General features: G+C 40.3%; 4 protein-coding genes and 1 non-coding gene across 10 annotated transcripts in view; 3 read left to right on the plus strand and 2 right to left on the minus strand.

The window, feature by feature from the left end:
- CD1H11orf97 (chromosome D1 C11orf97 homolog) overlaps window positions 1–16,687 on the minus strand; it is a 20,357-nt gene extending 3,670 nt beyond the window's left edge. The window contains exons 1-3 of one of the 2 annotated variants that reach the window (XM_043579922.1): window positions 16,383–16,687; window positions 11,350–11,454; window positions 1–89 (exon numbers count right to left, since the gene is read on the minus strand). The exon at window positions 1–89 is cut by the window's left edge and continues 104 nt beyond it. In XM_043579922.1, the coding sequence (XP_043435857.1) occupies window positions 1–89; window positions 11,350–11,454; window positions 16,383–16,530 (342 nt within the window). In that variant the 5' untranslated portion in view covers window positions 16,531–16,687. The remainder of the gene's footprint in view (window positions 90–11,349; window positions 11,455–16,382) is intronic. The other variant, XM_043579923.1, reaches the window with a different exon arrangement.
- LOC122484612 lies at window positions 9,415–9,601 on the plus strand. Its single transcript, XR_006297668.1, has one exon. It is a non-coding gene; the product is annotated as a U2 spliceosomal RNA (small nuclear RNA).
- A 15,845-nt stretch (window positions 16,688–32,532) lies between the features above and the next one.
- Window positions 32,533–38,106, minus strand: ANKRD49 (ankyrin repeat domain 49). 2 transcript variants are annotated; one of them, XM_043579924.1, is made up of 3 exons: window positions 37,995–38,106; window positions 34,745–35,099; window positions 32,533–33,554 (listed from the first exon to the last, which is right to left on the minus strand). In XM_043579924.1, the coding sequence occupies exons 2-3, from the start codon at window positions 35,000–35,002 to the stop codon at window positions 33,093–33,095; spliced, it is 720 nt and encodes a 239-aa protein (XP_043435859.1). In that variant the 5' UTR covers window positions 35,003–35,099; window positions 37,995–38,106; the 3' UTR covers window positions 32,533–33,092. The 2 variants fall into 2 exon arrangements, with proteins under 2 accessions (XP_043435859.1, XP_043435861.1); XM_043579926.1 differs by lacking the exon at window positions 37,995–38,106 and adding an exon at window positions 37,305–37,511.
- Window positions 38,107–38,203: 97 nt separating this feature from the next.
- On the plus strand, window positions 38,204–112,825 carry MRE11 (MRE11 homolog, double strand break repair nuclease). 3 transcript variants are annotated; one of them, XM_043579927.1, is made up of 21 exons: window positions 38,204–38,293; window positions 38,597–38,653; window positions 39,028–39,151; window positions 40,784–40,916; window positions 46,894–47,054; window positions 54,526–54,613; window positions 55,400–55,541; window positions 58,759–58,873; window positions 63,567–63,752; window positions 64,651–64,822; window positions 66,071–66,151; window positions 69,853–69,979; window positions 72,923–73,023; window positions 74,421–74,594; window positions 81,337–81,399; window positions 89,848–90,064; window positions 91,291–91,374; window positions 99,621–99,679; window positions 102,668–102,735; window positions 109,400–109,481; window positions 112,079–112,825. In XM_043579927.1, the coding sequence occupies exons 3-21, from the start codon at window positions 39,132–39,134 to the stop codon at window positions 112,133–112,135; spliced, it is 2,130 nt and encodes a 709-aa protein (XP_043435862.1). In that variant the 5' UTR covers window positions 38,204–38,293; window positions 38,597–38,653; window positions 39,028–39,131; the 3' UTR covers window positions 112,136–112,825. The 3 variants fall into 3 exon arrangements, with proteins under 3 accessions (XP_043435862.1, XP_043435864.1, XP_043435863.1); XM_043579929.1 differs by lacking the exon at window positions 38,597–38,653 and having other exon boundaries at window positions 38,213–38,293; XM_043579928.1 differs by lacking the exon at window positions 38,204–38,293 and having other exon boundaries at window positions 38,337–38,653.
- An 18,756-nt stretch (window positions 112,826–131,581) lies between these two features.
- Window positions 131,582–144,179, plus strand: part of GPR83 (G protein-coupled receptor 83) — a 12,806-nt gene continuing 208 nt past the window's right edge. The window contains exons 1-4 of one of the 2 annotated variants that reach the window (XM_043579930.1): window positions 131,585–131,984; window positions 136,287–136,412; window positions 138,673–138,806; window positions 141,732–144,179. The exon at window positions 141,732–144,179 is cut by the window's right edge and continues 208 nt beyond it. In XM_043579930.1, the coding sequence (XP_043435865.1) occupies window positions 131,601–131,984; window positions 136,287–136,412; window positions 138,673–138,806; window positions 141,732–142,356 (1,269 nt within the window). In that variant the 5' untranslated portion in view covers window positions 131,585–131,600 and the 3' untranslated portion in view covers window positions 142,357–144,179. Of the gene's footprint in view, window positions 131,985–136,286; window positions 136,413–138,672; window positions 138,807–141,731 lie in introns of both variants that reach the window. The other variant, XM_043579931.1, reaches the window with a different exon arrangement.

Here is a 144,179-nt window from a genome sequence, read left to right on the forward strand (position 1 = left end):
TGGCAGCATACTGTTTCTGCTCCGCAGTCCTGGCTTCAAGACTCCCACAGGGAGATTCCTTCTAATGCTCCAAATCCCTTCCAGGGCCACTGTCAATATTTTCAAAAGCAAGATGACAATTATTAGCTTCTTTTTAGCGCAAAATGTTTTACAAGTATTTATGTGGTCATTATTTTTCCAGTCATTTGGGTGGAGCATTATTTTGTGTGATTAATCAAACCACCCAAGGTCTTTAGTATTTGATCTTTTATTCCAGTTTGTTCATTCAGTTATCCCCCAGGCAATTAAACCTCTATAGTGCTATTAATTAGATAATTTAACTGGCCCTAAAGAAATAGATGAGAAGTCAATATAGAAACATGCATAACAAAACACAAAGGATCAGTAATAAATTAGTTAATACATAGACTTCATGCAGCCAACCCTATCTGATTCGGATTTATTTCCTAGAAGTGCAAATATTTCCAAAGATAATATAATTAAAAGCTACCGTATCACCAACTACATTCAACAATCTTCTAATACATTGCACTCGATGCTATTTAATCTCCCCTTGAAGTAAACAACCAGCTCACAGCAAAAACACCGTAGCAAAATATTCAGGACGTGACGACTACACATTGATACAAAGCAGACGGCAGTTTTAAGTCCTGACATCCTTCGGTAAGTATTGTTTTAGTTCATTGATTTGCACTGGATCGTCCTCCATATCCTAAAAGCATTTGTTTGGCTCTCGAGAGTCAATCAACAAGCTTTTGGTAAAAATCTACCATGCAGAAAACTGTGACCCAAGTCAAGTAAGGTTATTCAGGTTAGTGTCATGTGTTGTTTTTACCATTTCTGAAGCTGCAAATCTTAGTGCCAAGTATTCTCCACAGGTCCACGGCGGCCCACTGGTCTCCACGCTAACATTTGATTCCTCCCTAAAGGATTCTGTGTCATGTGGTGATCAGAGGCACGGTGTTTGGGTTCGGGGAGGATCTGGGTTTCAGCCTTTGCTTCACCACCTAGCAGTTGTATGACTTTGGGCAAGTCATTTAACCCACGATGTCTCAGTTTCCCCAGCTTTGAAATAGGGATGACACTTAGCTTGAAGAATTACTATAGGATTTGGATGAAATAAAGTGCTTTGTATTCAATAAATGGTAGCTATTAGTTTTACAGGGACAATAATCTTCCTATCCAAGCAGGGACTCAGATTCTATTTCCACAGGCACAATCCATGAGCTGACTCACCAAGCGGGTTGTCAGCGCTTGCCTCTCCCTCCCCACTCCTGAATGGAGTCGCTGAAGCTGGCAAGGTTAGATTTCCCCCCTCCCTCAAAGACCTTCGGTGAAGATTCCACAGTCTCCTTCTGTCAAGACCTTACAAAGTTTGAGCTGTTCCTTATACCTAACCTAAATCTTTCCGCACCGTTCCACCCAGTTTCCTCCTCTTCTATCCTGTCTAGAGACAGAAAAGAGCTGCTCTCTAGCCTCTGGGTAATATGCTCTCAGATTTAGGAGTTCACAGATATTTATTAGATACCCCCTGTGTACAACTGGTAAGACACCAAGGAAATAGGGGCGCCCTGGTGGCTCTGTCCGTTAGGGATGTGACTTTGGCTCAGGTCATGATCTCACAGCTCGTGGGTTCGAGCCCTGTGTTGGGCTCTGTGCTGACAGCTCAGAGCCTGGAGCCTGCTTCGGATTCTGTGTCTCCCTCTCTCTCTGCCCCTCCCCCGCTCACCCTCTGTCTCTCTTTCAAAAATAAACAAACATCAAAAAAAAATTTTTTTTTAAAGAAACCAAGGGAATAGATTTCGTTTTGTTCCACATTGTGGGAAGTTCTGGCCAATGAAAAACCATTTGAAATCAGGAGGCAGAGGGGCGCCTGGGTGGCGCAGTCGGTTAAGCGTCCGACTTCAGCCAGGTCACGATCTCGCGGTCCGTGAGTTCGAGCCCCGCGTCAGGCTCTGGGCTGATGGCTCGGAGCCTGGAGCCTGTTTCTGATTCTGTGTCTCCCTCTCTCTCTGCCCCTCCCCCGTTCATGCTCTGTCTCTCTGTGTCCCAAAAATAAATAAAAACGTTGAAATCAGGAGGCAGAATGTAGAAATGTAGAAATTTAATGTAGAAAAACCACGTTAAATTTGATAGAAAAATCATACTAATCTAATACTAAGCTTTCAAATGCAATCACAGGAATATCTGGAGGTTTACAAGTTACGGGGGAATACACCTCAAATGTAAATGCAGATGTTCAGTAATGTGTGACAAAAAATCAAAGCAAAATGTAGTTATGTGTAAGTATTTATTGTACTCAGGGAAAGAGGCTGCTGGAAAAAAAAAAAACAGCACTGCTTTGATTTGACTTGATGTTTGGGTGAAGAAGTTACAGATGGTGATATGTTCAACTGGAGAAAAGCAAGCCTAGAGGGGAACCTGGGTGTCTCAGTCGGTTAAGCTTCCGACTTTGGCTCAGGTCACGATCTCACAGTTTGTGAGTTCGAGCCCCGCATCAGGCTCCGTGCTGACAGCTCGGAGCCTGGAGCCTGCTTCAGATTCTGGGTCTCCCTCTTTCTCTGCCCCTCCCCGGCTTGTGCTCTGTCTCTTTCTCTCTTTCTCTCAAAAATGAATAAGCATTTTTAATTTTTTTTTTTTTTTTAAAAAGCCTAGAAAGAAGCACAAGTGCCTTTTGAAGCAGCTTCTTGAAAGAGAAATCCAACTCCCTCAGTTCTGGGCATGTGCATTCCAAGAGGAGGAAGAAAAGACAAAGAGGGGAGGAGGGCCAGGGAGACCACAGGGCTGGCACACAACCTGGAAAGGAAAGGGCAGCTGAGAGGAAGCAATTCAATCCCTTCTGGAAGCTCAGAATCTTCAGGAGCATCTTCTTCCCTCCTCCCTTCTCTGCCCCCAACCCCTTCTACTCAGAGACCTTTCTAGGTGTGTGTTTGTCCTGAATGTTAAGGTTACTAAACCATGACTTTATGCTAGAAATTTTAGCCAGGAGGACCTGGCCTGGTCTTTCAGGGAAGATAAGTTTGCCCTTCAAAAATATTTTCGTTCCCTTCAGCTGTCTCTGCTTATGAGTAATGAACATTGGAGCTTGAAAAGCCAGTTTAGAGCCATATCATACAGGCTTCCTTTGTGTAAATATCGTCAAGAGATTTGACCGCAGGAAGAAAAATTTAAGCAATTTAAATTCATCTTTGGTGACTCCTAGGCTCTGTAATTACCTTAACGTGCCTTTAGTGTCTAGGAAATTCCTTTACATTGTAGGTACACAAAATATTTTTGTTGAATGAATTAATGAATAACAAACATATCCACACTTGCTGAGCGATGTTTTACATTTTCTAAATTGGTACTAAATGTAATAAATAAACAAAGCTGAAAATTAAGTTTTTATGCATTCTGGGACATACAGACACAAGTTAATGGATTTGGCAGGACACTTGGGAAAGTCATTGCAAAAGGTAATGTTGTGTAACAGAAAACTAGTAAGTGTTATTAATCAGATTTTTCATGATTACTATAACCTCTGCAGGTTGTAGCCAGGAAAATATAAAAGCCCTTGCAACTTGAAAACATTAAATTAAAACATTAATGTATTTCCACAAAGTCCTCTGCAGAAGTTCTTAGAAATGTCGAAATAGTTTTAAGATAAATGGTAAAATGATAAATGATAATACCTGTTTCACAAGCTTACCTCTTCATTTTAAAAAGTTGTAAGGAGGGGGGAAATCTTCAGGGAGTCACTAAGAATATGTGAATGATGATATAGGCTAATTCTTACCTATCCAGAACGTTCCATAAGTTGGAACTTTCCCATGAGTTCCATTCTCTTTTTTTTAATTTTTTTTTTTACAGTTTATTCATTTGTTTGAGAAGAAAAGAGAGAGAGAGAGAGAGAGAGAGAGAAGGATGGGCAGAGAAAGACGGAGAGAGAGAATCCCAAGCAGGCTCCCCGCTGTCAGTGCAGAGCCCAATGTGGGGCTCGATCCCACAAACCATGAGATCAGGACCTGAGCCGATAATCAAGAGTTGGACACTTCACTGGCTGAGCCACCCAGGTGCCCTCCTCCACCCCCCAAACTCCATTCTCATCTGACAGAAGATTTGAGCAGAAAATGGCATTTGTCAGGATGATGAGACTGTTTTTGAGTAGAGGCCAGACCCTGTCCTTCTCTGGCAGGAATGTGTAAATCCTCGGACAACTGTTCTACCTCAAGTTTGAACTTAACTTGAGGCAGAACTTGGAAAAGATTGTGACAGCTTTTCTTTTCCTGAAGAGAATACTATCTGCTACCAATACCATCTCAATAATAATAACCTCAGAAAACATAATCTTGTGTTTAATATTTTTAAATTTTTTTAAACATTTATTCATTTTTTTGAGAGACAGAGAAAGACAGTGCGAGCAAGGGAGGGGCAGAAAGAGAGGGAGACACAGAATCTGAAGCAGGCTCCAAGCTCTGAGCGTTAGCACAGAGCCTAACGCGGGGCTCGAACTCGCAAACTATGAGATCATGACCTGAGCCGAAGTCAGATGCTTAACCGACTGAGCCACCAGGTGCCCCAATAATCTTACGTTTTAAAAGAGACATTATAAGCCAATGGCTGAGAGCAAGGACATCAGCTTCTGAAAAGCCTTTCGCACTGTGTGACAAAGGGTAAGTCACTGTACCTCCCTGAGCCTCAGCTTCCAGATCTGCAAAATGGGAATAATAAGAGTGCTGGGTCATTGCAAGGGTTGAAAGATATAATTTATAAAAACCGCAAAAATATGATAGTAATACTATTAGTTACTAATAATACTTATTATGATTACCGCCACCATCATATATATGTAGATGCCCTGGACCCACACCTACCCCTTACCCCAGCCTCCAATGCTTCTCACTGAGCCCACCTATCTCTGTACAAGGAGCCAGGAAAGAATCAAAATCCCCGAGAAGAGAGGGCTAAGCAGCCTGGAAGCCCATGTTTCCTGTGGTCACTGATGTCCTTCCCCAGATCCAAGTAAGGGGTAACAACCACCTGGGATATCTCGCCCATGTCAACGTGGTCACAACTCTTTTTGTTGTTTGTTTTATTTTTGAGAGAGAGACAGAGTATGAGACGGGGAGGGGCAGAGAGAGAGGGAGACACAGAATCCGAAGCAGGCTCCAGGCTCTGAGCTGTCAGCACAGAGCCAGACGCAGGGTTCCAACCTCTGAACTTCGAGTTCCTGACCTGAGCAGAAGTCGGGCTCTTAAACGACTGCACCACCCAGGCCCCCCCGTCGTCGCAACTCTTAGTAACCGCTGCCACAACACGACCACATGAACAACTAGGTAGCTCATTTCGCTGAAGGCCCCAGAAGACAAACCTGAATCTCCTACTGCCACCCAAACAAAAGTATTCCAAACTAAGGGCAATGTTTACTCCGTTACACGTCCATAAAACCTATGGGGCGCCTGGGTGGCTCAGTCGGTTAAGCAGCCGACTTCGGCTCAGGTCACAATCTCACAGACTGTGAGTTCGAGCCCCGCGTCGGGCTCTGTGCTGACAGCTTAGAGCCTGGAGCCTGTTTCAGATTCTGTGTCTCCCTCTCTCTGACCCTCCCCCGTTCATGCTGTCTCTCTCTGTCTCAAAAATAAATAAACGTTAAAAAATTAAAAAAAAAAACCTAATTAATGCATCTTAGACTTCTTATTTACTTCCTTCAACCCAAGAAAAAGAAAATTTTGATCTTACACCGATTTCACTCAACCAGAGGAAAAGAGAAAAAGCACAGAAATAACTAAGTCCACTGCTTCTGGGCACTTCCATAATTGTCATCATTAGTTCGGTCACAAACAAAACATGCTATGATTTAAGTTGCCTGACGTCAGGCCAACCCCCCTCTTGATAAATGGCCTAAGCTCTTTGGTAAGTTCACCCTTTGCTACGTGGCCTGGCGTTTTGGTGCTTTATCGACGGTTGAGGGAAACTCCAGCCTGGATGCTTACTGAAATCTCACTTCCCTCAATCCGATTGTGGTGAGAGGATGTGGAATTCAAACAAACCCAATTAATGCATCCCTTGCTACACAAATATGCTTGCGTGCATGCATATATACCTTGGGGTCCCTAGAATTTAGATTTAGATATTTAGAATTCAGATATTTTTAGATTTTCTTTAATGTCTATTTTTTTTGAGAGAGAGGGAGAGAGAGATAGAGAGACAAAGTGAGAGCAGGGGAGGGGCAGATAGAGGGAGACACAGAATCCAAAGCAGGCTCCAGGCTCCAAGCTGTCAGCACAGAGCCCAAAGGGGGGCTCAAACTCATGAACCGCGAGATCATGACCTGAGCCGAAGTTGGAGGCTTAACCGACTGAGACACCCAGGCGCCTCCTAGACTTGGGTATGTCTAAGAAATAGTATAGATTGTTTATCTATAGTCATAAATTCAAATATATATAATACATGTATATATTATATATATATCTGTATATATGTAGATGTATGTATACATATATGTAGACATATATATATCTGTATATATATGTATATATATAATGTATCTACTAGTTAGACATTTTATTTAAAGCAGGCCAGAGGTAAGAAATAATTGGCTCTCCTACTCTTATTTTGTTCTACTTTTGTTGGAGGCATGGATACCAGAGAAACACATTTTTTCCCATTTCCACCATGAAAGGAGAAAATCTGCAGTGGACGTGTGAACATAGCTTGTGAAATGCCCCACTTGACTGGGGAACTTCACACGCAAGGGGAAACAGAGTGGGCAGGCCAGCTAGGGTGGCATAACCCAACTCCAGTCACCGCTGCCAGCTGTGAACGTCAACTTGGTCGTCACATCTCTCTTTCTCCTCCCTTCTCCCTCTTCACCCAACATAATCTAAACATCTAGATTTGTGTGTAAAAAGTCCTGATTTTTGAAATGTTGACAGCTGGTTCATATATTCAAAAATTACAATGCAGAACAAATAAATATGTCTATCTGCTTGCAAGATGAACCCACCAGAGGAGTCAACAGTTAGGGATCCTGACCCAAACTAAGATACCCCCGACAGCCTCACTAGATGTGGGACGTGGTGATCTGGAGTGGGTATGGAGGGTGGCTCTCTGGTTTTGGACTTGGACATGAGGCCACGTCATGCATTGGGATAGGTGATATATAGGAAGGAATAAACCGAGGAGAAGCATGAGTTTTGTTTGGGACGTGCTGATGTTGGACATGGGACATCCACTAAGAGAAACTTAGCCTGGGGACACAGATTTCAGACACAGGCACATCATAATGAGGTAGTGGTAGAAAGAGTGGGAATAGCGGTGATGATCCAGGGAAAGCCAATGGAACACGATTTAGAAAACTGTGGGTAACACCCTGATAAACACTAATATTCGATGACGAGGATGTGTGGGAGAAAGTTCTTAAAGGAGGATGAAAAGAAACATGCAGAGAAGTGAGAGAAGAATAAGGACATTTTAGTATCAAGGAGTGTGAGGAAGAAACAAGGTGTAAGGAGAGAACTCATCTATGAGTTGACATATCAACTATGTCTCATGTTGCAGAAATCTCAAGCCAGTCAAGGGCAGAACAGTACCTATGGGACTTAGTCATAACATGTCACTGGAAACACTATAGTGCATAAAACCCAATGGGATTTGAGGGTCAGACCTGAGTTTGGAATCTGGTTTTGCCACTTAAAGCATCACCTTGGACAGCAAAAACCTCTCAAAATCTCAGTTTTCTCATCCATAAAATGGGGATCATAATACCTACATCACATGGCTTTTATGAGGATTTGTAGTAAGCAAAATAAAGCCCCCATCCTCATGTAGCTTATGCGGGAGAGGTCGTCAATAAAGAAGTATACAAATAAATACTTAATTACAGGTAGCAATTTTTTAAAGAGCGGAAAGAAGAAAATGGTATAGAACATTAGAGAGTAATTGGAGGAGTGGGTAGTCTCTATTTTAACCTGGTAGAGATGTTACCTCCAAGAAGGTGACATTTGAGCTGAAACTTGAAGGAAAGGGGAGAAGGACATTTGATGGTCTGGGCGAAGCGTAAAGGTTCTGAGGTGGGAAAGGGTTTGGCATGTTCCAGAACATCAGGAAAATCTGTGTGGCTACGGTGGGGTGGGGAAGCATAAGGGTTGACTTCAGAAAGTTGAGCAGACCACACAAGGGGACTGGGATTTCGACTAAGAAGAATAAGGAGCCATCGGAGAGTTCTGAGTATGGAGGTGATGTGCGACGAGTTATGTTGTGAGAGCTCCCTCTGGGTTCTGTGTAGAGAACAGAATGGGGGGGACAGCAGTAGAAGCTGTAATAGGATGCTACTACTGGGCTTGGAAGACATGAAAGGGGCTTGGACGAGGTTGCAGTTGGGGAGATTTAGGATGTATTTCCAATGTAGACTTAACAGGATTAGCTAAGGGACTGGATAGGAAGTTTGAAGATTTGACTTTTAGATATTGGGCCTAAGCAATGGAGTGGATGGTGATGTCATTTCCTGAGATGGGGAAGAGCTATTGAAGGGTGGTGTAGAATAAGAGTCCTGTTCTGGACACGTTAAGTTTGAGAGGCCTAATGGACACCCAGGTGGGAAGTTAAGTTATGCTTTGGGGATCTGAGGGGAAAAGAGGCCAGAGATACAAATTTTGGAGTCATGAGCGCAGCGGGGCTGGATGTGATCGCTCAAGAAATGAATGTAGGGCCTGTGACTGAGCTCTCCAAAGTTTAGAGGTGAGGAGGAGAGACAGCCAGCAAAGATGACAAAGAGTAGCACCAGCAAAACCAGGAGACTGGAGCATGGTGACCCGGAGGCTAAGTGGACAACGTCTTTTCAAAGGGAAGGAGTCAACAATTCTGTCAGGTGCTACAGAGAAGTTGAGTGTGATGAGTTTGGGGGCTGTATTTGACTTTCAAGATCATCGGATTTGACCTTCAAGAGGAAGGTCACTCACCATCTGGAAACGAACAGTTTCCTTGGATTCACGGAAACAGAAGCCTATTTGCAATGGGCGAAGGAGTAAACAGTAAGGGCAGCAGTGGAAGCAACGGGTCTAGTGTGCTTACCGTTAACATGTAGGAATAGCTGCTATGGGCGCCGTACTAGCCCCTAAAAATTTTACGCAGAGGTCTGCGTGTATGGGACAAGCTGTGCTCTCCAGAAAGAGAAGTGATCGCTTTCATCATGTATTCAAAGGAGTCTGTCACTGTCACTGGAAACCCTGCAGTAGGAGGCTCAGTGGCTGGCCCAGAGCGACAACACTCAGACTAAGCACCCTCCCTGTGCCAGTTCCCTGTTGTGGCCAAGGACCCAGGGCTGCCGGCCTTATTCATTTTTTTTTTTTTTTTTTTTTTAAGAACAGAAAAAGAAAAAAAAAATCAGTAGTTCCTGTTTTCCATAAGCAAAGCCCCTTTAAAACTTAACCTTCCATCGCTTCTCGGGCTTTTGGCTCAGATCAAATGCAGTGTGTGTTCTGGTCAGTTAAAATACCTGGTAAGTCCTCTACCTGAGGACAATACGTTAAGTGGATTTGGGGAGCAGGGAGGTGGAATAGGAGCTCTCTCCGTCCACACATCGAGCTGGTATCGCAGTATCTCCAGGGATGGTGGACCCAAAATAAATAAATAAACGAAGATAAAAATAAAAATATATAAAACTTTAATCTTCCAGAGTCTGTTCTCAGTCTGGACTACAAGACCCACCCCCTCCCCCCGTGCGACCTCTGTTGGCTGTTTCAAAAAATGCAGCCCAAGCATTTCTATTTTATAGGAAGGATATTTGCAAAGATTGCTTAGAAAAAGGAATTTTTTATAAATCATATCATATTTCCTAATCACTTATATTGTCAAAAAAATCAATTGTAACCAGAACAATAATACAATATCTAGCTAGTATATACATTATAGAGTTATAAGCGCGTATATGAAATAACCCCAGAATAAAGTGTAAGACTTAAAAATTTTGTTAACCACTAGGGAAATTGTACATATAGGCAGAGTTCCAGAGAAGCAGTTTAGTAGAAGCATTCTGCATCCAGACTTTATATTTTCCTTCCAGACACAGTATCAGTAAAACTGGCCATTTTTGCTGGTCTCTCCTTTCGTAAGAATGGGCAATAGAGGAGGCCTAAAATCCGTTTGTATGGCTGGTTCTGTGATGGAAAGTGGGGAAAAAAAATTGGAGAGTCTGAAAAAATGCACTTCTGGGCCTGCAGCATCAGCTCTTGGGAATCCTTAGAGAATTTGGGCCCCGCTGCGGATTCAACAATCCTCCTCAGAAAATGTCAAGTTTTCTGAGTATAGGAGTCACATCTTACAGTTCTTTTCTTTCCTCTAGGAATGCTGGCACCCAAGAGATTTGCAATAAAAACCTGATTGTTTGAAGAGCATGAAATGTGCACCCAGTAGTCACTGAGAAGGAATCACGAAAACGAGGGGCTCCAGTGGTTCCAAAATAACATCTGTGAGGGATTCTGGGCTTCTAGAGCTTATCTTTTCCCAAACCATCAATGAGAACTATCAATACCCAGACCCTATAACCCATAAACTATGTGCATATACAATAAAATTCTTGGATGGTTTTTTGACCTGTTTATTTTAAATTTTTTTTTTAATGTTTATTTATCCTTGAGAGAGAGACAGCATGTGCATGAGTAGGGGAGGGGCAGGGGGAGGGAGACACAGAATCCGAAGCAGGCTCCAGGCTCCCAGCTGTCAGCACAGAGCCCTACACGGGGCTTGAACTCACGAACCGCAGGATCATGACCCTAGCCAAAGTCAGACACTCAACCGAGTCACCAGGCACCCCGATTTTTTGACCTGTTTAAATGACTTCGATTCTTCTGGGTCAGCGATTTTTCAAATTGGTCCCTGCGCCATCAGCCTCAACATCAACCGTGAACTCCGTAGAAATGCAAATTGTGCCCATTCCCCACCCACCCCCCAACTACTGAGCCAGTTACTGTAGGAATGAGTCCCAGCATTCTGCTTTTAACATGCTCTCCCAGGTAATTCTGATGAAATCTAAACTCTGGGAACCACTGTTATTGGTCCTACCTATATTGATAAAGATTGAAGATGTTATTGTGCTTTTCCTGGCAAAAATTCTACTTCTCATTAAATTAAATAACTCCACCAAAAATGTGGGGCAGCAATGTAGATGCTGATGCCCAGCTCATTTTTTTCCTAAATACAAGCTTATTTGCACAGAGGTGAACTAATTATAAAATTAGCTCAAGAATTTCCCAAGGATCCATTTTTCTTCTGATAGTCATGGTTTTGTAATCAATAAAATAATCACTCTCCCATCAAATAGGTAATTTCAGTTTCATTTCAGAACTACACCTCATTTGTCACTGAGATTACCTGCAGGTGGGTTTTTAATGTGGCATTCGTCTCTTTTAATATAAAGTTCTTCTTCCAGTACTTCCTTAATTCGCTTATGTGGTTCTGAATACAAGAATTTCTTCCCTGTAAAGACATTAATCAAATTAGTTACTTATCATAAATTACGCCCAACTTGCTGGCCATTATGCCCACTGAATAACTATTTTCTAAAAGGACACATCCTTCCATACAGAGAGCAGATGATTTCCCCCTGAGACTCTATTTTGGAAAAATCCCTTTCATTGTAATTTTTGGTTCTTTTGGGACTTTTTGCTGTCACATAATTCCTGAACTTTTGTGGTGAGTTTCAGATACCTCTTTTCAGGTATTATGAAGAAATAGATGGAGTTTCCTTCGTTAGCTTCAAGATAACTCATTTATTCAATAAATCCCTTTTTTTTTTTTTTTAGTTTATTTTTTGAGAGAGAGAGAGCAGGGGAGAGGCAGAGAGAGAGGAAAGGAGAGAGAGCATCCTAAGCAGACTCCACACTGTCAGCACTGAGCCCGATGTAAGACTCAAACTCATGAACCGTGAGATCATGATCTGAGCCGAAATCAAGAGTCAGACACTTAACCAACTGAGCCACCGAGAAGCCCCTATTCAATAAACCCTTAGTACAGACCTACTCTGTGCCAGGCATTTGGCTAGGGGCAGAGGACCTAGCAATGAATAAGACACATGTGTGCATGAAGTTTATAATCCAGATACATGACACAGAACAGCCCCAGCATTATTTAATCATTACTTTTAGAGATCAACCTGAATTGTAGTAATGAACCACACATGGACATATGACTTTTTCCTGGCCTCTAAGCCTGGCCCTGTAGGATATCACTGCTATTGTGGAGGACTGGATTATTTGTTCTAAGCACATTAGCAATATTTCTTCTGCTCACCCCCCGCCCCGAGCTCTGTGCTGACACTGTCTTCCCCAGTCTCTCCTGTCAGCCCCACTCTCTTGGTCTCTGGGCTTCATCATGGCCCTTCTGTCCGTTCCCACCTCAAAGCCTTTGTACATTCTATTTTCGGCCAGAACTGCCTTTCTCCTAATATTTTTGCCTGGGTAATTTCGACTCAAACTTCAAGTGCAGGCTAAAACGTCAGTTCTTTGGGGAAACTTTCCCTGACTCTACAATCTTGAAATGTCCCTGGTTACTTTTTCTCATAATACTCTCTGTTCTTTTATTCCATTTATTACAATTTGTATATGGCTTCATTTGCTTTATTTGCCATTATTTACGTAACTACTGGTTGAATATATGCCTTCCTTACCAGACCATACATACTGTAGGGCAGGAATGTTGTCTGTTCAGTCCATCCGAGTCCTAGAACACAATCTGGCACAATAATAGACCAAATATGTGTTCAAGCAGAACTCAGCATGGTTAAATTAGATAGAGTTCAAAGACTATTCTTGTGCATGAATTCCAATGCAGCCTTGTCAATGTAAGGGAACAAATAGTTCTAATCTTAATACTCAAAAGCTCAATCCAAGGAACCATGGAAAACCTAAACAACCAAATACTTTAGCTATTTTAAGATGTGACTTTAACTCACAATAGGATGTGCCTCATCTTTTCCAGACTAACCGCCACACTGGTGAATAGATTTGACTTGTGTACAGACGGGTCCAAATGGGGTAATAGACCAGTTGCCTCTGGCTATGTGGGTCATTCCTGGTCATGAAAACTCAAACATGCCCTCAAACACGAACAAGGTAAAATTAGACACTTTCTGGGTCTCACGTTTGTTTCCCCAAAGTTAGGAGTCCTATGAATGGGAGGTGGCAGTTAGCATTACTCAGTCTTAACTTTGGTTTAAATGTTTTTGGCTAAATTAGGAGCTGAAGGAAGGAAAGTGTGTAGGAACCATGGCTAAGAAGGAAGACAATCCTGTAACCGGTCAGTAGTACAGAAGAGATCACCTGCTCTAAGTTCAAGTCTCTTGACGAATTTCAGCTGTGCTGCTACAAGAGTTTCTGGAGGAAATCATTAAAGGTTTTGAGGAACTGTTAAAAATTATAGTGGTAAAGAGCTTAGTCTAGGCAAATATTCCCTGCTCCAAGAAGGAAGGAGGAAAGGAAGAAAGGAAGGAGGGAAGGAAGGAAAAGAAAGAAGGAAGGAAAAAAGGAAAAAGGAAAAAATTCTACAAACTCTGACATAGCATCTTCAACATTTTGAGTGGGTTAGTCAACAGATGGCTTGTGAGTCACAGACAATGAAGAACAGTGATCACCAAGTTTTAAGGACCTACTTAAAACAATGTTATTCCAGACTAAATGGCTTTCTTTTGTTAAGAGCTAATTAACAATTGCTATAATTTATTGAATGCGACCATACATATATTATTAGCATCTTACATATATTATCTCTCTTTCTCAAAATCACTCTATGGGCAGGGATAATTATTCCTAATTTGATAGTTGAGAAAGCAACTCTCAGAAATCGCAAAACTAGTCATAAAAATTAAAAGCCAAGCCTACCTGATTCCCAAACCCCAGTTACTACACTAGCTAGATTAGGGGGATGTTGTAGCCATAATGTATCTGCATTTCAACAAAGGCATTTGATAAAGTGTATTTGTAGGAGGCAGAGCAAAGATCAGGGTCTTCTAGAGGCTCTACTCGGAACTCTTGGAACCACCTCCTAATTTGGATATAGGAATTGCCAATAAATTCACCAAATGTGAGAATGGCACAGACTTGCTGAGTGGCAAACTCAGGACTCAAAGGGCTGCTTGCATACCAGGAACGAAATGCTAAATTTCATAAAATGGTATTGATGGAGATAAATACACTAACTTGTTTTTAGGACGAGACAATTAACTGCATAAATATAAGGTAGGAAAAGTTTCCAAATGTTTTCAATTGGACGAAAGAGGAAAGAGAAACTAAGGATGTCATAGACTGCATTTGTTATGTATATTAATAATACAATGTGCCTGCCAAAATAGCTAATGTGATCCTGGATCCATTTAATAGAAGCATAAGGGTCAGCTCAAGGGAGGTTATGGTCCACCACACTAGCCTCATCTGATCACATCTGGAATACTGGATTCAGTGATTTAATAAACTGGAGAATGTTGGAAGAGGTTAGCCAGCACGGTGAGAGAGCTCCAAAGAATTTTAAAGATGACACTGAAGTCTATGAAAGATTTGGTGGCTGCTCAAATATCCACCTTCATACAATTTAAGGGTGTTTCATTGGAAAAGGACCTCATTTCGTCTCTGTCTATTTCAGATCAGATCTGTGATGAGGGAGTAGAAACTACAGAGAGATTGAAGACCTTTCCAAAAAACATTTGAAAATTGAATGGGTACTTCATGTGGGTGTGAATAGCCTGGCTCTACTTAGGCTGAGGCCCTCAGAGAAGATTCTCCGGAAGGCTGAAGCAAGAACTCCACATGCCCCACCCCCGACTTTGTGAGTTCCTGAAAGTTTGGACACATGCCTTAATTCGTTACTCACTTCTCTGCAGCTTGCCCAATGCCTGGCATGCAGTAAGGAAAATTCCCAGACGGAATTTTAGTCAGAATAAGGATGTACTTAAATATACTGTATACTTAAACATACTAGATTTCATTGCTTTAAGTAAGACCCCTGCATGCTGTTGATAATAATCCAAGGAATGTGGGGCTGATGCTGAGGGAAGAGGCCCTTTCATTAGGAGACACAGGTTCTGCGGGTCCTTAATGAGGTGTCCTGGGAGCAGTGTGTGGCCCCCTGAGACAGGGGAGCTGAGCCCACCCCTCCCTCCTGGGGTCCCCCTGGGCACCAAAGGAACTGCTAGAGCCTGAGGCCGGTCCCTAGAGAGGCAATCAAGGAGGCAATGCAGAAGGGCTAGAAACTGCTGGTGTTCCTCTTTTGGCCTATGATATTCACCATCATCATTCCTCAGCACTCACTGAAAACCTGTAGAGCACAAGTGGGCTGTGAAACATCTGTAAATTCGAGGAACAACATGGATGAGTGCTGAGGTCTGGAGCAGACTCAGGTTTCAGCCAGGTTGGTGGTGACTGGACCAGAGCTGCCTTTACTCACTTGAATATTGTTTGTGTGTTCGGCAGGGCAAAGGAGGAAACCGTGTGTTGAAATGGGGCCCATAATTGTGAGATTCTAAAAACCTCAGGTAGTAACAATTGATGAACTGAGAGTCCAACAGATGTGAGTTTAAGTGTTTTAAGTATTTCTCCAGCATTGACTGAACGACTGTAGGACAGTCACTTCATTTCCTCTAATCTAGACCTCAGTTTCCTGGTCTGTAAAATGAAGGAATTGGCAAAAATGATCTACGTATTTCTGTGTGTGTGTGTGTGTGTGTGTGTATAATTTATATATATACAGATTATAAATGTCTATACATTTTATTATATAGAAATTAATATATATTATTTAGATATAAATAATAATTCATATACAATATATAATACATAATTGTACATAACATATAGAATTATATAGCAATATATTAATATATAATACGTATTTTATATATAAATATATTTATATTATTTACATATACTTAGTATATAAAATAATTTGCATTATTTATATATATTTATTATATATAAATATATAAATATATTCTTATATATTTATTATATACAATTTTAAATTTATATTATATTTTACAGATTTTTATAATTATAATTTTATAATTTTCTATGCAGATTTTATATTTACAATTTTATAATTTATACACATGTATACACACACACACACACACACTTTTTTTTCAATACTTTCCAGGCCAATGCCACTACCTATAGGTTGGAGGCTACTTGGGCTCAGAGAGCCTTTTGTGAAGCAGGCTTTGGGGAAAGGGACCTGATCCTCTCGACCACAGTGCCATCAGCTCCCCTGCCTTTGCCGAAACGGCAGCTCTGCCCCCTCCCTCCAAAACCCTCCTGGCCCCAGCCAGTCTCACTGCGGTTTCCCCCCAGTTCCCATTTCACGCGTTCTGCACGCCACACGTCCCTCCGCGCCGGGTGCGCGACTGGAGGGGAACTCACGCTGTTTGCAAGACTCCTGGGGTCCGCCGCCGCCGGGCTCCCCTCGCGCCCCGCACCCCAGTCCCGCCGGCGGCCGAGGCTGCTCCCCGTCGCGGCCCGGCTCCGGCGCCGCCACCGAGGTCACCGCCACCGCTTCCTCCCGCCTCATGCCGCGGGGATCTTCGCCGGCTGCCCCCGGCCTTCTCCGCTCCTCCGCGCGCTACCTAGGGAACGCCGGGCGTCTCCGGTTGCCATAGTGACTGCGGATCCTCGCGGCTGCAGAAGTTCTCAGCGTGCTTCTCCAAGGCCCTAGGTGTCCCGCGCCCCCAGGGCGGCCCTGAAGTTAGGGAGCATCGATTACCTACCCACCAAAACAAAGGACTTTCCATTAGGCTTTCGTTTGTTTCTCACTCCCACTTCGCAGGAGTAGCTTTACTATTCCCAGGTAGGGAAACTGAGATTCAGGAAAGCTAAGGAAATTGTCCGAGGTCACAGGCCCAAAGAATAGATCACCCCCTGGAGCAGGTAGGAGTAGGAGCAGGTACTAGACAGGTGAGTTCAGGGTAAGGTCGCTAGTTTCACGTGCGTTGAGCTCATCCTGTCTCGCTCCCTGCTACACACGTGATCAAATAAATGCATGTGGCGGATCCCAAACTTTTGGATTCTAAGTTGTTTTTAAACAACTCTTGTAGTTTTCATGCACTTTTGTATTCACAATCTAGTTCAATCTATACATAGTAACTATTTTTACAGATGAGAATATCAAATTCAGAGACATTTGATTTGAGTAGCAAACGGGAAAACCTAGAGCTTTATTTGGAGCATGAGGTTGCTTTTGTTTTGCTTTTGCAGTCATTGAAAAATAAAATTACGATGTGGTGTTAATTTTATGAGGAGTAAATGTGCATTATTTTCCAGAGTCGAATAGTTCTACACACTTATAACCAAATGCAGGGGACCCCACCTGCCTCCATTTCATCCCCAAAGCAACCACTTTCACGTCTCTTGGCTGACACTTTAGTATTTACAACCACGTAACCAAGTGTTTATTTTGATGCTTTTAGGTTTTTCAGTTTTAGGTATCATATGCTGATCTCCTACTTTGAAAGAATAAGGCTTTATCTTTCTTTCCTTTTCCTCACCTCCCATATATTCACCGCCCCCTCAAACCCCTAGTAAAGATAAATCAAAATTTTGGCCAGAGCATTTGTATTACTATGACTATGTTAACTCTAGTCACAGCTGAGCTATATAATAATACTATGGTGACTTTTCCCTTCTGAATAGCGTTTTAACTTCCTGGAGTTGGTAACTGCCCTTGTTTTTAATTTTCTTGCTTTTTAATGTCCTTATCACTGATGGATTCCTAAACTCTCTCTCTTAATATGTTCCAACTCATGAGCAATTTTGTCAATTTTATCTTTTTTAAAAAGGGTTGGACTTGTTGCTCTCTAGACCTCTAGTTGCACAGCTGCTGCCTAAGGATTTCCCTTTGGCTGTCTCTTGCATTCGATTCCTTGTTTTGTGTATCCCATCTTTTCTCATTCTTGGTTTACTCACTTATTTGGCGAAGTCTGGCCCCAGTAGCATTTTGAGAAATCGTATATGGAAGATAAAATGTCCAAGTCCTATCAGTTTGAAAGTGTCTTTATTTTACTCTCTACTAACGTGGAAGTTTGGCTGGGTAAAGAACTTTAGATTGGAAATCATTTTTCCTCAGAATTTTAAAGTCATTGTCTTCCGGTATCTAATGTTGCCATAGAGAATTCTGCTGCCATTCTATTCCTTACCGCTGGTACAGGCCCAATTTTTTTTGTTTTTTTTGTGGTTTCCTTCTAGAAACTTGGAGTATCTTCTCTTTGTTCTCATTATTCTCAAATTTCATGACGATACATCTTGATATGGATAAATTTTCCATCCATTTTGCTGGGCACTCAACAGATCAATCTAGAAATTCATATCCTTCATTTTAGGGAATTTTTGTTGAATTATTTTTTGCAATTTCTTTGTTTTGTCTGTTCTTCTGGAAGTCCTGTCATTTGTATGTTAGAGCTCCTGATTTGTCATCTACTATTCTGATCTATTTTTTCCTGTCTTGTATGTCTATTTTTACACTATTTTCTAGGACCGTTGCTCAATATTATTTTCTAAATTCTATTTTTCACTTCTGCTGTCATGTTTTTAATTTCTCGGAGCCCTCTGAATGTTTGTTTTTACAAAACATCTTGGCCTTGTATCATGGTACAATATCTTATGTCTCTGAGGATATTAACGATATACTTCAGTTCCCATGTTAGTTTCTTCTTGTATAATTGCTGCTTCCTCCAAGATACCTATTCCTGTTTATTTTGGTTTCTGTCTTAGTAGGTGATCATCCTCAGTCTTCAAGTGGTATTTGACTGTCTTGCCTTATCTAGCAGTGGAAAAATGAATCTGTGCATATAGTGGGACTTATTAACTAGGGGCTTTAGTGATAGGTGACTGCCTGGGACGTTCAGTTATGGAACCCTTGATGTCAGTATTTTAAGTTCTTATCTCTTGAACTGCTCTGACTCTCCGTGGAGTGATTCCTCCAATCTCCCTGCTGGAAGGTGTCTGTCTGGTGTCGGTGCCACGGGAAGTGAGTGGGAAAAGACAACCAAGGGCTCAACATGAAGTATGAAAATATTCACAAAATTTCCCTGTTTGGTATGGTGGTCCTGCCCTCAATTGTGCTTTGTACCTTCCAGTCCAGAAGGCCTCTCTTTAGCTTCCTCCACAGATTTACCTCCAGTCTTCTGCTCGGGTGGGAAGTCATTCATTTAGCTTCTCAGAATTGGGAAATCAGGGGTCTAACTGCTTTATTTTTATTGTGGTGAAATACACATAAAATTTAACCAATTTTAAGCATATAATTCAATGGAATTAAGTATATTCACAATGTTGTACAGCCAATACCACTCTCAAACAGAAACTGTGTCCCAAACAGAAACTCTGTACCCATTAAATGCTAATTCCCAATTTCCCCCTCTCCTAGCCCCTGGGAACCTCTATTCTAGTTTCTGTCTCTATGAATTTGTCTTTAGGTACCTCATATAAGTGGAATCATACAATATTTTTCCTTTTGTTTCTGGTTGATTTCACTTAGCATAATGTTTTCAAAGTTCATGTATGTCATAGCATGTATAAGAACTGCATTCTTTTTTAAAGTCGAATAGTATTCCAATGTATGGATATACTACATTTTCTTATTCATCTGTTGATGGACGTTTGGGTTGTTTCCACCTTTGCTGGTTTCCAATAATGTTGCAATGAACACTGATACACAAGTTATCTATTTGAGTTCTTGCTTTCAATTCTTTTGAGTACATATCTAACAGTGGAATTGCTGGATCATATGGTAATTCCAAGTTTAACTTTTTAAGGAACCATCAAACTTTTTCAAGTGGCTGTACTATTTTACATTCCCAACCGCAACGTACAAGGGTTCCAGTTTCTCTACATCCTGACCAACACTTGTTACTTTCCTTTTTAAAAGAAATAATAATAGTCTGCTGTCCTAATGAGTGTGAAGTGGTTATCTCTTTGTGGTTTTGATTTGCATTTCTCCAATGATTAGTGATGTTGAGCATCTTTTCATGTGCTTATAGCCTATCTGTATATCTTCTTTCTATTTATTTATTTTTTTTGAAAGAGAGGGAGCGTGCAAGGAGGGGAGAGGGGAGTGGGAGAGAGAAAGAGAGAGAGAGAATCTTAAGCAGGCTCCACACTCAGCCTGGAACCCGACGCAGGGCTCAAACCCACGAGCCTGAGATCATGACCTGAGCTGAAATGAAGGTTTGGACACTCAACCGACTGAGCCACCCAGGTGCCCCTCTATATATCTTCCTTGAAGAGATAGCTATTCAAGTATTTTACTTGTGGGATTCTTTGTTGTTGTTGAGTTGTAGGAGTTCTTTATATATTTTGAATATTAATATCTTATAGGATATATGATTTGTAAATATTTCCTCCTATTCCACAGGCTTCCTTCTCATTTTGTTGATAGTGTCCTTTGATTTTAAAAAGTTTTAATTTGGGGGCACCTGGGTGGCTCAGTCAGCTAAGCGTTAGACTTCAGCTCAGGTCATGATCTCACGGTTCACGGGTTAGAGCCCCACGTTGGACTCTGTGCTGATAGCTCAGAGCCTGGAGCCTGCTTCGGATTCTGGGTCTCCCTCTCTCTCTGCCCCTTCCTCCCTCCCTCTCTGCCCCTCCCCCGATCGCACTCTGTCTTTCTCTCTCTCTTTCTATCTTAAAAATAAATATTTTAAAAAGTTTTAGGGGCACCTGGGTGACTCAGTCGGTTAGGCATCCGACTTCAGCTCAGGTCATGATCTCACAGTTTGTGGGTTCGAGGCCCGCATGGGCCTCTGTGCCGACAGCTCAGAGGCTGGAGCCCACTTCACATTCTGTGTCTCCCTCTCTCTCTGCCCCTCCCCTGCTTGTGCTATGCCTCTCTCTGCACTCAAAAATGAATAAGTATTTTTTTAAGTTTTAATTTTGATGTAGTCACATTTATCTGTTTTTCCATTTGATGCCTTTGCTTTTGATGTCACATCCAAGAAACCACTGCCAAATTCAATATCGTGAAGACTTTTTCCCCTACATGCTTTCTCCTAAGAGTTTTGTAGTTTTAGCTCTTACATTTAAGTCTTTGACCATTTTGAGTTAATTTTGTATTAACATTACAGTGTGATGTAGGAGTCTAACTTTTTTTTTTTACATTTATTTATTTTTGAGAAACAGAGTGAGACAAAGCATGAGCGGGGGAGGGGCAGAGAGAGAAGGAGACACAGAATCCGAAGCAGGCTCCAGGCTCCGAGCTGTCAGCACAGAGTCTGATGTGGGGCTCGAACTCACAAACTGTGAGATCATGACCTGAGCCGAAGTTGGACGCTCAACAGACTGAGCCACCCAGGTGCCCCAAGAGTCTAACTTTATTCTTTTGCATGCGGATATCCAGTTTTCCCAGCACCATTTGCTGAAAAGACTGCTTCTTCCACTACTGAATTGTCTTGACACCCTCTCAAAAGTCCATAAATGTGAGGGTTTATTTCTGGATTCTCAATTCTATTCCATTGATCTATATATCTATCCTTATGCCAGTACCACATGTGTTGATAAAGATAATTTTCTAGTAAGTTTTGAAATCGAAAGCGTGCGGCCTCCCACTTTGTTCTTTTTCAAGATTGCTTCAGCTCGTCTGGGTTCCTTGCCTTTCTATATGAATTTTAGGTTCAGCATGTCATTTTTGATAAAGGAGTTACCCAAAATTTTGAAAGAGATTGCACTGAATCCATAGATCAATGTGGAGAGTGTTGCCATCTCAACAATAAGTGTTTTGATTCATGAACACACGATGTCTGTCCATTTATTTAGTGCTTCTTTAATTTCTTTCAATAATTTTTGTAGTCACAGAGCAAAAGTTTTGAATTTTTGTTTATTCCAAAGTATTTTATTGTTTTTGATGCTTTTGTACATCAAATTCAGTATTTTTTAAAATTTAAAAAAATTTTTAAATTTATTTTTGAGAGAGATAGAGAGAGCATGAGTGGGGTAGGGGCAGAGAGAGAGAGGGAGACACAGAATCTGAAGCAGTCTCCAGAGTCTGAGCTGTCAGCACAGAGTCCGATGTGGGGCTTGAACTCGTGAACCGCGAGATCATGACCTGAGCTGAAGTCAGACGCTTAACCAACTGAGCCACCCAGGAGTCCCTAAAATTCAGTATTTTAACTGAATTTTCAGTTTGCTCACTGATACCTTTTAGAAATACAGTCGATTTTTGTATTTTGATCTTGTATCCTGGATTGTTGCTGAGTTCAATGAGTATAATAGTTTTTTCAGTGGATTCCTTATGATTTTCTATATATAAGATCATATCAGAAAATATAGATAGATACTTTTACTTATTTTCCAATATGGATGCCCTTTATTTTATTTTCTTGCCTAACTACCCTGACTAGAACCGCTGGTATAATGTTTAATAGAATTGGTGAGAGCAGACATCCTTGTCTTGTTGTTGATCTTACATGGAAAGTATTCAGTCTTTCACTACTATGTTAGTTTGGGGTTTTTATAGATGTCATTTTTATAGATGTCATTCAATCTTTATCCTGACTCCAATCTGACATCCCTAACTGCTCATTGAACATCACAATCATAAAACTTTGGAGCAGGGAGAAGCTTATCGATAATCTAGTTCAATAGACTGCACACTGGAGGTGCCTGGGTGGCTCAGTCGGTTAAGCATCCGACTTCGGCTTAGGTCATGATCTCGGGGTCTGTGAGTTTGAGCCCTGCATTGGGCTCTGCGCTGACAGCTCAGAGCCTGGATCCTGCTTCAGATTCTGTGTGTGTGTGTGTGTGTGTGTGTCTGCCCTTCCCTTGCTCACTCTCTGTCTCTCTCTCAAAAATAAATAAGCGTTAAAAGTTAAAAAAAAAAAAAAAATAGGCTTCAGACTGTTCCACAGTACCCAAGGGGTTTCCTGGAGACAGAGGAGGCCCTCCTTCACCTCAGGCAACTCTACTTTCTGCACTGTTTGCTCATTTCATACATTTATTGAATGATTCCCTAATGTCTTCCCAAAAGATAATAAGATATTATGAATAATTTCACGCTAGGGGGCGCCTGGGTGGCGCAGTCGGTTAAGCGTCCGACTTCAGCCAGGTCACCATCTCGCAGTCCGTGAGTTCGAGCCCCGCGTCAGGCTCTGGGCTGATGGCTCGGATCCTGGGGCCTGTTTCCGATTCTGTGTCTCCCTCTCTCTCTGACCCTCCCCCGTTCATGCTCTGTCTCTCTCTGTCCCAAAAATAAATAAACGTTGAAAAAAAAAAATAAAAAATAAAATTTCACGCTAGTAAATTTGACAACTTAGATGAAGCAGGCAAGTTACTTAAAATACACAACTTTCCAAAATGGACACAAGAAGAAATATGGCAGTTATAGATGCAGAATTATCAAAGATATTGAGTTCCAATTAAAACCTGTGCCACAAAGACAACCTAAAGTCTCACTACTGAATTCTTCCAACCATTTAAGAATGATATAATGCCAATTCTATGCAACTCTTCCAGGAACTAGAAAAAAATCTTTGCCTTTATCAACTCACCTTAATACCAAAATCTGGAAAAAAAACACAAAGAAGTAAAAGTATAGATCAATTTCCCTCATGAAGATTGATTAAAATATAAAAATATTAAATAAAGTAGTAGGGGGCATTTGGGTGGCTCAGTTGGGTAAGCAGCTGACTCTTGATTTTGGCTCAGGTCATGATCTCACAGTTGGTGAGTTCAAGCCCCATGTCAGACTCTGTGCTGACACTGCAGAGCCTGCTTGGGATTCTCTCTTTCTCCCTCTCTCTCTGCCCTTCTCCCCATCTCAATATATATTATATATTATATATATATATAATATATATATAATATATTATATATATAATATATATATAATATATTATATATATATTAGCAAATAACACTCAGCATGTTAACAAAACAACAACAACAAAAAAGTTTAGCACATCATAATAAAGTTGTGATTGTTCCAGAAATGCAAGGTTGGTTTCACATTTGAAAATTAAGCAACCTAATTTACTGCATTAAGAGAAGAAAAGAAAAAGGAAGAAATTAAACTGCCATTATCTGTCAACATGGTTTACATACAGACAATTCAAATGAATGTACAGATAAACTGTTAGAATTAATAATTCTATTAAGGTCACTGGACACACAGTCAATAAAGAAAAATAAATTTACAAATGATATTTATATACAGCAACAAATAAATAAAAGGGATGTAAAAAACAATGCCACTTACAAGACCATCAAAAGCTACCAAATACCTAAGAATAAGTCTAAGACAAAAACAAAAGAACCCTACCAGAATACTCTAAAACGTTTTCGAGAAAATCTAATGAATGCCTACATAAACGAAGGAAAACATTACATCGTTATATTCAAGAATCATATGGGGGGAATGGATGAAATAGGTGATGCGAATTAAAGAGTACATTTACTATGATAAGCACTGAGTAATGTATAGAATTGTTGACTCACTACATTGTACACTTGAAACGAATAGAACACTACATGTTAACCATACCAGAATTAAAATTAAAAACTTGACAAAAAATAAATTAAAAAAAAAGAATTGTAATACCACATTATAATCACATTAATTCTCCTCAAACTGATGTACAATGTAACTCCAATGTAAATATCAATTGTTTTAAAGATAGAAATCCACAAAGAGATTCTAAAATTGAAAAGTAGGTGCAAAGGGCCGAGAATGGCAAAACAACCGTGAAGAATAAAAACAAAGCTGGAACATTTACACTATCAGACAGCAAGACTTACTATCAAGCTACTGTATTAAAACTGTGGTGCTGAAGGAAAACTAGATCAATAGAACAAAATAGAGTCTAGAAATGGACCCAGTCATATATGGTCATCAGATATATGACAGGTGTGTGTGTGTGTGTGTGTGTGTGTGTGTGCGTGTGTTTGGGTGTGTGTTGAGGGAGGTGGGATCTTAAGTGGTATTGGATAAATTGGATATTCCTATGGGAAAAAATGAACCTTGACTTGTACCACACATCAAACACAAGTATCAACTCAAAATGGATTATAGCACGACAAGTAAAATATTAAATCATCTAGAGGATAACAAGGAAAAATTGGTTCATTATTTTGGGGTAGACACATATTTCTTAAACAGGAAACAAAACAGAAGTAACCTAAAGAAAAACAATTGACAAATTAGAAGTTGTTAAAATGAAATGATTCTCTTCACTTAACATCACCATTAAGAGAGTGAAAAGTTGGGGCGCCTGGGTGGCGCAGTCGGTTAAGCGTCCGACTTCAGCCAGGTCACGATCTCGCGGTCCCTGAGTTCGAGCCCCGCGTCAGGCTCTGGGCTGATGGCTCGGAGCCTGGAGCCTGTTTCCGATTCTGTGTCTTCCTCTCTCTCTCTGCCCCTCCCCCGTTCATGCTCTATCTCTCTCTGTCCCAAAAATGAATAAAAAACGTTGAAAGAAAAAATTTAAAAAAAAAAGAGAGAGTGAAAAGTCAAGCCACAAACTGAGAGAACATTTTTGCAATCTATATATACAAAAAAAAATGACTAGTATCCAGCATATATAAAGAACTCCTACAGATCAATAAGAAAAGGACACACAACCCGGTAAGAAAATGGAGAAATATAAACAAGCACTTCACAAAAGGAGATGCAAATGGCCAATCAGCATATAAAACATTGCCCCAAATCAATAGTCATCAGGGTAATGCAAAGTAAAAGTACAATGAGGTATTACATTGACTATAATGTAATACACATTGACTATAATGTCACTGTAATACACATTGACTAGAATGGCTATTTAAACAACAACAAGAAACAAGGTGACAATAACAAGGGTTGGGAGGATACAGAGCAACTGGGACTCTAATTCCTTGTTGCTAAGAGTGTAAATTGGTGCGACCACTTTGGAAAGCCGTTTAGGCAATTTTTACGAAAGCTGAATATCAGTATACCCTAATGTCCAGCAGACCTAACACTAGTACACAAGTATACAAAAGCGTGTAATGTGTACACCCAAACCATGTACTAGAATGTTTATGCCAGCACCCTTCATAAAATCTCCAAACTGGAAACAATTCAAAGTCTCTTCAAAAGTCAACAATAAAATGTATATATACATTATTGTGTGTTCATATAAAGAACACTCTACGGCAGTGAAAAGAGACAAACCCCTGCTACATGCAAAAATATGAACGAATCTCACAGATGTTAAGGTTGGGTCCATGAAGCAAACACAAAGATATGCACAATAAATGATTCCATTTATGCAGGCAAAATGAAATGATGGTGATGGAGTGGCGGTTGCCTTTGAGGGAGCACTGACAGGGAGCACAAAGTAGGCTTTTGGGTGCTGGTTATGTTCCATATCTTGATATGGGTCGTGCTTACATGGGTATGTTCACTTTGTAGAATTCACCAAGATTTCTGGACCTTATTGTGTTTTCTACACCTCTACAAGATTGTACAAATATTAAGCTTATTTTAGTTAGAAAAAATCAGGCTGGAAATATTTTTACTCTAAAAAAGGCAATGTTGATCACTTTGATCAAATAATAAACATATGCGCAATTATTGTTTTTTTTTCTTTTCTCTTTTCAATATCAAAAATCTTGGGGGATAATTGTCAATTGCAGTAGCCATATTAATTAGTTTATCTCCTTCCTTCAAAAAGGCTTTTGATTTTCTATTTCTGATTATTATTTGTGTGTTTTCAATTACATACCACCTCAAATCTTCTTGGGAATAAATTATGGATGAAAATAAGTATAATTCATACCATTTTATCTGTGAATTGTGGTTACCATTTTTCTTTACTTTTTTTTATTCCAAAAAACTAAAAATGAACAATACCAGGACGGCTTATGCTTAATGCAATTAAATGTAAAAGACAAGTATGTCCACTAGATGGAGGCAAAACCCAAGACTAAACTTTTCTTGTAAAAAAAATTAGAAACTATATTTAATGTAAAAACATAAAATCTTCAGCAAGGAAATAAAAATATATTATCAGAGTTAATATATTGCTTTGATTACTTGACGGTATTTTAGTAAAAACTAGATGGATTAAGTTCCACATTTTGTGTTTCATTTTACAGATTAAACATGTCCAGAAGTCACCACAGTCTTCTCCTTAGTAAACAGGGCAATTGAATAAAGCAATGGAGTTTAATACTATTGTTTTTTCTTTAGACAAGTAGATGCTAAAACCATTTTGGTTTCCTATTCTAGATTCGAACAGTCCTGATCTAAATTATTTAAAAAGCCAACAAAGTCCTTCTTTGGTACTAAGACATTTTTTTTTTCAAATTTGTTGAATGCTATCAAATGGACTAATAATTTACGGGAATTATTTCGTTTTCTACTCTACCATTTAATGGAGGAAACTTTCCTTCCTGTTATAAAGGGCTTTTGCTCGGGATTTTAAAATTCCAGTGAATTGGTGAAATCTTTTTTTTTTTAATAACTCACAGGACTCTGCAGCCCCCAGAAAGATGTACCCCTAGAATTCAGTGAAGAGGTCCTAATAGGTCCCTGCTTGCTATGGAAAATAATGGAGGGATGAAACTAGTCATCTCCAGATACCTACTTTTAAAAATTAACATTATTGAAGTATAACTCCTACCTATGAAAACCTACACTCCATTTAAAGAATACGACTTAATACAACGTGGGCAGTTGTATACATCTGCAAGACTACCACCACAACTAAGACATAGAATATTTCTATCTCCTGCAAAAGATTCTTCCTGCCCTTTTGCAGTCCAACTTCTGTCTCTGTTGCCAGGCAACCACTGTTCTGCTGTCCCTAAATGTGTTAATTTTTTCCCCAAATGGATATTCAATTGGAACACAGCACTATTTCTTTTCTTTTCTTTTCTTTTTTCTCTTTCTTCTTCTTCTTCTTTTTTTTTTAAACTTTAACACAACATGGGGCTCGAACTCACAACCTAGAGATCAAGAGTCTCATGCTTTTCCAACTGAGCTAGCAGGTGCTCCACAAAGCACTTTCTTTCTTTCTTTCTTTCTTTCTTTCTTTCTTTCTTTCTTTCTTTCTTTCTTATTGTTTTCTAATGTTTATTTTTGAGAGAGAGAAACGAAGACAGAGACAGAGCGTGAGCAGGGGAGGGGCAGAGAGAGAGGGAGACACAGAATTTGAAGCAGGCTCCAGGCTCTGAGCTGTCTGCACAGAGCCCGATGCAGGGCTCGAGCCCACAAACCGTGAGATCATGACCTGAACCAAAGTTGGATGCTTAACCAACTGAGCCACCTAGGCACTCCAGCACTATTTCTTTAAGAGAATTTTCCACTGGAATCCTTGACACCTTTGTAAAAAATCAATTGACCATTTATATCTGGATCTGTTTCTAGAGTTTTTGTTCTATTGATTTACATGTCTATTCAATATCACAGTCTTGATGTTGCCATTTCATAGATTGTATATTAATCTGTTGTTCTTTTTTTTTTTAATTCTTTTTTTTTTTCAACGTTTATTTATTTTGGGGACAGAGAGAGACAGAGCATGAACAGGGGAGGGGCAGAGAGAGAGGGAGACACAGAATCAGAAACAGGCTCCAGGCTCCGAGCCATCAGCCCAGAGCCCGACGCGGGGCTGGAACTCACGGACCGCGAGATGGTGACCTGGCTGAAGTCGGACGCTTAACCGACTGCGCCACCCAGGCGCCCCTAATCTGTTGTTCTTTTAAAAAATTGCTTTGGGGGCGCCTGGGTGGCTTGGTCGGTTAAGCCTCCCATCTCACGGTCCGTGAGTTTGAGCCCCGCGTCGGGCTCTGTGCTGACAGCTTGGAGCCTGGAGTCTGTTTCAGATTCTGTGTCTCCCTCTCTCTCTGCCCCTCCCCTGTTCATGCTCTGTCTCTCTCTGTCTCAAAAATAAAGAAACGTTAAAAAAAATTAAAAAAAAATTGCTTTGGCTCTTATGATTTAGGAACTTTTGTTTATTTATGTTCTATGACATAAAATGCCATTTGATCCTAATAAGGGCAATTTTTGTGTCCCCAAACGCTACCATAAATCAGCTCGTAAAATAATTTTAAAGAAAATGGAATTTTTGTTATGATTATTTGATAGACAAATTGGTGGTACATGGATATTAACGTTCAAGGACTACATAAAAAACTGTATTTGAATGTGAGCTTTGTGAAAACGTAGTTCATGACAATGGATAATTTACTTAACCTCCATAAGCCCAATTTCTTCTCTTGTACAATGGCATCTATCTCAAAAGGTTATCATGGAGCTTATGACATAAAGTTAATGAGCATCTACATACAGCATATTAGCTATTAATATTATCACAATGGTCTAGTGTATCACATCTTGGACATGTAAGAACTTTTATAAACAAGACCAGATGAGACCATTTCACTTGTGCATTACATAAAAGATGACTGGGGAAGGATGATGATCAGATGTGGGGTTTCTTTTACATTGATTTTGATATATTTCATCTTGGAATTAATTTTTAAGATGACAGGAATTGCCAAAAAACTATACCATATTATTTTTAAATTTAAGTAACACAATTTTTATTTTATTTAAAAATTTTTTTTCAATGTTTATTTTTGAGAGAGAGAGAGAGAGAGACAGAGCATGAGCAGATGAGGGGCAGAGAGAGAGGGAGACACAGAATCCAAAACAGGCTGTAGGCTATGAGCTGTCAGCCCAGAGTCTGATGCGAGACTCAAACCCACGAACACTGAGATCATGACCCGATCTGAAGTCGGATGTTGAACTGACTGAGCCATGCAGGTGCCCTAAACAAAAATTTTAGATCTGTAATGACATTAAGAGATTATCTGCTATTTCTCCAGTTGTTTACACTTGGAAGCTGGTAGCTCCCTCCTCATATTCTGACAGAGAGTGTCGACTTCTCTTATCCCTTCTAGAAGTGAAAAGCCTGTGTATCAACCAATAGCATTTTGTTCGGCAATGCAATAAAAAATTTACAGTTGTAATGGTGCAACCTATCAAAAATCAGGATTTGGTTATTATATTCATTAATACCCAGAAGTTAGAATTTCCTTAAAATAGACTCATCTGAACTATGGAGTGTTTCTTAGAAGCCAAAGCTGGGAGTTGGATGTGGGCCGTTCTTACAAATGATACTCAGTATCGAAGAGTGTGTTCTGTATCTTACTGTACGTTTTATCCCAATATTTGAATGTGTTCAAATAATCTCATTGATAAAATACTAAAAATTTAAAATAGAATCAATGAGTATCTAATTTCTGAACGTATACTGATGAATGTTTACAGTATAAAGAAAACATGTACACCAAAGTAAAATTCAATTGTGTGCTAATAAAACAATTTTGAGGTGAGCCAAATTATGAAATCTTCTGCCTTAGAGATTTTTGATGACATACAGCAAAGAACATTTGGCAATGTCTGGACACGTTTCCAGTGGTCACAACTGGGAGGAGGGAGAGGGAGGTACCACTGAAATCTACTAAGTCAAGGCCAAGAATACTGCCTAACATCCTACAATTCACAGGATGCCCTCCCCCCAACAAAGAATTATTTGGGCCCAGTGTCAATAGTGTGAGGAACACTGACATATAGTTACCTTTCTAGATGGACCCCCAAGCCCCCTCATTGTCCAAGGGTGCATAATAAAATCAAAAGAATGGATGAAGACCCTAATACCTTTTCTCCCTTTTGATTTGTTTGATAAGCGTTGCCTATTTTCAAATTAAAAATATGCCAAAGCACATGAAAGCAAATCTGAACCCTAGTGCTTTTATTTGGTATGTGCCCTGAAGGATCTGATTTTTGTATCGGGTCTCAATACAATATCTTGGTCTTAGAGTTGGTCCCTTCAATCAGGATACGTTCATCTTCATGAGTTACTAAATTGAGATTTGAGAAAACCTTACAGGCACCTGCTTTTTTAAAGGAGGACAGGTTCATTTTCTTGGTTTCTTTATGTTTTGTTGGTTCCTAAGAACTGCCTCCGTTTAAGGCAGCTGTGTCTAAAAACAGAACTCCAGTGACTGCTCAGGAGACAGTGCTCCTTATCAACTCACATTAACTCTCCAATGATGTCTTCCTCATTTTTAAACACTGTACGTCTAGTAGAAATGAGAGGCTGAACATATGGTAGAAAAAGAAAGGGGAAAAAAGCAAATTAGGTAGTCGTTTGCATGTAGATTTTCTATTTATTTAATTAAGCAGATTTTCTATCCTACAAATCCTGCTACTCTGAGATTCACTGGCAGACGGCACCATGTCATTAAATTAATAATGGCGAGTATTAGATGTCCCCGAGTGCTGATTGGATAATTGATTATGAACCAAATATGGGTGTTTTTGTGTTTTTATTCCATTTGCTCAACATGAACAAGACCCATCCTGAAACGGGGGGACAACTAGGTTTGAATTTAAAGATTGACTCATTTGACAGGCATCAAGAAGCTGTACACAGAATGAAAAAAAGTCACTCTAAACTTCTTAGCCCTTGGATACACTCTGGTAACACATTTTCTCTCAGAATCTCATTGCCTTTCAGTCTTTGCTCAAATCTGTTGTTTCTTTTCTTTTCTTATTCCTTGTGCTTTTTTCTTTTGTTGGAGACCTCTCACGTCTGAAAGGAACCTTTGAAAACGGGGGTTTTTCAAGAAATGGAGGTGTTTTGATTTTTGTTATAATAGATGCCAACGAATAGAAATAACTGAATGCTTTTACATCCATAGTGTAAAGACTCTAAATCCCCTCACTGTGGCAGGTTGTGGGTCAGAAAGCTCCCTGGAGAAGCATATTTAAGGTTTATAAAAGCAAAGCCAACAAATTTCACTGTGAGCACTGTGAAACCTCAGTGAATATATAACTGTGGCCCCATTGGTTTAGTTTCCTTCCCATAGCATGCCAGTTCTGGTGTTAAGTGAAGAGAAAACCCTTTGGGAACAGTCACAAAGGGGCTAGGTAGCCAACGAGAAGCTCTAGCAGGAAAGACTGAGAGAATAGTTATTAAATAAATGTAGGCTGGGTGAATAAATATTTTATGGATCTAAGCCAAGAGATACACTGGTTAAAAAAAAAAAAAAGAAAAGAAATGGTGCCATTTTTGTTGCTCAAAATTTTTATTTTTTTTCTGAATAGTTATATTTATGCTTTTGTCGCTATCCATGCTGTGGCTTTTTAAAGCCTTAGCCACTTTGTGGTTCTAGCCCCAATATAATCATCATCCTTTCACTCTTAGAATTCTTCGTCCCTTGTCTCTTTGCCTTTGTAGGGCTTGTATAAAAGGAGGGCCTTGGAAAATCAATTATTTCCTGTGAACTGGAGAGACCATCTGAGCAGTGCCCCAAACAGCAGGATTAGGCAGGTAAAACCAGTTGGAGAGCAGATATATTATGATCTCTTGGACCAAGGTAGAGTTGTGTGCATGTCTGAAAGGTCATGCTGACTCACCAATGGAATAAGGATCGTGTAGGTTGACCAGGGTGAGGTAGGACTGTCCACAGGATTGTGTGAGCTGTGGTAGCGGAGGCAGTATATATAACATTCATGGACTAAACACTTAGCTAACTACTTTCCTGAAAATGGTCTATGCTCTAAAAGACGAAGATCTAAGCTTTTCTCCTGCTTTGTTTTTTTTTTTTTTTTTAAACTTCTGACGACTCAAGTCACTGCTAAGTCAGTTCTTATGATTTAAAATGAAAGCAAATGGCTATGGTGATGTCGAGAAGACAGCTGACCTGCACCAGTATATTTAAGATTTTTAAATTCTGAGTTAGCTCACCTTATAAAAATACATGTCAATATACTAAATACTCAACAAAGATCCGGGAGGGGGGGGTATTTAAAAATACACTTCTCTTGGATCAGCACCAAAAATATCATTAGTTTTCTGTACAACCCGTTACAAGTTTTTAAGTAGAAGTTAAAATTATTTCTGATAAAAATTACAAACTCCACATAAATCAGTAAAGATACATCCAAACAACTTTCAAACACATTTTGACATCAACGGTAGGCATTTTCACTCGGAAGGGCGTTCGAATGTGTACCACTGAATGTCTGCAGTGAAACTTTTTGATGTCAATTCTGTATCATGGGGATATTTCATATCTCACACAAAGGAGGCACTGGTACTTGGAAAATTATTAGAACCGTTATGACTGAGGTGAAGAATTTGTGCAGCCTTCCACAATTTCAAAGAGGTAGTGATAGATGCTTGTCCTCCGGGCGATATCAAATGCGGTCTCTTCCAAGTTGTTTTTCAGACCTGGTTTGATGTAGCGGTTCATCAGGAGGAGTTCTAGGGTATCTTTGCTGTCTCTGTTCCCGGCAGCAAGATGTAAGGGGGTCAAGAGGCCTTTTGTTTGGGCGTTAATATCTGCGTCATGCTGGAGTAAGAAAGAAGCTACTCTGGTATTATTCCACTTACAAGCACTGTGCAGGGGTGTCCAGCCATCCACAGTCACCGCGTGGACATCTGCCCCTTGTGCGATCAGCTCACGCACAACATCTAAGTGTCCACTGTAGGCTGCTCGATGAAGAGGGGTATACTCATCTTCATCTCTAGTGTTCACGTGAGTGGACTTTTCAGAAAGTAGTCTCCGCACCGTAGTAAGCTGAGGAGGAAAAGACATCTTAAAAAACCCAGAACAGTCAATGGAGAAAATTAAGCTATCTCGTGGTGTTAGATTTGATGAAGTTCAACATAAACTTCCTTGTCAGCAGATGACTTTAAAATACAAATGATTTAACATTTCTTTCGGGGGCAACAGATTTTTAAGAATGAACAGTTAGTGTTAGCCAGGCTCTTGCGTCTAAGAATGTGATTCTCTGAATATCAAAACATACATTTACTCCTGGTCCAATTAAGGCTCATTGCGTAAAAGCTTTAGTCCTAGATGAATAATACAGGCTATTGGGTTTAATCCTTTATATTTCATTAGTTAAGAAAACATAATAATTGATTGATTCTTCGACAGGATTACCACACCAATATACACAGTGCGTAAACTTTAAAAAATAAACTTCTTTATCAGAAGACAATGCTACAAGAAATCTAGAGATTAAAGAGCTCAAACTAAAACAACCTTAGAAATGTATTTTCAGGAAGCGATTTTCAGCTTGGTCTTTGGATCTCTGGTGGGATGCAGTGTGCTCTTGGGTTAAAAAGTTATCCAAAAATACAAGACCTTTTTGGTTAGTTTACTAACAGACATGGAGGAACTTAGTGAAATGTGGTAGAAGTGGATGAGTGGGAAGAATAGATTGGATAACACTGGGCAAATGAGTATTCCTGAAACTCATTTTCTTAAACTGTAAAAGGGAATATTATTATCTCGCAGGGATATAGGAGGATTAAATCAAATAATGTAGTAAAAGCACATGGTATATTTAGTATTCAAAACATGTTAATTCCCATCCTCCCTTTTCTAAACCATAGTTGTCTCTAGGATGATCTTAATGACTTAATAGAAATGATTTAAAAATATAGGTGACTTCTTGCCATCTTTATAATTACCCCTTAAACTTCCAAATAATACTGAATAGGATGCTTTCTGGCTTACTATGTACTTTCATGTACATTTCCTCATATGCTCCTCAAAATCCTATATAAAAGATACAGGTATTATGATGGCCACTTTTACAGGTAAGAAAATAGAGGTTCAGAAATGGTGGGATTTGCCCAAAGTTACAAACCAAATAGAGGTTCAGGGATAGGTCTTCTGGCTCCAAATCCAATACTTTTCCTACTATATTATGATTTCCTCTTTAACTGTTTTTTGTTTTGGTTTTTTGGTTTTTTTACCCGATTTCTTTCAGCAGCCCAAAGAAGCAATTTGCTTGGATCTTTTTCCATTTTTTTTTCTTGCAATTGATACCACTCTTCAGTTTTTTCATCTTGCTCCTCATCTTCGTCAGAATTCCCTACCCAGAGACTTTGGGTACCAGTGGGAATAAGGTGTCCATGCGTTTCCAACAATTCAAGTTGGTTAAAGTGTTCAGAAAAGTCCAAGGAATTTTCTGTATCTGGTTTTCCATCATCATTTACTTTCCCTTTTTCCATTTTTACTGTTATTCTAAATACAAAGCATTTCAAATGCCAGCGTATAATTAATCTTTCTAGTGATGAATTATGTCTGCTTTATTTTATCCATCAAGATCTGGAAACACAAACATAAAAATTATTAGAAAAACAGTAACTGAGTGTTTATCAATAGCATAGATAAGTTTTGCAAACACATACCAATAAACCCTGTCTGAACTTTTTGGATTTATTGGTACTTTACATTCTCTAAATGCTGGAAATGAGATTTCAGTTATCTGTATCTTCAATGGTCTAAAACTTCTTATTTTTTAAGTCCATGGTTATATTTTTCTGAATCTATTGGTTTAGATACTATTGTACTATACTGAGTGATAAATGCTTAAAGCTTCTAAATTATAATTTAAAAGAAAGGCACGTTCATGATTTTTATAGACTAGACAAACGACGCAAAGCAGAAACAAAAACTTTTAATTTCTAATAAACTACTTCAAAGACTTAGGCATTCTTAGAGATGGAATAGCCTCAAGGGCATCTGTTCAAATCTCTCATCAATGCAGGTATCTTTATCGTAATGTCTATAATAATTATCCTGTTTCTACTTTGGTAATTTCAGGCTTGGGAAAATTTACTGCTTTAAAAAGGAGTCCCATTCATTGACAGACAACTATAGTTCTCAGTCGGCTTCTTGTTTTGAACTGAATTTTGGCTGTCACTCACTCCATTCAACAAATATGAATAGAATGCCTGGTATGTGCCAGTCTCTGGATATTGGGATTCAACAATGAACAAGACCCATGTCTTAACCTCATGAAGCTTATTGTCAGTGGGGATGACCAGTAAGAACAGCACGATCTGTGCTGTAGCAGGACCTTGTCCAAATACAATGAGTATACAAGAGGGTTATAATTAACCCAGTCCTACAGGATTAGAGAAGGCTTCTTGAAGGAAGTAACATTTATTCAGCTAGGCTGCCATATTAACTTATAAACCAGTATCAGCTTAAAGAGTTACACAGCTTATTAAAGCTTAGCCAATTTTTAAAAATGTGACTAATAAATATCTTAAAAATACCATGTCTCTGCCTCCCAATTATATTTGCTGAAATCAGTCTATCAAGGCTCTTCTCAGATGTTATCTCTTTCATTAAGTCTTTCCTGAACCTCAAAACGAGATCTCTCTCTGGTAGCTTTTTCTGTGCTACATATTGCCTTGTTTCAGCACTAATCTGTTCTTGTTTTAGTCCCTCAGAAGTTAATAAGCTTAAGGATAGGGTCTGTATTTAACTTATCTCTATGCCCTACTTATACAGAGGGCATTAAGAAATATTTGTAGAATTAAATTTAATTAAAGCCCTATCACTTGATTTTGTGTGGAATGCAGAAGGGATTGAGAGAAGTTCCCGAGTTAGTCATACCCTTAAGATACTAATTTCTTTCTAATTTCACCAGTTAAATAGTATTCAATCCTAATGTGGCATTAGATTTTATTACTAGAGCCAAGAGTACTAAATTCCAGTTTCAATCTATCACTCATAACTAATAACTTCTCTTGTCCTGTTACTTCATTGTAAAATGTAATGACCGTACTAAAGGATTTCCAAGTCCTGCCCAGCTTTTCAGTCTATTGGGAGGCCCCATCAGAACTGCTTTGTGTTTTACAAGTTCTCTTGGAATTTTCACTTTTTATTATTGACCTATTGTTGATACACAATGCTATATTAGCTTCAGGTATACGACACAGTGATTCGACAACTCTATACATTATTCAATGCTCACCACAGTATCCTTTATTACTGACTATATTCACCTATTGATTATACTCCTCACTATATTCCTTGACTATATTCTCTATGCTGTACTTTTCATTTCTGACTTATTTTTTCTATAACTGGTAGTTTGTACCTCCCAAACCTTTCACCTATTTTGTCTATCTCCCTTCCCCTCTCCCCTCTGGCAACCACCAGTTTGTTCTGTATTTATGAATTTTGTATTTAGGAACTCCCATCGGAGTTCTCATCTTTTTCTTTCCTCTCAAACTATTCTCTGACCCTTGCAACACAAAAATGATCATACATCAATTCATTAAACACTTAATAGAAACCGAGAAATAATATAAAGTTCACTTAATTATAGCAAATATAGAAACAATAAAGCACATATTTTATCCTCCCCTTTCCTTTCTATAAAAACTCCCTCTCCCCTTTTTAAAGTAAATTCTGAATTTACTGCTTCAGACAGAATAAGTTACGTGTAAAATTTATTTTTAAATTTTAGGTAGATTGAGTCAAACCTAGAACCAAAAAATCGATTAAGATTCTTACTTGACGACATTCCACCAGGAAGAAACATACCCCATGTTTCTTTAAAGAACACATTTCGACAGAGATCTAAACCATGTCAACTCCTTACAAAAAACTCAGTGACAGATGGTATCATAAACCCCATTTTACAGGTGAAGGCGCTGAGTTTCGGGTAGATTAAAACAACCTGCCCTAGACTAAGGACCCTTTAATGGCACTGAAAGGTCAGATTTTCTAATTCAATAGTTTCACTATATATATATATATATATATATATATATATATATATGGGCAAACAATAGTTTCACTATATATATATATACACACACACACACACACACATATACACACTATATTTTACTGCTACGAGCACAAAGTAGTACAGATGTGTTGAACCCAGGGTCCAGAGGCGAAAATAAAGGATGGGGGGAATAAATACAAGGGCCCGAATGCTCTAACTCTGGGGAGTGGGAGTGAGGGGGAAGCCCTCTGGCACCGATTGGTCATTTCACAGGCCCGGAGTCGCGCCTGCGGCCTTCCAAACAGCCAAGAGTGGAGAAGCCGCTCCAGCCCTATCCAGGACCCACGACGCAGCCCGTTCAGCAGGGCTCAGCAGGGGTCGACAGGTGACCCGCCCCTAAGGGCCCACTAGTTTTTAGGTGGCGCGAGGGGACCAAGGAGCGCGGGCCGGGACAAGCAAGAGCTACCCACCTTAAAGAAGGGAAAATCGCCGCCGCGAACCTCGCTTCCGGGGTCGTCCCTCAGCTTCTCTGGATTGGCTCTCGCATGAGGGCGGGGCCTCGCCGCTACTTTCCCGGCTCCTAACGGCATTTGGTAGCCAATGAGAGCCGGAGAAGACCTGAGTGCTACGTCATCAGTGAGGTATCGCGAGAGAAAGAGCTGCTGTTTCTCTCCCGCCTAATTCAGGTAAGTGGCCCCGCGGGTTCTGAGACCGACGCTCGTGAGTTGCTGTTGCCTTTCTCCTCGGGAAGCTCGCTCCTTCTTCCCGGGTAAAAGACACCCTGGGGGCCCGTTGAGGCTTTGGAAGAGTGAGGGTGTGGGATAATTTGAGAAACGTACTGCCTATTTCTGTGGGATCCGGGGAGGAAGCCCTGAGTGGATTGACTCTGGAAAAGAATGGGACGGGTCGGCTAAGTCCTGGAAGGTTCTGGTTCTGGTTTCAGAGTCCGGTGGTGTGTGTGTGTTGAGGCTTGGGATCTCGACCGAACCGGGAGGCCGGACGTGGGAGGGGTGGTTTCACGGTGGCATACACTCTTGCCCGAATATTTTGGCCATTTCCACTTGCTTTGCAGGCGCCGGGCGTTTTTCTGCGGAGCACGTGTTTCTTTTTATTTACAGTCGTTTTAAAGGTGGGCCCTTCTCTTTTCATAAATTAGACCTTTTCTTTAAACAGCCTTGTATTTCAGCAGAAAGTATGGGGTCACCTCCATGCTCCAGGGTAGGCTGCACATGTAGTTTAAACATTTCTGCGCACCCAGAATTGTTTGTGTGCTAAACCAAAACTGCTGTATGTGACCCTTTTTGCGCATTCATTTGATGGACATTAGTTTCCCATAGTTTAATCATAATGGTGCAATTAGAATGGCACTGGGGATGTGCCGTTTCTATTGTTGGTTTCTTAAGTAAAAATGTAGTAGGTCCTTAGATGAAAATGAGATTCCAAAAATTGGTAGTCTGTTTTTAAAAGAATGTGCATTTTATGATAATGTAATTTTGCTTTTAGTATTGGGATTTGAAATCGAGTGAGTTCTCTGACTTATTTGAGCACACGACCCAGGAGTACTTGGAGAAAAAACTGGTTCCAGAGGACCTAGACTGACGGTAGAAATGAGTCCTGCAGATGCCCTGTAAGCACTTGTCTTCTGGAATCTTTTTTGTTGCTTTGGATTTCTAAAGCCCATCAACTGAGATCGCCGTAAAAGAAAACTTATTTAATAAATTGGCAGTAAATAAAGAGCTTGCCTATGAACAGAAATGTTAGTGATCAAAAAACATTTAGAATGTTAAAAAAAAAATTACTATTGTATGTTTACTAACTTAAAGATAATATTCACCTATAGGTTGAAGCCTTGCAGTAATTTGGTGTATTACTTTAGTATATAAGTTTATATTCTTAGGTTTTGTCTTAAAATAGTGAAGCTATAAATATTTTTGAGCTTTTGTGAGGAAGTCTTAACTAGTCAGTGCAAGCCTATTTAAACAGTAAATTGCTCTAGCATTGAATCAATTGGAAATGAATCTGAGTAAAATGAAAATCAATAAAAGAAGCAGAAGTTATGTGGGAAAAGCATTAGATTTGGTGTCTAATTTCAGTTCCTTGGTTAATACTGTGTGACCTTGGGCAAATTAGCAGTTCTCTGAACCTTGCCTCAATTTCCTTATCTTATATATATAATTGGAACAAAATTGCCTTTCTCAGATTAATTTAAATGTTTAAATGAGAGATGAAAATACTTCATAAAACGCTATGTATTTTGTAACATAAATTGCTAGGGTAATGTGATCTTGAAAATATTCTGATCAGCCTGTGTGTGTGGCAATTAAAACTGTGTGCGTATATATCATCTTTGAAGTTTCTGGAGAGAAATCTTTTCTGGAAAAATCTCATATATGAAGATTTCAATTTTGGAGATATATGTGGAAGTTTTTTTAAGTTCCTTGTGGTTTAATGAAAATAGCCTGAGTGGTTAAGTCTTGTTTCTTCCACTTAGTTGTGCAATAAATCATTTAATTTCTCTGTTTTGTGTTCTCATTTTTCAGAGACGGTAAATACCTACCTCTTTACATGTGAAAGTTGAGATGAGATCATAAATCCCTAAGTACTTTTTTAAAAAGAGTTAAAAGTTACATTAAATTTAGGAAAGCCGTAATAACTACTACGTTGCTGCTTCACATGAAAGGTGGTACCTTTGAATACCACCAAATTTAAATGGACTTGTAAATAATTCTGTTTTGTTACTTGGCCAAATTTGTTAATGAAACACTAACTTTGTATAGAGAGTAGAATCAAGCAAGTGTCTTCTGGGACTGCAGTGTAAGCTTACTAGCTTATGAGGATAAAAGAAGGGCTTTTTAAATGAACCGGTCAAGTATGATTTTCTGGATGAGTACAAAATAGATAAACAGCGGGTTTAGATATGGGGTCAAATCCTCTTGTTTTTTTTTTACTCTGGAATAGAATTCGAAAACAACCAGGCTCCCAGGTCCAAGGTAAAAAGGAGTATATAAAACTGGTTGTAACAAGGTTATACTTTTTTGAAGGAGTCACAGAACCTTTTTAAAATTCATATGTTCTTTGAATTAGTGGTAGACAGACTATGTAATGTCAAAGATCTATTGGATGCTTTACATTTTCAGACCTGTTTTGAGGCTAGAAAAGCGATTTTACTACATAACTGTTCTTATTTATGTCACAAATTTAGGTTTTAATTGGTTTGAGCATACTCTTATTGTATTGAAATGTTTCTTTTTTAATACAGTGACGATGAAAATACATTTAAAATCTTAGTTGCAACAGATATTCATCTGGGATTTATGGAGAAGGATGCAGTCAGAGGAAATGACACATTTGTAACATTTGATGAGATTTTAAGACTTGCCCAGGAAAATGAAGTGAGTTGGGTTTACATTTTTCAGTTTCTGCTATGTTCTTTTAGTCAATAGGCTCATTGCTTTCTTAAAGTTGGAGGTTGGTTTTACAGGCTCATGTGCCTACGTTGCCTGCTTAAATGTCAATATACGAAAAGCCTAAAGCAGAATTTGAGTGCCTTGTCACCTTAAATCAAGTAGGAGCTACTTTTGTCAGAGGTTTGTAAAAGTTTACAAATATTTATGGGGTGTTTACAGAGTGCTGGATCCTGCGGCAGTTTCTATTTGAAATGGAAAGATGACAAAGTTTCTGCTTTCTAAGAACATAAAGCATAACAGGATGTAAGATTTAGACAAATGTCCATAATGCTCAGATGCAAGGTCTTAATGTGATAGGAACCGTAAGAAAATTATCAGCAGCCTTTCCTGGGAGTTTAGACATAGAAAAGATCACATAGAGGATAGCAAGATCAGTTTAATGAACAAGATGGCATTTAACTAGGGCTTTGAAGGATGGGTAGGCTTTTGATGGGTGAAGAGCATAGAGAATGTACGTTTCCCAGGAAGAAGGGCACCGAGGTGAGACAATATCAGAGGTATGATAAGGGCACAACAAGTCAGTTTTGCTCATTTGTAGGCCATTTATTAGAAAATATGCTGAAAGACTAAGACATGAGTTGAGCTGCATCAAAGAAGGCTTCAAATGCCAGATTGAGGAGTTTGTGCCCAATCCATTGGAAAATCTTTGGGCAACAGGGTATAGCATGAATTGAAGACCGGTTTGAGGCTTTTTTAAAGTAGTGGCAAGGGATGGAAAAAAAGGAAGTGAATGCCAGAGGTATTTCAAAGATTGGATTTGAATACTTCGGGGGTGGGTTGTGGGAAAGGGAAGGGACAGTGACTGGAGTATGTTAAGTTTGGGCAAATGGTGGTACCAGTAATAGAAATAGGTTCTAAATAAGGATGAGGTACTTCTTTATGTGGGAAGGTAATGAATTCTGATTTAGATCATTTGAGTTGGGAGATTCCAATAAGACATTCGGGTCAATATTCCAGTAGACAGTTGAGATGTCCTGCTGGACATTTCGGAAGAGAGCTGGGGAGTAAACATAAATGCTTATGATTTACAAATTAGTATCTCTAACCTTGACTTTTCCTCAGTGTTCAGTTTATCTGCAAGTCTTTTGGTTCTTCCTCCCGAATGTATATGGAAACTGTTGTTTTTGTGCCTATATATTTAGCCCCAAACTTCTATCATATTTTGCTGTAGTAGCTTCCCATGGGTCTTTCTGTTTGCATTCTTTTTCCCTACATCTGTTCAGCATAGCAGCCAAAATGAACTTTGAAAATCATAAATCAGATCGTACCACTCTGCTGCTTAAAATCTTCCAAGTGGCCTTCTAGTGAATCTAAAATAAAATTCAAATTACAAGGCTCAAGTTGGTCTGGCCTCTGCCGGGAGACTTCTGCAACTGTCTGCCTTGTTCAGTGTGCTCCATCCACATTGGCATTTCTGCTCTGGGACCTTTGCACGTCAGGTCTCTCTGCTTGGAGCACATTTTACCTTTGGGAGAGGTCTTCCCGGATATCTCCAAACACTCTTATCAATTATTCTGTTTATTTTTTTCATCACACCATCTGAAATAATATATTGAATTGTTTACTTGTTGACTGTTGACCTTCCTCCACTAGAAGGTAAACTCCATGAGAGGGAAAAATCTTTTCTGCTTATTCATGCTGTGTCTTAATATCTAGAAAGGATCTAGCAAGCAGAGGTAGCTTTTAATAAATTTGTTAATGAGTGGCACCTCAGTTGGTTAAGCATCCGACTTCGGCTCAGGTCATGATGTCACGGTTTGTGAGTTCAAGCCCCACGTCAGGCTCTGCTGACAGCTCAGACCCCGGAGCCTGCTTCGGATTCTGTGTCTCCCTCTGTCTCTTTCCCTCCCCCACTCATGCTCTCTCCGTCTCTCTCTCAGAAATAAACATAAAATTTAAAAAAAGTAGTAAATAAATTTGTTAATGAATGAATGTCTAGTAATATCTCCTTTTTTTTTTTTAAATTTTTTTAACGTTTATTTATTTCTGAGACAGAGAGAGAGAGACAGAGCATGAGCAGGGGAGGGCCAGAGAGAGAAACACACACACAGAATCTGAAACAGGCTCCAGGTTCTGAGCTGTCTGCACAGAGCCCAACGCGGGGCTCAAACTCACGGACCGCAAGATCATGACCTGAGCCGAAGTCAGACACTTAACCGACTGAGCCACCCAGGTGCCCCAGTAATATCTCCTTTTAAGATGACTTCCTCTTTCCCTGAGGTCAGGGAAACTTATAGCCAAAGGATGTCTGTTTCCTGCCAGAAAAGCTTGTGTTTTTTCTTTTAGTACTAAAATACTTCTTTTTTTTTTTTTTTTTTAATTTTTTTTTTCCACGTTTTTATTTATTTTTGGGACAGAGAGAGACAGAGCATGAACGGGGGAGGGACAGAGAGAGAGGGAGACACAGAATCGGAAACAGGCTCCAGGCTCCGAGCCATCAGCCCAGAGCCTGACACGGGGCTCGAACTCACGGACCGCGAGATCGTGACCTGGCTGAAGTCGGACGCTTAACCGGCTGCGCCACCCAGGCGCCCCAGTACTAAAATACTTCTTTTCCTGGGCATAAGCTTCTTTCTTCTACTTTGTCTTTTGCTTCCCTTCTGTTTTCTCAGTTCCCTTCCTGCATCCCTTAAGTTTAACACTCCCCTCCTGCAGCCCCACGCTAGTATTTTATTTACTTTTTCCCTTAGTTTGTATTTAACAAAGTATTTACTATTGAAATCTAATTTTTTCCTAACTTTAAGTGCCCTACTTTGTGTGTCTGTGCCATCAAATTTGCCTTATTTCTACTCCTTAATTCCTTGGAACCCTTTTTTTTTTTTTTTTTAACTTCTAACAGTATTAGTCTCAGAAATATTGCAAGCATAATACAAAGAACTCCTTACCTTTCACCCAGATTTTCCTACATCTTACCCCATTTGCTTTATTCTGTCTCTTTACACACACACACACGCACACACACTTTTTCTGAACCATTTGAGAGTCATTGCATATGTAACCACTGTGCACTTATCAAACCCAGGAAATTAATACCGATTCGATACTTAGATAACTTCAAGATGTTGATGATTGTCTCAGTAATGTCTGTTAACAGCAATCTGGGGGCAGGGTGGCAGAGTCCAGGTCCTACCCAGGGTTACATTTTGCATTTAGTTGTCATGTCTCCTTAGTTTCTTGTAATCTGGTACATTTCCTCAGTCAGCCTTTGTCTTTCATGACCCAGACATTTTTGAAAAGTATAGGCTAGTTACTTTGTAGAGTGTTCCTCAGTTGGATTCGTCTGATATTGCCTCATGACTGGATTCACTTTGTGGCAGGAAGACCATAGAAGCAAGGTGTGTCCTTTTTCAGTGTTGCCTGGAGTCACCAGCTTTTTTTTTTTTTTTTTTCAACGTTTATTTATTTTTGGGACAGAGAGAGACAGAGCATGAACGGTGGAGGGGCAGAGAGAGAGGGAGACACAGAATCGGAAACAGGCTCCAGGCTCTGAGCCATCAGCGCGGGGCTCGAACTCACAGACCGCGAGATCGTGACCTGGCTGAAGTCGGACGCTTAACCGACTGCGCCACCCAGGCGCCCCGACACCAGCTTTTAAAAATATTAAAAAAATTTTTTTATTTGTGGTAAAATACACCTAACAAAATTTGCCATCTTCAGTGTCTTTAAGTGTAGACTTTAACAGCATTAGGTACATTGACGTTGCTGTGTAACCAATCTCCAGAACTCTTCCTCTTGCAAAAGTGAAACTGTACCATTTAAACAACCACTCCACCTCCTGCCTGAAATGTTTTCTGTGTTCCTTTTGTTTTTCTCTATGCTGTTGATTGTGATGATTTTCTTCCTTTATTCAAATCGTGTTCATTTTTGAAGACCTAGCTTAAGTCCCACATTTTTATTGAAGCTCCTCTGACTACTCTAAGATGGAAAACTTTTTCCTTCTTTCCTTTTAGATTCTTTGGCCAGGCTAATAATTAAATTGACCTAAGACACATTAACAGGAGAAAACCAAATTTTGTATGTATAGGAGTCTCATAAAAATATGAGACTCCCCAGCAGTCAGGTAATCGAGCCTTATATACCATCCTGAGCTAAAGAGAAAGGAGGTAGAGGTCTGGGGTTTCAAGGGAGGGACATGATTCATGGGAAGATGGGAAGAGCAAATGTTGGTCATGCCACGTAGAGAAGTCTTGTGTGTGGGTGCCTGGGTGGCCCAGTCTGTTGAGCATCTGGCTCTGGTTTTTGGCCCAGGTCATGATCTCACAGTGATGTCCAGCCCCGCGAGTCAGGCTCTGCACTGAGCATGGAGCCTGCTTAAGATTCTCTCTCTGTCCCTCGGCCCCTCCCCACCGCTCCGGCTCTCTCTAAAATTAAAAAAAAGAGAGAGAAGTCTTTCTGATATAAAAAGTTCTCTCTGATAATAGCTCTCTTCCTGGTATAGGCCCCCAGTCAGTTCTTTGAGGTAGTTAGGGGAAGTTTAAAAAAAGCTATTCCTGAGTCTACTAAGTCTTAATTGCCTTTAGCTCCAGTCCATGTGCCAAAGTGACACTTTCGGGAGTGGTGTATTCTCCCCCTCACTACTGTAGCCTAAGTGATCTGGGTTCTTTTGTATAATTAAGAACTTAATCAAGTTTCTTTAGGTAGATTATATACTTCTTGAAAGCATGCGTGTTGGGCTTTTTTCTGTATAATTTCTTTATTCTCTTGTTTCTAGAATGCTCTTCCTTAAAGTCTCATTTATTCTTAATAGGGTAACCTAAATGCTACCATGTTGGCACTTTTTTAAAAAATTTTTTTAATGTTTTTTTACTTTTGAGAGAGAGAGAGAGAGAGAGACAGAAGCATGAGCAGGGGAAGGGCAGAGAGACACAGAATCTGAAGTGGGCTCCAGGCTCTGAGCTGTCAGCACAGAGCCCGATGTGGGGCTCGAACTCACAGACCATGAGATCGTGACCTGAGCTGAAGTCGGACACTTAACTGACTGAACCACCTAGGGGCCCCTTGGCACATTTCCTTCTGCACGCATTGTCCTCAGATGACTTCTTCCCTTCAGTTAGAATTAACTGTAGTGTCATTGCTGCTCCTGGTTTGTTTACATACTCCTTCTAGTGCATGTCTGAGTCTGACTTAACGTTCAGATGCATAGCCGTTTGTCTCTTCCACTAGATTCTGAACATAGGAAAGGAATTGTATTTTATTCGTCATTGTATCCTCAGGGCCCAGTACAGGGAATTGTACGTTGTCAGTCCTGGACATCATCTGTTCTGTAGATTGCAGTTTCCTTAGGTGGCAGTGCCTGTATGAGCCCTAAATAATTTTTGAATGAATTGAATGAGTAATCTAAATTGAATTGGCTATCTTGTCCGTAGGTTCCATTAAAGTTCTAAATTTATGTTTAATTTGAATAACAAAAGATAGTGATTACTCTGGGTAGCATGAGTTAGAGGTTTGGTGTAATAATTTGAAGATGGCTTTTTTTTTTTTTTAACGTTTACTTACTTTGATAGAGCCCATGTGCATGTGGGGAGGGTGGGGGGGGGTAAGGAGGGGCAGAGAGGGAGAGTAAGAATCCCAAGCAGGTTCCATGCTGTCAGTGCAGAGCTCCATGTGGAGTTCAGTCTCAGAAAACTGTGAGATCATGACCTGAGCCAAGATCAAGAGTTGGATGACCAACTGAGCTACCCAGGTACCCCAAAGATGGTTTTTTTGAAGGTGACCTAGGAACCTAAGTTGGAGTCAAAGTAATCAACAGACTGCAAGCTCTTTAAATAAATAAAATACAAAATTTTGAATCTCCATACACATCAGTATCTTTTATGAGATTTTTTTCTACTTCTATAATCTATAGTTTTAACATCTTCCCCTATAAAACATACTAATTTTCACACTATTTTCTGTTGATTAGGTGGATTTTATTTTGTTAGGTGGTGATCTTTTTCATGAAAATAAGCCCTCAAGAAAAACATTACATACCTGCCTCGAGTTACTGAGAAAATATTGCATGGGTGATCGTCCTGTACAGTTTGAAATTCTCAGTGATCAGTCAGTCAACTTTGGTTTTAGTAAGTAAGTATATTTAAATGCTTAAGTGAATGTTTTCTTTTGTGTAATATTTTCTGTGAAAGACAAACACATTAACAATTAGCTATTTGACCTTCACTATGAGCTATTTTCATAGTAAGTGTAATTCTTTGAATTTTCTGTATGTCATTGTGTTAATTTGTATTTCCCTAATTAATAGTGGGACTGAGAATTTTCTTAAATTTCTGTTGTACATTTTGGTATCCTGCTCTGTGCATACCCTTTGCCCATTTTAAAAATTGGGATTTTTGTCTTTTCCTATTCAATTTGCAGAAGTTATTCATATATTCTAGAGGCTAAGCCTTTGTTAAGCATGAATTTTTTTCTATCCAATCCGTGAATTGTCTTTTGACTTTTTTTATGGAGACTTTTGTTGACAAATACAGTACTTAATTTCGATGTAGTATCATTCTTTTTCCTTAATATTCATACTTTGGGGACTGACTGATGATAGTCACCTAGAACCCCATGTTGTAAAGATAGTCTCGTGGTTTTTCTTAAGCATTGCATAGGATACCGTACTACGTGTGGTTGAAATGTTCTCTCAGTTTCCTCACACTGTGCCAGCTTTTCCGTCTTTTCTTACCTTTCATTTCCATGGTACTTCTGAAGTATACTGGTCAGTCATTTTGTAGATTGTCCCTCAATTTGGGTTTTTCTTGTGATTAGACCAGGATTAAGGGTTTTCAGGAAAGAATATTCCACAGAGGTGAAGTGCTCTCTCATAGCATATCTGGAGTACATGCTATCAAGTTGGCTAATAACTGGTGAGGATAACCTTAATCTCTTGGTTAAGGTGGTGCCTGCCAGGTTTCTCTGCTGTCAAGTTAGGATTTTTCCCTTTTCATCCACTCTTCATTAGAAGTGAGTTGCTAAGTCTAGCCCGCACTCAGAGGGATTTAAGTGTCACTTCCTGTAGAGAGGAAAGAGTATCAAAGGAGATGGGCATATTAAAACTACTGTAGTCATTAGTAAGTATTTTGGGGGAGATATTTGAGGCTGTGTACCTATTTATTCTGTGTCGCCTTAAAGTTTGTCCACTAATTTTAACATTCGTCAGTGGCTCTTGCCTATAGCAATTTTAACTGTGGTGTTCTAATGCTGATTTTCCTTTTCCCACGTTTTTCTGCATTTATTAATTAAAATTCTTCTGTAAGGAAGATTTGTCCCTTGTCCCCCACTTGTTAATTTATTGACTCAGCTATCAGAAGGAACTTCTTCAATTGTCTATATCAGTATGAACTCATTTTTTCCCTTTGTGTTGTAATTTAATGCAATTGTAATCTGTTTTGTTGCTCAGATGATATGTACAAAGGTTAGCCATTGGATACTTTTTCAGATTGGCTCCTCTCTCCTTTTCACTTGCCCTCATTTTCCCCTCCAGTTCCTATTTTTTGGCATTAGAAGATGCTCCAGATGAATTATTTTCCCTTCCCTAGCTTTAGACTCGTCCATTTCTTCAAGGAGTCCTGTCCTTTGGAAAAGGTATTTGAAAGCCCAAACCTAGATGCTAGGCTTGCACATTGCTGTCACCTTGTCACTGCTTCTAGGGTCTCTCAGTGCCCAGAGCTAAGAAACAGATGCATATGCATGGACCAATCTGGATTTGTTTTTTATCTATTTAACTATCTGTATTTTTTCTTTCTCTTTTTATTATGTTTGTTTATTTTGAGAGAGAGTGTGTGCGCGCGCAAGCAAGTGGGGGAGGGGCAGAGAGAGAGGGAGACAGAATCCGGAGGCTCCAGGCTCTGAGTTATCAGCGCGGAGCCCAACACGGGGCTTGAACTTATGAGTCTGAAATCATGACCTGAGCCGAAGTTGGACCCTCAGCCGACTGAGCCACCCAGACACCCCTAACTATCTATATTTTTTTTAAATGAGTTCATGTTGGGAGGTAAATTTTTAGAGATTTTTGTATGTGAGAAAATGGCTGTATTTAACTTTGCTCTGGGTTGATAGTTTGGCAGAGTGTAGAATTGGATTCTTAAAAGTACCTATGATTTTTAACATATGTCGTTGTTAGAAATCTGATCAGTATCTTTACCTGTCTCCTATTCAGATCCAGAACATTAGTGTTTTCTTCTTTCTCTCATCTTATTTTTAAACTGCTCCCCTCACCTTTGCAGACGTGTTTACCTGTTTCTTTGCTCACTATTGTTGCTTCTTGCATTTCATTTTTTCCCTATGGATTCCATTTTCTTCTTTCTAAAGTACTGTTTTCAGTAGTTTTTTCATTGAGTGTCAGTGAGTGGTAAACTCTTATTTTTTGGTTGCTGTTGAGAAGTCTGCTATCACTGTAGTTGTTGGAAAAACAGTGTAATATAGTGATTAAAAGCATGGATTCTGGTACCAGACCATGTGAATTCATGTCTTGGCTCTACTTTGCCTTACTTTTATATAGTGATGATCTTACAGAGTTGTTGTGAGGAGTAGTGGAGTTAATAAGAAAATTGCTTAGAATAGCAACTGGCAGAAAGAAAATTCTCACGTAACTATTAAATTTTCTCATTGTCCTTAGCATTTCACAGTCTTACTAGGACATATTTAGTTGTGGGTTTGGTTCTAATTGTTTGCTTGGGTATCCTCATGCATTTCAATCTAAGAATTATTTTTTTCAGTAATTTTAGGAAGTTCTTAACCATTACGTTTTCAAACATTGTTGCCTATTCTTTCTGAATATTATTTATATCTCTTACTGTTTTTGTTATATTGCCCATTACTTTATCTCTTTGTGCTGCATTCTGAATAATTTCCCCTTCTAGTTTACTAGTTCACATAGAAAAATAGACAAAAGGTAGGGAAAATCTGAAAGAGAAAACCGCTAAATAATGACTAGCCCTATTACATATTAAAGTATATTAAGCCACATTAACAAAATGAGAGATGAAAATTATATGATCATCTCAATAAATGCAGAAAAAGCATTTGACAAAATTTAGCATCCTTTTATGATTAAAAACTCCCCCAACAAAGTGGGCATATAGGGAACATACCTCAATGTAATAAAAGCCATATATGACCCAACCCATAGCTAACATCATACCCAGTGGTGAAAAGCTGAAAACTTTTCTTGTAAGATTTGGAATAAGGCAAAGATTCCCACTCTCACCATTCCTATTCAACATCATATTAGAAGTCTTAGCTTGAGCAGCTGGGCAAGAAAAAGAAATAAAAGATATCCAAATCAGAAAGAAGGAAGTGAAGTTGTCTCTAATTGCAGATGATGATGTTATATGTAGAAAATGTGAAAGACTCCCCCAAAAAACTATTAGAACTAATAAATGAATTCAATAAAGGCCCAGGATACAAAATCGGTAGACAGAAATCAATTGCATTTCTATATACTAACAATAAGCTATCAGAAAGAGAAACTAAGAAAAGAAGAATAGGAAAAGAAAAAAGAGTAAAATACTTGGGAATAAATTTAATTAAGGAGGCAGAAGAGCTATACACTGAACTATAAGACATTGGTGAAGGAAACTGAAGACACAAAAAATAGAGAGATATTCTGTGCTGGTGCATAAGAAGAATGAATATTGTTAAGCTGTCCCTATTACCCAAAGTGATCTATAGATTCAGTGTAACCCCTATCAAAATTCTAATGGTTTTTTCCATAGAAATAGAAAAAACAATCCTAAAATTTGTATGGAACCACAAAAGACCCAAAATATCCAAAGCAGTCTTAAGAAAGAAAGACGAAGGTGGAGGCATCACCCTTGCTGATTTCAAACTATATTACAAAACTATAGTAATCAAAACAATGTGGTTTGGGCATAAAAATAAGACATCTAGGTTAGTAGAACAGAATAGAGAGTACAGAAATAAACCCATGCATGTTTGGTCAATTAATTTATGACAAAGGAGCCAAGAATATACAATGGGGGAAAGAAGAGTCTCTTCAATAAATGGTATTGGGGAAAACTGGACAGCCACATACAAAAGAATGAAGCTGTCCCCTTTATACCATACACAAAAATCAACTTGAAATGGATAAAGACTTGAATGTGAGACCTGAAATTGTCTAACTCCTAGAAGAAAGCATGGGGAGTAAGCTCCTTGACATCATTCTTGGCAGTGATTTTTTTTTTTTTTTTGGCTTTGAAAACAGAAGGAAAAATAAACAAGTGGAACTATGTCAAATTAAAAAGCTTCTGCATAGTGAAGGCAACCATCAACAGAATGAAAAGGGAACCTGCGGGATGGGAGAAAATATTTCTAAGTCATACATCTGATGAGATGTTAACATCTAAAATATGTAAAGAACTTCTATAACTCAATACCAAAAACAAAATCAAAAGAAGACCAAAAATCCAATCCAATTAAAAATAAGTAAAGAAACCAAAGACATTTTTCTGAAGACATACAAATGACCCAACAGGTATATGAAAAGGTGCTCGAAGTCACTAGTCATCAGGGAAATGCAAATTAAAACCACAATGAGATATCACCTCACACTTGGCTATCATCAAAAAAATAAGAACAAATGTTGAGGAGGATGTGGAGAAAAGGGAACCCTTGTATACACTGCTGGTGGGAATGTAAATTGACTTAGCCAGTATAGAAAGCAGTATAGAGGACCCTCAAAAAGTTAAAAAAATAGAACTACTATATGATTAAGCAATCCTTCTGGATATGCATTGAAATGAAATGAACAGGCTCTCAGGTAATCTGCATTCCTGAGTTTGTTGTAGCGTTATTCACAACAGCCAAGATACAGAAACAACCTAAGCGCCTCTCCGTGGATGAATGGATAAAGATGGATTAAGATGATGTGGTGTGTAATATGAATATGAAATACTATTCAACCATGAGAAAGAACATCTTGCCATTTGCAGCATCGATGGAATTTGAGGGCATTACGCTATTAAATAAGTCACACAAAGAAAAATACTGTGTAACATCACTTAGCATGTAGAATCTAACAAAGCTGAACTCGGGAACAGTCTAAAATGGTGGTTATCCAGAGCCAGGACTTGAGGGAAGGATAGATGTTGATCAGAGTATTAAGTTGTAGTTACAAGATGAGTAAGTTCTAAGGATCTGATGTACAGCATAGTGCTTATAGTTGGTGATATTTTATTTTATACTTGAAAGTTTCTGAGTACATTTCAAATAATCTCATCACACACACACAAAATGAGTGTGATGCAAGTGTTAGCCAAGCTGTAGCGGTTATTTTGCAGTATAAGTGTTTCAAATAATACATTGTATAGCTTAAAGTTCTGCAATGCTCTGTCAATTATTTCGTAATAAAGTTAGAAAAAATATAATGCCTCAATAACTAAAAATGTAATATGACTCATGAATTGGTAAGCAGGAAAGTGAAAGAGTAAAGAGATCCAGAAATAGACTCAGTACATGTAGGAATTTAATATTTGGAGAAGGTGGTGTCATATCTCTAGGGAAAGTATGGATTATTCAATAAGTATACTAGAAGAAACTATTAGACATTTTTTAAAAATGTAGATATGGGAAAGGCTTTTCTGTGTATGATACAAGCTGAGAATCCATAAAAGTAAAATTGATGTTAGTCTTTGTAAAAGTAAATTTCTGCAGGGCAAATACTGCCTAGAACAGAGTCAAAAGTCAGTGAGAGTTAAGGTAGGGAGAATATTTGCAATGAATTGCAAATTAAGGTCTAATTTCCCCAATAAATAAATAGTTCTTTTGAGCCGATTAAAAAATCCAAGAGTTAATAAAAACATATGTGAAAAATACAGACATAGTTCACAGAAAACATAAAGTGACACTTGGACATATTAAAAGAATATGAAAAATACAAAATGGAGTCCATTCATAAGAAAGATACTAAGTTAAGCTCTGCTGAGATATTTTTCTCTTGTCAGATTGGCATAGATCAGTGATTCTCAATTCCAGGGGCACATTGTAGTTACCTAGAAATCTTTCAAAAAAAAAAAAAATGATGACAATCTGTAGGCCAGTTACTCTCTGTGTCATGGGCATTGATAGATCTTAAAAGATTCCTAGATAATTCTAACATACCGCTAGGGTTTAGAACCCTTGGCATAGGTTTATTTTCTTTTTAAGTTTATTTTAATTAGAGAGAGAGAGTGAGCAGCGGGGTGGGGGGGGGGGGCGTGCAGAGAGAGAGGGAGACACAAAATCCGATCCGAAGCTAGGCTCCAGGCTCTCAGTGTCCTCACAGAGCCCAATGCAGGCTCATACCCATGAGCTGCAAGATCATGACCTGAGCCAAAGTCCGACACAACCGACTGAGCCACCCAGGCACCCCGACTGCTGGCATAGATTTAAAAACTTGATAGCTTATGTTGATGGAATAAAGGGAAAAGTTGTCTCTCATGCATTGCTGTTGTAGTGTGTGTAAATTTGTCCAACTTCTATAGACAGAAATTGGAAGTATTTCGAAATTTACAAATTCATTCTTGTCCTTTGACTAAATACCCTTCTGGATATTTTCTTATATTTGCACAAGGGCAACTTGGTACAAGAGTACTCACTGTAGCATTATTTGTAAAGCAAAAACACTGGAAATGGTCTAAATGTCCATTGGTAGGTAACTACTTAAACACATTCTGATAGCCCATTCGATGGTGTACTGTCCCACTAGAGAATGCACAAGGAAGCTCTTTATGTACTGATGTAGAATGATTTCTAAAACATATTAAATGAAAAAGCAGGGTGCAGAAATCTGTATTACACTACTATTTGTATAAGAAGGGAGAAGATGCCATTTATTTGCTATGAAGGTATAAGATATTTTTGCAGAGATAACACTATGAAGTTTCTAATGGCATCTGCCTCTGAGAGGAGGAGCTAGCTGACTCCAGGGGCAGGAGTGGGTGGGAGACTTTTTATTTTTTGTTTTTTGAGAGCAGGGAGGGGCAGAGAGAGAGGGAGAGAGAGAGAGAGAGAGAGAGAGAGAGAGAGAGAGAGAGAGAGAATCACAAATGGGCTCCACACTGTCAGAGCAGAGCCTGATGCGGGCTCAAAATCACAAACTGAGAGATCATGACCTGAGCCAAAACCAAGAGTCGACACTCAACCAGCCGAGCCATCCAGGAGCCCCGTGGGTGGGACACTTAAATTGCACAAGTAGTAAGTGATAGAGCTGGAATTTTGAAGCTTGGATTCCAAAATGGATGTGTTTCCTCCCCTCTCTTCTTATACAAAGGCCTTTAAAAATTTGAAAGCCTCTTTACTTGCCATTAGTCAGATATCCTTCTCTTTCGTACAATTCACAAGCACATTATACTACAGTGTTTTCTTTAAAGTGTAGTACTTTGAAGCACTTCAAACTTGGAATGAATTGTTGCCTGTCATTGTATTCCTTTAAAGCTCCAAACTAGTGGTCTTCTGCCAACTTATCCAGTTTGCCCATAAATTGTATTAATTTTTTAAAGGAGGGTATTGTGGAAAATAGCTTTTGTCTTTTATGGAAATATTAACTTTGTGTTTTTGTTGTTGTTTTTTTAAGGTTTCCGTGGGTGAACTACCAAGATGACAATCTCAACATTTCGATTCCAGTGTTCAGTATTCATGGCAATCATGATGATCCCACAGGGGTACTTACTGGGTTCTTACAGTTTGTTGTCACTTTAGTTTGTGGAAGGCATTCTTGTCCTTTCCAGAAATTTTTCGTCAGTTGACTCAGAAAGTCAAGTTGACTTTGTATCATTCACGTAGTCTTTTATATTGCTTTTTAGATAATTTTTAAAAATCTGTAATAGTAGTTGGTGTGTGAGGTGTGCTTTTATTTCATTAGTGCTGAGGTTGACAATAAGTAACTCGAAGTAAGGATAAATACCTAACATTTGTATGAGGCTTTACAGTTTACCTGGTGCTTTTGTGTCTCTCATTTCAAAATTTCACCTGTAGAAAATGATTTTTAATGGACAGTTCTAAATCTAAATTAGATCATCTTATTACCTGTTTGATATGGAAGGACCTTATAAAGGTCCTACACTTGAAATATCTTTTTGTTTTATCCGATCATGAACACCATAAATCACTACTTACCTAGTTTTCTTCCCCCCATGGCTTAAGAGGTCAGCTTAATATTACAAAGCACTCATTTCATGGCTGGTTTTTATTTTTTGGTGGCCGGGACATCCTAAGTTTTGATGAAATGTTAACGTGGCATTTAGCATGTGGTTCCAGGTGCAGTAGGTCATTTGTAATTGAAGAAACATAGCAAATACTTTCACTATTGTAATTTTATTTTGAGAAGACACTGTCCTGATCTATGTTTTAGTAAGTGGTATATGGAATATACTTTTAATAGGTAATATGATGGAGATTACTTATTTTTAGATATATACATTAATATTCTTTGAAAACATTCAACGTAGGCAGATGCCCTGTGTGCCCTGGACATACTAAGCTGTGCTGGATTTGTAAATCACTTTGGACGTTCAGTGTCTGTGGAGAAGATAGACATTAGTCCAGTTTTGCTCCAAAAAGGAAGCTCCAAAATTGCTTTATATGGCTTAGGTAAGATGGTTTTATTTTACTGTTTATGACAATACATAATTGTTTAAGCAACTGGGAAATCACATTCTGGAATGAACTTTCTTGCTGTTTGGGAAAGAGTGAGGCAAATCTAATTATTCCTTATGTGTGACCATAAAAAATGATAGAAGATTTTAGTAGAATTTTTTAGTGTTTAGTAAGACCATTAGCCCTTGATACTTCTTTCATTGGAGGTTTTGATTAAAAAAAAATGTTTTCTTTTACTATCGTTTATTTTTTCTTTCTTTTAGACTCAGATATAGAATCCTGAATGTTAGAATTGTAGAGTAATTAGAAAAACTGCATTTTAGGGGTGCCTGGGTAGCTCTAAGTGGCCGAGTCTTGATTTTGGCTCAGGTCATGATCTCACAGTTCATTAATTCAAGCCCCACCAAAGCTGTGAGTGCAGAGCCTGCTTTGATCCTCGGTCTCCTTCTCTCTGCCTCTCTCCCCTCATGCTCATTCTCTGTCTCTCAAAAATAAATAAACATTAAGAAAAAGAAAAACTGCATTTTGGTATCTTGGAAGTCTTTGAAATGTCTGAAGCTTCGCTGTCTAGTACAGTAAGTACCAGCCTCAGGTAGATATGGAGCACTTGAAATGGGGCTGGTCTGCGTTGAGGTATACTATAAATACAAAAATCACATCAGATTTCAAAGACTTAGAAAAAAAGTAAAGTACCTTATTAATATACTAGGTTAAATAAAATACATTAAAATTAATTTTACCTGTCTCTTTTTACTTGTTTTAATGTGGTTACTAGAAAATTTTAAATTCTGTATTTGGCCTGCTTTAGTGGCTCACATTATGTTTTTGTTAGACAGTGCTAGTTCAGATCTGTCATCTATAATGCTCAGAAAATTTGCTTTATCAACTTGACTGTCCTCAATTTATTTAGTGTCCAGTAGGTAAAAAAAAAAGCCTTTTTGCTAGGCTTGTAGCCATATGAACAAAAGATCAAAGAATATTTTTAGACTGCATTCAAAGTCTATTTGTTGAGTCTTCCTTGGATTAAGTTCAGGTTGATATTTTGTTTTATGAATGCAATAGCTTTAGTAGTTTTATTGTGTATAGAGTTATAAAAATTATATTCTATGTTAAATCAACCTGAAAGTAGTATCCTGAGAGAAATGAGAAATTTCACACTGTAACCTTTGCATAGTTTTTATTATTTTTTGAGTGAGTTTAGTATAATAGAAGCCTTAGAAGACCTTATTTACTTAATTCTCTTCGAATATGTTTTTAAAAGTATAATTATGATGGATGGTTTATTTAAATACTTTCTCTAGGGCGCTTACAGTCTTTGTCCAGTTTTCATAATTTCTAAAAAGTAGAAAAGCATCATGGTTATCTGTAGAGAGATGGAAAATGAGATCAAAGTATTATGTCTGATTTCCCAGGTGATAGAGCAGGAAGTGAAATACACTTTTTAAAAAGCTACTAACAGGTATTTTAATCACTGCAGTGTTAGGGGTCATATCTGCAGAAAATCACTGATCCTCCTACTTTCAGACTAAGATCCTGTTATGCCTCAGGCACCCCCTGGAATACCCCTCAGTCTCCATTTTCTCCCAGAGTCTCATTCCATCCTGTTCTCTTCTTAACTGGACCACACACACACACACACACACACACACACACCCCAATCCTTCTCTCTACACACTAGAACTCTATACTTAGCAAATTCCCTCCTATCATCAGTTTCTTCTCTGCATGTTACCTCCACTCCGACTTATAGGAAGCTAGTCCCTAAGGCTCTGCTTCCCACTCACTTCTCACAGGCTTCTTAACAGGTCTTAGGGTGGAGTGTGAGGGATCACTGTCCTCCCTTCTCCCTGCTTGCTATTTCTTTCCTATCTGCAGACACCCTGTCCCCTTGAAGCTAATTGCCAGCTGGCTAGACTGCCCTGTCCTTTCCCTCAAATTTTTCACCTACTTACCTTCAAATTGTGTCTGTGTTCTCAGAGCTTCAACACCTAAGTAGATCAGTCAACCTTCTGATGCCTTGGGCTTTGTATGCCATGACTTTTTTGTTTCCAGTTTATATGTTCTACATTGCACCATCTGTTCCATTGGTCACACTCTAGAAATTCTCTTTAAGAAGCTAGACTTCTAGTTCTTACATTTCTGCATTGTTGGCTTTTCTTCCAAGGCCTTCCCTAATGACTGCATAAAGCAGCAACTTGTCCCCTCACTGATACTCGCCACTTAGCATCTTTTGTCCCTTTTACAGTATTCAAAAGTGTAATTTGTGTGTTTACTTGGTTTTTTTTGGCTGCTTCCATTAGACTAAGGTGATCCTTTAGGGTACAAGAAGAATTATTTAAAAGTCATTATATTCTTAAAAAGCATAATATCTTTATTTAAAAACAATATATAAGGGGGCTGGGTAAGGACTAAGCATCGGTGGCTCAGTCTGTTAAACGGCTAATTCTTGATTTTGGTTCAGGTCATGATCTCACAGTTCATGAGTTTGAGCCCCACATCAGGCTCTGCACTGACAGTGTGGATTCTGTCCCTGTTTTTCTCTGCCCCTCCCCTGCTCACTCTCTATCTCTCTGTCTCAAAACTAAACATTTTTTTTTAAAGGTTTAAAAAAACCCAATATATAAGATTATTTTTAAATACATTTATTTTTTTATTTCATCCTTTTTGATGTCTGTATTTTATAATGTATATGTTAGGTCAAAAGTATGTATAATAAAGGGATGGTGGAAAACAATATTATTAGAAATTTTAATAAGAATTTAAGCATAGAAAACTCAAATTTTTATTCTGTATTTTCCAGATTTTGAAGGTATGTATGCCTGACATGCAAAATTTTTTTTTTTTTCTCCAAAATGTTTGTTTATTTTTGAGAGAGAGAGAGAGCATGGGAGAAAGCGGGCTCTGTGCTGACAGCAGAGAGCCCAGTGCGGGGCTCGAACTCATGAACCATGACCTGAGCCGAAACCAAGAGTCGGATGCCCCACTGACTGAGCCACCCAAGCGCCCTGGGAAACATGTTTTTAATACATGTATCTTCTTAGCAGCTGTCATGTGAGAACCTGGAACATACTCATTTGTAAATAATGATACATTTCAAATTAATCTCTAATAAGAACATTGAAATACTTAGAGAAGCACAAAATTTAGAAGTGAAACATTCTTTTTTGAAAACTAAGTAAGAAACCAGTTATTAAAATAACGTCTATTTCAGGGTCCATTCCAGATGAAAGGCTCTATCGAATGTTTGTCAATAAAAAGGTAACAATGTTGAGACCAAAAGAAGATGAGAACTCTTGGTTTAACTTATTTGTGATTCATCAGAACAGGTAAACGAATTTTTTGAAAAAAACTTCTTTTTAAAATTTTGAGTCAAGTATGGAGGTTCCTTAAATCTCTGTTTCCAAGCTTCCCAGTTTCCATAAAATGTTCCTTATTCTTTGAAAGTTGTCGTTAAAGGAGCATGCAGAACTTAACTGTGCTTCGTATGACTGCATTGTGAAATCGGTTCCAATATATATTATCTGTAAAGAATATGACATGTGCAAGAATAACCATAAAATCAAATAATCTTAAATTCAAGTAGAACACTACCAGTGCATTAACCCATGCCCTTCTCTGACCCCATATCTTTCCACATACTCCAAAAGGAAGCACTATTTTTAATTTGTATTTAATCAAATCCATTGCTTTTCCTTATTGTTTAATTGTGTATATCTGTCCACAATGAGTATTTTATTTGGTTTGGTGTAACTGGAGCCCTGCTGTATATTTTGCAGCTGGCTTAGTGTGTTCCACATTACATTACTAAGATTCATCCATTTTGATGCTTAAAAGTGTAATTAATTTTCACTGGTATGTACAGTTCTACTTTTTCACGTGTTAGTGAATATTCTGTGTTACTTCCAGAGTCTTGCTTTCTTAAACCTTTTTGTTATGACTACTCTTACATGCATCTCCTGGTGCATGTATGCAGGTGTTTTTCTGGAATATATTAAATATAGCTAGATCAGTTTTCTTTTGCTAGTATTTTGAAGAAGTTGAATCTGTTGGTAGGGTGCAGGATTGATGGAAAGGGAGGAAGACTTGATGCAAGGCTTATTATGTGACCACAGATAAAATAGTGTGAAATGATGGTAGTGATGGGCGTGAAGATGATGTGGAAGGGACAGACCTGAGACGTTATCAAGGAAGAATCCAAAGGGATTTGGGCCTGATTGTGTAATTTATTACTTACTGAACAGGTATTTATTGAGTGCAGGATCCCTGGCACTTGAACCCACTAAGTTCTCAGTGAAAGGAGGGCTTTAGGAGGCAGCCTTGCGTTGCCTTACGTACATTCTGAAAGAAACAGCTTTGAAGGAGGAGCAGGCCGGAGCTGTAGTAAGTGTGGTCTCCGTAGAACTTTGCACCACTTGGGAGTGTGCTCCTTCTCTTGCTTAGGGTTTCCCAGTTCTGCTACACTTTATACTTTCCCAAAGTAGGGAAAAATCGGGAGGAGAAATCATAAGTGATTGATTCCAAGAGCTGCAATCAGAATGTGAGATGGAATGGCAGCATTGGGGTTGGTAATGGCCAGTTGCTGGTGATGTTCACAGTGATCATTTGATGAAGGTGGTCTGCTCCAGGTTTCACCATTGTCAAGATCCCATTTTCCATTCTGTAATTAATAGGTTGGTAAAAATACTTTGAGGCTGTGTGAATATCCTGTTTTGCCTTAAAATTTTGCCCGCTAATTCTAGCATCCATTGGTGAATCTTGTTTCTAGCAATGCATACTATGATGTTGTGTTATTTTTTAATTCCCCTCATTCTGTCTGCATTTATTCATTGAAAGTCTTCTGTAAGGAAAATTTGTTGCTTCTCTCTCGTTTATTCGTTTTTTTATTTATGTTGTTACGGACTCAAGGGTATTTATTTTATCCTTTGAGTTATAATCCAGTACTATCCAGTTTTTTTGTTGTTGCTCAAATTCTTCCAGCTTTGACCATTGGGAGTTTTTTTATATTAGCTTCTGTGTCCTTTCAGCATGCCTTCTTCTTTCTTTATGCATTTATGTATTATTTAATCTTCTTTAACTTCCTTAACTTTAAACTTCCTTAACTAATAAGTACATTTACTTATTTTTTACTACCACAAGATGCTTCTGCCTCATCTTGTGTTTTTCTGCCCTAGCCCTGGAATCAACCACTTCTCCAAGGAGCCCTGATTGCTTTTATTGGAGAAGAGTATTTAGAAACCCAGATATGGCCACTAGGTGTGCTTACTGCTACTGGGGCTGTCTTAGCCCTCAGTAATCAGAGTTAAGGAAATATGTGCATATGTCCTAACCCATGCATACACATCTATATTTGTGTATTGACATATGTGTTACACACACACACACACACACACACACAAACACAAGCATGAATTCATACTTACTCTAATCCAGCCCTACAGGGTTCATTTTCTTCTTCTCCCTTTTCTTTTTTTTTTTTCTTTTTCTTTTAGTGAGAGAGAGTTTGAACAGGGGAGAGGGGTAGAGGGAGAGAGAGAATCTTAAGCAGACTCCATGCCCAGCACAGACACCGAAATGGGGCTCAGTTCCACAACCCTGGGATCAAGACCTGAGCTGAAATCAAGAGTCAGATGATCAACTGACTGAGCCACCCAGGTGCCCCATTTTTTAAATTTTTCTTTTCTTTTCTTTTTTATTTTAGAGAGAGAGTGGGAGCAGGGCAGAGGGGCAGAGGGGGTGTCTTCTCCCTTTTCTTATTTGGGAGTTCTTTCTCTAACAGAAACCTGGATCATTTTATCTATAGTATATTTACTTATTTTTTCAATCTTGGTTGACATATAAGGTAATTTTTTAAAATTGCTGACCTGTACCCCGTGAGAAACAAATTTACCAACTAGTATACAGTGTTTATGTAAGTGATTTTTGTTTTTAGCCTCACTATATCTAGTCAAAACACCACCTCTAGGGGCAACTGGGAGGCTCAGTCAGTTAAGTGTCTGACTTTGGCTCAGGTCACGATCTCCTGGTTTGTAAGTTTAAGCTCCACATCAGGCTCTCTGCTGACAGCACACAGCCCTCTTCGGATCCTCTGTCCCTCCCTTGCTAGTGTTCTTTCTGTCTGTCTCTCTTTCAAAATAAACTTTAGGGACACAAAACACCACCTCCAAGGTTACTTAGGCCAGCTCCTTTTTCTCCCTCCCACTTTAACATAACTGTGCAATTCTTTTGTAGTACTGTTAGATGCATTTGTCACCCTCTGCATTCTTAAGTACTTCATTGTTTTCTAGAGAGCACTAGTCCACGTGCAAGCCAGGGAGGAATTGAGAGAGTATCTTAAGCAGGCTCCAAGCCCAGCATGAGGCCAGACGCAGGGCTTAATCTCACAACTGTGAGATCATGACTTTATTTCCCATTTGTTTTTCTATACTTGGGCCTGTTTGTTTTTCTGGCTGCGAAAGAAGGAAAGCAGAAGAGCACTTTGTCATATAATATATTTCCACAAGGCTGTTTTGATCGACTTCTAAGTCAAAAGTCAGATGGAAGTCACAGAGTCAGCCCACAGGCATAATCTTCCCTCTGCATGCAAGAGTTGGTGCTCTGTGAAGGCACGATTGTATCATACAATATTTGAGTTATGCTTTGTTTCTCCAGTAACTGTGATAATGTTCCCTAGATATGTGTTTTTTACACAAAAACATTCTTAGATATACAAGCCTGCTGCTGCTCTGATTTCCCTTCCTGCTTTTCCCTTCCTTCCTGATTTCCCTCAGTAACTGTGATAATATTCCCTAGATATGTGTTTTTTACACAAAAACATTCTTAGATATACAAGCCTGCTGCTGTTCTGATTTCCCTTCCTGCTTTTCATTCTGCTCAGCCACTCCCCGCTCCCTGCTGTCCTTAAACTCACTGAACACATTCCCACCTCGATACCTCTGTCATGTGCTCTGTGACTCTCTGCCCAGGACTCAGCCCTCTCCCGAGGGCTTTCCTCCCTCGCTTACAGTTTTGTTTTGTTTTTTTTTTCCGTTCCTCTTACACTTGATCCCTCATCATAGTTCTCTGCCCTTGTGTCACCTGGCTAAGTGGCCTGTCCTGACCACCTTGCACATAGTAGCATTCCTGTTGTGTGTCACTTTTCCCTTTTTCTTTACAGCACTTAGCACTACCTGACAAATTATACGTGCGTATGCAAGCACATACACATACATACTATGTTATTGCTTGTTTCACTAGGGCAAGGACTTTGTTCACTGCTGTTGTCTTCCGTATCTAGAAGAGGTCTGGAACACTAGGCACGTAGTAGGCACACAGTAAATACTTGTTGAATGGGTGAGTTTTCGATTTGCCTTAAGCGAATGCTGTGTTGAAGTATTTGAACACTTTTACTTAAATTCCCAATGATGAAGTCAGTATTTGGGAAAACTTTCTTCTGGTCTTTCCTCTCTTTGGGTGTTTACATATCTCTTAATAAAGGCAACTAATCTAGGTATAAAACCAGAGTCTGCAAAAATCTTCATATGATATCTCATTTAATAATATTTATTATGAAATTTATTTATAAATTCATCTCTTAAGTAAGACAAACTTTCTTACACCCATTATTATGAGTGAACAAAACATGCTAAAAAATGACTGGACATTTTTAGAGATTTGTTTTTTATTTTACAAAGTTTAGATTTAATTCACTTTATTTTCTGATTACCATTTTCATTATTGAGAGAGCTCATGCTTTTCTGACTTTCCCTCTGTAAAGCCTTTCGTGATCTGCCTCTCAGTGTGGAACTGACCCTTTCTCTTTTGTGGCGCCTACTTGTCTGTGCCCTGCAAGTTTGTAAACGTTTTGAGGGCAGGAATTAGGTATTATGTTTGCATCCCTAATCTCTTGAATAGTTTCTGGCACATAGAAGAGATGTAACAAGGCTTTGATGAATGGAGAAAGAAAGATCTGTGTAGATTTACTTTATGTGAAGTGTCTCTGTATCTCTGGACATTTATTTATTTTTAAAAATCTTGGTATAGGAGTAAACACGGAAATACTAACTTCATTCCAGAACAATTTTTGGATGACTTCATTGATCTTGTTATCTGGGGCCATGAACATGAGTGTAAAATAGCTCCAACCAAAAATGAACAACAGCTCTTTTATGTATCACAACCTGGAAGTTCAGTGGTTACTTCTCTTTCCCCAGGAGAGGCTGTAAAGAAGTAAGTAATGGTTATATTTTCCAAATCAATTCAAATAAAAAAATACCTGCTATAATACTATCATCATTTAATAGGTTCAAGATAGTGATGGTTATCTATATGATAGATTTCTTCACAAAGATTCACCATTCAGTGTAGTCTTACTGTTTTCCCAGCTCTTAAGCTGTGTTCAACAGGAGAGCCTCCCAATGGTGTTAATGATTTTGCAGCTTATTAGGCATATTCAGGGCTAATGGTTTTACTAATTAAATTTCAAGTTAAAGTGCTATGACAATGATTACTAATTTCCCAAAGTCCATTTATAAACAAATTTACCTAACACCATTTAATTAAGATTTTTTTGGTTATAAGTGGAATATTATAGCACATCTCATTTCTTTTAGTTCTTTAGTTATATGCTAAAGTAGTTAACACTGATTAAGCCCAATTTTTATGATGAATTTCACCACTTGAATCCACTCAGATTTTGATTGTTAAGATGGTAATAGTAGGTTTAAAGAATATGGTAGTAGGATATATGGGTTTTTTTCTTCATACTTCTGCTAGTTCATTTTATGTATGTATGTGTACTTATATACACAGATGTAGTACATATATATACCACTATCATAGTCCTGGTAACATTTTGTTTGATCTACTGTCTGTCTGTCTTCCCTCAACTAAACTATATTTGTTCAGACAGGAGGGATGACTGGATTTTATTCTGGGGAAGAAGGATGTTTAGCATTTGTCCTGTGATAACAGCATTAAGATTAAGTTGCTAAAAAAATTTTTTTTAAGAGTATGATTTTATAAAGTAATATTTTGTAGAAACTTAGAAATATGATAGTTTTAATGTGCACATTTTCCTGAGAAAATTTACAGCGTGACAAGGCTTTCGATTCCTTCCTCATTTCAGGCATGTTGGTTTGCTGCGCGTTAAGGGAAGGAAGATGAATATGCAGAAAATTCCTCTCCACACAGTGCGGCAGTTTTTTATGGAGGATATTGTTCTGGCCGATCATCCAGACATTTTTAACCCAGATAATCCTAAAGTAACCCAGGCCATACAAAGCTTCTGTTTGGAGAAGGTAATTTCTCTGGATAAAGGTCAATGAGATGTGCTTTGGTTGAAGATTATTGACAATTAATTAAATGCTTCAGTGGAGATGGGGAAGTCGCCATATTTGTAACATTCTCAGGAAGCCTGCAAGGGACGACTGTTGTTCCATGAATGAGTTTAGTTGTATCAAGGACTTTTTTTTTCTAGTCTCTGAGATGGAAGACTGTTACATGTAGGACAAACTCTGTTTAATTAAACCCCCTCCCAGTTCCATTCCTCCTTCTCAAAAACAAACACTTATTTTTTTCTTTTAATTCTGACTGGATAACTTGTGCATTTCATTTATGACAGGAGGCAGTGGCTTTGATTGGGGAATTGGGGGGGGGGGGGGGCGGGGACCATGGAGGATGAAGAGAGCCTTAGCATCTCATCTCATCTCATTCTACCCTGAAAGCTACCCCAAATGAAATCTTGAAGTGTGTTTGCTCTGTGCCTTGTAGCTTCAGCAGAAGTACCATACCTCACCTACCAAGCAGATTGCCACCCCTGGACCTCTGAGACATTCTAGAGCCACTGCAGAAGTGGTGTGAATGCATTTAATAATCTGTAAATTGACAGCTTAATGACATTAATTGTGGGTACTAAGTTCTTACAATTATCACTGGTATTCATTGGCTGCTTATATATTCTGGGCACTGGTGACAGCATTTTCCGTTTAATCCACTCAACAATGCTGTAGGTGGGTAGATTGTGCCATCCGCATTTTATAGAAAGAGGAACCGAACTTTAGGTGGATTACTCGCCCAGTGGCACAGCATTCCTGGCAGCATGTAACTGCCATAGCTGAAAAACTGCAGAGTATGCTGGATTCGGGAGGATTCAGTCTAAAAACTCCCATCAGGACTGCAGTTTCTGTCTGCTTCCGTGTTTGGTCCCATGACACCCCCTCTGTAGGTAGCTAGCTGTCTTACGCTTCACTCTGAAGAGGTGGGCGTGTCCATGCGGTGGCCCACAGACTCACAATGTCCCTACAGCCGAAAGAGCCTGGTTTTCCCAGTGGTTCTGTTGGACTCGGGTCATGGATGTGTCCCTGGGAGGTGGAAGACAGATTGATTGGTCAGGCCTACGTCAGGTCTGTCAGCCGAGACATCTTAGACTGAGTAATTCTCTGTTGTGGGAGGTTGCACTGTAGGGATTTCAGCAATATCTCTGACCTCCACCTGCTAGATGCCAGTAGTCCCTTTGCCCCAAGTCATGACAGTATTTTTATTTTGAGATTAAAGAAATGCTTGAAAATGCTGAGCGAGAACGTCTGGGAAACTCTCGACAGCCAGAGAAGCCTCTCATACGACTTCGAGTAAGTCCTACTTAGATAAATTAAACTTTATTATTTTAATTAGTAAGAAGGATATGTATAATAATAGCAATCACCAGCTTGCACCAGAAATGATAAAGGTACCAGGATTTGATTTAATCATAGTTTGATTCTGATAGGTTTGATACTTGTTTCCTTTTCTAAATAATCTGTTCTATCTAATAGGTTGGCTGAGATCTCTGCCTTTATCTTCTACTATCTCCCTCTTTATCCTCCATCCCAGACACCGTGGCCTCCCTGCTGTCCCCTACTCTAACATACTACCCTTCTCTACGTCTGCTCAGTGAGGCCCCCCCAAATGAGATGGCACCCCCATACCTTCTCACCAGCACTCCTGATTTCCCTTACTCTGGTCTCCTTGTCCTTTGTTTACCACAATACATCCTCCTAACCTACTGTATACAATGTAATTATTTTGATTATTAACGTGTCCTCAGCCCTCAGCTACAAAGCTGTAAGCTCCATGAAAGCGTGCAACTTTGTGGATTTTGTTACCTCATGTGTCCAAAGATCTCCAAACAGTTCTGGCATACAGCAAATGCTTGATAAATACGATGAAAGAATAAGTATTTGAGAGGATTAAATAATTCTAAGAAATTGAAATGCTTCCTATGCCTGTAAAGCTACTGCCGTTTTCTATCATCATATAAACAAAGTAACAACTCTTTTTTTTTTTTTTTTTTTTTTTTGGTCCCTGTGCCTTTCCCTTCAGCTAGCTCTGCCTGTCTTTATTTTCTTCCAAACCCCTCCAAATACATAGCTCTTACTGTGCATCTAACATTCTGTTCCCCAGTCCACTATAAGCAAGGCTCTCACCCCACCATCTCAGGTGGGAAAGATGACCTTCAGTTGTCAAAGCCAGTAGATTGTTTTCATCTGACTGAGTCACTGTGGCATTCTCTCCGAGTTATGTTTGACCCATCTTCTCTCTGAGCTTCCATTTCAGCCTAGGCATGTGGCTTTAATGACCACCTATGGAGTGATGATTCCCAAATCTTTACCTCTAGCTTAAACCTCCTTGTTGAGGTCCGTGAGCCCCCCTAAACCCAGGTACTCAAGGAATAATCACAACAGCAGCACTACATCACCTGGGAAATTCTTAAAAATGCAGAATCTCAAGCCCTACATCAGACCCACTGAATTGCATTTTTTAAAGATTTTATTTTTTTATGTGAATCTCTACCCCCAGTGTGGGGCTCGAACTCATGACCCCAAGATCAAGGGTCGCATGTTTTGCCAACTGATCCAGCCAGGTGCTGCTGAATTGCGTTTTAATAAGATCACCAAGAGATTTGTATGCACATTAAAATTTGAGAAACTCTGGGATGTAGAGTGTGAAGGTAAAGAGAGAACAGTCGAAGCCAGAATGCCTGGGTTCAGGCATGTATGGGTTCAAACCAGTGTATGACCTAGGTTTGTACCTCATAGATTCGCAAAATTTAAATGAATTACATATTGACCTTTGCACAGGAAGTAATCTGGTGCCTTCTATTCCATTGTCATTGCTGAGATTGAGCCTTCATTCTCTCTTATCTGGCCTGTAACTGCAGCCTCCTACCTGACTCTGCCATTAGTTTTCCCCCTCTCTCCACCTCTAGTCTATTCACACTAATGCCAAAATCATCCTTGTAAAACACAGTCTTGCATGTCTTTCCTGCTGAAAGGGACTTAATGGTCCCCTAGTGCTAACAGGAAGAAGTCTACACTCTTGCATGGCATTGAAGGGTTTATATGACCTGGTCAAAACCAAAGTCTTTGGCTTCTTCCTTCCTTTTCTGCCAGAACCTTCTAAGCTCCAGCCATATTAGGTTAAAAGTTGCCGTTCCCTGGGTCCAGTAGAGTTTATTTTCCTCTTTCATACGTTTGTCCCTGCTGATCCTGCTGTGTGGAGTGTGCTGCTCTCCTTCCATAGCATTTCTTTCAACATCCACTTAACGTTTCCCCTCTTCTAGGAGCCTTTCTTGACCTCCCTTCAGAAGCAATGCTTCTTCCTTTGTGTCTTCGGTCTGCTTTGTACGTACTTGTTCTAGTACCATTCACATTCTGCTGGCAGTTATCTACATGTTTGTCTTGCCAGTCAGCTTGTGAATTTCTTGACAACCAAGATTATGCTTTTTTATGGTGATATAAAAATAGGCCCTTAGCAGAGTACCTAGCACACTGTGGACCCCTCAATAAAGTTTGCTTAGTGAACAAGTTTTGTGGCTCTTCAGAGGAGAAGATTACAAATCAGGTTAAGCTGGAGTATAATTGAGAAAGTGTGTGAAGAATTTTGGGGCGACCCTGTAGCATGAGCATTTAGCATTTTCTGCTATATAACATGGACGTGGTAGTGATATAATACATAGTTGCTTTGGGAGAACCACATCGTTCTCTTCGTCAGGTTAGAAGATCTCGTGTTTCTCATCTATGTTTGCTGATACCATTAGAACTAACCAAACTTAAATAGAAAGTTGGCATTCCTTTTCCTAAACACAGTAAATTCATGAAACAAAATAACAAATATTTTTATGTATGTAATATTCCAATGTATGTTATATCAACTAGGGGACCCATGTTAATTTTATGACTAAGTGAACAAACACTGGAAGTACATTCTGTTCTGCATGCTGAGGGACACAGTGATGGTAAAATAGAAGAGGTTTTTAATTTATGGGGCTTATGGGAGATGGAGGTATGAGGAGAGACATAAAAAATAGGTAGTAAATAAATGAACAGAATGCCAGCTAGTGCTAAGAGTGATGAAGAGTATAAATTGGATGGAGGTTAGGGAATAGTTTGGATAGGCCAGCCTTGCAGCACAATGTTGGTTCCCAGAGCCTGTTTTTAGAACAGCTAGTTTAGGGAAATGATTATTTCTCTTGGAAAAAGATGTATGTATTTCTCTTTGTGAAAGTATGACCATAAACTTGTTAACTTAGAGCCTGCCTGGAGAGTGACTGTTGTAAACAGATACTGTGTTTTAAAGGTAATCATTTCTCAAAGCTAACACATTTGATTCTGTTTCTGCATGGATCTTCCCAGCATTTATTCCTCAGTGTGAGAGTATATCCCTGAGATGATAGCAATTCACTAATGCATCTAGGGCCAGCCTTTTATTTCAGTGGAGAATTTTCTTTCTGTTTTGAAAGTTTAAATACTCCTGTTTAGGGGCGCCTGGGTGGCTCAGTCGGTTAAGCAGCCGACTTCGGCTCAGTTCATGATCTCGCAGTCCGTGAGTTCGAGCTCTGCGTCAGGCTCTGTGCTGACAGCTCAAAGCCTGGAGCCTGTTTCAGATTCTGTGTCTCTGTCTCTCTGACCCTCCCCCGTCCATGCTCTGTCTCTCTGTGTCAAAAATAAATAAACGTTAAAAAAAAAAAAATTTAAATATTCCTGTTTAGAAACTTCCCCTCCTTTCCAGATGGTACTCCTGGTGCCCAGGCTCTCAGTGTTATCCTGGGGAGAGTAACTCCTTCAGATCTTGTGGGAATTCTTGCTGTATCTTGATTCTGTCAAGCAAAGTGTCTTGTGTAAGCTTAGAAACCTTTGAAGCTTTATTTCCTCAGTAGAATGAAAGGTGTAACACCATCATGATCTTTTAATATGAATTATAGAACATTAACTTACTACCTTAAAAGCAGCAACATAAATAATGGAATTGGTAAACTGTTTCCAGGCCTTCATAGCTTGCTTTGTATTTCCAGGTGGACTATAGTGGAGGTTTTGAACCTTTCAGTGTTCTTCGCTTTAGCCAGAAATTTGTGGATCGGGTAGCTAACCCAAAAGATGTTATCCATTTTTTCAGGCACAGAGAACAAAAGGAAAACACAGGTAAGCCAGTTACCTTTGCAGATTAAAAAAATGCTTTTTATAGGATGTATAAAAATCAAGTTTTAGTCAAAGAACTATAAACTAATGGAAATGTTTTTGTGATTATTTCTCATATCTTGGGCAAGCTGACACTGGAATAATTAAATCTCTTGTCTTCTAAACATTAGATAGCCATCATTTTTAAACCTGTGGATATTAATAAAGAAAGGGACATTTTCTCTGCAGACATAGTTTGTGAAAATAGTGCTAACAGTACACACAGACTTTAGAGATTTATTGCTCAAAGTATACATTATTGACTATACATTGTTAATGTTTAGAGAATATACTCAAATCTTACGCAAGTATTTCAACTTTTGAGTATACAGGATTTAGGACAACTCGAGTCTTGGAATAAGAGGTGTTTGATGTCTCTGATGACCACATAATTAAGTTCCAATTAATTTTCATAATAACTAATTGCATTTTTTTAAACGTTTTATTTATTTTGAGAGAGCGCGAGCACATGTGCGAACATGGGAGGGGTGGGGGGGGGGGTTGGGGAGAGAATCCCAAGCAGGCTCCATGCTGCCTGTCTTGAGGCTTGATCTCACGAACCGTGTGAGATCATGACCTGAGCCAAAACCAAGAGTTGGATGCTTAACTAACAAAGCTACCCAGATGCCCCTAATTGTTCTTATTTTAAATGTATTTATAAAAAAGGCCATCCAACTGAAATAGTGCTTCTTCATTAGAAATACTGATCATGTTAAATATAGAGGTTCTTCTTAAAGCTATTGAGTCAGAGAATTTTTATAGAAAAATATCTTTTTTTTTATAGGTAAGCTGTTTATGTTTTTATTAACCGAGCTTTAATGGAGCTTCTGTTTTCAATGTCAAATTGTGATCGAATTTTCCATGCTATTAATTCAACCTGAAACATTGGTTCAGATATTTATTTATTTTGAGAGAGAGGAGGAGAGAGAGAGTCCACACACACGAGTGGAGGAAGGGGCAGAGAGAGAGAATCCCAAGCAGGCTCTGTGCTGTTAGCACGTAGCCCCACAGTGTAGCCAGACTTTGGGCTCAAACTCATGAACCATGAGATCATGACCTGAGCCGAAATCGAGAGTTAGATGTTTAACCGAATAAGCCAACCAGGTACCCCTCGTTCAGGTATTTAAGTGGAACTCATAAAACACTGTTTTAGGAAAAAATCTGTGTCAGATACTTTCTTATGCTATGAATTTTAACTAGTTGCTTATTGATCATGGTTTTCTTTAATTGTCCATCCTTATCAGTCCCTTGAGATCATAATAATACAGAATATAGAAATAGTATGTTGTTACTTGAGTTTCATCCATAGTCAGTTTTATTCTAATGATTCCTTTTTGGTTTAAACATAAATTGCAAAACAGAAGGGGCACTTTGGTGCCTCAGTCAGTTAAGCATCCAGCTCTCGATTTCGGCTCAGGTCATGTTCTGTCGATTCGTGAGTTCGAGCCCTGCATGGTGGTCTATGCTGACAGTGTAGAGCCTGCTTGGCCTTCTCTCTCTCTCTCTCTCTCTCTCTCTCTCTCTCTCTCTCTCTCTCTCTCAAATCATAAACTTAAAAAAAGCAACGTTTTTGTGTGTTTTATTGAAAGCATTTCTTGTTATTTTGGTCAGCTCTGCTTCTTAACTACGTGTGTGACATTGTACAAAAGTACATAACCTATCTGATGGTTGATTTTCTTGTTTGTGAAATCAGGATAGTACGTGAGCCTGCCTCACAGAACTGTGGTTAAGGATTAGAAGACACACTGCATGTAAACGGTCTTAACACAGTGTGTGGCATGACTTCATACTTAGGAAGTCATGATGTTAATTCTGTCTTGAAATTTAGAAACGATTTCTGTTTACTTGTCTCTAGTACTTTGCAAGAGGCACACTGAACTTTGTGCCTCTTTACCCTCTGGGCCATTGCACGTATTTTTCCCTCTGCATCAAATTTTTTTCTTTTTCCTGTTTTGCCTTGTGAATCTTACTCATTCTGGAGGTCTTGATTCAAATGATATAGCTGCATTTGATATTTGCACGTTATTTTCAACCTTCTCTGAGAAGAATAATTCATTTCTTTCCTGTGTGTCATATTCTCTGTTCTTCCCTCATGTGGCACTTCCCATCTTAATTTTAATCATTTGTTCTCACAGGCAGGGATCCTGTCTTATCATTGGGTTTTCATGGCCAGGTCCAGTATGTCAGACAGCTAATATTTGTTTCCCTGACAAGAGTTACCAGCAGAGTAGATACTGGACCCTATGCTTCTTGGCTTCCTACCCAATACTCTTTTTATTCTTCCCCTGCTGTTTTTGCGACAACTATCCTGCTTCAGAAAGCAGCAAAAGTGCTGTAAGCATACATCCCATTTGTCTCACAGACTATTAAAAAGGCACATATACCTCAGGGCTGAGATTTAATTAAATCAGTATTTTTTATAGTTTCATCTAAGACATTCATGAGTGAAACTGGCTGTCTTTTTGTTTTGTTTTGAGCTGTGCGTATGTGGTGGTGACTGTTGCAGAGTTCCAAGCCGCTGCCTTGGTTTGTAAAGAGGAACTGGCGATTTTACCCAAAATTGCTTTTGTAATTGTCAATATAGTGGGAAAGGTAAATAACATCTCGGTGTTATGAAAGTAGTTTTGTCCCTGAACATCCCTTGAAGTCGTTTTGGAGATCCCCAGAGGTCTGAAGACCACCCTGTGCTGTAGGAGACGTAGTACTTGGAGATGTGGAAAAATACAAGCTTTGAGGAGGAGACTGCAGCTGTCAGTAGAAATGCCATGTTTTTGCCTCAAAATGCCTCAAGCTGATTGTTGATACGGTTTGGCCATTCCGCCTCCACTGAGCCAGACTTGCCATAAGTTTGGGTACTTTAACACTGTAATGGAAGCTACTGTTTTTCCACGGACTTCTTTTTTCTAGGAGAAGAAATCAACTTTGGGAAGTTAATCACAAAACCTTCAGAAGGCACAACTCTAAGAGTAGAAGACCTTGTAAAACAGTATTTTCAAACTGCGGAAAAGGTAATTTCTTAATTACAGTCTACATTTTGAATAATGGCTATCTTATGATAGCAGACTTGAATTTGGGTCATGTATAGTTGATACTTGAAACGAGGGGCGCCTGGTTAGCTCATTCGGTTAAGCACCCAACTACTGATTTCGGCTCAGGTCATGATCTCACGGTGGTTTGTGAGTTCGAGCCCTACATTGGGCTCTGTGCTGCCAGCAGAGCCTGCTTGATACTCTGTCTCCCTCTCTGTCTGCCCCTCCCTTGCACACGCTCTCTCTCACTCTCCCTAAACAATAAACACTCAAAAATAAATAAATAAGTAAACGTAGAGGATCCTCACAAGGTCTCTATGAAGTAAGTAGGGTAAGAATGAATTATACTCATTTATAGTTACTCTACATTAAGAAAAATCAGTGCTTGATGGTATTATTATTGTGGCTATTGTTGTTGATGTTGTTCTGTTCTTCCTTCTTTTCTCTACCGAATGTTTCTGAATCCAGGATTTACTTTTCTCGCATCTGGATGTAGTTTCAGAACTCGAGGAATATAGCCACGGGACGGTGCAGCTACTTTTTGTTGGCATGAGTATATGTCACTTTAAGATCTGGCTGTATTCGTTTCCTATTGCTGTTGAAACAAGTCTCCACAAACTTAATAATTTAAATTAACACAGATTTATTGTCTTAGAGTTCTGTAGGTCAAAAATCTGACACCAGTCTCACTGGCCTAAAACCGAGGTATTAGCGGGGTTGTGTGTTCCTTTTTGGAGACTCTAGGGGAGACTCCATTTCCTTATTTTCTCCAGCTTCTAAAGGTGTCCACATTTGTTGGTTCACCGCCTGCTTCTTCCACCTCCAAAGCCAGCAATGTTCTATTTCTCTGGCCGTTTCCTGCCAGTTCGATCTCCCTCTCACCCCCTGTCGTGATTACACTGGGACCACTTGCATAGTCCCTGTAACCTCCCAATTGTATGGCCAGCTGATTAGTAATCTGTAAGCTCAATTATCCTTTGCCTTATAATGTACTCACAGGTCCCAGAGATTAGGATGTGGACATGTTTAGGGGCCATCATTCTGCCTGCTGCACTGGTTAACCTAGTCTCTTAGTCATTGGCTACCATTTCAGGACCATTTATCCCAACCACTAGGGCCTCTGCATTTCTTCCTGTCTTTTACACTACTCCTGTATCTGGTTTTTACTTGGCTTTTTCTAGCCCTGAATATTTGTTAGTAGGCTTAATTACTGCCCATTGTTTTGTTTTGTTTTCCCTTCAAGAACTAGATAACTTTTTTGTCTTCTTCCCCTGGTAACATTAGACTATAATTTTTCTTGCTCGTATAGAATTATTTGGTAAGGAATAGATCCTGATTTCTGCATCCAGTGGCAGTGGTTTTTACCTCTTTTATAGAATGTGCAGCTCTCACTTCTAACTGAAAGGGGAATGGGCGAAGCAGTACAAGAATTTGTGGACAAGGAAGAAAAAGATGCCATAGAGGAATTAGTGAAATACCAATTGGAAAAAACACAGCGATTTCTTAAAGAACGTCATATTGATGCCTTAGAAGATAAAATCGACGAAGAGGTAACTCATTTGGGGTGGATAAGTCTAATTGGATACTCTCTCCTTAAAAGTACCTCTGACTTCCTTTCTGATAGACCAGTGTTTAACCTCTCTGATGTGTTTAGTTTCCTCATCTGTAAAATTGAGATCGCAAAATGAGAATTAAAAGTAGAGAAAGCCTAGAACAGAATCTGAAACATGATGGCTACCCATTAAATGTTAGCTTTGTTCCCCATGGATGGCATCTTCTCTCAAAGATCATGAAAATGCTTTAAGACAAACCGTATAGGGTGAAAATTTCTGTTCTGATTTTCAGTTTTTTAGTAAGCTTTGAGATTTTGAATTTCATCTAGAAAATGCTTTCTCTGTAAGCAGAAAAGCAGTGGAAGAATCAAAGGAAAAGCTCTAAGTTTGCATAGAAATTGTTAATTTTTGCATGTCTCAAAGTATCAAAAAATCAAAATGTACTGACGTGGAGAAAATATTTGTACGTGGGCAGAAAAAAGGTTGATACTCAATGTTATTGTAGTACCTTTATAATAGTCTTAAGGAAAGTAGTAAACATTTCATAGAATAATGAACAAAGACATGAATAAGTGGTTCACAAAAGAAATACAAACGGGTAATAAGCGTATGAAAGTGGTGTGTAGCCGAGGATAATCAAAGAAACTCATGTATTTTGGGGGCGCCTGGGTGGTTCAGTTAAGTGTCCATCCAACTCTTGATCTCACCTTGGGTTTTGATCTCAGGGTCATGAGTTCAGGCTCCACGTTGGGCTCTGCACCAGGTGTGAAGCCTACTTAAAAAAAAAAAAAAAAGAAAGGAAAGAAAAATGAAACTCAAATGTAGTTTTTATTTGTCCAAGTGACGGCAATTTGAGGAAAGTGTTTCCTATGCTGCTGGTAGGGGTATCAAGATTGAGCTACTGCACCGAAAGGCATTTTGTCAGCATGCATCAAGACGCTTAAGATTTGACCTTTAACTCAGCCCTGGGAAATTTTCCCAAGACGACAGTGAGATAGAGATTTGCATATGGAGTAATTTAAGTGTTGTCTGCAGTGGGAAAATTTGGAAAATGTTTTGAAGTAAATGTTGGCACATACATACTAGATACTATGCAGGCATTAAAAATTACACTTTTGAAGAGGATGGAAAAATATTTTCAGTGTTATGTGGGGAAAGAATTCCGAAGATTTAAAACTATATACAGAATGGTGCCAGTGAGTTTTTATTTTATATATGAGTGTGTGTGTGCATGGAAAGAATGAAAGAAAATATTGCAAACGTTATCGGTTGTTATATTCAGGTAATGGGACTATAGGGGATCATTTTCTGTATCTTCCAGATTCCCTCTAAGCAGAAGAACAAAACATTATTTTTAAAACTCATTCCCTTTCACTTTGATTTTGGTGCTTTTAGTCAGTCAGCATGGTTCTTATGATGTCAGTATGCAACTTGTAATGTTCCATGCCAAGCACTTCAACAGTCAGCATAAGTATTCCACATTCTAAAGTCACTCACACTGTGACACTGGGTGTATGGGGTTCATAAATTTTTGGCAGGAATGCATTTCTCAATTAATTGCCAAAAATTAAACATGACATCCGGCCCAAATGTAATTGTAAAACTGTGAAACTCCTAGGAAATAATATATGAGAAAACCCAGGTGATCTTGGGTGTGGCAATGACTTTTTAAATACAACACCAAAGGTGTGATCCATGAAAGAAAGGATTAATAAGCTGGACTTTATAAAAATGAGAACCTGCTCAGTGAAAGACAGTGTCAAAGGAATGAGAAGACAAGCAACAGATTTGAGGAGAAAATATTTATAAAAGATAACATCTAGTAAAGGACTATTATTCAAAAAATATAAATAACTGTTACAAGTCAACAGTAAGAAAATAGGTAACCTGATATAAAGATGAACCAAAGACCTAACAGACATCTCACCAAATATGTACAAACGTCAAGTAAGTTTATGATGAAAACATGTTCTAGGGGCGCCTGGGTGGCTCAGTCGGTTAAGTCTCCGACTCTTGATAGGCTCAGGTCATGGTGTCACAGTTCTCACGATCTCACGGTTCTGACCACGTAGAGCCTGCTTAGGATTCTCTCTGCCTCTCCCCCGGTCACGGGCACATGTGCTCTCTCTCTCCCAAGAATAAATAAGTAAATTAAAGAAAAAAAATAGGGACTCCTGGGTGGCTCAGTCGTTTGAGCGTCCAACTTCGTATCAGGTCATGATCTCACGGTTCATGAGTTTGATCCCCGTGTCAGGCTCTGTGCTGACAGCTCAGAGCCTGGAGCCTGCTTCAGATTCTGTGTCTCCCTCTCTCTCTACTCTTCCCCACTCGCACTCTGTCTCTCAAAAATGAATAAACATTAAAAAAGTTTTTTTTAAAGAAAACATGTTATATATCCTATGTCATCAGGGAAATGCAAATTAACAGTGAAGTATACCACTGCGCACCTATTAAAATGGCCAGAATCCAGAACCCTGACAACACCAAATGCTGGTGAGGATGTGGACAAAAGGAATGCTCACTCGTTGCCAGTGGAAATACAAAGTGGTACAGTCACTTTGGAAGATAGTTCGGCAGTTTCTTAAACAACTTAATATTCTCTTACCATATGATCCAGCGGTCATGCTCCTTGCTATCTACCCAGAGATGTTGAAAGTGGTACGTTCACATAAAAAGCTGCCCAGAGATGTAGATAGCAGCTTTATTCATAATTGCTGCAACTTGAGAGCAACCAAGATGTTCCTCAGTAGGTGAATGGGTGAGTAAATTGTGAAGCATTCAGACAAGGGACTGTTGTTTAGGACTAGGAAGAAACGAGCTGTCAATTTGTGAAAGGACATGGAGGAAATTTAAATGCGTATTACTAAATGAAAAAAAACAGTCTGAAAAGGCTATAAACTGTACGATTTCAACTATACAACATTCTGAAGAAGGTAAAACCATAGAGACGGCAAGAAGATCAAAGGTTGCAGGGGCTGAATGAGGGGCAAGAAGAGGGACGAATAAATGCACAGAGGATTTTTAGGGCAATGAAACTGTTCTATATGATACTATACTAGTAGATACATGTCATTACACATTTTTCCAGACTCATAGAATATATGTCACCAAGAGTGAACTGTAAACTATGGATTTCGGGGGCCGCCTGACTGAGCCTGCCAGGCTCTTGATCTCTCTGGGGTTGTAAGTTCAAGCCCCACGTTGGATGTAGAGGTTACTTAAAAAGAAAATCTTGAAAAAAAACAAAAAACTACCGATGGACTTGGGTGATTATGATGTGTCAGTGTAGGCTCATCTGTTAGAACAAATGTCCCAATTCCTGGTAGGGGGAACATTGATAATAGGGGAGTCTGCATGTGTGAGTCAGGAAGGTATGTGGGAAATCTCTGTACCTTCCTCTCAATGTTTCTGTGAACCTAAAACTACTCTTAAAACAAAACAAAAACAGAAAAGCAAAAAACCATCCCCAACCTGGAGAGATGTCATGACTCCTGAGAGGGTGCATGAGGGATGGGCTATGTATTAGCTAAGAGTGTGGACTCTGGACCAAGTGACCTGTGTTCAAAATCAAAACCCTTAGTACCTGTGTAACCATCAGTAAGTTTTTTAACCACTCTCCACCTCAGTGTTCTCATACGTAAAATGAGGATAATGACAGAACCTCCGTCAAGGTTGTTGTGAGGATGAAAACAATATGTGTCAAGTCCTGGAGCACTGCGGTCACACAGTGCCTACGCAGTATTTTTACTGACTCATTTCTCTTGCATGAGTGACTTAGTACTTTTGGTAAGGCACATGCCGCCTAGAGCACGATTACATACTGTGCCATTTTCAAAAACAATTTTATCCGCTCTCCTGAATCATGACAGACACTGTCATTTCTTCCAGCTTAAACAGCAAATAAACCTCTTCAGTCCCATTTCCCTTTAGCAGCTACTCTACTTCATTGGTTCCCTCTTAAAGCAGAATTGCTTCGGGGTTTTCTGTATTTGCTGCCCCGATTTTTCTCCCTCCCTTTTCCCTTACGCCCATCGTCCAGGTGGGTTGACCCCATCATTCCAGTGAAGCTGCTCATTGAGAGTCACCAGTGACTTCTCTTGCTAAATCCACTTGTCAGTTCATCTTAAATCTCAGTTGAACTCTTCTTGAAGCCATTTTTTTCTTTGGCTTTTGGACCCCACAGTCTTCTGGTCCTCTTCTCTGCTTCTGTTGTTTTTGTCATCTCTCCACCTCTTTTGTTGGAGTCCCTAGAACTCAGTCCTTGGAGCTCTCCTTCATCTGCATACTCCCTTTATAATCTCATCTAGCTGCCTGGATTTAAATTCCATCCGTTTGGTGGTGACTTTCAAAAGTCTAGCCCAGACCTCTCCTCTCAGCTTAAGATTTCTGTGGCCAGCAGCCTGCTAGACATTTCTACTTGGATGCTTAGTAGACCTCTCCAACCGCTAACACTCCCCAGTCTGAATTGCTCTGTTCTCAGCCTTTACTCTGTGTCGTGTCCTAGTGGAAACACCATTCTTTCCGTTGCTCAGGCCAAAAACCTTGAAGTGATCCTTGACTCTTCCCGTTATGTCACTTGTGTCCTGACTCTGTAAATGTCCTGTGGCATTACTGCAGAATACATAAAGAATCTGCTTCTCACGCCTTCGTCACTACCGGTGGTCCAACCTGCATTGCCGTTTCTTGATTCGATTCTTCCAGTACCCTCCAAACTCCTCTCTCTTTTTCTACCTGTGCTCTTCCTCCACCCCCCATTCTCAATTCACCTGTCAGTGATCCTAACATATTTCAGATCCAGTCACTCCCGCCTGAAGAAAAAACCCCTGTAGTTTTTCACGAGGCCCTGTTCAGTCTGGCTTTCCCTTATGTTTTTCCCATCCAGTCTGCTTGAGCCACAGCAACCTCCTTGCTATTTGTTACACACGCCATGCGTACTTCTGCCCCCAGTGCCTTTACAAAACACATTGTTTGCTTTGATTAGAGTGTTTTTCCCTAATCATTTGCAAGATTCATTTCCTTCTACAATCTTTGTTCATAAATTACCTTCTCAGGCCTTCCATGGTCATCCTATTCAGATGTGACCTCTCAGCATTGCTCATCCTCTTCCTGCTTTATTTTTCTCTGCATACTTACTGTCTTCTGCCAGGATTTCACAGATTCAGATATTTGAAGAACTCCAGACTTCACTGAGCATTCTTCATCTAAGGTTTGGTTTGTTTGTTTGTTTTTTTAAGTTTATTTTGAGAGAGAGAGTGGGGGAAGGGCAGAGAGAGGGACAGAATCCCAAGCAGGGTCAGTGCTGTCAGCGCAGAGCCCCACAAGGGGCTCAAACCCACGAACTGTGAGATCATGACCTGAGCTGAGATCAAGAGTCAAACGCTTACCCCACTGAGCCACCCAGGCACCCCTAAGGTTTTTCTTTAAAGGCAAAGGATCTAGTGCATCAAGAAAAAATATGGGCAGACATTAAGGACCTGGGAGACCCCAGGCATATATAAGCTCCCCATGTCGTCATATCCACACGTGGTCCCTGGATTGAACACCAACATCTGTGCAAAAGGTCCCAGAGATCTTTTATACCCCTCTGGTCACATAGTCAAGCCACGCTTCAAACCTGGTTGTGCAGGTTGAAAACCATCAGTAAATAAACGGCCCCAGTTAAAGGCTCCCCAGAGAAGAGCCTAGAGTTTTCTGTCTAGTTGTAAATTAACTCAATCCAATCCACCTTCTAAAATGCAATAGAACTTCTTATTTTGTTTTCATTTATTGGCTACACACACACGCGCGCACACACACACACACACACTTGCGCACACACACAATTGTACTCCTGGGGGACAGAGTTTGTAGCTATTTTGTTCACTGGTGTATTCTCAGTTCCTATAGTGCTGGACACATAATGGGTGCTCAGTAACTAGATGCCAAATAAATTATTAAACAAATAGAGCTTTTCTCTAATTATGTAGCTGTACTATAAGAGCCTTGTTGAGCAACAATTAAAAAAAAATCTCTAGTATCCCTCTTGGTTCCAGGACCATTATCAACCAGTGGTAAACATTCAGTAGTAAAGTGATCTTTAGAGGCCCACCCGCTTCGCATTACCATTTCAGAGAGCCTCCTGAATCTCTTACACCCAAGTGCCTAAGAATGATTTGAGCCATATAATAAATATTTCAAGCCTCTGAAAGAAGAGATTTTTGTTTTTAACTATTTTACTGAAGTATAGCACCCATAGGTGTTAAAGGACTTTTTCTTCTGCAGTTTGATAGACTTTTTCAGTGATCTGGAACATTTCAGCAGGAGGTAATACAGTTTTGCTTAGGGCCTATATAGTACAATTCTGAAATTTTAATGTAAATCACTAGAAAAATATGATTTTTTAGTCAGTGTTTTGTGAGACAAAACTGTACTTATATTTCCAAGTTTTTTGTTGTAATAGAAAGCATTTCTTTTTTTTTTTTTTTAACGTTTATTATTTTTGACAGAGAGAGAGCAAGCAGGGGAGGGGCAGAGAGAGGGAGACAAAGAATCTGAAGCAGGCTCCAGACTCTGAGCTGTCAGCACAGAGCCCAATATGGGGCTCGAACTCACAGACGGCAAGATCATGACTTTCAGCTGAAGTCAGCCACTTAACTGAGCCAGCCAGGCACCCCTAGAAAGCATTTCTTAATTGTAGCACATTTATATTTACATGATAGGAATAAGCAACATGTTTGTGATTTACTCTGTTTTAATACAGGTACGCCGTTTCAGAGAAAGCAGGCAAAAAAACACTAATGAAGAAGATGATGAAGTTCGAGAGGTAATTTCTGCTGTAAATTCTTGTGCTTATATGTCAATTTAAGTTAGAATGACTAGTAGGTTTGTTTATAGAGGAGTCAGTCCACAGGACCGAGGTTTGATTGATAGGACTGAGCAGGGATTGGCCGAGAATAGCTGCCTTTGATTTACACCAGCTCACCCTACCAGTATTCTGCTTGCTGCCATTCCCTTTTTCCCCTTTTGCTCTCCTCTAAAACTGATTTAATTGTGTGGGAGCAGGGGACATATGTAACAAGAGCCCTTATTAATCAAAATAATACATAATTGTGATCAGAACATCTTAACCAGTGTAAGATGAAATCTAACCCTACCGAGCTGGTATTATTTTGGGTAAAAAGGAAGAAACATAGGGTCTTGCTAGCAGTATTACCATAGGTAAATACACAGTGTCCTCTGGGCTTTCTAAAATGTTGAAATGGGCTTGATCACCATCAATGCTGTCTTTCTCAATCTGCAGTTTAGAACTTCTGGTTAACGACCATTTACTTAAACTTTGGGCCTCTACGTGGTACTTGGTGAATTCACTATTGAAACATGTTTTTCTATTTTCCCATTTGTCCCTCGTGTTTTATGGTTGCTATGTAGTATTTAAAGGTTATCTTATAACTGATTTACTATTGGAACTTTGTCTTGATTGCTTTCATCCGTATCTGTTACAACCTCGCCGTCCTACTGGCATTAGCAATACAGATGTGGAAAGCATGTGGTTCGTGTCCACCAGAGACTCACTTTAGTAGGTGAGGCAGATGTATGTAGAAAGAAAATTGTTAAACATTATCATGACCGGAAGTGTCATCCTCACTGAATTAATACAGCTATCCTGCTAGTCCATTGTCATTTTCCTAATCAGAATTGCCCCTGACAGGTGGTGAGTTGGAAGGTGCGGAAGCACTTGACACATCCCTCATATTAACTTTTACAAACTCCACTGTTTTCTCAGGGACAAGCAAAAAGGAATTAATGGAAACCCCACCCCCCCCCGCCCCCATCACCACCACCCTTTAAATATTTTTTGCCTTGTTTTAAGCACACTCCTTAGGTAAAAGTCAATACCTGGGATACTAAAAAGGAAAAGAACCCTGCCTAAGGAGATGGGGACTCTGAATTTCCTTTTTTTGTCCTCTAAAAAGGAGTCCATTTAGTGGTTGATCTAGTGATGACTACTAGGTAATATGACACAGCCTTTAATGTGAAGCAATTTTAGATCCTGACATAGGAAAGATTAGTTATCAGATAATTCTTCAGTACCATCTCTAAAGGCCGTTAGATAGAATTTTTTCTTTTTTAAATACAGTTTTTAAGTCTACATCTGATTTACTTCAAATCTGTCATACCATACTGGCTACTTTACATTTTAAGCTGATCCAGTAATGCATCTTACGTGGAATATTAAGGAGTAGGAAAGTAACATTTTTGGTGTTATTGTGGTTTTTTTCTTTGTCTTCCTATAAAAGTTTGATGACCTGAGCTTATGGTGGGGGGAGTTGCCCCCCCCCCAAATTATATCCCAGTTCATGAGAATATGTAGTAATGTGAAGTGTAATAACTCACTTAGTAAACTTTCTTTAGATATGCAAAGATAATCTTCTAAATGCCTAGTTTTGTGAGTTTCACTGGCTTCTTCGCGTTGTAAAAGTTAGCACTATCTCCATCGTGTAATACAGGAGATTTTACAACATAAACTAGCGTTACTAGCAGTAGGGCCAATACTGACTACAGGTTTTTCCTACCTCCTGCCTTTCATTAATAGCCTACAGTAATTGATCAGAGAACTAAAAGCTACCACCATCCACTAAATTTCACATTCAACACTCCCGATGTCAGAGTCACTTCTACATGAATGTAGGAAAAAACAGAACACATGGCCTACTTTGTTTTATTCGTTGCTGCTTTCAAGGAGAAAGGGCAAATGGTATTTGTGAAATTTTTATTTATTGAGTTTTCTCTAGGTGTATCACACTATTTCAGTTTCCATTTCACAAATGAGACTGAGACCACAGTAAAGGTTACCTGGTGGGGTGAAATTTTACCTTCAAGTCTAGACTTTTCCACCATACCACGTCCGATCACAACTCTGTATCATCATGACGTTAATACAACTCATGGCAAGTGAATGGCTAAAAATATAAAATTTCTGAAAGTTTTTGATGTGCAGCACATGAAAATCACTGTTCCTAAAAAGCACAGGTATAACTGCTTTACCGTTTACAAGATGGTTTTGGGGAGCTAAGAAGAGGAAGCTATAGATTAAGGATCCCTTACCACATTTATGCTTGTACTCGTCTACAGAGTTCCGTTCAAGTAGAAAAGAGTTTGCTAAGTAGCAAGAGTGAATGCTACAGGAAAGAAATGACTCCTGATTCTTGGATCGTGTAAACTTAACTAACCGTTTCAATTTAACAGATTACGGAAGTATTTCTGGGCACGTCCTTTGTGTTTGGAGCCACTAAATTCAGTTTTTCATTAACCTTTTATTTATTTATTTATTTATTTATTTATTTATTTATTTTCAACGTTTATTTATTTTTGGGACAGAGAGAGACAGAGCATGAACGGGGAGGGGCAGAGAGAGAGGGAGACACAGAATCAGAAACAGGCTCCAGGCTCTGAGCCATCAGCCCAGAGCCTGACGCGGGGCTCGAACTCCCGGACCGCGAGATCGTGACCTGGCTGAAGTCGGACGCTTAACCGACTACGCCACCCAGGCGCCCCTAAAGAATAAGAGTGAATATTTTATACAAGGAAGGTAATAGTGGACATGACAGATGGCATTTGGGAATTTTTCAGAAGAAAGCTTTTAAGTTTTGATTTTTCAGCTATATTTTAAGACATTAGCAGGTAATCGGGGTTTCCTAAGTAATTTGTTAGCATTGCCATAGGATGTTATAAATGGTCTTCATTCAGGATACTGCTTAGATTTTGTAATGGAGTTTGAGACTTTCCCAAGCTATAACCTCCAGCTATGGGGGTTAGCTTAAATTATTTAAACAAACAGACAAAAGCATTAGTCCTTCCAAGAGGCTTTAAAGGCTCTTGTGCACATTGGAAAGCTCTCAAGTATTTTCTTTAAATATAAGTTCACAGTTAAATAAAAGGCCAAACAGTGGATATTTGAGGCTTTGCAGGCCATCTGTGCTCTTTGCCACATATTCTTCTCTGTGTAGGTGGTGGCTGTTTTTTTTTTTTAACAATCCTTTAAAAATGTAAAATCTATTCTTAGCCTAACATGTAGTCCATAGTTTTCCCAGCCTCTAGTTTCCTGTGCTTTACCTGAATCGGAGGCAGAGTTGATCCCCTTCTAAACTATAGTGCCAAGCACTGTCAACAAAGTGAAGAGGCGCCCCATACGATGAGAGAAGTTATCTGCACATAATGTGTTTGGTAAATGATTAATATCCATAACATGTAAAGAACTCCTAAAACTTGATCACAACAACAAAACGCAACTTAAAAAGTGGATGAAGGACTTAGACATTTCTCCAAAGAAGATAAACGGGTGACCAATAAGCACAAGAAACGTTGCTCAACATCACTAATCATTAGGGAAATGTAAGTCAAAACCACAAAGAGATCTCACTTCACATCTATTAAGATGACCGTTAAAAAAAAGAACAGAACAGAAAATAGTGTTGCAAAGAATATGGAAAAATTGCAACCCTGTGCATTGCTGGTGGGAATATAAAAGCTTCTGTGGAGAATAGTATGATAATTCCTCAAAAAATTTAAAATAGAATAACATGATCTAGCAGTTGCATTTCTAGGTATTTACTCCAAAGAACTGAAAGCAAGGACTCAGGTATTTGTACACCCATGCTCATAGCATTATCAAAAGGTAGTAACAGTTGATGGACAGATAAAATGTGGTATGTATGTACAGCAGACTATTCATTTAACCTTAAAAGGAGTGAAATTGTGGGGCACCTGGATGGGTCAGTTGGTTAAGCGTCCAACTCTTAATTTCAGCTCAGGTCATGGTCTCATTGTTCGTGAGTTCAAGTCCCGTGTCTCTGCACAGACAGTGCAGGGCCTACTTGGAATTCTCTCTGTCTCTCTCTCTCGCTCTCTCTCAGAGTAAATGAAAATAAAATTTTTTTAAAAAGGAGTGAAGTTCTGATACTACAACATGGACGAAACTCAAAAATATCTTGAGTGAAGTAAGACGTAAAAGGATGATTGCTTGTATAATTCCACTTACGTGAGATACCTAGAGTAGTCAAATTCATACAGACAAAAAGTAGAATAGTGATAACTAGGGGATGGGGTAGGGAATGGGGAGTTACTTTTGTATATTTTGCCACAATTTTTTTTTAAAAGGTGTAATACCAGGATAGGATGTTTTCGAATCTCATCAAAAAAGCACCTGAAAACATTGTCCTACCAGTGGATCAGCACTTAACAATGGTTCTGGGCCTACACTCATGAGGTGAATTAGAATTCCCCAACTAATTCTTAGAAGTAATGTACTTCAAATATATTTGTAAATTCCAAAGTCTGTTCCACAGAAAAGTAGAGTTAAACTATTTTAATGTAATGTTTGAGATGATAAAATGAAGGTCTAGTATTTAGACAAAGGCAAAAAGTACAAAATTTGGAAATAGATGGTGGGTAATTTGTTCCAAGGAATAATCATAAAAGAGCATATGCATTTTAGATTTTTGCTGGATACCTCTCCATCACTTCAGAGATGTCACCCCAGTTTACATTCTGACCAGTATTGGGGAGTGTTTATTTCCCCACATCTTTGTCATCATGAGGTATTACTACATCTTTTAGGTTTTTTTTTTTTTTTTTCAATTTTTTAAAAATATTTTTGAGAGAGAGAGAGTGTGTGAGCAGGGGAGGGGCAGAGAGAGAGGGAGACACAGAATCTGAAGCAGGTTCCAGACTCTGAGCTGTCAGCACAGGGCACCACATGGGGCTCAAACTCATGAACCGTGAGATCATGACCTGAGCCGAAGTCCGTCATTTAACCTACTGAGCACCCAGGTGCCCCACTACACCTTTTGATCTTTACAAATCTGAAGGGTGAGAAATTGTCTCTTGCTGTTGTTTTTAATCCGTACTGCCTTTGTTACCAGTGACTCTGAGTGGTTTTGTGTTTATAAATTATTTATATGAGACACCTGGTCATGTTCTTGGCCCCAAAATTTTTGTTTTGTTTTTGTGCCAAGGGCGTTGGTCTCTCTCACATGAAAGTGTGCGCACACTCTTTGGGTGGTGAGGGGATAGCATATTTAGGGTATTTGTCATGCAAAAGAAGGGTTTTGGGGTTTGTTCAAATCCAGAATGGGTGATGAATTAAGTGCCTTTTTGACCCATGTATAGATAAACATGTGGGACTTTTCCTCCTTTGTTCTATTTATTGATTTGATAAATTATATTAAAACATATCCTATTATTGCCCGATCCTTGTTATCACTTTATGAGCCCCCTGATAATGGGTATACCTGATACGGTTTTTCCATATGTTCCTGGATTCTCTTTGTTCACTTTAATATTCATAAGTCAGATCCTGTAATTTTCTTTTGTGTATGCAGTCCTTTGTCACTTCTTCAGTACCAATGTTATGCTGCTTTACAAAAATAAATTGGAAGCTTTCTTTATGCTCTGGTACTATGGGAATAGCAGTGGAACGGTCTGTTCTTTGAAGATTTGATAGACTTTACCTGTGAAACTTTCTGGCTGTGGTCCTTTTCAGAGATGTTGTTCCTTTAATAGTTTTCTCAGATTTTTCTTTGATGTTAGTCTGTTGAGACTGTGTACCTGTTCTTGGATCCATTTAGGTCATTTATTTTTCCAATTACTTAGGATTGAAGAGTATTTGTCAGGATTCTTGAATTTTCTGTCGATCTTTTTTCCCTCCACTTTCATTTCTAATGGTGTATATTTGTCTTTTCTTCCTTTTTGTTAAATTAGTGATTTTTATCAATATGGTTTTGCCCCAGAGGACCAGTTTTTTAAATTTGCTAATTTGAATGATTTTTGCTTAAAATGTGTTTATGATTGTACCATCGGTTTTTTTATACAAACAAATTAAAATATATTTTTTTAATTTTTTAATATTTATTTATTTTTGAGAGAGTGAGACAGAGTGTGAGCAGGGGAGGGCTAGAGAGAGGGAGACACAGAATAAGAAGCAGGCTCCAGGCTCTGAGCTGTCAGCACAGACAGCTCAAACCACAAACCACAAACTTAGGGCTCAAACCAAAAACTGTGAGAACCTGACCTGAGCCGAAGTCAGACAGACACCCAACTGGCTGAGCCACGCAGGCGCCTTCCCCCTGCAAATTTTTTTAACGATCGTTTATTTTGAGAGAGAGGGACAGAAAGAGACAGAGCACAAGTGGAGGGGTAGGGTAGAGAGAGAGGGAGACACAGAATCCAAAGCAGGCTCTGAGCTGTCAGGACAGAGCCCGTCATAGGGCTTGAAGTCACTAGCCCTGAGATCATGATCTGAGCTGAAATGGGGCACTCAACCAACTGAGCCATCCAGGCCGCCCCTCATTATTGATTTCTAATGTTTCCTGTGGATGGGTTTTATTTGTCTAAACTTTTTGAATGCCAGATCTCCTTATTTGCATTTATTCTTTTTAATAGGTTGCAGGCTTTCTTTGCAAACACAGCTTTATTTGTTTCATATGTTTTGTACGTAGTATTTTTATTATTTTCTAGATTTCTACAATTTTAGTTTTGAGGCAAGTGTTTTTGTTTTTTTGTAAGTAATTCCTAATTGTATTCATGGTGATTAGGCAATATAATAATACTGCTAATTATTTAGAACTTACTGATATTTTTCTTAACACCCTATGATATATTAGCTGAACATTTCAGGAGGTCTTGCAAAGAAGTATATTACTTATTTTCAGAGTATAGAGTTCAACATGTATCAATTAGATCTGTCTTGTTAATTATGTAATTTAGATCTCCTTTTTCCTTTTAAGTCTACTTTAAAAAAAAGTACAAGTTCTATGTTCTATGTCACCACAAATACTAAATTAGCAAATACTGAACCATATTGCTGCTAGGAGAAAATACAGGATTAGGTTCCTGCCAACTACCGGTTCCATTTTTGTCAGCTGATCAGTACATAACCTTTTTATGTGTGTTTCTGTTTAAAGACATCTTAATTAATGTATATATTGTAATTCACTAACATTGAACTTAGAACCAGCGGCCCCATAACTCATACCCGAATGCAGCTTATCTAACGACATGTATGTCATCTGTAAGGCACGCCGCAGCCTGCTTGCACTTGGGAGCACTAGACAGCACTTGAGCAGTACACCGAATCACCAACCAAAAGCACAAAAGTGTGGGAAAACATGGCACTAAATATGCCACCAAAAGGACACCTGTTTAAAGTGTGAGAGCAGAAACAAGCAGGCAGGGTGTCCCGTTGTTCATCTTCATTGGGGAACGTGTGCGTCAGGAGACTCAGCATTTTTGCCACTCTGCGCACGTCCACAGATGACTTCAGAAGTGTCAGGAGGATCGTTCTGGGGGTTGCAAATACAGAATCCGGGAATAAGGAGGATTCGCCATACTTCATCTATGACAAGAAAAATGAGTTGGAATCTTTTTCTATTATTTTTTCTTTATATTTTTTGTTGTGTTCCCTGAAGGTTTTTTTTGTTTTATTTTGTTTTTTACATAGTATTCAGTGTCGAGTCCTTCGTGTAGTGAATTAGCTGTTATCTCCCTTAAGCTAAGATCATCCACCATCATCCTGAAGGTGGATGATCTCCCACAGCCCACTTTACTCCTGCTTCTGCCCTACCTGCTTTGTTCTCATCTCCTCATTTAGCCCCCTCTCCGCTTACTTTACGGTATCATAGAGCACTTAGAAATGTTCTAGCCACCTGTTCTTAGACTGAGAATTTTCTATTCCAAGCAAGAGAGACTACAGTCATGGTCCCTTGAGACGTATAGATCCATTTTAGAGAGCTCTATGTTCCCTGACACTCTTCTCAGCCTTGTTCCTCAAACAGGTCAGATCTTTGTTATATCTGTTAACTCTTCTTCAGAGAGTTTGTGTTTTGAAGTTGGAGCTATTTCTTATTTCATTGAAAGTGTATTGTGTCTTGTTTCTGTTCTCCTTGTTACCTTTCGATTGGGTTAAGGGAAGAGCTCAGGACAGCATTGCTTTTATTTTACCCTATTTTTAATCAAAATCTGTTCATTTCAGAGTTAAAATATTTCACTAAGCCTCACACCTGTCTTTTTAGACAGTTTCTTCCCAAGTTAAAATTTGCATCTTCTTGGTCTTAAGCTTTTTATTCTTCTCCTGCTTGCCATTTTTATAGCATGATTAGTGAAACAGAATGGTGTAGGCAGTTTGACAATATTAAATGTTATCTCAATGACCAAACTCATGACTTAGGATGCTGCATTGTCTGTTAATGTGTACTTTCCCTTCTCTCCCTCTCAGGCTATGACTAGGGCCAGAGCCCTCAGATCGCAGTCCGAGGACTCTGCTTCCGCCTTTAGTGCTGAGGACCTTATGAGTATAGATCTGGCAGAACAGATGGCTGATGACTCTGATGATGACATCACAGCAGCAGCCAACAGAGGAAGAGGCCGAGGAAGAGGCCGACGGGGAAGAGGGCAGAGTTCAGCCTCGAGAGGAGGGTCTCAGAGAGGAAGAGGTTAGCCCCGAGTACTGTCTTTCACACACATTCAGGCTTGGCAGTTAGATGGGAAACACAAGATTGTATTCCTATCATCAGAATTTAAGTGATGCAGTCCTTTAAAATTTTGCTTTTGTAATGCATAAAGTCCATCTTTTATGTAGTTCTGATATGTGTGTTTTACATAAATAAATATTAATGGCCATGTGCACATAAGGTTTTAATTTCTCTTCAGTTTTTTTTTTTAAGAACTTCACTATGTTTCTCACACAGTACCTTTTGGATACATTTAATGTCCTATTTACTCTCGCATGTATCAGGTAATGGGCAAATACGAGCTGCTAAGGAAAATGGCTACCTAATGACCATTGGCAGCAGAAACAAACTCCAGGTCATAAAAATTATTGTTTCTGTTACTATCGTAAGATACAAATGCCCGCATTTTTATAAAGTAGCTTCTTTTATAAAGTAGCTAAACTTTTATAAAGTACACACATAAAATGTGTGCAGAAAGAAAACTACCCTAAAACAATTTGAGGTTTTTTTTTTAATTTAAAAAAAATTTTTTTTAATGTTTATTTTTGAGAGAGAGAGAGCGTAAACTGGGGACGGGAAGAGAGAGAAGGAGACACAGAATCTGGAGCAGGTTCCAGGCTGTCAGCACAGAGCCCAACGTGGCGCTTGAACTCACAAACTGTGAGATCATGACCTGAGCCAAAGTCAGACGCTTAAACAACTGAGCCACCCAGGTGCCCAAAACAACTTGATCTCTTAAAGCAGTCATTGACATTAATTGCCATCAGTGTAGTAATGTGTCACTGTTTCCCTTAAATAATCCAAATAATGGAAAATTGGCCATCCAGTGGCTTCCTGGTGCATTATATAAATCATTTCTAGGAATATTTTTGAATTGTTTTTATTAAATATTTATCTGGTAAAATAGTATTTTAGTTTAAAATTTCCAGGGAGAGAAATCCTCATCCTCTAATGATAATTTATTTTCATCATCCTTAAATTTACAAAGTATTTCCTTAAATTTTGATTGGAACAGTATAAACCAAATGTGATAGAAGTATATAGTCTTTGAAAATTGATTAGCCTAGGTGTTTCTTGCTATATATGTCTTTGACTTTTTATACATAAACTATGTTTTGACATAACTATTTACATTTCATTTTGGCATTGTTTTAAAAAAACCTTGGCTATTGACGGTATTATATACTGACTGCTCACTATTCTAACAGGAAGCAGTAGTCTGGATACTTCTACTCGAAGCAGAAGTTCAAAGGCTGCTGTGTCAACATCTAGAAATATGTCTATTATAGATGGTGAGTATGGACTTGAAATGATTATCTAGCAGTTATTTATCAATGTCAACATAGGAAGACCTAGGAATTCGCCATTAGTAAACCTCATCGGTCTGTGTTGCCATCACTGGGGGGAGTCAAAAGGATTATTAGGATTACAGGATAAATTATTTTTTTAAAGGTCTTTGCCGTTCATCAGAGCTCTTGAAAAGGGTGAGCCTTAAAAATTATTTTTTATAATCCCTTATTTTTGACAAATTTATTTCCTGTTTATAGAGGGATCATGAAGACCTAGAAAAGTGAGTCAGTTGGTCAGTGTATCAGCAGTGATCAAAAGAGAAAGAGCTGCTGCTTAATATGTTGTTTACTTTCTTATGCTGCTTTGGTCTGACTCTACTGTTAGCACAGGGAAGTCATGTAATCTGTATTTAAGAGAAATTATGGTTAGGATTCTTTAAACTAATTTTGTGTGTGTGTTATGGTCTAAAATTTGACCTCAACCCAAGGGGACCTATTTTTAATAATAGCATAAAAATATAATAAGCTGTTTTTAAATTTTGAGATCACTCTAAGTTGTTAGTTTTATAAAAGTAACATTGTTTGGGGTTTTTTTCTTAATGTTTGTTTGTTTGTTTGTTTGTTTATTATTCATTTATTTATTTATTTAGAGAGAGAGAGAGAGAGAGAACCAGCAAGTAGGAGAGGGGCAGAGAGAAGGAGAGAGAGAGAATCCCTAGCAGACCACATGCTGGCAGTTCAGAGCCTGACATGGGGCTCAAACCCATGAACCATGAGATCATGACCTGAGCCAAAATTAACAGACTGAGTCACCCAGGGGCTCCTAAAAGTAACATTGTTAAAACATGTGGGTATATGTTTTTGTTTACCTAGCATTCATAAAATGCATACATAGCCATATGCATTTTATTTATGTTATCTATTATTGAGGTTAATTATTGTCTCATTCATAGCTAGGATTAATTTTAGACAGATTGGAGAGTTGGACTAAATCTTACACAATGAAATTTTATCAAGTGTAAATGTAAACTGCATATATGTTCAAAAGGACGGCTGTATAAAGAGTTGTGAGAGGTATGTGAGTTTAACCACATACTTAAATAAAAAAGACTAAGGTCAGTAAGAATGTGCAGGTCCTCCTAACTGTCCGTGTTTACCGGTATTTTAACAATATTAATAGAAGTAGTGCCTCTTTGTAGCAAGGATGTTTTTCCTCTGTACTTACTTTTGGAACTGTGTTTCAAGAAGGATATCAACTACATATGATCATTCAGAAGAGAAACCATATAATAGGAAAAATGGTAGAAGGAACTTGAGATATCTAACCTGGGAAGAATTTAGGTCTTTATATAAATTCAACTCTGTCCTGTGAAAGATAGAATGCGTTTGATTTGTATAGTCCCAAAGGCAGTGGTGTTAAATATTTTTGAGTTCTGGATTCTTAAGAATCTGATGAGAGCTGTGTCTCTTCTCCTTAAGTAGGTGCTCAAGTGCAGGTGCACTCATTTCCAAAGGATTCTGGGACTTCCATGAAGTTCATCCATGAGCTCCAATAAGGATAGATTGGAAAGACTAGAAGCTTACAGATTTAAGTTTATTAACTGATAAAATGGATCCAGAAGACTTAAGAATATACTTCACCTACTCCCTCATCTTATAGGTGGGGGAGCTCAGCTAAGCAATTTGTACTAGGTTGATAAAGCCACTAACAATAGTCCTCATAATAGCTGATATTTATGAGAGAGTTACTGCATGCTTCTCAACAGCTCTCTGGTTAGATACTTACATTCTCTCTCTTTTAGAGAAAAGGGAACTGAGGCTTTGAAAAGATAGGCAACTTACCCACAGTCTCACAACTGGGAAATTTTAAAACTTGGATTAATCCCACATTCCCTAGACTCTAGACTCCAGAACCAGGAGTTAGTCACTACTTGACCTTTGAACCACACTAGTTTAAGCTGTGTAGGTCCACTTATATGTGTGTGTGGGGGGGGGGGGGGGGGGGGGGGGTGTCTTTTTTTTTCTTCGATAAATACAGTACTATAAATTATTTTCCCTTCCACGTGATATTCTTAATAACATTACCTTTTCTCTAGTTTACTTTGTTGTAAGAATACAGTATATAATACAATGTGAAAAATAAGTGTTAATCAACTGTTTATGTTGTCAGTAAGGCTTCCAATAAATAGTAGGCCATTAGTAGTTAAGTTTTGGGGGAGTCAGAAGTTACATGGGGATTTTGGATTGTTCAGGAGTCAGTGCCCCTAACCCCTGAGTTGTTCAAAAGTCAGTTGTACTACTGGTTTCCAGAACAAGGTAAGATTAGATACCTACCGACTAGTTCTCAATAGAACAGTCTTTGCATTATACAGAGTAACCTGTCTAATTAATGTGAAGATAGAGTCGACTGCCCCAGAAGGAAGTGAATTATGACGCTATCAGAGGAAGTTTTCCACATTATTGGATGGCAACTGACATTGGAGGAAGGATAGAAACATTAGATCAAGTAAATGACTCTTAACCTTCTTATCGAAAGTTCTTTTGCTATGTTTTTCCTCGGTGATTATTCAGTACTTGAGGAGAGCCAGCTGAGATCCTTATCTTTACTCCAAAAGCATGCTGTCTTTGTTGCCGTTTAGGAAATGGCATCCAAAAAGGTGCTCTTGCATTCTTGGCAGGACTGAGATAAAGCCGAGAAGGAGAAAAATCAAAATGAGCAGCAGAGAAAGGATGTAGGCTGAGTTCAACAAGTCAGTCACACTTCTATGTTTGTTTATGTAGTAGTCTCTACATAGTGGGGTTATTTTACAAAATGTTCATTATAAAAACAAGAGCAGAGAGATATAGGAAAACAAAGTGAATAAAATCTGTACACTTTCATGTTAAGCCACCACAAATTGGTTAGCATGTGACACAGAGGCATAGATGTTATAAATTACCCGCCTGTCCCTCAGCCCATACTGCCTTTTTTTTTTCTCCTGGCTTAATTGTTTTATGCGAAGCTTTCCTTGGCACCAATGGGCAGAATTTAATCACTTAAAAATGAGTCTTTTGTTGTTAGGAAATGAGCTATATCAGTTAAGCTTGTTGCTTGCTTCCCGCGCCCCCCCCCCCCCCCCCCCCGCCCCAAGTAGTCTGTTTTTCCTCCAGCCAGCTGTATTTGGTGTTCTGCAGTTTCTCTACATTGAATCTAGATAGGGGATTCTCTTTTATCCTGCTTAGCATTTATTGGGCTCTATGAAACTGAATTGGTGTCTTTCATCACTCCTATGAGTTCTCTCCCTTCAGATACTACCCCTGTGCTCTTCTTTTTCTCCTCCCTTCTGGGTCTTCACTTACATCAATACAAGAATCACTCTGTCCCCAAGTGACTATTAATCTCTCTTGTATCTTCCATTGTTTTATCTTCCTGTGCTGTGTGATCTTCCGATTGACCCATCTTTTTTTTTTTTTTAAAGTAAACTCTAACCCCACTGTGGGGTTCGAACTTACAGCCCCAAGGTAAGAGACACATGTTCTGCCCACAGAGTCAGGCAGGCTCCCCACACCCACCTATTCTTAAAAGTGTCCTTTAAATGTTTAATTTTCATTGTTTTTTTTGTGTGTGTGTGGAGGTAGAAATTCACATAGTTCTTTTGAAATATGCTGTGTGATTTTAAAAATTCCTTGCAGGTATTTTTAAGCCTGTCTGTAATTTTGTGTGTGTGCATAGTAAGGATACTTGTTTTGTATTCTGTGTCTAAGAACCTAGTGTCTGAATGTCTTTGGCCTCTTTTTATTGTCTATTTCTGATTTCTGTGTCTGTTGTTTCTCATGTATGGTGACATGTTTCCTTGCATATTTTGTTATCTGTTGTCCCTAAAAAAATCTCAGCAGGAATAATTTGAGGTCAAGGATGAAGGTAAGGTCCTCCAGACATGATTCCTATTTGTTTCTCCAGGCCTCTGGGGGCACCACAAGTCTTAGACCACATTAAACTATGTTTAAATTTATGACTTGAGGTTCAGCCAGCTGATATGTACTTGCAAAATCCTATTTACATCTGCTTCCCTCTTAACTGTTGGGGTCCCAGCTTAACGTAGGGAGGAAATGCATTAGCCACCCCCACCTTGTCTTGAGCAGGCCTTGACCTATTGTAGATAGCTCTTCCTTTCTCTATACAGAGCTGTCAAGACCAGTGTGAACATTTGTCCGGATCAACAGGTCCCCAGGAAAAAGGATTCTGCTTGATTCTCTGAGTTCGAGCTTTTTTTCCATTTTTGCCTGTTACTTGTTTATGTGATCAGCAATTAAATACCATTCAGAATTTTTTTTTTTTTTAATGTTTGATGGAGCATTTTGGGTTGCTTTGAGCAGCAGTGTTTGTCTCAACAACCTAGCCCCCAGTAAACAAGTAGCAGAGGTTTTATCCATGTTTTCTTTCTTTAAAACTTACATGTGACTGCCTCCTTTGCATCTAAAACTTTCTATCTCATACGGTTTTTTGTGAGCATTTTTTCACATTCTGCCATCAGCTCCTTTCAGAACTACTGCACTTGTGAGGCTTTCCAAAGACCTTCTTTCCTGAGTCCTGCTGTTACCCATTGATAATGTGGAGTAAAGCTTCTGTTTGCATAGAGAAGACAAGAGACCAGTTACAGTGCCTTAAAATGTTCACCGATGTTCATTTTTTTTAAAGTAATAATAGTCATTTGTAAAAAGCAGCTGTAGATAAAAGACAAATTAATGTGAAACTTAAGATTTCCTGAATTATGTTTAGGAGAAAATCTAAATGTGGTGTCTTTTGCAGCAGACAGTGAGGTTAAGAACCTGGGGTTTGGAGTCTGACATGGTATGGTTGGCCAGCTCTTCACTGGCTCCCTCCATGCCCTTGCCCCGGCAAGCACCGGCAGAACAGGGACTGAGTCATTCTTTTTCATCACCGTATCCATAGTGCCTGGCATAGAGCAGATGCCTATTAAATACTGGAGAACGACTGAATAAAAACCCCTTAGAGATTGTATAGCATAAAGGTTAAAAGCATGGTTCTAAAGTCAGAGCTATTGGTTTGAATTCTGACTCCTTGATTTACTAGCTATGTGTCTTTCAGCACATTAATTAGGCTTTCCATCTTCAGTGTCCTCATCTGTAAGATGGGGTGATGATTGCATTGATCTCATTGGGTTATTTTGCAGATTAATGAGAAAATACATGTGGAATATTTGGTGTAGTATATATACATATTAAGCCCCCAGTAAGAGTAGACTGTTTCTATTCTATAAGCTTCGGATCCCTTAGCTATAAAATTGACAGTATAAAATTGACTCCACAGAGAAGTTCAAAGTATCAAAAAAACTTACACATGTACGTTACTTCGCACAGGATTTAGTAAGAATCCAAGGGAATGATTGCTGCTATTAGTATTAGTGGCAATGTTTACAATAAACTTAAGAAAATGGATGTTGTATAAATGTTAGTCTAAATTTGTCTTTTATGTAAATTCATTTGGTCTAATGGATTTACAATTGAACTGTCTCCAACATTGAGACTTTTTTTGAAAAGTGAAATAGACTTTTTAACACACATGTGTAAAACATTTTCATTAGGTTAGATTTGGTGGTAAGTCTCTGACAAAATAACCATGGGGTACTAACTGTATCTACTATAACTTCAGGACAAAAGCATCTTTAAAACTATAGCTTCCAGTTCCCTACTGTAAATGGAGGTATGAAGAGATACATAAAGGTAAAATTCTATTATAACAAGCCCCATGGAGTGTAGAGATTTATTATTGTACCGGAATTGTATTGGGAAAGGTAGATATTACACTTACAGCCAGGAGCAGTTATTAAGAGTTGACAGCCCAGAGTTTTCCATTGAAGGTTTTCTGTAGAGGATGGTGACTGAGTGAGTGGTACCTCTAAAGACTCTGTGTTCGGATTTAATTTACCATCCTGGCTACCACTACTCCATCTACTACCACTGCTGCTAGCCACATTATTTGAATGCCTGCTACATCTAGGCACTTGCCCAAACGATTTACATGAACTGCCTCTCTTTATCTTCTCAACCGTTTTCTGCACGAATTATTAACACTATTGTATAGGTGGGGAAACTGAGACTTAAGGAAGCCAGGGGGCCTTGGCTATAGTTACCCAGCTAGTAAGTCAAATGAGTTTAACTCTACAACCACCATACTGTATTGCTTCCTAACAGAACTCACTGCACATTTTTCTGATGATTTAATTTACCTCACTGATACTTATTGGGGATAAAAAGATAGGGCTCCTGTTTTCAAGGATCTGAGAGTTTGAGGAGTCAATTAAAGGTCTTTTGAATAGAGTTAGAATGTGAGGCTCCAGTAATTGAGAGTAGAGTAGATAAGAGCTTTGCTTCTGCTCTTGATCTCTGTTCTCAAATAGACATCACAAGACTGGGAATAGAACTTGGAATAGGAAAAATGAGCAGGTCATAAATTTAGGCTAGGTAGAAAGAGTCCTGAGTTTTCAGACGACGGTAATTTTTAGCTTTGTGGGATTCTTTGAGTGTTTGACTTTTTCAAAGCCTCGTATATTTTTTTTTCCTCCTCTTCCCTTGTTGTTTAGTTTGGGGGTTGTTTTGGGGGGAAACATTATTTTGTATTAGGAAACTGGTAAAGCTTGGGAGAAAATAAACCTCTAATTGGCATTTTGAAGTTTCTTCTGGGTTTTAAATATTATGCACCCAATTCTGGGCTTTTTGGAGGAGAGGGGTTAGTTCCCCACACCACCAAGCAATCCTTGGACATCAGCTGGGTTTCCTACAATTCAATTCCATCCTGACACTGCCTACCCAGAGGTAGCATCGCATTCCATGGGTTAAGGGCTGCTTCCATTTCACATGCTAATCATAGGTCTGCGTGGTTAAACTTGTGCTTCTGACTGGCTCTCAATCAGTTTTTCCCATAATTCCCTCTTTGGGTTTAGTTAATTTGCCAGGGTGGTTCACAGAACTCAGGAAACTAATTTATTCACTAAATTACTGGTTTATTACAAAGGATATTAAAGGATACAGATCAGCAGCCAGATAAAGAGATATGAAAGGGAAAGTCCTTGTATCCTCAGGGAGTTCAGGGGCTGGCACCCTGGCATGTGGAAGCTTTCTGATTCACTACCTTTAAGCTCGCCAGATCCCTCCTTTGGGTTTTTAAAGCAGCCTCCTTACCACTGATTGATTAAATCATGGACCATTGGTAATTGATTGCACCTCTGGCTCCAGGCTCCTTTCTTGGAAATCATGGGGTGGGATTGAGTTCCAACCTTTGATTTCCAGTTGGTTCCCTAGGTAAGCAGCCCTCAGCTGTAGGTGTAGTCCTAAAGTCACTTCATTAACATAGCAAAAGACAACTTTACAGCGCTCATTACTTAGGAAATTCCTAGGGTTTTAGGAGCTCTGCCACAAATGGGGACAAAGACCAAATATGTATTTCTTGGACACAGAATCCTAAGCAGGCTCCAGGCTCTGAGCTGTCAGCACAGAGCCCGACGCGGGGCTCAAACTCACAAACCGTGAGATCATGACCTGAGCCGAAGTCAGATGCTTAACCGACTGAGCCACCCAGGTGCCCCTGTATTTCTTATTATAAAATCTGAAAATCATGGTTTTGGTCTTTGGAAAAATGAAGGGTTAGCTAAACTTCATGATTCTAACTAATTTTATAAAGCTAAAATGTAAGGATTTAAAGGGAAGTTTTATAATAGCATAGAAGATACACTGTTTTCTAGAATTTTCCTCTGGACTGTTCCTTAGGTACAGAATATGGCTAACAAAGTAGAGGAATATAAGAAAGCGCTTACTGGAACCACATGGCTCCTAATATAGCCCCAGGGAAAGGTATTGCCAATTATAAGAGAAAGAAGGCACCTTCTGCCTTTTATAAGAGAAAGAAGGGTCACCTTCAATGTACGTGGAGTTAAATCCGTTAGGTGATCAGATTTTAGCTTTCATGTATTTTTCTATAAAATGTTTTTAGTGTAGGTATGTTTATGAACACTGCTTGTTACTATATTTGAATTAAGCCAGGAAATCGTGATACTGGCAGCTAGGCATTGATTTATTTGAACATATAATTTGATGTCCCTTTAGATTTTACACAATAGGAAATGGTTTTATAATTGGTCATCATGGATATTTGTAGATAGAGCTTACAAAATCTTCAGCTAAAGATGTGACAAATTTTCCTAAGTTATTTCAAGAGTAACATAACGGATGTTTCTTCTTTTGTATCATAGCCTTTAAATCTACAAGACAGCAGCCTTCCCGAAATGTTGCTACTAAGAATTACACAGAGGTAAGAAAAAAGTTTTTATAATTGGTTTTTAATAATTTATGCTCCTGCATTCTGAATTGTCAATTCTTTGATCAACAAAGTAAACAAGAGAAGGATAAGTGTGGAGTGTTAAAGCTAGGGAGAACTTTATGAATTATCAAGACAGGGCTTCTGGGATTTTTTTTTTTTTTTAATAATGGATCTCATGATTAGAAAGCCATAAATGTATGTATCCAGGAATATTTTTAAGGATAACAGTGTTGAGCCAGAAAGGTCCGTGTGTGGAATATTAATATCGCACATAGGAGTTCAGTGCATATGGAGGTCTTAGTAAATCTGGCTATCTTTTGTTATTTATACTCTCGTAATACTGTGGCTTGTGCCTTGATGGCTTGGAGCTAGACTCAAGACAAACCAAGCGGTCAGAATCTGAGGGCCTCTGTGTTCAGATTTAAACATAGGCCCTCTGCACCTCCTTTGGATTCTAAGAATTTGTATGGGCTTGACTCCCCTATTTCCTTACTTTCAAAACCCACTCACTCCTAAGCCAGTGTTCTTCCTTCTGTGTCAGGGTTTCTCAGTAGCAGCACTACTGACCAGATAAGATTTGGACCAGGTGAGTTTTACTGTGAGGGACTGTTCTGTGCATTGTAGGGTTTTTAGCAACATCTTGGCCTATACCCTCTAGATGCCAGTAGCAAGCCCCCCTAATTGTGTCAATCAAAAATGTCTCCAGACGTAAGTTTCCAGAATAGGAGTGGGGGTTAAAAATCCCCTCCAGCTGAGAATCTGTGGTCTGTATAATACCTGCCCCAGCAGCATTTTCTCAAATTTCTTTTAATCTTTTGAGTATGTGACACAATTGATCACCCCACTTCTCCAGGAAACTTCTGTCCTGATTTTCATTTTGTTCTTTTGTCTCTCTTCATCTTCCCCCCCTTCTTCCTGTTGTCACTGATACGTGAGTGTACCAGTGCTAGCTTTTGTCCTGAGCTCCATTTTATTATTTACATTCAACTGTTGTCTGCTGTCACTTCAAGATCATCATATCTAAAAAAAATTATCATCACATCCACACAGTAGCTTCTTTCCTAGAGTTTTCTAATATAAGGCAGGAACATGAGTTCAAAAGGAACAGGTGGTGCTAAACTAACTTTTTTTTCACTTTTTAACTGTGGTTACACATTGGTAGATTAGAGGAGTATTGAATACATTTGATTCCTTCAAGGCACAGAAGACAATCTTCTGATAGTTTTATGACAATGCAGAAATATTGGCTGGATTCATAGCTTCTTAGACAACTGCATTTAATGATTTTTATTAATAGTTCAGTGTCAGCCTGGAGGGGGAGATCTCAGGTGCTGTCTTTTCACTGTTTTGTCCTCGGCTTCATTAGTTGACGACATAGCAACTAAGTGTATTAAATGTCAAGATAACACTAAATGTAGAGGAAGAAGTAGTATTTTGGATGTTAGTATCAAGAATCACAAATATCTTTACTGGGGCCTAAAACTACCAAATGGTGTTTAACAGGGATGAATGTCATAGAAAGCTAGATATACAGTACTTTCCACATGGTCTTACACCAAATTTTAAACTGGAAATGGTCTCCTCACTAGAACCCAAGAAAATCACAGGCACTGTCTGCACGTGACCCTATGTGAGTCATTAACCTTAGGTGCCCTGGCTACCGTGGTGTCCAGGAGAAAGGCGAGCTCAAACACGTTGTATAGAAAGAATACCATTTATGATTGAAGACATTGGAGGGAGGTCAGGCTAAGCTTCAGTTTTAACAATTGCTCTTCATGGGGTTTCTGCCCCCTTTTTTTTGTGACTTTTTTGGTATATTTAAAAAAGATTTTTCTTGTGATTCAATTATTTTTTTTTAATTTTTTTTAAACATTTATTTTTGACCACCTTACACCTGTCAGAATGGCTAACATTAACAACTCAGGCAACAACAGATGTTGGCGAGGATGCAGAAAAAGAGGATCCCTTTTGCATTGTTGGTGGGAATGCAAGCTGGTGCACCCACTCTGGAAAACAGTATGGAAGTTCCTCAAAAAACTAAAAATAGAACTACCCTATGACCCAGCAATTGTACTACTAGGCATTTATCCAAGGGATACAGGTGTGCTGTTTGGAAGGGACACATGCACCCCCACGTTTATAGCAGCACTGTCAACAATAGCCAAATTATGGAAAGAGCCCAAATGTCCATCAATGGATAAAGAAGATGTATATGTATATATATATATGTATATGTATATATATATGCACACACATACATACATACATATAATGGAGTATTATTTGGCAATCAAAAAGAATGAGATCTTGCCATTTGCAACTACGTGGATGGAACTGGAGGGTATTATGCTAAGTGAAATTAGTCAGAGAAAGATAAAAATCATATGACTTCATTCATATGAGGACTTTAAGAGACAAAACAGATGAACATAAGAGAAGGGAATCAAAAATAGTATAAAAACAGGGAGGGGGCCAAAACAGAAGAGACTCATAAATATGGAGAACAAACTGAGGGTTGCTGGAGGGGTTGTGGGAGGGGGGATGGCCTAAATGGGTAAGGGGCATTAAGGAATCTACTCCTGAAATCATTGTTGCACTATATACTAACTAATTTGGATGTAAATTTAGAAAAATAAAAAATGAAATTAAAAAAAAAAAAAGATTTTTCTTGAGATTCAATTATCCTTTTTTTTTTTTTTTTTTCTTTTTAAACATGTATTTTTTTAAAGAGAGAGAGACAAAGCCCAAGCCAGGGAGGGGCAGAGAGAGAGGAAGACATAGAATCCGAAGCAGGTTCCAGGCTCTGAGCTGTCAGCATAGAGCCTGATGCAGAGCTCGAACCCACGAACTGTGAGATCATGACCTGAGCCAAAGTCAGACGCTCATCTGACTGAGCCACCCAGGCGCCCCTCAGTGATTTATTCTTATTCAGGTGTTCCATTCCCATAAAAACTACTCCCTGTTTTGTTTTTCCCTTAGACGATTGAGGTGGATGAGACGGATGAAGAAGAAGACATGTTTCCTACCACTTCAAAAACAGAGCAGAGGTAGGTACGGTGACTGTGCAGAAAGAAACATCTGAAGAAATTTAAAATTATTCAGAGCTCTACTTACACATTTTTCTGTGCCATAGAAGTTTTAACAGATTTATTTTCCAACTGGTCAAGTAAATAGAGAAGTGAAAAATAGATGGTAGGCTGGTTCACAGAGTTGGTGCAGCATCATTACAAGTGTTTTTCAACGGAACTTACCCTGTAATCTGTTTCCTTTTGTCTATATTACCCAAAGATTTTCCCGATGGAGTTCTGTATTCTGTCTAATTAACAGAAAATAATTTTGTATATTTCTTTATAGTTGATTTCAGCCTCTCTTCTTTGTTATCACATTTTTATATACTGAGTTACACAGGGTGCTGTGCTAAATAAACACTGAAAAGAGGATCATGTTGGCTTTTTCTGCCCTTGAAGCACTTGTGTGCTTTTCCCTGTCCTTTTGGTTTTTGCCATTTTTGCTGTTACTGTAAGGGTTGACTTAATTCACTATTGCCATGTTCTTTGTGTTCATGTTTCAGGTGAACACTGCTTAAGCTCAGTTAATGAAAATTTCTACTTAAGAAAATAATCAAGAGCTTCTCTTAACACAAATTTTCTGTGTGAACATTAAATTAGGTCTGATGGGGGACATAATAAATGTTTTAGCATGGTTATTGCCTTTAGGCAGCATAAATTATAGTGGAAAAGAGAGATGAACACATTTCAGTCCATTAAAGGATGATGAGTCAGTACATAATCGTGTGCGAAATTTTATGATACAGACTAGGTGTGAGTGCTTATAGGCCCTTAGAAAACGGAGCAAGAATTGTGGGCTATGAAAAAAGAAAAGGCTTTGTAGAATGAGTAAAATCTACCTGAGATTTTGAAGATAGGAATCACCTGGAGCAAAGAGGTGGAAAAGGACAGCTGAGAGTGATGGCCTGAGCAGGAGCTGTGGCACTAAGGGGGAGAATGAGAAAAAACTCTGCCTCCGTGTTTCTCACACTGTTTTTCATGATCTCAGCCTTTTTTCGTTACCTAAGGATAAAAATTAAATTCGACTTAAATTAATTACAATAGCCTAAATTTAATTTCTCCCTAACAAGAGAAATTAAATACTAAAGAATGAAATTTTGCTGGGTAGGATTGAGTTTGGGAAGAATCAAAACCATTGTAGTATCTCAGTATTTTTCACCCACCCCATCTCCTGGGACCAGTTTTCATTCCTTGGGTGTGATGTTGACCCCACCAAGAATATATGCTTTATGTGAATTACGGGTCTGTGTTGGAAAAATTGGTAGGTATAGTTCCCTATCCACCTATTTCTAGGGTTAAACAGTATGCTAGGAGCTGGGGCTAGAAATACAAAAGAAATGTTTCCTTCCTTCAAGGAATTTCCACGTTAGCGGTACACTAATTATAAGGCACTAATAATCCAACAAGATGAACGTTTTATTCCAGTGCATTGAAATCTGAGGGAAGTGACAGTGTCTTCCTAGAATAGGTCATTGAAGGCTTCACAAAGAAGGTAGGTCACATCTGGGCCAATGATCAACAGATGTGTAGAAATGCTTAAAGGAAATTGTAAAGAATTTCTTCTGCCGTTGAAGGTCTTTCTAGCTGGGCTGAGAACCAAACTGACGTGAGACAGATTAACAGGAGAAAATCAAATTTAATTTTGTACATAGGGGGTAATCCACACAAACATGGCAGTTCCAAATATATATGTCATTCTGAACTAAGGAGAAGGGGATGGAGGTCTGGGATGGCAAAGGGAAGGAAAGCAGTTCACAAGAAGATTATAAAAGTGTAAATGCTTAGTAAATAAATGTTTGCCGGGACATTCAGAATCAGTAGGACAAAGAGGACTTTGATCAAACAGGCCTTGCTAGGTTTCTCCTGTCATACCTTAATATATGTCATAATGTAATTATCTATGGTGATAGCTTTCTTTCTGGAACAGGTCCTCTACTAAACTCTTTGTAAGCATTTGAGGGAGAGGTAAAGAGCTTTTCCTGAATCTGCTGGGGTTTGATGGCTTCTTAACTCAAAATAATCTTCATGCCAGAGTGGCCCATCTTGGTGTGGCCTGCTCTTGGCCCCTACAAAGTTAACAGGATGCAGCAGTAAACAGTAATGTCATAGGCCACAGACATCTGCTCTGAAAGGGTGATCCGGAAAGGCCTCTGAGGAGGATACGTTTAGGCTGAAATCTTACTGAAAGAGACGTGGCCTTGCCTAAAGCACAGGGAAAGGCACGTGTAGAAGTCTCTTGAAGAAACAAGCTTACTGCAGACTAAAACATGGGAAAGAAGGGAGTTGGTATAAGAATAGGAGAGGCAGGAGTATATCATGAAGCAGGAACAGTTGAGCAAGGTAAGGAATTCGGACTTTATTATAAATGCAGGGGGAACACGGAAGGATTTGGGGAGAGTAGTGGCTCCGTGGGATTTACATTTCTAAAGGCTCCCGGTGGTGCAGGAGGCAGGGCACCAGCTGGCTGACCTGAAAGGCCAGTGCTGCTGTGGGGAGTCCCTGGACTCCCTGGAAGAGAGATGATGGAGACTTGCGCCAGAGTGGTAGCAGGGGAAAGGGAGAGAATAGATGGTTTCAGGTTATGTTGTGAGGTAGACGTGACAGCAGTTGGGGATGGATTGAACATTTGGAGTGAGGAAGAATGGCGTACCAGGGTTGATTTCCAGGTTTCCTATTTGAACACTTACTGCCATACACTGAGAAAGGCATAAAAGAAGAGAAACAGATTCTCGTAAAGGATGATTGGCAGATAATCAAAAATTCAGCTTGAGACATGGAAAGTTTGAGATGCCTGCGAAATTGACTTGAAGGGGGTTGGTTATAGGCAATTGGAGATCTGAGTCCAGAGCTGAGATCAGAGGTTAGGATGATCACAAAATTTACTTCTAAGCAGCATATAACTGATACACTGATACTTAATGAAGCCATTGGAATGGATTGATCACCTCGAAAGAGAAGGTAGAGACAAAAGAGGGCTTGTGTTCCAGTACCTGGGTTTCAACCGTTCGAATTTAGGAAAAGTAGAAAAGGCAACAAGAAGGACCTGAGAAAGACCCAGGAGAGTATAGAGTTGCCAAGGCCAATGCCAGCCTTTGTAGAAGGAGTACACAATACTGTGATGGGCTCAGACGCAGGTTAGATTGTATATTTGCAGTCCGTAGTTGAGGGTCATTGAGGTAGTTAGCTCATAGAAAGATTTACTTGAATTTCTCAGTCTTGAGTTACTGTCTTCAACTTGAGTCCAGTATCAATCAGGACTCCTTTGGTTCCAGTCGATAGAAACGTAACTCAAATTTGCTTAAGGAGAAGGAGATTTATTGAAAGAATATCCATACTTGTTCGGTCATTCTTGTCTTTAATTAAAGACAAAATCTGTGAATTAAAACACACAAAAACACACTGCAAAGGTTTTTTCAGTGGCGCCTCAGTAGTTTAGAGGAAAAAGAAGTTTAGCTTGCATGAAGTCTTTATTTTTCATTATTGGATGGTGAAAATGCAACTTCAGTATGTTTGACATATATTTTCAGGGTATTAAAACTCATGATGTGGTTGCCATTTTGGGTGGTCTACTTTTCAGAAGAATAAATGTTGACTTCTTATCTACCTATGAGGTAATAATAGTAACTGAATTGCTCAGTCAGGCACTCTTCCAAGTCTTTACATGTGAATTAGCCTGTTTGGTGCTCACAGCCATGCCAGGTATTCATGGTTAGAGCTACATTATCCTGGGGTGCCTGGGTGGCCCAGTCGGTTAAGCACCCATCTCTTGATTTCGGCCCAGTTCATGATCTCAAGGCTCATGAGTTCTATCCCCACATCGGGCTCTGTGCTGACAGCACAGAACCTACTTGGGATTCTGTCTCTCCCTCTCTCTGCCCCTCACCTGCTCGCCCCTGCACATGGGCTTGCTCTTACTCAAAAAATAAGTAAATATTTAAAAAAAAAAACAAAAAAAAACAAAAAAACTCTGTTATCTCCATTGTACCTTTGAAGAAGGCAAGGCACAATAGGTTAAGTGGCTTACCTAAGATGACCCAGCTAGTCACACAGCCAAGACATTCTGCTCCAGAACTGTCTCTGTTGTCACTTCTGAACTTAATAGATTAACCTCTCAAACCGTTGTGCAGGCAGCAAGAATCATTTAAATGATGAGAGGCAATTTAGAAATTAACATTTTGGCAGCAGATCTGAAATCAGCCATGGCAGATTGGCATTTCTGATGACAGCAACTGAATGACATGATTTAGGCTGGTTTTGAAGAATTATATTACTAATGGCAGGGTTTGTATGGTTACCCTGATTATAATTTACAGCAGTTAAGCTCTGCTGCTTCCTAGGTATGGACCTTGTGCAAGTTTTTTTGTTTTGTTTTGTTTTGTTTTGTTTTGTTTACTTTTCTGTGCCTGAGTGTCTTCATTTATAAAATGAATATACTAATATTTACTTCATAGGGTTATGAAGCTTAAGTGAGTTCACGTTTATCAAGGACTAAGTACAGTGCCTGGCACACAATAACAGCCCTGTAAGTGCTTATTAAATAAATTAAGTAACACGCTAGGGAAAACAAGCATAACAGGAGGAAGGGTAAGCAGTGAAAGCACTAATATGCTTGCAGTTAACTTGAAAACAGAAATAGCTTCCAGTTGTAAGATTCCTTTCTGCCAAATAGGCAATGGAAAGCCTGCTTTTCCCTGGAAAAAGTCGTTCCAAACTCTGTCCTTGTACTGAGAATAAGAGGGCCCTTCAGGTTTGATAGAGCTGGCGGATAATAACGACCCTCCCTTTAAAGCAGCAAGTACAAGAAGACCCAGCCCCACTGGGCCAGGGGGAGGAGCAAAGGTTGAGAGGATTCTATTAAACGTTGCACTGGCAGGGAACTAAGGTTTTTGTGGCACCTTTTATGTACCAGGCACAATATAAGGCCAATTTAACATGTTGCCCTGTGTTTATAACACTGCTACAACTGACTTACTGGCTGAACATCTCTAGACGAGGAACTCTAATTTATGGCCCCAAATGCTAGCTGAACAAAAATGGAGAAAACTTATACAACTCCTGGCACTCGATTTGATACACCCTTCTCCCTTTATTTCTTTCCCTCCCCTCTGCTGATTTCTAAGGATAGGGGATCCTTCACAGATGAGATCTGTAGGTCTGTGGGATCTCTGAACTAGGATTCTTGTTATGATAAGATGAGCCACCATCCATCATAGATGACTGGCTTGTCTCTGGGTTCCATTGGTTATTGGGGAGACATCAGAGGCAGAGTCACATCTCAGTGGGTGTTTCCATAAACCCCACCCCTTTCTCCAGGCCCCCAACAAGAACTTACTAACCTAACTTTGCCACCTGGGCCCTATGACTTTATGCTCTTGATCTGCTTCCTGTCACAGATAGAAGCAAGTCAACAACTGATAGTTGATAGCAGGTAGTTCCTGCTTGGGCCAAGTATAGATAGAGATGGGCACTCCCCAAATGGATCATTTGATAAATGTCCTCGATCTGTACTTCTAAAACCATGTTGTTCTTCAAGTTTGCTTGACAAATCCTCGTGTCCTTTACTTTTATGCATAAGAACCTGTGGATTTTTCGCTTTCCTTCTGACACAAGACTGCTTGATTCTCAACCTGTTTTCCAGACAAGACCTTCAGACATACTTCCTTTGCTGTAATAATATCCCAAAGCATAATAATAAATTATTAACTAAGAATTGACAAATGCTGCTTTCATTTAAGAGAGAAGTCAGCAAACTTTCTTAAAGAGCCCGATAATAAATATTTTAGGCTTTTCAGACCAAGAGGCAAAACTGAGGATATTCTGTAGGTATTTATATAACCATCTAAATGTACCCCATTCAAAATGTGAAACCATTCTTAGCCCACAGGCAGTAAAAAACCAGGAAGGCTGGATAGGCTGCATGCGCTAGTGATCTAAGAAGACAGAATTCTTATGGATAAAAAGACATACGGATATAAATTTCATTAATTAGCACGAGTTAAGCTTCATAAGGATGGGAATCTTGATCTTCTTGTACGCTGATATTTCCCAAGACGTATCAGAGTACCTGGAAAAGAGCAAACACTCAGTTTATATTTGCTATTTGCTTTGGATTAAACACAAATCATATAATGACGCAACCCTAGAAAGCAGTGAGCCTTTCCAAAAATCGTTTTAGCCTGTTGAAGAGACATAACTGATATTTGAATAAAAAGTATTTCAGTGTTGCCACAATTTTTAGGAGTGGGGGCTGGTAGTAGACGCATGTTAGTAACATGCTGAGCCCTATACTAACAAGCAAGTATCAGTGTAGTGTTTAATGTATGTCAGGCACTGATCTGAGTAAGTATAGTAACACAATTAATCTCTAAAAATTATTATCCTCATTTTATGGATGAGGAAATTGAGGCAGAGAGGCTAAGTAACTTGCCTAAAGCCACATAGCTAGTAAACAACAAAACTGGAATTCAAACCCTGGCCCCAGAGTCCTTTTTCTCACCATTAAGTTTTTATGCTGCTAATGTACATTAAAGGGAAGGTATTAGCTAATTTTATTCGTGGCTGCTACTAGAATGAAACATTTAGCTAAGAAGGCACTTCTGATGAATTCTGATTCATTTTCCTTTTTTCCATGTTTCTGCCTCAGGTGTCCGAGCACATCATCATCATCAAGCAAGCGCATGTCCCAAAGCCAAATAGCTAAAGGGGTCGATTTTGAATCAGATGAGGTAATCAAGTAATATTATTCAATCTTCATTAATTTTTAGCAATTCATAAAATTTAAATAAGGACTGGGGCACCTGGGTGGCAGTCGATTGAGTGTCTGACTGTGGCTCAGGTCGTGATCTCACAGTTTGTGAGTTTGAGCCCCGCTTCAGGCTCTGTGCTTTCAACACGGAGCCCGCTTCAGATCCTCTGCCCGCCCCCCCCCCCGCCCCTCCCTGCTCGCGCTTGCTCTGACACTCTCTTCTCTCTCTGTCTCTCTCTGTCTCTCAAAAATAAATAAACATTTTTTAAAAATGTAAATAGGGACTGCTAAGCTAGTTGCTGGAAATTATTTTTTAAAATAGTTTCATTGATAACCTTCCTTTGAACTGCACTTAAGATGTTAAGAGTCCGTAAGTAGCATCTGTTGAGTACCTGTAAGTGTAAATACTCGGATGTAAAAGGCCTGCCAATTTTTGAAATAAGATAATTTGCCCTGTTAGTGGGTCAGAATAGTTGTTTTCAGCATCTGTCATTTATATTTGGAGAAGTGATGATAATATTCTTGAAGTTTTTAATGTTACTTTAATAAAATATTTGTTAAGTACCCACTGTATGCTTTACACATTTCCTATATAAAATGGTATGTGGTGGTGATTTTCATTCACAAAGGTGTTCAGATATGCACTGAAATATTAAATGGCAGGATATGTGAAAGAGAAACCAAGTCAAGACAAGTCGAGTCTGGGCCAGAAAAGGAGCAAAGAAGGAATAGGACAGGGCAGACTCAGGACTTGCCTCTTGGCTCTATTCGTTTGTTGGTTCAGCTACCTTGAATTAAATAAAGTCTGGCCTTTCCCGTTCCTCCATGGAGGCCATTTGAAAGGACTTTGCTAGTTTTTTGTTGAATTGTTTTAAGGCGTTTTTCTTAAGTCTATAACCTCTTTTGTTTATTTTTACTTAAAAAGTTTCTCAATTGTGACAAAAACACGTGGCATAAAACTTGCCATCTTAACCATTGTTCGGTGTGCAGTGCCCTCGTGTTCAGTATGTTCACTTGTTACGCAGTGGATCTCCAGAGTCTTTTCCTCTTTCGGAGTTAAAAATCTTCACCCGTGGAACAACTCTGCATTTCCCCTTCCTCCCGGCCCCTGGTAACCACTGTTCTTTTTGTTTCTGTGAATTGGACTGGTTTAGATACCTGCTCTGAATGGAGTCATAAGTCTTTGTCTTTTTGTGACTGGCTCATTCTACTTAGCACAGTGTCTTCCAGGTCCACCCCTGCTGTAGCGTGTGACTCACACCTTTCATTTTGAGCTTCACCTGTTGCTATCATGTCCCTGTATCCCAGCTGAGGTTCTGAACCAGCTTGAGGAGAAGACTCACCAACAGTTCAGGCTGCAGAGAAAAATGGCACCGTGAGCTCAATCTACCTATGGAAAAAACTAATATGTTTTTTCCAAGAGGGGGGTGAGCAGTTAACGTTAATTTGTCGATTCCCAAGCATCTAGATAGACATGTGGTTATATGTCACAGTTGAAGATTTGTATATAGTTCATGTTAACTGCAAAGAAAAATTGTTGACTAATTATTATGCTCCAATTTGGATTTACCTCTGGTTTATTAATAAGTTCTGCCTTTGATAATAGCAGAAAATAAATCAAAGAATGTGAATGAGTTTGTATTTTTCAAGGCATCCATTTCTTACCAGATAGCCAACTTAGCTAACATTTGAATGTGTTAATACCACCAACAAAGCCTAACACCAAATAATTACCCCTTTTTATCAGTGTCTTAAACATAAATTAAAAGTTTACATGCAATTTTGCTTTCTCTTCTGAATATTTAAAAGTTTTTAAATAACTTTTTAAATAAAAATAAATAAAAGTTACTGCCTTAAAGCAATTCAACAAATTATCCTCATCAAATTTTATATTTTGGGCTTCTCGAAGGTTTTAGTTTTCCTACTCTTTAACTAAATTCTTCTGATATTCCTGTCAGCTCTTAGTATGCCTATAATCTGCAGCTTAGTTCCAGCAAGGGACCTCTTTCATACTGCTTCTTTTCCCAAAAAGACATTTGAAAGATTGATTTGCTAGATGTTTTTTTGCAGCAGTCTGAGAATAGCTAGCTATCTCTAGCATAAAATAGGTAATGGGAGACAAGAATTACAGCTATTTCTCAGTTAGGCCATGTGGCTTCATTATTTGGGGGTGGGAGATGAGTTTCCAGAACATTAGGTAACACCAGTAATAATATGTAATTGGAAAAAAACCTATTCAAAAACCAAATAGAAATAATTTGAAGAGTATTAATTTTCTTGGCTTCCCCACATCTTTTTTGCCTTTTCGGTTAATAGAAATGTGTATGGTATGTATTATAGGTGTACACACACACACACACACACACACACATCAGGATCAATTATTTTGAGTGCTTCTTAGCAAGCTACTAGGGAAGGGAAAAGTTCATATTTATAAGGGAAATATAAAACTGAGTGCCTTCCTCATGTGAAAGGAAGAAATGGCCCTTACTGGTGGTGGTGTTTACCCAGAAGCACTTCTGTCTTGCCTCAGTGAAGCATGGAACAACCACTCATGTAACATTTGTGTCATTGCAGGATGACGACGATGATCCTTTTATGAACACTAGCTCTTTAAGAGGAAACAGAAGATAATATATTTAATGGCAGTTTGAAGCATTCAAGGTTCAGGAAAAATCAAAACACTGCAAGCAAACAGTTTACAGTTGAAGATTTTTTTTAAGTATTGCTGTTAATTAAAGAATTTGAAAGAGACTTACTTAACAGAGAAACTTAACGTATAAGAATTTGTGTTTTGACGTATCATTTCGTGAACATGACTCCTTTAATTGAGAAACATCCCAATTTGAGGACATCCAGAATGGCACTGGTTCTCCATACTTTTTAATCTAGTTCTTAACATTACCTGGGGATGCTCTACAAGATCAGAATGTTTTCTTTACATATATTAGCGTACATCTAACTGAATGAGGGCTTTGCTTAAATACCATTCTTGAGTAAGGATTAACAGAAATGTGTCACTCTATGTTTCTGCTTCATTATCAAAGACTGTCAGTATTTTAATGTAGTTACATGTAACCAAAGTTGCGGAAAAGAGCTTATAAAACTTAACCTCCTTGTAATTTTAATAATTTCTAAAGATTCTGGATTTCCTGAAGGTAAAACAATCTGTAAAAGCGTGCCTAAGCTCATTGTTTGTTACTAAGTGTTGTTCTTTTTCTATTGTTTGTGATCGTGTCAGCCACTGAGACTTTGAATGTTAGATGTATCTTATACTTTGAATAATTAGATATATTTGTATTTAAAAATAGATCAATCTCTGAATTACTAAGTTTTTGATTTCAGTTGTAGCAAAGATTTTAAAAAATTGTGTTCCCATTCAGCAATAGTCATTTTCTCTATTCTCCATTCTTCGTGGTTCTCTCTTTCTCCTGTGCTATATCTGTCTCCTCTATTTCTAGGAGGAAAAGCGTTAAGAAAGATTTATACTTAACTATATCTTTCTTAGAAGATAATTGAAGAACGTTTTTTAGATAGAGTGGTCAGTTGGTCATTATGATTATATTAGATTAAAATATTAAAATACAACCTCTGTGGAATATCAGTGCCAAAATTTCATATTAGTAATATTTTATCTTAACATCAGACATAGTTCCAGAAATCTTAGTGAAGCAGCCCGTGTTAAGTTCATATTTTCTCCCATCCAAGTACTAACCAGGTCCGACGCTGCTTAGCTTCCAGGATCAGGCACATTCAGGGTGGTATGGCCGTGGACAAGTTTGTATTTCCTTACTGTGTCCAGTGGGGGGTATAAGAATTGGACCTCTTCAGATTTAAGTTCAGTAATTCCGTTCTCTGTCTTAAGACTGTTAAAACACCCTTAGAGTATTCCTTCCTATCGTCTATGAGGTACCTATATTTAAAGACTCCTTAGGGAATTTGTAGATCTGGGCAGTACAACAAGCACACATTTCTTCATTTGTAGAGTTATACACTTGACTGAGCAGTAGTCATGATTATTGGCACGGTCACACCTGGACTGTGTCAAATTATAAAAGAACATTTGCCTGGTGGCTGTCTCCATATTATAGCCCTTTGAAATGGCCTAGGCCTGGGATATAACCTTCTGTTGGGATAAAGTGTGAATCCGTTTTAAATATTAAAAAATATATATTTTCTGTACCTAGCTTGAGCGTAAGGATTAGTTTAGCAGGTAGTATTAATCAGTGAAGGCGTTGTCCTGCGAAATATTCTCAGGTCCATGGGCCCACATCTCTAATATTCCCAGCAGAAATGAAACCAGGAGTGAGAGTTGCTTTCCCTGCAGAATGGAAGCTGGTTTGGGCGGTGGTGTGTGGACAGCGTAGTGCCGCCCCTGCACAGCAGGCGTCTGCTAATGGCCCTTCTCACCTGCCGCCAAGATGTGCTCGGGCGAGGGGCATAGTGAAGGAGACAGTCACAAAAGCATCCTGACCAAGTCCTACGAAAAAAGAATAAGACTTTCTCTTTTTCTGAAAATTGCTCCATGGTATAAAAAAAAAAAGGTACTAAGTGTAACGCAGTTAGCTCCTAGGAAAAGGGATCCCAGGGCAGTGAGAGGTGAAACCCTGTTCACTTAATCCGAATCATTTTGTTAACGGTGTGTGTCACGTCCTGGAAACAGGAAAGAAAATCCTTTCTGATTGGATATTGTCGCATAGTTTAAGTATGCCCTTGATACTTACTGTTGATGCAGTAAAATCTAGGGGTTTGGTGGGAAGTTTCCAGACATGTTAGTGTAGGTGTATAGAGGTGATTCCAGATGATTGCAGAGTACCTCCACTTGCTCTTGGAGGCCAAGAAAGCAGCGATGAAAACATTCTGAGGAAAAGAGCCTTCCATCATTTACCATCCTTCCATCATTTACCAAAGAATATACCTCTTTTCGGTGTTTAGTTCCTATCATAAAAATACAGCAGTGCATTTATAAGGCTAAGAATGTATTGTAATTCCAGGAAATTCTATAAATATATGACTGGCCAGGTGCTTAGGAATTTTAAGCATTTAGGCATAAGACTTAATTCAGGTACATAGAAACCTTTCTTTTCCCCAAAATAAGCCTTTAAAATTACAAGGTACAAGAACAGGAAAGTCATGTGGTTTAATAAATAATTGTAAAGTCAGCACTCATGACATCTCTATGCAGGTCAAGAAATAGAATACCACTCGTGCCCTGGAAGCCCCACCAGTGGCTCTCCCCTGCCCTCTGACTAACCAGTCTTTTGACTTCTGTCATTGAGAAGCTTTTTTATTATTATTATGAAATTTATGTTCAAATTGGTTTCCATAAAACACCCAGTGCTCATCCCAACAGGTGCCCTCCTCAATGTCCATCACCCACTTTCCCCTCCCTCCCACCCCCATCAACCCTCAGTTTATTCTCAGTTTTTAAGAGTCTCTTATGGTTTGGCCTCCCTCCCTCTTTTTTTTCCCTTCCCCTCCCCCATGGTCTTCTGTTAAGTTTCTCAGGATCCACATAAGAGTGAAAACATGGTGTCTGTCTTTCTCTGTATGACTTATTTCACTTAACGCTCTCCAGTTCCATCCACGTTGTTACAAAAGGCCATATTTCATTCTTTCTCATTGCCACATAGTATTCCATTGTGTATATAAACCACAATTTCTTTATCCATTTGTCAGTTGATGGACATTTAGGCTCTTCCCACAATTTGGCTATTGTTGAAAGTGCTGCTATAAACATTGGGGTACAAGTGCCTCTCTGCATCAGCACTCCTGTATCCTTTGGGTAAATTCCTAGCAGTGCTATTGCTGGGCCATAGGGTAGGTCTAGTTTTAATTTTTTGAGAAGCTTTTTTTTTTTTTACCACAAGGTGGTGCCTCCACCATTCGATGGCAAATAGGATGATGCAACAGCAAATCTGAACCGAAGAAGTTAGTATAGTTTTGCAATAAATTTGCAGCCTATGCAATAATACTAAACCTATGCAGTAGTACCAAAATTAGCCTTCTAATCTTAGATGGAAATTGTTTTCCGTATATCACCTGGCTCAGCCTGTTACTAAGGAAATTGCCAGTTTGATAAATTTTATAAAAGTTCAAGAAGAAACTATTTTATGTTTTTAATAAACCGAGAAAAACCCTTTATTAGAAAAGTTGAATTAAAAAGTCTCCCATTGTAAAATTTGTCTGTTGAAATGTACTATATTTAAAAATAACTTTCCCCCAATGTTGCCTGATTTTTTTGTGTGTCATACATTTAATTCTTAGTATTCTGTGGCTTTTTAGAGCTAACTACTAAGGATTATTATAAAACTTTTATAGAATAAAGGTTTGTGTTTTTGAGTCCAAAGAGCTTCCATATTCTTGAATAAAAAAAAGTCTGTATTTTGTCCTTTGTTTATCCCTTTTGCTACTTTTTACCTTAATGTTTATTAGCTAGGTCTGGAAATATTAGCATTTTAGTTTGATCTTTGTAAAGCCAGCTCACACAGATTGCTGTCTCCATTCATGTTTGTATCTTTCCCATGACTGATCACTAGAACTGATTTTAGCTGTTTTTAAATTGTAAAGTCAGGGTGTCTTCTTTAAAATTCAAACAGTGAGGGGTGCCTGGGTGGCTCAGTTGGTTAAGTGTCCAACTTTGGCTCAGGTCGTGATCTCACTGTTCGTGGGTTCGAGCCCCACCTCGGGTTCTGTGCTGACAGCTCAGAGCCTGGAGCCTGCTTCAGATTCTGTGTCTCCCTTTCTCTCTCTGTTCCTCCCCCGGTTGTACTCTGTCTCTCTCTCAAAAATAAATAAAGATTTTAAAAATGTTTTAATTCAAACATTGAAATATATATTAAAATGTGTATATGTCCCTGTAATCCTCTCCCCAGACTTAACCTCCCAGCCATTAGGTACTTATTTCTCCATTACTTTGGCATGATTACTGACAAAAATTGTTGAATTAGAACCCCAAATTATATAGTCAAATATTTTAGTCCCCGTATCAAGGTGTATGTTTACCATGGTACTTGATTGACATCCTGATTTTTCCACATCTGCTTTGTCAAACTCTTTTAATTAAACCACCATTGTCTGTTTTGAGGGATAACGGCACTGCTTTCCAATGCATCATTTAAATGTCACGGCTCAGTTTGGGACAAATAAAAGAATGTTTAATCTGTGTGACCTGCCATCCAGAGTGGTAAAGTGATTTTCAAAGGGCTCTCGGCCAGTGACGGTATATCATAGTTGACTAGCCAAAAGAAGCGCAGCGGGTTAACCCAGACCACACTCTTCGGCTTCTTAGAGCCACTGTTTCAGTTCTCATGATTCATGTGGAGATACCAACACTAGTGGGCTTTAAAAGTACAAAATTTGCTTGACTAGGAGCGTATAAATGTAACTCCAATCTACCTGTTCGTGCATTTGAACTGATTAGGTGGAGGGGTAGGTATATCTGGACTTTGAGCAAATTGCCAAGAGGCAAATTGTTTAATAAGGTGAGAGGCACGGCTGCATTTCTGTTGGTCCTTTGACAACCTGGAAATAGAACGCATGAAATGGAGGCATCCATTTTACATTTATTAAAATGTCTTTCGGGGCACCTGGGTGGCTCAGTCGGTTAAGCGTCCGACTTCAGCCAGGTCACGATCTCGCGGTCCGTGAGTTCGAGCCCTGCGTCAGGCTCTGGGCTGATGGCTCGGAGCCTGGAGCCTGTTTCCGATTCTGTGTCTCCCTCTCTCTCTGCCCCTCCCCCGTTCATGCTCTGTCTCTCTCTGTCCCAAAAATAAATAAACGTTGAAAAAAAAAATTTTTTTTAATGTCTTTCTATAAATCAGTCAGTTAGTCTACCCATCCGTCACAGACAAAAGCCCCCAATGGCTTATCATCCCAATCTTGATAGTAGAGTCTTTTAGTAATGATTTAAAATTTGCAAGAAGAATAGAGAATTTTTACCTTTTACCCAGATTCACTAATTTTTAACATTTTGGCATTTAAAAAATTTATGTGTGTATGTTACATACTTTCTTCATATGCAAATGTGAATATGCACACATATGTAATTTTTTTTCAGGCTTTTGAGAGCAGGGTTTAAGCAGTAATGCTCCTTTACCCCTTAATACTTCAATGTATATTTCCCAGGAATAAGGATATTGTCTTACATGACACCAGTACAGTCACCACTTCCAGAAATTTTAACATGCATTTAATACTTTATATTCCAATTTTCTCAGTTGTCCTAATAATTCCCTTACAAAGCATGTTTTTTTCCCTCTAGTCCGGGATTTAATTGTATTTTTTGATGTGTAGAACATTAACGTATGTTCAGAAGTCTAACCATTCAGCATATATACTCAAATCTTACACCCTTCCCCATCCCTTTCACTCCTTTCTGCTCCGACTGTAGGTAGACAATCCCATTCTCGTTCATCCTTTCCGCATTTCTTTTTGCTAAAATAAGCAAATATGTTTTTTTTTTCCTAATTTTCCCTTCTTTCTTACACAATGAATTGTGTGTGTGCATGCTCTTCCCCTGCCCCCCGAATAATCTGTGCTGGAAATCACTCCATATGACTTTTCAAAGATCATCTTTTTCATAGCTATATAGTATTCCATTGAGTTTAAATTCCATTGTTTATGCTATCCTCCCATATTTGGGTATTTAAGTAGTTCTCACATTTACAACTCTACAAGTAATGCAGCAATACTTAACCTCGTGTTAGCATTTTCTTATTTTTGGAAGTATATATTCAAGAGTAGTAAATTCCTACAAGTTGGAGTTACTAGGTAAAAGAGCAAATGTATATGTAGTTTTATTAAATATTGCCAAATTCCCTTCCATAGATATTGCACCGTTTCGTGTTTCTGCCAGCAATGTGTTACTCTCCATGGCCTCACCATCAGAATTTAATTGTCAAGCTTTTAATTTTTTGCCCATCTGGTGGAAAAGTATCTCACTGTAGTTTTAGTTTGCATTTTTGTTATTATGAATGAAGAAGTTGTAAAAACATGATTAAGGGCCATTTTTGTATCCACTTTTGGTGAATTGCCTATTCATGTATTATGTCCACTTTTGTAAGGTTTTGGTTCCTTTTTCTATTAAATTTTATATTAAGGATATAGGATATTAAGGATATTAGCCCTTTGTCTAATAACATATTGCTAATGTAGTTTACAATGTTATTTGTATTTTGATTTTGCTCATGATATTTTTTGCAATGCACTAGTTTATTTTTATTTATTTTTATACTTTTTAATGTTTATTTGTCTTTGACAGAGACAAAGACAGAGCGCGAGTGGGGGAGGGGTGGAGAGAGAAAGGGACACAATCCAAAACAGGCTCCAGGCTCTCAGCCATCAGCACAGAGCCAGAAGCGGGGCTTGAACCCACAAACTGCAAGATCATGACCTCAGCCAAAGTTGGATGCTCAACTGACTGAGCCACCAAGGCTAGTTTATTTTTAATATAGTTTATTTTTAATGCGCTAGTTTATTTTTAATGTCCTATTTTTCCTCCTTTTCTCTTTTTTTTTTTTTTTTTTTTTTTTTCCATCTGGACTTAGAAAATCTTCCTCTACACCCAGGTTATAGAGGAATTTACTCATACTCCCTTTTTGTAAACTTACAGTTTCAAGTCATTTACATTTAGATCTCTGATTACTTAGAGTTTACTGTTGTGTAAAATTGTGAGGAATAGACCTACTTTTATCTTTTACAAATGGCTCTTCAGTTGAATGTACATCATTTACTACAGGTGCCTCTTTGCTCCAGTGATTGGTTATGTGCTAAGTTTTCGTATGTGGTGGGGTCTCTTTCTGGATTTCTATTCCGTTGTTAATGTCCATTTGCACGTTTTTTTAATTATTTTTTATTTATTTATTCTTTTTTAAAAAAATTTTTTTTCAACGTTTATTTATTTTTGGGACAGAGAGAGACAGAGCATGAACGGGGGAGGGGCAGAGAGAGAGGGAGACACAGAATCGGAAACAGGCTCCAGGCTCTGAGCCATTAGCCCAGAGCCCGACGCGGGGCTCGAACTCACGGACCGCAAGATCGTGACCTGGCTGAAGTCGGACGCTTAACCGACTGCGCCACCCAGGCGCCCCTCCATTTGCATGTTTAACTATGGAGGCTGTGTAGAGTGTTTTAATGTCTGATAAGGTTCATCACTCCTCCTAGCTTTTTTTGTTTTCAGTGTTTTCCTATTCTTTTATGTTTGTTTTCCCAAATAAACTTAAGTATCAATTTCCTGGCTGCAGCAACCAAAACAAAAGGGTTTTGGTATTTTAATTGGTATTGCCTAATTGTAAGTTAGGAAGAACTGACATCCTGTGAGGATGTCCTATCCAACTGATGTCTTCACATTTGTTCAAGTTTATTTTGTGTGTTTGAGAAATAGGTTTTTAACACTTTTAAAATTTAGTCTCAAGTGTTTGCCTTTTGTGTTGCTATTGTGATTACAGTTTTTTTCTTCCATCATGTATTTTTCCCGGTTATTATGTTTATATATGAAAGCTATTTATTTTTGCACATTAATTTTATATCTTGCTAACTTGCTAAATTGTATCATTTAATTTTTTTTTATCTTTGATACTGTAGGATTTTCCAGGTATAATTTCATGTGATCCACCAATAGAGATATTTTTCCTTCCTCTTTTCCATTTTTATCCCTTTAACTTTTTCTCGCATCTAAGTGCATTGGCCTCCACTACCATGTTAATTAAAACAAAAAACTGCCCAAGTGGAGACAAGGAACATAATTTTTTTTTCTACATAATTTGGGATAATGCTACAGCAGTTAAAAAATTGTTACTGAAAGTTGCTCTGAAAATTCTGCATCTGTAGGTAGGCTTTATAAATTAACCAGTAGTAACTACATTTAAATGGAATCATACAATATATACCCTGTTTGTGTACGACTTCTTTCACAGAACATTGTGTCTGAGATACATCCATGTTCCAGCATGTTCCTACACTTTGTACTTTTTCATTGATTATAGCAGTTTATACTCTTACCAGCCATGTAAGAGGATCCTAGCTGCTCTGTATCCTCGCAATATATATATTTTATACAGTTGCTTTGCTGGGTATGTGTATTACAAAATCTCCAGTCTGTGGCTTGCCTTTTTGTTCTTGAATGGTGTCTTATTGAGCAAAAGTTCTTAACAAAGTCTAGCTCATCAATGATTAATGATTACTGCGTGTGTGTCCCATTTAAGAAAAACATCCCCTATACTGAGATCATAGTGAGATTCTTCTGTGTTACCTTCCAGAAAATTATCTGATTGACTTTCACATTTAACTCTCCAGTCCAGCTGGGAATTGATTCTTTATGTGTGGTCTGAGATAGGAATCATGTTTCATTCTGTTCCATATGGGGATGCACTTGCCCCAGTACCATTTGTTGAAATGACTGTTCTTTTCTCCTGCCCTGCAGAACTATTTAGTCATTTATTGAGACTACTGTCTTGGCAATTCTTGGCCCTACAACTTTTCAGGTAAATTTTATATTTATGTATATTGCTTGTGACCTAATACAAGGTTTTGGGTTTTGTTTTTTTTTTTAACTTTTTTAAGGTTTATTTATATTTGAGAGAGACAGAGCATGAGCGGGGAAAGGGCAGAAAGAGAGGGAGACACAGAATCTGAAGCAGGGTCCAGGCTCTGGGCTGTCAGCACAGAGCCCAATGTGGGGCTCAAACTCACAAACTGGGAGATCATGACCTGAGCTGAAGTCGGATGTTTAGCCGACTAAGCCACCCAGGTGCCCCCCTAATACAAGGTTTTAACAAAAATAACTGCCTAGTTTCAGGTTGGTTATAATTTTCAGCCGTTGTCCCTTGCATTTGATTTAATTTAAATATTGACTGCATTCTCAGGCTTCACTGGACATTTCCTTTGGCAGTCAAAGATAGTGATTCTGGTTGCCAGAGCTAAAGCTTGCTATTTGAGATTAGGAAGATATCCTGTCCTTGCTAGGATCTTTCTGTTTGTTTGTTTGTTTGTTTGTTTGTTTTATCTGAAATGTTATCAACTTCATTTACCTGGCTTAATGTTCCTTTGCCGTCTGTGACATTACTGAATCAATAGAGGGTAATAGTGTCTGTTAGACCCCTATTTCACACCTACCTTCCCTTCCTCCAACCTGTGTAAAGCATGTACTGTCTTTCCCTCCTGTCTTGGGCCCCTGCCTATGTTTATAAAGCAGGCAATCCAGGCTTTCCTCCAGCTCTGGTCCTCACTGTCCAATCCCCTCTGTGTCTTTACCCACTAGTTCCTTCCAACTGCACTTTTAGCTCCCTATCACGGCCATCTCCTTGTATCTGCAGGGGTCCCTTCTCATCAAATGCAGCAGATGCTGTGAAGAGACAGAGGAAAGGAGGAACACGAAAGTGAGAACTGTGTATTGAGTTCCTTTCCAAGCCAGGCCCAGGTTTCGTGCATATTATTAATTTCTCATAACAATGCTATAAAGCTGGCATTATTACCCTTTCATTATAGGTAAGAATAAAGGCTTAAGCATAAGGTCACATTTCTAATAAATGGTAGAGCTGAGATTTAAAGCTAATTCTATCTGAATCCAAATCTCATTCTTTCTACATGACCGCACTGCCTCCCATAACTTATGAGGCATGTCCTGACTTAAAACTAAAATCATTAGCCTCAAACCCTGATGCATCTTTGGATGTGGACTATACAAAAAAAAAGAAGGGCGAAGTCCAAAGGAGAAACTGAGTTGGGTCTAAAGTTGGTGACTGTCCCAGGCAGGGTGAATAGCAGGAAGAGATCTTTCCCTTGGAAAGAAACATTTCAGATGGCTACAGGGATTCATATTAAATAATGAATAGTAAATACGAATAACCTGTTGACCAAGTTCTTGTGAATATTGAAAGTATCAATAGCTCCCAGTTGGTTTAGGCTGTAATAGATGACAGACTCAGAAGCGGCTTCCCCTGGGATTCTCAGGATTGTTTTAATTTTTTTTTTAACGTTTATTTATTTTTGAGACAGGGAGAGACAGAGCATGAACGGGGGAGGGTCAGAGAGAGACACAGACACAGAAGAGACACAGACACAGAATCTGAAGCAAGCTCCAGGCTCTGAGCTGTTAGCACAGAGCCCGGTGAGGGACTCGAACTCACGGACCGCGAGATCATGACCCGAGCCGAAGTCGGACGCTTAACTGACTGAGCCACCCAGGCGCCCCTAATTTCTTAATTTTTTTTTTACGTTTATCAGGATTGTTTTAGTAAGTTTCATGTATCTATCAGCTAAAAACCTGTTTAATAGTGATTTCCCATAGCAAGTGTTTCTATTTTTTGGTTTTTCCCCCAAATCATATTTATCAGTTCTTTCTTTTTTCTGATTATAAAAATAAACCCAAAAAGTATTAAACAGCATAAAGAAAAAAAACCCAAAGAAAAAAAAACCCAAATATGTATATATGTGTTAATATAGCTGTTTTTTTCTTTAAATAAATTCTTAATGTTAACTGGACATAGAGTGTGGTCATATTTAAAGATTTGGAAAAAACTGACAAATTGTATTTTTTAATGGCCGAAGGACATGAATTTAAAAAAATGACAGACTAGAAATGCAAATAGGACTTTATTAAATTTTAAACGGCAGGTCATTTTTAACTGTCAAATAGAACTTTGTGCATTCATTCAAGTGCTGGCCATGTATCAGACACCAAGCAACTGCCCCTCACCCCCCGCCCCCCAAACAATGAAAGAAAAAACACAATAGATATGGCCTCATGGAACTTTTAGTCTGAAGGAAATACACCATTTATTGAACCCTTTTTGTGTGCCGGGAGTACACGAAGCACTTTCAAACACTATTGCATCTATTCTCAAAACTCTTTGAGGTGGGTATTTTTACCTACTGAATGAGGAAGCAGATGTTCAGAGACTGACTTGTATGAGTCACATGGCTATACAGGCTGTGGGTGGAAGTCCAACTCTGACTAACTCCAAAGATCTCACCATTAGCTTCTGGGTGAAGGAATATTGGAAAGCCTAAAATCAATGGAGGAAACTTTTTTCAATATATTTCTAAAAATTAAATAAATGAGTCTGTATGGTTAGGGTGTAGTGAAAGAGGTGCCCTCGTGTTGCTAGAGTATAAACGGATACATCCTTTCTGCAAAGCAATCTGGTAAAATATTAGAAGCCTTAAAGTATTTTCATCCCCTTTACCTGGAATTCTATTGTTTTAACTCTACCCTAAGGAGAGAATCAGAAATGTGATTAAAGATTTATGTACAATTGGTGGAATATTTGATAAAAAATTGTGTGTGTGTGTGTGTGTGTGTGTGTGTGTTGCAGATTAAGTGGCAAAATCGTGGAATGTCTGGAATTTGCCTCATCATAAACTAGGAGAGGAAAAATCGATTGAAGCTGGATGATGGATACATGTAAGTTTATTCACCATACTTCCATTTAAAAAGGTCTTAAAATATGTAAAAAGATGATTCCATCAAGCAGTATTTATTATAGTGAAAAATCTGGTATTCCATGAGCTAAAATATGCTGCCATTAAAAGGATGTTTTTGAGAAGAATTTAGGACATGGAAACTGTTCTCAGAGTAATGTAAGCAGGATATAAAACTAGTAACACTTAATTACTATTATGTAGAAAGAGTTAAAGGGGACACACCAAAATGTTCATAGCAGGATTGTGGTGGTTTTTATTTTCTTGTTTATGTTCTTCATCGTTTTTTTTTTTTTTTTTTTTTTTTTTTTTTTTGCAGATACCATTTATACTCAGAAAAAAAATTTACGGAAGACAACAGCCCCCCATCTATGACAGGTCCCTTATTATTGTCACTGTCAGAGGTGGGTCACTGGTCTGATCAGCCAACGGAACCAATGTGAGCCAGTAACAGTTTGGAGTCATATATTAGGACATCATTGGCAGAGAGGAAATCAAACTGTTAGCTTCATAATTTATACCCTATACTTCTGCAGGGCACAACCAGTTGTGTTTTTGTGAGACACTTCCATTATCCAGTGATGGAAGTATGTGAAAACATGTATCCATCCATCATCCAGCTTCAATCCATTTTTCCTCTTCTAGTCTAGTTTATTTTGGGGCAAATTCCAGACATGGCATGATTTTATCACTTAATCTTGAAGACACACACACACACACACAATTTTTTATCAAATTAACAGCTCTGCCTTAACTCTTCGGGTGTTTTGGAATTTTTTGTCTTTAAAAAACATTCTATTTTTGTTCTCACATATTCATGCATTTAGTAAGACCTGCTCTGTGCCAGGTACCATGCTAGGCTTGCTTTAAAAGATGAAAAGAACAGAATGCCTGCACTCAAAGCAGCTCAGTTTAACGAGAGAGGCCAACATAGATAGTTGTTATGTTGTATACGAAGACTGTGGGTAGAGGTAAGCTCAGGATGGACCACCAAGCTCAAGCTGGGGGCCCACAGTCTTTCTGGAAGTCACCTGCTGCTAAGATCCTTTACTTAGCAGTTCACTTTCTAGGTATAGTATAAATGGTGTGGTCATCTTCCCCACACAATTTAAAGTAGATTTTATTATTCTGCCCTTAATTCCAGGCTTTTATGGTATCCTTAATGAGATTTTTTTTAAGTTAATTTGAGAGAGAATGTGTGCATGCTCACACATGAGTGGGGGAGGGGCAAAGACAGAGGGAGAGAGAGAGAGAGAGAGAGAGAGAGAGAGAGAGAATCCCAAGCAGGCTCTTTCCTGTCAGCACAGAGCCGGATGGGAGGCTCTAACCCCTAATACCAAGATCATGACCTGAGCTGAAATCAAGTCAGATGATCAACAAACTGAGCCACCCAGGCGCCCCATGATTTTTTTAATAGTTTTACTGGTTGGTCAAGATCTGACTTGTACATTCAGATCCTACTTGTTTACTTCACTGTGTACAGCTTTTCCTCAGAGAAATGTGATCATCATATTTCAAATACCACAGACTTCCTTGGTTCCATTGCCTGCAAGCTGAACTTTCAACTGTAATTGCTAGAATTTGTCTTTATCATAGTACTAACTTTCTAAAATAGAAATCAGCAGAAAATTAATATGAGAAAAAGACAACTTTTTTTTCTGGAGCTCAAAACTAATGGCCTCAAGGGGCAATTAAAAAAAAAAGTATTAGAGCACTTTTCAAGAGTGTAAGATCAATGATAGCTATTGCTTATATCTCGTGAAAATGAGTTGCAGATCCGGTGATGCCTTCTAGAAATATAATTTTTACTTGGTATTGTTTATAAAAACAGGAAACATCATTCCTCCCCCTATAAGATGCAATATTAACCAAATGGCTTAAGTACCATGCTTAATTATCTTCTTCCACTTTCTGAGGATCTGATTTGAAACAAAGCACACAGCAGAAATAAAAGAGAAGTAGAAAAAATAGCTCAGTAGCAATTAAGAGCATTGAATTAGAGCTGGTGCTAGGAAATATGACTCAACCTGTAGGATTACAGAAAATCTTCAAACATTAATTCCATGGCTCCATCTATTAGAGGAATCCTGTCCTCTCTTTGCCCCTTCAGAGACCTGATGAAGAACTATCCATTTCTTCACTGAAATCAAGCGGTTCATTAGCAACAGAGCCAGGAAATATTTTCACAGAAGGTAGGTTTTACGTCAAGTTTGGAAGGTGGAGGTTCAGGGGTGCCTGGGTGGCTCAGTCGGTTGAGCACCTGACTCGATTTCAGCTCAGGTCATGATCCCAGGGGCATGCGATCAAGCCCCACGATGGCCTCCGTGCTGAGAGCATGGAGCCTGCTTGCGATTCTCTCTCTCTCCCTCTGCTCCTCCCCTGAAAAAGAGGAACTCAGGAAAAGGAGTACTCAGAAAAATTAAGACTTGCTTCCTGGGTTGTCCGAATCCAAGTCCAATGTCTACCACTGTATGTATGTGTATATATATATATATATATATATATATACACATATGTGTATATATATGTGTATATGTGTATATATATATGTGTATATATATATATACACACACACACACACATATATGTGTATATATATAACACACATAGGTATATATGTGTATATAGATATGTGTATATAGATATATCTATATCTATATCGCACATATATATATATAGCACACACACTATATATATATGTGTATATATATAACACACATATATATGTGTATATAGATATGTGTATATAGATATATCTATATCTATATCGCACATATATATATATAGCACACACTATATATATATGTGTATATATATATACACACACATATATATATATGTGTATATATATATGTGTATATATATGTGTATATATATATGTGTGTATATATATACACATATATATGTGTGTGTATATATATACACATATATATATAGTGTGTGTGCTATATATATATATGTGCGATATAGATATAGATATAGATATAGATATATCTACTACCATTTCCCCTCTCTGGGCACTGTGCAAGGTTCTAGAGGTAACGTTAGGAATAACATCATCCTGGCCTTGAAGAGCTGACAGTTTAGTGGGAAAGACAGATAAGTCACACATAGTGGGGTACAGCAAGGGAAGCACACGTCATTGGCATGGGTTACATGTTACAGGAGCACCTTTAAATGAGTCGATAGGGCAACGCTGCTTGTTCTGAGGTTGTGGCAGTCACGGGGGGTCAGTGAGTCTTCACAGGAGAGAGAACACTTCAACTAGGTCTTCAAGAATGAAGAGGAGTTTCTCTGGCTCTGGGATTCAGAGAGAGGATGACTAGACAGAAATAGCATCTTCGAATGCATAGCATCCTAAACGGGGTGGGCCGTGAGATGACCCCAAGATTCTGACTGTGGTGAACAAGTGAACAAGAAAAGGAGCAAGTGTAAGAGAGTGAGGGAAGGACAGGATATAATGAGTTTAGTTTGGAGCTTGTTGAATTTTAAGTGTGTGTGGGTATTCCAAGTAGAAATGTCCAGGCAGCAGTCGAATGTATAATTTCAATCTGGAGCTTTCAAGAGTGTTGGTAAGTAGAAATACAGATCTTGGAGTCACTTGTGAGTGATGGTGCAACCAGTGGAGATGGTTGAGGTCGCCCAGGGGGACATTTAATTCAAGAGGAGCAGATAATGGAAGATGGCACTCTGGAGCACCAACAGAAGCTAGCAGTTCTGTGGTGATACAACCAATGCAACCACTTATCTGCTTGATGGATTAAATGGGCTATTACAAGTTGGCCCAATACCCGCTCCACCATTTATAAAACTTCCCATGTAAAAGTGCAGAGTAAGTTCAAACAACTTACAGAAGTATTTGGAGCCACAAACTGTAAGTTAGACTTCCCTTCACTTATCCTAAATGTATCATTTTAGCCTGTGGCTCCAAGGTACTGGAACTTGGAAACTGATTCCAAGTGTAACATGCCCACACACTGCGTTTCTATTGCATTGAGAATATCTTAAGCCATATTTTATATGTCAAGTCTACTTGATTCATTTCTTTTATATTTTAGAGAGAGAAAGAGAGCAGGATAGAGGGGCAGAGAGAGAGAGAGAGAGGGAATCTTAAGCAAGCTCCACACTTAGTGTGGAGACCAGCTCGGGGCTCCATCCCAGGACCCTGGGATCACGACCTGAGCTGAAATCAAGAGTTGGACGCTCAACCAACTGAGCCACCCAGGAGCCCTTATTTGATTCATTTGTAACTAAAGTATGATGACATCCAACCTTTGCCATTAAAATAGATCAACTATGAGTGACTGTCGTTGCCTGGCAGGATGCTAATTGTTCTTTCTTCCCCTCTGCCACGATGGTCGGCACCAGAGAAGATTTGTGGGTGTGGTGAGTTTTGAACTCAAGTAGGACCTTTTCAGGAACTAATATTGGTGTCAAAGGAGCAATTGCTTGCAGATGGAGTGAGGCTCTCAATTCTCTATTATTATTCTATAATTATATTATTATTCTATAATTCTTGGTCTTATGAATACTTGTGAGGTGACTTCCTATTTTCCTTTTGTTTCAAGTCCACTCGAAAGAGTTAAACTCTCCTCTGTTCCTCAGTATGTTTAATGCATGTGACTATAATTAGAGACAAAAATATAATTACTATTTGGCACATCCTGACTATGCATGGTATCCTTGGTTTTATTCAGAATGCACACAAGGAAGGAGCTGCCTTGTTCTGGAGGAGCAGCTTTGTGTCCTCCCAAATCTTCTTCGTAATAGCAATGGTAATGTTACAGGACCTTTAAGCCCTCTGAGGAAAGAACTTTAAAAAAATTTTTTTCTAAACATCTATTTATTTTTGAGAGACAGCGAGACAGAGCATGAGTGGGGGAGGTGCAGAGAGACAGGGGGACACAGAATCCAAAGCTGACTCCAGGCTCTGACCTGTCAGAACAGAGCCCGACATGGGGCTAGAACTCACAGACCGCAAGATCATGACCTGAGCCGAAGTTGGACGCTTGACTGACTGGGCCACCAAGGCACCCGTGAGGAAAGAACTTTTTTAAAACCTTAGTTTTGGTCTTGCTGTGGGGTGGATGGAGGGAGGTACTTATTTCATTAAGCACTGGCCTGTTCCTGTAGTTGAGGACAAACTGGGGACAGGAGACCTGAATGCCTGGGGAAGAGGGAAATGAAGTGATCCTAGACTTTGTGCCTCACCTTGGATATTGTGAGTCCTCTCCATCCCTTCAAGGCACACCAGTCCAACTGCCAACTCCCAGCACCTTTATTTATTTGCCTACTTGACAGGCTGGAAGTGCACGAGAATCATCACACCCCTGGGAACAGCTTCAACCAGTGATTGACAGGGGTTGGTGGGTAGATATCCAGCTCTCGTCCGTTGGTTTGGATAGCTGACGTGTCTTCCTGACGCTGGCTTTCCTGGCAGGATTACGTTCCCATCACTCGCCGGTAGCTGGCCTGACAATACTCTATTGGCCACCTTCCCGTGCTCGTCTCACTTTTCCACCCCACTCGTGGTGTTTGCCTTCACTTTCCAAATAAACCCTTGCACTGGAATCTATGTCTCAGGATGTGCTTCTGTGGAAAGCTAAGAACATAGGTCACCTTGTCTTTCAGGGACAGGTTTCAGGCACCTGGCACAAATGCCCTTACGTCTCCAAGGCAGGCATCGGGAACAAGGAATCAAAGTGAAGGCATTAGTCAGGTGCTCCAGATTGGCGTGCCTGTCACAGAGCACCAAGCAGGGGACTTGAAAGACTGTGCTTCGAAGAGCACTGCCTACCTTTGATTTCTTCCTCTGTGTTTGATGCTGCCTAGCCTTGTTCTGTTCTCTAAATTGCCGTCACGTTCCAGCCTTGCCTCCCTGAGATGGTGCCACATCATCTTAGTAGAACATCAAGTCCACCCAAGCTCTTAAGTTAATGCTTACAGACAGCCCCTTGGTTTCTTTTCTAGAGCTAACCACCTATTACTTCATCTGCCCGGCACCCCTGTCCCTTCTCCTAGGACCAGTCACATAATCCCCTATTCCAACCACCTACCTCCGTGGGACCTGCCAGGTATCACTCCTCCTGAAGTCTTCCCAGACTCCCTCCCACCTCAGGAAGAGCACCTGTGCTTTACTATGGTGACACTTAAGCCATCTTCTAGCTGCTTATTAGTGGGAGAGCTTGAGCTGTGTCCCTGGAGTTTGAAGGGGTAAAGAAGCTGACATCTAAGTTTCCTGGAAAATTCCAGAGTGAGAGGTGGCTGGTGGGAGGGGCCCATTCCCCAGGGTTTGGGTGGGACAGAGGAGCAGGCTTTCCCCTGGGCCAAGTGGACTTCTCAGAGGGTTATTTGATGGGAGTCCCCTTTGATGGAGTCCTTTGATGGGAGTCCCAGCCCAAAGGCACTGCTCACTCAGCTGGGGGAAATGACAGAATAAAGAGTCTACCGTTTACCATTTGAATGGCGGGGGGGGGGGGGGTCAGTTACAAGTAGTCAACCAATTACTGCATATCTAGCGCCGAGAGCAAGGTGGTGGGACATCCATACAGGGGTCTCCGAAAACCCCACGCGCAGAAAAAGGAAACCCTTTCACCGAGGCCAGAAAAGTTACGTAACTCGCCCGGGATTCCATAGCTAGAAGTGACACAGCTGTGCTATGATCCCGATTCCACGGGATGGGGGTTAATGGGTGACCCGTCTGGGGTGACTAGGAGAGATTGCACAGTAGGAATGAAAACGGGTGAGCGAGAGATCAAGATTTCCTGTAAAGTAGGCGGAGAACAAAACGCGTGGATAATCTCCCTTACGACAGCTTCAAAACCTACTTATTATTCCTTTGATTCTCTGATCCTGGCAGAAGAGTGTCCTGCTTTGAAGGTTTTCTTTGGAAAACCAAGCCCCCCACCCCCCTCCGCCCCACACTGTTTTAAGAACCGTAAGGAAACAAAACGTCCAGCAAGTCCGAAGTGGGGTCAGTGAGGGGGCTTGGAGAAACCCTAATGACATCTGTGGCATCGCTCGCCTGTGTCCCCAGCACTGCCGGACTGGGATCCACCGCAGGGCTGACGCTCTGACGGAAACAGGTGGAAGGCACCCGAGTCTCTGCACGGGGAGCAGCCTGGGGCCGGCAGACCCAGCTTGACCGCCTGCCGCGCCCCCCCCCCCCCCCGGCCCCCCACCCCCCGCCGCGGGCGTCTTCCGCCCGCCCGCCTGCTCCCTTGGCCGTAGCTAGGCTGAGGCGGGATGGAGGGGCGAGTGTGACTTAGGAAAAGCCCTGCGAACCGGGCGGAGTTTCGCTCCCGGCGTGGGAGCGGGCGGAGTGCGCGCGGCGGGGAAAGAGGCTCGGAAGCCGGGCGGAGTTGCATTCCCGGCGTGGGAGCGGGCGGGGTGGGGGGGCGCCGGCAAGCCAGCGGGCGAACGCGCGCCGGGGAGAGCGCCGCGGAAGCCCCGCGGAGTTGCGTTCCCGCAGAGGCGGCCGGCCGGGCGGAGCGGGCGCGCGTCACCGCAGCCGGAGCCGGAGCGGAAGCCCGAGCCCGAGCCCGAGCCGCCCGAGAGGCGGAGGCGCCCGCGCGCTCGCGGCCGGGTGGGCGCAGCGCCGGCGAAGTGCGGCCGGCGGCCCCGCGCGCTCCCCTCCGGGCGGGCGTGGGCGCGGGCGCGGCGCTGGGGCTGCTGCGGGATGGGCCCGCGCGGGGTGCTGCTCTGCCTGCTCCCGCTGGTGCGAGCCGCCGAGCGCCCCGAGGGCCGGGCCGACGAGCCGGGCCTGGAGGCGGCCCTGGTCGTGCCCAACGCCTCGCACTTCTTCTGGAGCAACTACACCTTCTCCGACTGGCAGAACTTTGTGGGCCGGAGGCGCTACGGGGCCGAGTCCCAGAACCCCACGGTGAAAGCCCTGCTCATCGTGGCTTACTCCTTCATCATCGTCTTCTCGCTCTTCGGCAACGTGCTGGTCTGTCATGTCATCTTCAAGAACCAGCGGATGCACTCGGCCACCAGCCTCTTCATCGTCAACCTGGCGGTCGCCGACATCATGATCACGCTGCTCAACACGCCCTTCACCTTGGTGAGGCCCCGGCTCCCGCCCGCCGTGGCGGGCTCGGCTCTCCTTCCCCCAAGCCCTCCGCTCCCCTCCCGCCCCGTTGCCCCAGCCCCTCTCCTCCTCCGCGCTTCCTGGGTCCCGCTGGCTGGCTGCGCCTTTCCAGCTCCTTCCCCCTCTGTCCTCTCAGCTCCCCTCTCAACTCTCTCCACTTCGTAGACTTTCTGTCCCTCTCCGTTTTCTTTGTGTCTTCGTCTTTTTCCCTCCCTGTGACTGTCGTTCTGTCTGTTCCTCCATCTGGGTCTCTACCCTCCCTTTTCCCTCCCTTGCTTCCGTCCTTCTTCCTTTTCTCGGTCTCTTCCCCTCTCGGTCTCTGTCTCATCACCTGCAGCTGGGGGCCATGGGGTCAATGATTGGAGTGTCTGCGCTCAGCCGGGAGCAAATGACCATTTCCTACTTAATGGCAGTGCACGTGGGCCTATTTGATCGGCAAGCAGTAAATCGAAGCTTCTGGAAACGTTGGCAGAGATTGTTAGGTCACCCCCCACCCCCGAAATCCAGTGCATTAAATGCTGTCTCACACCCCCACCCTAGGAGACTGCTTTGTGCCACAGCCGATATGTCAGTTGCTAATTGTTCATGGAAACTTCAGTGTGTTTTCCTAGACCACTTATTTAAATCGTGTTTCTCTTTTGTGGTTTGACAGTGAGGCTGTGTAGGCAGTGTGTGTTGGGGAAGAGATGGGAATGAGGTGGGCTTGGGGTCCAGGAATAGGCTGGGGGCACGTGCCCATCGTGGCAGATGTGGCTCCCGTCCCCAAGCCTTGGCTGCTCAGCGTTAGTGGTGTCATTTCTGCCCCTCTGTGACTTGGGAGCCTGGTGTTCATGGGTGGTTTGGGACCGTGAGGCCGATGACTGAGCAATCTACTGACAGTTACCCCTTATGTTGCTGCAGCATGAGTGTTACATTTTTTCACCTTATGGAATAACCTTACCGTTTGAGTTACTACCAAAACAGTGTCTGTTCGTACCTTGCTCTCTGTCTCTCACACATATACACACACGCAACCAGCAATAATAGACAAGCCAGAAGAGGGTGAACTCCCACAAATCCATCCACCTGCATGCACGTCCTTCTAAACCTCACATTTTAAAACTACGTTCTACCTTTGTCCTCACAAGAATATTACGTTTTGCAGATGAGGAAACTAAGGCACACAGAGGTTCAATCCCTTGTCCAGGGTCACTTAGCTAGTAATTGGCCGAGCCACGATGAGAATTACTTTCCTGACTCAAGTCAGAGGTCTGTCCACTAAGCCACCTAGCGCTGGGGGTGGTGGGTGAGGAGGGCTTCTTGGACCATGCTAAGCTTCCACTATTCTGAAACATGGATTTTTCCTGCTCTCCTGCCAGTTTATATTCTCTAGCCAAGGACAAAAGGGCTTTCAAATACCAGGCCCCACCCTGCCAAGGTAACTGCTTCTTACCTTGAAGCATGAGATTGTGTATCTCTGGCTCTCCTTGGTTGCCCCTGCCCCCTTGGTGTCTATCCTGACCATCTGCAATGCTAGGGTTGTGCTGGGACACCCAGGATGAGAACTGGCCCCGGGTCATGGCCCCTGTGCTACTGCTCAGAGCAGTATGCACAGAAGAGGCTGGGGGATGGGAGAGAGAAACCGTGAACCCCACGCTAGGCTGTGGCTGGGGCCTGACAAATCCAGCCTTGGATGATCTCCTGCAAGAGAGGAGGGTCAGAGTCCTGAGAACCCAGCACTCCTCTAAGATAATCCAAAGCGGCCTGGCCTTGAACCTGACCCGTGTAACTACCCCAATCTGAATTCCTGTCAGAGCTTACAAGGTGCTGGCAAGCAGGGAGAATGAAACGGTTGAGGGGGAGGATCTTCTAAGCCCTCACACTCCTACGTAATGGCAGTGCACGTGGGCCTACTTGATAGTCAAGCAGTAAATCGAAGCTTCTGGAAATGTTAGCAGAGATCATTAGGTCACCCCCCACCCACGAAATCCAGTCCATTCAATGCCCCCCCACACCCTCCCTAGGACACTGCTCTGTGCCACAGCTGATGTATCAATTGCTAATTGACTAGGTAAGGCATCCTGCCTTCCAGCTAGTTGGTGACAGTATTCTTGCAACCTGGTTTCCTTTTCTGTTCACTTTACACACGACAGCGAGCATGAAGTCCAGCCCTGGTCATTGAGAGAAGAGCAAACAGGTACTTACAATTCCCATGGCAGAGACACGTATGGAGTGCTGTGGAGCCCGGAGGAGAGAATCATTTATTCTGTCCTGCCAGGGTCAAATGAGAGAGTCAAAGGAGACTGTGCAAAGAACGTGACATTTCAAAGGGTCTGGAAGAGCAGGAATTTCCCAGGTCAAGATGAACGCTCAATGCAGACAGAGGGACCTGGAGAACAAAGGGCTTCAGAGTTCATGGTGTGTTGAGGGAATGTTGAGAGGCTTGATGTAGCTGCAGCAACGAGGCAGGAAGCACGGTGGGAGGAACGGAGAGGAACAGGGGGTGGGGGGTGGGGACAAGTGCAGGTGGGCCAGAGAGGAAGGCTGGGACCAGCTTGTGAATGGGCCTGGAGACTCCTAAGGCATCTGGCTCTGTCCTGAGGGCCAGGATGATTCTAAGCAGGAAGGTTACAGTCATCTGATTTTTGGTTAAGAAAAATCCCATCAGCAGAGTGAAGGCTGAATGACAAGTGGACAAGACCGGAGGGCAAGGGTAGCAGCTGGGAGGCTGTAAAGGTCCAGGTGAGAGACGAGGGCCACGACTTTGGGATGAGAGGGGCACCGGTTGACTTTGCAACGTACTGGATGTGGGAGGAACTAAGGACTTCTAGCTCTGTAATGTTCCCGGACTGCTCAGAAGCCCCGTGTGGCTGCCACCTGCTAGCCTCACAGAGAATGAAGCTGCTGTCCTAGCGACACGATCCATGTCTCCTGACTCTCACCCTCCAGCCCAACCATCCCACTCCTCTTTCCTCAAATAGGTCCTGGGATTTCTGACTCAGCGCCAAGCCCTTTGTTCTTACTGCCACAAGTACAAATGCCACGGATTCTTAAAGCTCGTCTCCGATGCCTCATGTGTCATAACGAGGGTAGTGGAGGGCGTATTTACTAGTGTTCGAGGCCCTGCCGCACCTACTTTACACGCGTCATCTCTCCTCTGATTTTCCTAACAACCATGTGAAGACCATTAGCTGCATTTTACAGATGGGGGCAGCGGTGCTTGTGGAGCCCAAGGGCCTTGCCCCGGGTGACTTTGCTGGCCACCACTACATGATCTTCTTTCTGTCGGACTGACTTGCTCTAGATCTTTATCATTTTTCCCCTCTACCTCAGCCGGCTCCGTTCCCACCCTGCGGCCCCGAAGCCCTCTGTCTGGGCCTTCTGTGGGCACTGAATACTGTCTTTCTTGCATCCGGAGGTGCCTGGGTCCTCTACCCAGACCGGAAGCTCCTTGTTCAGAATCGGTGCTTGATGTTTCTTGGGCGTGGGCATCACTCACAGGAGCTGCCCAGGCACTGATTGAGTGGGCAAATAGCCATGGATGATGTGGGGTGAGGCCTAGGCCTGCTCCGAGGGCCCCACGCTGTCCTGCAGCTTGCCATTCTCCCGCTCTGCCCCACCCCCACCCCTCCAGGCCCCTCAGGCCCCTTCCCAGATGATGTTATAAGGCCTGCTTAGTCAACATTAGAGAGCACAGCCTACACGCTATGTTGTGATTTTTCACGTGGGTCTCCCCCATTAGTCTGAACTCATGTGGACTGAGAATGGATTTTATTATTACCATAAAAATAGCTACTATTTATTTCTAAGAATATCTCTCTACCAATCTGCCAGACGTTGTGTTCCACCCTTTATAGATTTTTAAAACCTTAATCCATGTAATAAGCCTACAAGGTAGAAGTTTTTAAGCACCCCCCCCTTTTTTTTTTTTTTTTTTTTTTTACAAATGAGGAAACTGAGGTTCAGAGAGATTATACACACCTTGCCCAAGGTCATATAGCTTCAAACTGTTAGAGGTGGGAAGTCCAACTGCAAGGCCCACGTATTCCCACGCCCTCCTGGCACCTAACAAGGCTTGGCCCCGGCGGTATGATCAGGTTTTGTTGAATCGAATGATTGGAAATGAGTCATGCTGGAGAAAGTCACGTGTGATGCACAATTTAGTAGTGTAGAATGGAAGAAGAGAGGAGCCGGAAGATGCCTCCCAAGGGATGCTCCTCAGAGGCCACGGATGGGGGTAGGGGTGTCAGGGTCAAGGCCCTGTTTGTCTTCTGACCTCTGTGGGCTGGTTTCCAGGTCCGCTTTGTGAACAGCACATGGGTGTTCGGGAAAGGCATGTGCCACGTCAGCCGCTTTGCCCAGTACTGCTCTCTGCACGTCTCAGCACTGACGTTGACGGCCATTGCTGTGGACCGCCACCAGGTGAGGGCGCCTACCCCCAACACCCGGTCCTTCCCCCTCCGGCTTTGCTTTCCGGGGAGCTGCAGGGGCCCTCGAGACAGTATTTTAGCACAGTTTTCAATAAGCATATCTGTCTTCTTATTGACTAATATGAGCACTTAGATGAGGCGCTTTAAAACGTTTGTGCTAAGTGCCACAAAAAGTTACTCCCAGTTTGTTGTTCTAACAAAGGCTCATCGCTTATATTTTGTGTCTCAGAAATTAACGAGCTTGTGTGGGGGTGGGGGAGAAAAGCCAACCCGAAAATCACAGTTGAAAAGAGATCGGCACATCGTTGCAGGTCAGAGACGAGGGGGATGGAGCCCCCGGGGCCCAAGTTGTTGAGGAGGGAAACAAGCTAGGGTGCCATGTGGCGGGAGCAGGCAGCCACTGCGCTGCCCCACCAGAGGCACATGGTGGGTATGGTAAAGGAAATCAAAGAGGACTCTGTCCGGGAAGAGGATGGCTCCCTGCCAAGCACCTTGCATGTGCTAACTCAGTAAATCCATGGTGTATACTAGGTCTATGCCGCATCAAGGAATGGAAGCTCAGAAGAGGGCATGGGTAGCCCTCCTGAGATCACATGCCTGGTGAATGATGAGGCCAGGATTAGCACTGAGGTCTGTCTGGCTTCATACCTCTGCCCTGATCATGAGGCCGCCCTACTCTGAGAAGGCTCAAGGTGGCCAATATCATAAGGGCCAGCAGGACAGAGAGAGGAAGAATTTATTCTGAGTAGCTGCAAGAGGTGCAAAGGAGAGGAGGCCTCAAAGATGCAGACTCAAAGGTGCAGCTCAGTAGGAGAAAGAATTTTCCAGCAGAACGAAGCTGCCGGGGTGGGGGTGGGGGCGGGTAGTGAGTTTCATTTCCCCAGCCATTTTTAAGCAAGGTCTGGATGACACTTGATAGGGATGTTTTAGAGGACGTTCGTTTTCTGGTAGGGAATTGGATTTGGCAAACTTTGAGATCTCTTTAGCCCCGAAATTCCATCATTTTGGCATTTATATTGCAGATACTCTGGGCAAAGTCTGAAAAGGCTGCATGCTAATGTTTTCTGCCTTTTCTTAACCTTCTCCCCTAATTCAACAAGAGGGACTCTGGATTACTTCCACCTGGCCGATGCTTACCCCACTTAACACAGCCTCACCGACAGTTGCCCCTTGGGCCAAAGGTGGGTCTGAGGAACAAGGGGGTTACATCTTGCCAACACTGATCACGTTGCTGTGACATAAACCCCAACATGGGGCCTTTTCCCAAAGCAGTGAAATCTTTGAGCGATGTCTGGGGCCTCTGACCCAGGCTTTCACTGTCTTCAGCAACCCGAACAACGAGGGAGTCTGAGGGGCAAATATGGCAAAATCCAGAAGGGGGCTGTGCTGAGCAGCTTCTAAAACCTAGTCACTTCCTTTCATCAAATCTTGAAAGAACCTGGAGACAAAATTTGGGAAGACACAGCCAGAATGTCCACTGTGTCCTGGGATGACATCCTTAGGTGATGGCAGCTCTTGAGGACCTCTCTCCCTGACCCTGGATTCACCTGTCTCAGAATGCCTTTTTCAAGAAATAATGATCCTAATCTTAATATGAGGATGCCGTTGAGTTCCCAAATCTTTATTTAAACCTTTCAGCAGAATGGATTGTCCAACTGTAGTAATTCCAAAATGCCTTTCAGCTCAAAGCCTGTAACACAGGCTTTACTATAAGCGGTGGGAAAGCTGGACCCCACAATTTAGAAATAGCTTTTGTAAACAGTGTTGCGAACCCCCACATAAATGTCAGTGCAACTTCCCATGACAAATAGAGACTCCTCTCCAGGCTTGTCACCCCAGATCCTCTCAGAGCCCTCCATAACCCAAGGGGTCTAGAATCATGGCGGAATGAGATCGGATCCCAAGGTGGAGGCTGATTATGGCTTGTTCCTCTGCTGGCCTTGTGGGTGTCATGCGAGCAGACCTCCTGCTTCACCCCTTCCCCATCCCCTCACTGCACTCTGGTTCTGCTACATATGACCTGTAAGAGGCATCTGAGCCACCTGGAGTCTCTGAGTCCAGACGATACCTTCTTTTTGCTTCTGGGGGTGGACCGTGGGGTGGTGCAGCCCAGGGGCTTAACACTGAATGAAGGGGTGCTTGTTTATAAATAGGACCTACCTGCCTTAGTGTGGCACGTGAGCTCCGTCATTGAGATTTGATCTGCCTCCAGACTTCTTCAGCCAGTGATGCACAGTTTGCTTGTTTTCCAGGTCATTATGCATCCATTAAAACCCCGGATCTCGATCACAAAAGGTGTCATCTACGTCACGGTCATCTGGACCATGGCTACGTTCTTTTCACTCCCACACGCCATCTGCCAGAAATTATTTACCTTCAAGTACAGGTGAGTTGGCTAGTCGGGAGCAGCTTGGGGACTCAGAGGGCCCTGACAGAGGGAAGTCTGAGCCCCCTCTGAGTCTGAGTTACCGGTATCTGCTGCACCCAGCACTTCTGTCTCCCATTCTCTTGCTTCCAAGTCTGGGTCCTGTCTGTGGCATTTGTTCTGCTTTTCCTCACCTTTTCTTCTCAGCAACTTTAGCTCCCTCCTTATTCTCCACCCAGCTTGTCTGCGAGGTCAGGGCAGGAGCCAACAGCTTCTTTCGCTGGGGACAGGTACTCACACAGACTGAGAATCAAAGTCACCCAGGCCTTGTTTAAAATGGCAATGTTTCCATTCTCTCGCACAACGTCTAAATAAAGCACGCATGTGTCTGTGTGTCTGAGGCAGGATGCTCTATCTCCTACCTCCCATTCAGGTTTCTTTGTCCTGTGCTGTCGCAGAACAAGAATTTCCTGGTGTCCCCAGCACCTGACCTACTGTCTCCATATAACAGCCCCTCAATACATAATTACTGAATGGATGAACGAATGAGCAAGCTTAGAGTGATTTTCATCAGTTCGTACTTGTTTTAGAGGAGGTTCCTTAGAAATAGACCGTGAGATACAGATCGTGCTTAGGATTTTTTAAGGAAGTGCTCCCGGGAGTGATGGATAAGGGAGTGAGCAGGCAGGATAGCAAGAGACCAAGGGAGGGTGCAATGTTGGCATTGGAGGGATGTCAGGAGGAGCTACAGGCAGCAGCACAGGGGGCTCTAAGAGCAAAGATAACCCAGAGTTTGTTCAGCCTCGGGCCCAGGATGCTGGGCTGTCATATTCTGGGCTCCCTGCAGAAATCGAAAACTCCCAGCCACCTCTGGGTCTTCCCTGCAGAAATCGAAAACTCCCAGCCACCTCTGGGTCTTAGTGGATCTGTAGGAAATGACTTTAGTGGTCCTACGGTAGTGCTAGGTCCCTACAATATCACAGGTGCCAGCTGCTTCTTGTGGGTTGGCTAGGAGCTAGCATCCTGGCACTCCAGACCAGTAGCCATGTGTGTCCTGCAATAACTATGTGCTGCTCCGCCTGAAACATACACTTCAAAACACACATTCCTATGACATAAGCAGGGTCAGGAGAACAAGCTTTGAAGGCTGATTACAACTACATTTGACCCCGAGCAACGCTAGTTTGGACTGTGTGGGTCCACTTCTGTGTGGATTTTTTCGATTAATATGGTACAGTACTGTAAGTGTATTTTCTCTTCCTTATGATTTTAATAGCATTTTCTTTTCCTTAGCTTGCTTTCTTGTAAGAACACAGTGTCATACACCTACAGAATGTGTATTAATCAACTGTTCATGTTATCGATATGACTTCCAGTCAATAGTAGGCTATTAGTAGTTAGATCTGGGGGTAGTCAAAAGTCATGCATGGGTTTTCAACGGCGCAGGGGTCGGTGCCCCTAACCTCCATGGGTCCCTCCAAGGGTCGACTGTAATTTACAAAGGCTTCTCCCTCCCCAAATTCTACGGTATCGGAACGAATCGCATACCCAAATCTCCTAGCACTCAGACCCCCATCTGCCTTCACATATGGGGAGCTATTTTTTTTTTTTCTGCTAACGAAAGCAAAGAGAATTCTCTTTCTTTCAGTAGTGATGGCCATCAGCACATATAACAAGTGCACAAGCGACATAATGCGCTGAAGAAACAGCCATTTTGAGTTGCTGCCTAGACATTTTAACAGTATGACAACCCTTGTTCACACGCACAGTCTGGGCATTTAGATTGGGACTCAAGGTTAGGATTCCATCACAAGTTCCTGCCTTGCTTTTCCAGGTCACCATTTTTTTTTTAACATGTATTTTTGAGAGAGTACGAGCGGGGGAGGGGCAAAGAGAGAGAGGGAGACACAGAATCGGAAGCGGGCTCCAGGCTCCAAGCTGTCAGCACAGAGCCTGACTTGGGGTTTGAACTCACAGAGATCATGACCTGAGCCGAAGTCAGACACCTAACTGACTGAGCCACCCAGGTGCCCCCGGGTCACGTTTTAAAATGACCACTCAGAGGGGCACCTGGGTGGCTCAGTCAGTTGAGCATCCAACTCTTGATTTTGGCTCGGGTCATGATCCCAGTTCTGCATCAGGCTCTGCACTGAGTGTGGAGCCTGCTTATAAGTAATGGGTGCTTATAACCCTGCTCTCTATCTCCTGCTTGCTCATGACCTGGGACAGAGGACTGCCCTTCCCCTCAGCTCCTGGCGTCTCCATGCTGGGATTTGTAAGTAATATATCTGGTGACTTTACTTCCTTTGTGTGAGTGTATTCAAACTGCGCCTTCAATCAAAATGGCCCTAAGGTTTTCACTTCCCCAAAGTGGGAGCTTGGACACCAAGGGTGATACTGGCCAGCCCTGTGTGGGTGATTTGTGCCCCCTCTTTCAGGGGGTCATAGTCTGCCTAGTCTCAACACATCAGCTCTAGGGTTTCTTCAAGGAGGACTGGGTACATTCCATGGAAAATAGATACTTGTTACACGAATGGCTGAAGGTGTGTTCGTTCGGGCTTTGCCGCTCACATTCCCAAGATCCATCATTTCTTTGCCCCATCCCTTAGTTCTCCTCTGGAATGGAGGAATTCCAATGTTTCCTGAGCACATTGTGCTCTCAGGATGAGTTAGTTCTAAGACTAGGAATGCCAGTGTTGTATTCATTCATTGAACAGATATTTACTGGGTCTCTGTTACAGGCTAGAAATTATATAAGTTTAAGATAACACAGAGAGAGCAGGTGTTTTCCTTGTCTTTATAAAACCCCCAATCTAGTGGGAGAGCCAGAATGTTGGGACGAGGCCTTTCCACACTAATGGCACACCCTTCCTCTCTCTTCCTCTCTCTCTGCCTCCCTCTGTCTCTATCTCTGTTTCTCTGTCTCCCTCTCTCCCCTGTCATCAGCGAGGACGTTGTCCGCTCCCTGTGCCTGCCAGACTTCCCTGAGCCAGCTGACCTCTTCTGGAAGTATCTGGACTTGGCCACCTTCATCCTGCTTTATATCCTACCCCTCCTCATCATCTCCGTGGCCTATGCCCGCGTGGCCAAGAAGCTGTGGATGTGCAACACGATCGGCGATGTGACCACGGAGCAGTACCTGGCCCTGCGGCGCAAGAAGAAGAAGACCATGAAGATGCTGATGTTGGTGGTGGTCCTCTTTGCCCTCTGCTGGTTCCCCCTCAACTGCTATGTCCTCCTCCTGTCCAGCAAGGTCATCCACACCAACAACGCCCTCTACTTCGCCTTCCACTGGTTTGCCATGAGCAGCACTTGCTACAACCCCTTCATCTACTGCTGGCTCAACGAGAACTTCAGGGTCGAGCTGAAGGCATTACTGAGCATGTGCCAAAGGCTGCCCAAGCCCCAGGAGGAAAGGCCACCCTCCCCAGTCCCTTCCTTCAGGGTGGCTTGGACAGAGAAGAGCAGTGGCCGGAGGGCTCCGCTAGCCAACAACCTCCTGCCCTCCTCCCAACTGCAGTCTGGGAAGACAGACCTGTCTTCTGTGGAGCCCATCGTGGCAGTGAGTTAGGGGAGAGTGAGAAGAGGCAGGGGGCGAGCTCTCTCTCCAGCTGAGGCTGGGAAAGGGCCTGAGGACAGAGACTGGAAAAGAAGCCTGTCCTCATACCCATGGCCCTCACAGTGCTAAAAACAAGGTCCTACAGAAGCCATGGGAGTCTTCATTTCCCAGGAAGCTCTGTCTAGCCTTCTACCCCATTTGGTGTGAAAACTAAAAGGCAACACCCAATTAGACATGTGTTTGTGAATTCCTGTCCAAGAAATGCTGCAAAGCATATCACCTGGGTTCCCTGAGCCAGAGAACCCAGGGAAGCTGCAGCCCACATGAGGGCTGAGTCAGCTGCCTGACAATACTCCCTACCATGGAACATCCGCAAAGGACACCTGAGTCATACTTGGGGTGTGGCTGACCCAGATGCACAGAACTCTGCTCGAAAAAGGTTCGTGCCAGCAAAAGGTGAGTGAGCCAGAGAGGCCACGTTTTTTTTTTGCCTCACTTCCCAAAGTCCTGGGCCAGGATGAATCACAGCCGTGTGGTGGCTGGCTTGGATACATGACAAGACAGGGCCAATTCAGTCCCTGAAAGCAAAGAGAAATTACTGAGTTCTCTTGAAGAATTATTATTATAAAACTTCGGAAAATTTAGAAAAGCACAAAGAAGAAAACAAAAATCACCCCGTTCTCCCACCAACTGTGATGAGTTTTGTTAACGTGCTGTGGATTCACTTGCAACTTTTTTCCTTTGTGTGTCTGTGCGCATGCGTGTGTGCATGTGTGTGCATGGGCTTTTCATTCCGTTCTGAATTACACTTTTCCATGTAGAGATAAGCAAGAAACAGGGCATAGCAGGGAACTTCTGAGCCCCTCTCCCAGGAACAGTGTCCACGGGAAGAGTTGGAAGAAGAGGTGGGAGAGGAACACAAGGAGAAGGCTGTCAAAGCCAACAGACTGCCGTCCTCCTGTACCCAGCGGTGGGAAAGACCCAGATGAAGTACCTCTTCTCAGATGGCGGCCATCGTGATGACCCAGGGAACAAAACTCATCCAAGGAGGCATAATTCCTTCTCCTTTGCACTCACATAGAACAAGAGGTGGTAAAAACACTGCCCTGCTTTTACAGGAGATGATGGAGCAGTCTTTCCACCATGTCAGAAATAATCGTACTTAGACACTTCATCCTTGCAAGCTGTCTAGACAGGCCACTTCTCTGTGTTGTCTAAATAATAAGGCTTCTTCACGCCAGTTCCCTGAAGACAACTCACTTGTCAACATCACCCTAGTGGCTCACGTGTCACTTACAGAAACCTACGACATTGTGATGGTCTTTAAGGACTCAACATGCCAGAGAAATATCATTCCAGAGACTGTTTTCATCATCATTCATCTGGTCTTGAGTGACTCACTAGGTCACCCGGAAGACAAAGGCAGAATAGTGCTTAATTCACCCACCCTAAGCAATTGCCATTCTCACACTGGTTTTAGGTTCCTTTCTAACACCAAATAGACTTGAAAGCAAATATGGATATGCAGCTGAGTAGAAAACTGAGGTTTGGGGAGAAGGGCTTTATCCAAGGTTTACTTAGATCTCTTGGCTGTTAAGTGAAATTGAACTCGGTCTTATCATCTGCTTTCCTATAATGAGACATGGGAGTTCATTATACTAGTCTATTTATGAGAATGAGTGAAATGTTTGACTTCCATGGGACAGAGAGGCTTCTAAGCCCGTATGGATCCCAAGATGGATTTTTCAGGCCAAATGGCTCCCATGCCTGTGCCTCCTGTCTCTGTGATGTCAAGAAGTAGCTAATCGTTTCATCCTAATGCTGCCATAGAAATT

Source organism: Prionailurus bengalensis, chromosome D1 (assembly GCF_016509475.1).
Source record: "Prionailurus bengalensis isolate Pbe53 chromosome D1, Fcat_Pben_1.1_paternal_pri, whole genome shotgun sequence".
Taxonomy (NCBI): Eukaryota; Metazoa; Chordata; class Mammalia; order Carnivora; family Felidae; genus Prionailurus; species Prionailurus bengalensis.

Bases quoted from the DNA above. Each gene is read 5' to 3' on its own strand.
- ANKRD49 (XM_043579924.1), bottom strand. From the start codon at position 35,002: ATGGAAAAAGGGAAAGTAAATGATGATGGAAAACCAGATACAGAAAAT. The intron at 33,555-34,744 runs GTAAAAAAACCA...TTTCCTCCTCAG, and splicing joins GGGCTGCTGAAAGAAATCGG to CTTACTACGGTGCGGAGACT.
- MRE11 (XM_043579927.1), top strand. From the start codon at position 39,132: ATGAGTCCTGCAGATGCCCT. The intron at 74,595-81,336 runs GTAACTCATTTG...GTTTTAATACAG, and splicing joins AAGATAAAATCGACGAAGAG to GTACGCCGTTTCAGAGAAAG. The intron at 99,680-102,667 runs GTAAGAAAAAAG...TTTTTCCCTTAG, and splicing joins CTACTAAGAATTACACAGAG to ACGATTGAGGTGGATGAGAC.